The sequence below is a fragment of the Oncorhynchus keta genome, unplaced genomic scaffold (assembly GCF_023373465.1).
Source record: "Oncorhynchus keta strain PuntledgeMale-10-30-2019 unplaced genomic scaffold, Oket_V2 Un_contig_24684_pilon_pilon, whole genome shotgun sequence".
Lineage (NCBI taxonomy): Eukaryota > Metazoa > Chordata > Actinopteri > Salmoniformes > Salmonidae > Oncorhynchus > Oncorhynchus keta.
Window position 1 is genome coordinate 1 of NW_026284050.1, and position 114168 is coordinate 114168.

At 43.4% G+C, this 114168-nt stretch overlaps 2 protein-coding genes and 7 long non-coding RNA genes across 18 annotated transcripts; 5 read left to right on the forward strand and 4 right to left on the reverse strand.

Annotated features, from left to right (window-relative positions):
• Positions 1–1241: 1241 nt before the first annotated feature.
• LOC127922136 (dysbindin-A-like) lies at positions 1242–51228 on the forward strand. The gene is made up of 10 exons (XM_052505848.1): positions 1242–1526; positions 2150–2203; positions 2485–2532; positions 3416–3476; positions 4448–4580; positions 7511–7643; positions 19786–19808; positions 45026–45181; positions 47149–47236; positions 50670–51228. Exons 1-10 carry the CDS (start codon positions 1471–1473, stop codon positions 51025–51027), a joined length of 1110 nt encoding a protein of 369 aa, XP_052361808.1. The 5' UTR covers positions 1242–1470; the 3' UTR covers positions 51028–51228.
• LOC127922137 (uncharacterized) lies at positions 2532–3076 on the forward strand. Its single transcript, XR_008110453.1, has 3 exons — positions 2532–2650; positions 2862–2957; positions 2995–3076. It is a non-coding gene; the product is annotated as an uncharacterized LOC127922137 (long non-coding RNA).
• LOC127922140 (uncharacterized) lies at positions 17021–17820 on the forward strand. 4 transcript variants are annotated; one of them, XR_008110462.1, is made up of 3 exons: positions 17021–17068; positions 17450–17497; positions 17754–17820. It is a non-coding gene; the product is annotated as an uncharacterized LOC127922140 (long non-coding RNA). The 4 variants fall into 4 exon arrangements; XR_008110460.1 differs by lacking the exon at positions 17754–17820 and adding an exon at positions 17600–17729; XR_008110463.1 differs by lacking the exon at positions 17021–17068 and adding an exon at positions 17329–17376.
• Positions 22069–23140, reverse strand: LOC127922138 (uncharacterized). 2 transcript variants are annotated; one of them, XR_008110454.1, is made up of 3 exons: positions 22992–23140; positions 22176–22377; positions 22069–22133 (listed from the first exon to the last, which is right to left on the reverse strand). It is a non-coding gene; the product is annotated as an uncharacterized LOC127922138 (long non-coding RNA). The 2 variants fall into 2 exon arrangements; XR_008110455.1 differs by lacking the exon at positions 22992–23140 and adding an exon at positions 22420–22640.
• Positions 36927–37894, reverse strand: LOC127922139 (uncharacterized). 4 transcript variants are annotated; one of them, XR_008110456.1, is made up of 3 exons: positions 37795–37894; positions 37328–37421; positions 36927–36958 (listed from the first exon to the last, which is right to left on the reverse strand). It is a non-coding gene; the product is annotated as an uncharacterized LOC127922139 (long non-coding RNA). The 4 variants fall into 4 exon arrangements; XR_008110457.1 differs by lacking the exon at positions 36927–36958 and adding an exon at positions 37002–37033; XR_008110458.1 differs by lacking the exon at positions 36927–36958 and adding an exon at positions 37099–37123.
• A 2573-nt stretch (positions 51229–53801) lies between the features above and the next one.
• On the reverse strand, positions 53802–107504 carry LOC127922135 (protein Jumonji-like). The gene is made up of 15 exons (XM_052505847.1): positions 107287–107504; positions 88591–88796; positions 84112–85348; positions 80804–80940; positions 80019–80420; positions 76020–76112; positions 74163–74281; positions 73897–73967; positions 73318–73432; positions 71128–71233; positions 64053–64235; positions 63131–63261; positions 57467–57647; positions 55414–55524; positions 53802–54011 (listed from the first exon to the last, which is right to left on the reverse strand). The coding sequence occupies exons 1-15, from the start codon at positions 107453–107455 to the stop codon at positions 53802–53804; spliced, it is 3471 nt and encodes a 1156-aa protein (XP_052361807.1). The 5' UTR covers positions 107456–107504.
• On the forward strand, positions 59632–62407 carry LOC127922142 (uncharacterized). Its single transcript, XR_008110467.1, has 4 exons — positions 59632–59654; positions 60220–60279; positions 60490–61589; positions 61740–62407. It is a non-coding gene; the product is annotated as an uncharacterized LOC127922142 (long non-coding RNA).
• LOC127922143 (uncharacterized) lies at positions 102959–104387 on the forward strand. Its single transcript, XR_008110468.1, has 3 exons — positions 102959–103459; positions 103595–103728; positions 104251–104387. It is a non-coding gene; the product is annotated as an uncharacterized LOC127922143 (long non-coding RNA).
• Positions 107505–108319: 815 nt separating the features above from the next.
• LOC127922141 (uncharacterized) lies at positions 108320–110850 on the reverse strand. 3 transcript variants are annotated; one of them, XR_008110466.1, is made up of 4 exons: positions 110647–110850; positions 109284–109541; positions 108855–109112; positions 108320–108596 (listed from the first exon to the last, which is right to left on the reverse strand). It is a non-coding gene; the product is annotated as an uncharacterized LOC127922141 (long non-coding RNA). The 3 variants fall into 3 exon arrangements; XR_008110465.1 differs by lacking the exon at positions 108320–108596 and having other exon boundaries at positions 108781–109112; positions 109284–109455; XR_008110464.1 differs by lacking the exon at positions 108320–108596 and having other exon boundaries at positions 108781–109112.
• Positions 110851–114168: the final 3318 nt, after the last annotated feature.

A 114168-nucleotide genomic window follows, 5' to 3' on the forward strand; every position in this document is an offset into this window, starting at 1 on the left:
GTCAAACTTCCCCTTGATGGGAAGAGAAGCCAGTAGGTCATATTATTTATTGATCCTAAATGCGCTGAAAACTACAAGTTGACTGAAATAGCAGGGTTTTAATGATTGATAGGGTCGGGTTTAACTCAATTTTATCTGATCCATTCTGTTCTGTCACTACATTTGTTAATCTTATTGCATTTAAAAAAATACACTTATATCTAATGTTTGCAGTACTGTTAGCTGCTAATAGGCAGAGTGCCTACTGCAATAGGTCCTCAGCAATAAACATACCTTGTCTGTTCTTGCAGGGTCAGATGGGGTTCCACAAAGAACTTGACTCTGAGCTTCAGTCTGCAGGGAGACAGGTTATCCATCTGTTGGGAGATCCTGTTCCTGAGATTCAACCACAAACTTTCCTTTGCTTCCACAGAACTGAAGCCCAAAGTAATCCACCTCTATTATTCCCAGTTTCCGACAGACCTGTGGAGTCAAAACAATAGAACAACCCACTTCACTAAAGAAGTCAATGCCTCAAGACTGGTAGTTAAATACAACGTTACATGTACTACGCTGTTGTTACATTGTTACACGTACACGTTCACTTTTATTCAAATTCTCAAAATATTTACAGAAACCAAATGATTAAAACTGCATTAATTTGCAACCCTAACACACAGATACTAACAACATGGAATAAAATAGACTTGAATGATAATAACTGTAACGGTACCTTGTGTAAACAGTCCTCTCCATTAGCCTTCGAATCAACATCCACCTCCATCACCATCGAGTCCGGTCGCGTTATATGGCAAAGCATTTTTATTTCTCTGTATGTTTTTAATAGTTGTCCTGTAGTAGTTTAATCTATCGATGCACTTACACTTTACAGGAAAAACAAACATTCAAACTTTACAGTCCATGGACTGATCAGGCCGTGTCCAAAAATACAACCGTGGGATTTTATATGGCTCGGAGAGTAAAACACCGCCCCCTTCATTCAACGAACTTCTCAACAACCAATCAGTGTGCACAGACGTAATCAAGGTTTTTGTCGCCACCTACCGGATTGTTCATTCTAACCATGTTACCTGTTCATTCATTCAAAACCCGCTTTTAGAAGCTACCCTACACACACAAATATTCATGCAAACTCACAATCATTTTATCCTCAAAATATTCAGAAATGTGTTATTGTAACATTTTGATGTACCTAATGAATGGCTTCCTGTGTTCTATGTGAAAGAATGTCGGCTGCGCATAGCTGCGCAACCCTGATTATACTCAACAACCCCACTGCATGTTGACACTGGAAAACAGCTGAGCAAAGACCAAACAACAAGCGTCTATCAGACTTTAGCTACTTAAAGAAGTATACAATCTGAACATTGACATGGCACTTGAGGAATATTCACAAAGAAGCTAGCTAATACAGTTAATGCGAAGAGAATAAAAAAAATACGTATTTGCAGCTTGGAAGAAACCAGGAAGATGTTTGAGAATTTCAAAGAGAGGTTGCAGACGGTGCAGCAAGATTTCACAACGGGGTTTGTATTAAAGCTACTTTTATAGCTAATGCTTCATTCATGGCCCTATGTCTTGTGACCCTGCCTGTTCTGACATTTCTGTATTAGCAATTTAAAAACCCATCTCCGTTAATTAGCTAGCTAGTTTCTCCCTCTTTGCCAGCATGGCTGAAAGGCTATCCTATCTATCTATCTAGCTGGATGTAACTGTGTGGGACGAAACAACCGAACAAGTTTTGCGCAACTAGCTAATACTAAACACAAAACACACCCAGGCTGGCAGTAAATGAAAAGCATGAATTTAGATGCTGCCAAAGCGTATTGATACAGTTAGCTAACTACAGCTAGCTAAGTTGATTACATTCAGCTGACCATCATGTGATGGAAGTGAGAGAGACATTCTGGACTGGAACCTGATGCCAGAAGAATGAAGCAGAACAAGTCTCTGCAAATATTTATGGCTCCCTATATAATGCACTACTTTGGGTTCTGCTATAAATTAGTTCACTATATGGAGAATAGGGTGCCATTTAGGAGACAGACAAAGTGTCTACTGTCATCCAATGAATATTGACATTTCTGTGACGGCTGTCCCATATATACATGTTGTTTTACCTGCTCACATCTTTATCATTTCCCTTCAGGATGAAGACTCTGAGTGACAAATCAAAGGAGGCCAAAGTAAAGCAGAAACACAGGTAAGGCAGGCCTGTATCCATAGTGTCTCAGAGTTGGAGTCATAAAATTAAAAAAAAAGTTTATTTATTAACTTAACTGAGTGATGATGTAATATCAGGTTGGCCTTTAAGATCATAATGAATATAGACTATATGGACAGAGAGGACCTGATCTTAGATTGGTGCTTTATGAATACGGCCCAGGAGTACCAGTCAAATCATCCATTTACATCTACTTTCATTCTCTTATATCCTCTTCATAGTCTATTTCCCTTAATGACTAATTTCCTGTCTCTCAACAGACATGAACATCTGACACAGTTTTCTGCTGGAGTAGAACTGCTCAGTCGGTAGGTGTTGCTTTCATTGGATACAACTTTGGACCAGGCCCCACAGGTCTCTTTGGACCAGGCCCCACAGGTCTCTTTGGACCAGGCCCCACAGGTCTCTTTGGACCAGGCCCCACAGGTCTCTGACCAGGCCCCACAGGTCTCTGGACCAGGCCCCACAGGTCTCTTTGGACCACCAGGCACCACAGGTCTCTTTGGACCAGGCAGGTCTCTTTGGACCAGGCCCCACAGGTCTCTTTGGACCAGGCCCCACAGGTCTCTTTGGACCAGGTCCCACAGGTCTCTTTGGACCAGGCCCCACAGGTCTCTTTGGACCAGGCCTTTGACAGGTCTCTTTGGACCAGGCCCCACAGGTCTCTTTGGACCAGGCCCCACAGGTCTCTTTGGACCAGGCCCCACAGGTCTCTTTGGACCAGGCCCCACAGGTCTCTTGGACCAGGCCCTTTGGACCAGGCCCCACAGGTCTCTTTGGACCAGGCCCCACAGGTCTCTTTGGACCAGGCCCCACAGGTCTCTTTGGACCAGGCCCCACAGGTCTCTTTGGACTTTGGACCAGGCACCACAGGTCTCTTGGACCAGGCCCCACAGGTCTCTTTGGACCAGGCCCCACAGGTCTCTTTGGACCAGGCACCACAGGTCTCTTTGGACCCAGGCCCCACAGGTCTCTTTGGACCAGGGGCCCACACCAGGTCTCTTTGGACCAGGGCCCACAGGTCTCTTTGGACCCACAGGTGACCAGGCCCACAGGTCTTTGGACCAGGTCCCACACAGGTCTCTTTGGACCAGGTCCCACAGGGTCTAAATTAGTGCACAATATAGGGAATAGTGTGCCATTTGTGTGTGTGTGTGCCTCGTTTTTTCATTAGTTTCTTGTCTTTCAAAGGTACGAAGACACCTGGGTGACTCTCCACAGAAAAGCTAAAGATTGTGCGAAAGCTGGAGAGGTTTGTATGAACTATAGCTCAATGTATTAATTAGACTTGCATTGAATTACACATCAACAATAATAATACATAGGCACATCTCTCGTCTGTCTTCTCTCTCTCGTCTGTCTCTCTCTCTCGTCTTCTCTCTCTCGTCTCTCTCTCTCTCTCTCTCTCTCTCTCTCGTCTCTCTCTCTCTCTCGTCTTCTCTCTCTCTCTCTCTTCTCTCTCTCTCGTCTGTCTCTCTCTCTCTCTCTCGTCTGTCTCTCTCTCTCTCTCTCGTCTGTCTCTCTCTCTCTCTCTCTCTCGTCTGTCTTCTCTCTCTCTCTCTGTCTGTCTTCTCTCTCTCTCTCGTCTGTCTTCTCTCTCTCTCTCGTCTGTCTTCTCTCTCTCGTCTGTCTTTCTCTCTCTCTCTCTCTCTCTGTCTTCTCTCTCTCTCTCTCTCTCTCTCTCGTCTGTCTTCTTCTCTCTCTCTCTCTCGTCTGTCTCTCTCTCTCTCTCTCTCTCTCTGTCTCTCTTCTTCTCTCTCTCTCTCTCTCTCTCTCGTCTTCTCTCTCTCTCTCTCTCGTCTGTCTTCTCTCTCTCTTGTCTGTCTCTCTCTCTGTCTCTCTGTCTCTCTCTCTTTCTCTCTCTCGTCGGTCTCTCTTGTCTTCTCTCTCTCTTCTCTCTCTCGTCGGTCTCTCTCGTCTTCTTCTCTCTCTCTCTCGTCGGTCTCTCTCGTCTTCTCTCTCTTCTCTCTCTCTCTCTCGGTCTCTCTTGTCTCTCTCTCTCTCTCTCTGTCGGTCTCTCTCGTCTGTCTCTCTCTCTCGGTCTCTCTCTCTCTTGTCTTCTCTCTCTCTCTCTCGGTCTCTCTCTTGTCTTCTCTCTCTCGTCTGTCTCTCTCTCTCTCTCTCTCGTTGTCTCTCTCTCTCTCGTCTGTCTTCTCTCTCTCGTCTTTCTCTTTCTCTCTCTCGTCTGTCTCTCTCTCGTCTGTATGTCTCTATATGTCTCAGACAGTGGATGGAGAGGTGGTGATGCTGTCTGCACACTGGGAGAAGAGAAGAGCAGCAGTGGTGGAACTACAGGAACAACTACAGCAGATCCCAGGCTTCCTCACAGACCTGGAGACGTGCACCAACCGCATCGGTGAGTCACTATGTCTGAGTTTAGAGTCTTCACTCTTCTGCTCAAGTGAGTACTTGCACACTCTTTCTCGCATGGATTTTACAATGGTGGAAACTCTCCAGACAATGCTTACACCAAGTGCACACTTGGGAGGAAGAGGGTGGAAATTCAGGACGTAGCCTACTTATCATAGACTGCACCAGGAAACCTTTAGGACCAGTCAACAGTGGATCCTATTATAGTGAGAGAAATGTCACAATTACTGAATGTCAATGCCACTCTTCATTAAAAATTAATTTTGGGGGACCTTTTGTTATCTTTGTTGTAGAGTAGGTTGATGTCAGGGGTGTTTATGACGGGCTGAGCTGTGTTCACCTTGAGAGAGCGGTGGTACTGTAGGGCACCAGCTGCCACGGCCTGCCTGTTACCTGTGGTGCTTCAGCTGGCAGTGGGGTAATAACAGCTACTGGTGCCAACATGGTGAAGGGGGATTGGAAGCATTTTTACACATGGCTAGTTTGAAACACAACACGTTTATAGTCTTAAGGGGACAGATCTGTCATAAAATCTGACTTCAGAATCAGATTCCCAAATCACCTCTATAGGTAGCTTGAACTACTTCCACATCATATACCATACAGCACGGAGTAGTCTTCGATACTTTCTGTATTATTCCATGCATCGGCCTTTACCAGTATGAATCGGTCTTCTCTAAATAGTTTCTAGTTTTGTACATTGTTCATGGAATTGGAACCCTCCTCCCCTGCCCTGTCCTGAATAGTCAGTAGTGACGGAGACTCCTACCCTGCCCTGAATAGTCAGTAGTGACAGAGATCTCATCAGGATAATAATCTGTCTCTGTTGTGGTGTACACTGTGATTTGTCACTGGCCATAGGGTGTGTTCTCCTAATGCCATTGATTTCCTGTTGATTCGCCAGATGTCTCCAAGCCTGAGCCCAAAACTGTCAAGCCCAAAATTTGGACATTAGAGCAAACAACCCTTAGATTTGTAGTTTATTTGAACTCACTGTTCAGCGCTGGTTGTGCTGTAATCCATGTTAGATAGTAGTTGGATTGTTTAGAACTCTGAGGACTTTCATTCCATCATTCTAGAATGGGTGTCTCCTGTCTCAGCCAATGAGTTGCACGTGATGTGAATTCTAGCGAGCACATGGGAAATTCCAGTATGAACAGACTGAGAGATGTGTTCTAGGAAGGTGAAAGAAGTTGAATATAATTCAGTGGATTTAACTTTATTTAGAATATTGACATTTGTAAGATTTGTTCCTGGCCTGTATAGAGTTCCAGATAATGCCTCAAAAATGGCATATTTCCTTTTTAATTGTCTTTGACTTTGGACAGTGATAGTGGTTGGGCTCCCGAGTGGAGCAGCGGTCTAAGGTTAGGTGAGGGTTTGACCGGGGTAGGCTGTCATTGTAAATAATAATTTGTTCTTAACTGACTTGCCTAGTTAAATAACATTTTAATTAATAAATTGTGCTCCGAATACAAACAGTTTCCCTATATGACCACCAGATGTCAGTGTTCACTTGTGTTTCAGTAGTGTAGTGAATAATAGTTCCTTTGTGTTTTATTGGAAATATTCACATGAAAATATTATACAGAGTCTGGCAACAGTCTCCCAGCAGCAGTTGGACAGAGTCTGGCAACAGTCTCCCAGCAGCAGTTGGACAGAGTCTGGCAACAGTCTCCCAGCAGCAGTTGGACAGAGTCTGGCAACAGTCTCCCAGCTGCAGTTGGACAGAGTCTGGCAACAGTCTCCCAGCAGCAGTTGGACAGAGTCTGGCAACAGTCTCCCAGCAGCAGTTGGACAGAGTCTGGCAACAGTCTCCCAGCAGCAGTTGGACAGAGTCTGGCAACAGTCTCCCAGCAGCAGTTGGACAGACACAACAGTCTCCCAGCAGCAGTTGGACAGAGTGGCAACAGTCTCCCAGCAGCAGGCAACAGTCTCCCAGCAGCAGTTGGACAGAGTCTGGCAACAGTCTCCCAGCAGCAGTTGGACAGAGTCTGGCAACAGTCTCCCAGCAGCAGTTGGACAGAGTCTGGCAACAGTCTCCCAGCAGCAGTTGGACAGAGTCTGGCAACAGTCTCCCAGCAGCAGTTGGACAGAGTCTGGCAACAGTCTCCCAGCAGCAGTTGGACAGAGTCTGGCAACAGTCTCCCAGCAGCAGTTGGACAGGCACAACAGTCTCCCAGCAGCAGTTGGACAGAGTCTGGCAACAGTCTCCCAGCAGCAGTTGGACAGAGTCTGGCAACAGTCTCCCAGCAGCAGTTGGACAGAGTCTGGCAACAGTCTCCCAGCAGCAGTTGGACAGAGTCTGGCAACAGTCTCCCAGCAGCAGTTGGACAGAGTCTGGCAACAGTCTCCCAGCAGCAGTTGGACAGAGTCTGGCAACAGTCTCCCAGCAGCAGTTGGACAGAGTCTGGCAACAGTCTCCCAGCAGCAGTTGGACAGAGTCTGGCAACAGTCTCCCAGCAGCAGTTGGACAGCAACAGTCTCCCAGCAGCAGTTGGACAGAGTCTGGCAACAGTCTCCCAGCAGCAGTTGGACAGAGTCTGGCAACAGTCTCTGGACAGCAACAGTCTCCCAGCAGCAGTTGGACAGGCACAACAGTCTCCCAGCAGCAGTTGGACAGAGTCTGGCAACAGTCTCCCAGCAGCAGTTGGACAGGCACAACAGTCTCCCAGCAGCAGTTGGACAGGCACAACAATGAGATACAGCTTCATAGCACAATGAAGTTGTCATGACAATAGTTCCATCAGGTAGCCTAGCAGTAAAAAGCGTTGGGACAGTAACTGAAAGGTTGCTGGTTTGAATCTGCCGATGTGCTCTTGAGCAAGGCACTTAACTCTAACTGCTCATGTAAGTCTCTCTGGATGACTGAAATGACTAAATGTAATATGTTCCCTCCCCCTCTGCCACATACAGCCCACCTGGAGGCAGACTTTGAGGAGCTGGAGAGCCGGCTGATGTACCTGGACAACCTGTGTGGTCAGTGTGAGCAGCAGCGCTTCAGACACTTCCAGGTCCTGCAGCTGGAGAACTACAAGAAGAAAAAGAGGTAGGTTTTCCGTTCTCTCTGACCTCAGGATTTTACAACATAATAACGTTGTGGTCATTCGTCCTGGCTAGTACTCCACTTCATTTGACAACCATCCGCCAACTCTATATCCCTGAGTTATTGTCTGATATAAAAACAGGTTCACCCCTTGATGCACCACTGTGTTGCGTCCAGATGGATTCCTCAGTATCATAACATAGTATCATACCGGCCCAGGAAAAACAAGCAGCAGGGTCAGAATACTGTGGGAAATGTGACATTTCAGACATTTAAAAATTATATATATATTTTCCAAAAACATCTATCTGTTTTTGCTTTGTCATTATGGGATATTGTGTGTAGATTAACGAGGGAATAAAAAACGAATCCATTTTAGAATAACGCTGTATCGTAATCAAAATGTGGAGAAAGTCATTGGGTCTGAATACTTTCCAAATGCACTGTATGACAAACTGATGAAAATTACAGGCCTCTCTCATCTTTTTAAGTGGGAGAACTTGCACAATTGGTGGCTGACTAAATACTTTTTTGCCCCACTGTATGACCCATTGACGTTATATATCATAAAATATTCACATCTGTGGGGGAAATTGGATACTTCATAGAAACGTGTACAGAAAGCGATGTACTGTCATTGCTGCTTAAGCCTTCCTGCACCTCAGTAGAAAAGCCTTTACAGCAGCAGTCCTCCAGTGGCATTGTCCTCTTATCTGTGATGTGGGATTATTATTCTGTACGCCTTGAGGTTCTCATTACGGTGTGATGCTGCCTGACAGTTTACCAAGATGCACAAAGCTGCTTCTTCAATTCCACTGTCGTTACGCCGTCAGAAACTGCCAGGTCTATTTGATGGCATGTCCACTAGACTAGAGTCATCATTTTAAGAGCCCAGTGCTTCATTTGTCAATGTGAGCGTGAGAGTGGGCTGACCTGGGGAGTTCTGAGGTAGCAGAATGTATGAGAGAGAAAATAATTCACCTTTTCTAATAAAGCATTGCATGCATATCACCGTATTGGCATAGAGCAGTGGAGTAGAGACACTTACTGACATTCCACACATGGGGACATTTTTAGTAGCCCGGGGTCCTGGGAAAATGTTGGCCTTTATAAACACATTACATGGAGTTGTCTTTTTACATGACTGGAGACTGACAGAATCTTGTTATAATATCACACCTGATGGAGACTGACAGAATCTTGTTTTAATACCACACACCTGATGGAGACTGACAGAATCTTGTTTTAATACCACACACCTGATGGAGACTGACAGAATCTTGTTTTAATACCACACACCTGATGGAGACTGATAGAATCTTGTTTTAATACCACACACCTGATGGAGACTGACAGAATCTTGTTTTAATACCACACACCTGATGGAGACTGATAGAATCTTGTTTTAATACCACACACCTGATGGAGACTGACAGAATCTTGTTTTAATACCACACACCTGATGGAGACTGACAGAATCTTGTTTTAATACCACACACCTGATGGAGACTGACAGAATCTTGTTTTAATACCACACACCTGATGGAGACTGACAGAATCTTGTTTTAATACCACACACCTGATGGAGACTGACAGAATCTTGTTATAATATCACACCTGATGGAGACTGACAGAATCTTGTTTTAATACCACACACCTGATGGAGACTGATATAATCTTGTTTTAATACCACACACCTGATGGAGACTGATAGAATCTTGTTTTAATACACACACCTGATGGAGACTGACAGAATCTTGTTATAATATCACACCTGATGGAGACTGACAGAATCTTGTTTTAATACCACACACCTGATGGAGACTGACAGAATCTTGTTATAATATCACACCTGATGGAGACTGACAGAATCTTGTTTTAATACCACACACCTGATGGAGACTGATAGAATCTTGTTTTAATACCACACACCTGATGGAGACTGATAGAATCTTGTTTTAATACCACACACCTGATGGAGACTGATAGAATCTTGTTATAATATCACACCTGATGGAGACTGACAGAATCTTGTTTTAATACCACACACCTGATGGAGACTGACAGAATCTTGTTATAATATCACACCTGATGGAGACTGACAGAATCTTGTTATAATATCACACCTGATGGAGACTGACAGAATCTTGTTTTAATACCACACACCTGATGGAGACTGACAGAATCTTGTTATAATATCACACCTGATGGAGACTGACAGAATCTTGTTTTAATACCACACACCTGATGGAGACTGACAGAATCTTGTTTTAATACCACACACCTGATGGAGACTGACAGAATCTTGTTTTAATACCACACACCTGATGGAGACTGATAGAATCTTGTTTTAATACCACACACCTGATGGAGACTGACAGAATCTTGTTTTAATACCACACACCTGATGGAGACTGACAGAATCTTGTTTTAATACCACACACCTGATGGAGACTGATATAATCTTGTTTTAATACCACACACCTGATGGAGACTGATAGAATCTTGTTTTAATACCACACACCTGATGGAGACTGACAGAATCTTGTTATAATATCACACCTGATGGAGACTGACAGAATCTTGTTATAATATCACACCTGATGGAGACTGACAGAATCTTGTTATAATATCACACCTGATGGAGACTGATAGAATCTTGTTATAATATCACACCTGATGGAGACTGACAGAATCTTGTTTTAATACCACACACCTGATGGAGACTGACAGAATCTTGTTATAATATCACACCTGATGGAGACTGACAGAATCTTGTTATAATATCACACCTGATGGAGACTGACAGAATCTTGTTTTAATACCACACACCTGATGGAGACTGACAGAATCTTGTTTTAATACCACACACCTGATGGAGACTGACAGAATCTTGTTTTAATACCACACACCTGATGGAGACTGACAGAATCTTGTTTTAATACCACACACCTGATGGAGACTGACAGAATCTTGTTTTAATACCACACACCTGATGGAGACTGATATAATCTTGTTTTAATACCACACACCTGATGGAGACTGATAGAATCTTGTTTTAATACCACACACCTGATGGAGACTGACAGAATCTTGTTTTAATACCACACACCTGATGGAGACTGACAGAATCTTGTTTTAATACCACACACCTGATGGAGACTGACAGAATCTTGTTTTAATACCACACACCTGATGGAGACTGACAGAATCTTGTTTTAATACCACACACCTGATGGAGACTGACATAATCTTGTTTTAATACCACACACCTGATGGAGACTGATAGAATCTTGTTTTAATACCACACACCTGATGGAGACTGACAGAATCTTGTTTTAATACCACACACCTGATGGAGACTGATAGAATCTTGTTTTAATACCACACACCTGATGGAGACTGACAGAATCTTGTTATAATATCACACCTGATGGAGACTGATAGAATCTTGTTATAATATCACACCTGATGGAGACTGACAGAATCTTGTTTTAATACCACACACCTGATGGAGACTGATAGAATCTTGTTTTAATACCACACACCTGATGGAGACTGACAGAATCTTGTTTTAATACCACACACCTGATGGAGACTGACATAATCTTGTTTTAATACCACACACCTGATGGAGACTGACAGAATCTTGTTTTAATACCACACACCTGATGGAGACTGACAGAATCTTGTTTTAATACCACACACCTGATGGAGACTGACAGAATCTTGTTTTAATACCACACACCTGATGGAGACTGATAGAATCTTGTTTTAATACCACACACCTGATGGAGACTGATATAATCTTGTTTTAATACCACACACCTGATGGAGACTGATAGAATCTTGTTTTAATACCACACACCTGATGGAGACTGACAGAATCTTGTTTTAATACCACACACCTGATGGAGACTGACAGAATCTTGTTTTAATACCACACACCTGATGGAGACTGACAGAATCTTGTTTTAATACCACACACCTGATGGAGACTGACAGAATCTTGTTTTAATACCACACACCTGATGGAGACTGACAGAATCTTGTTTTAATACCACACACCTGATGGAGACTGACATAATCTTGTTTTAATACCACACACCTGATGGAGACTGACAGAATCTTGTTTTAATACCACACACCTGATGGAGACTGACAGAATCTTGTTTTAATACCACACACCTGATGGAGACTGATAGAATCTTGTTTTAATACCACACACCTGATGGAGACTGACAGAATCTTGTTTTAATACCACACACCTGATGGAGACTGACAGAATCTTGTTTTAATACCACACACCTGATGGAGACTGACAGAATCTTGTTTTAATACCACACACCTGATGGAGACTGACAGAATCTTGTTTTAATACCACACACCTGATGGAGACTGACAGAATCTTGTTTTAATACCACACACCTGATGGAGACTGATAGAATCTTGTTTTAATACCACACACCTGATGGAGACGGCAGGCTACTATGACACTGAGAATCTGAGATCAATAAAACCACCGTGGCCTCCCGGGTGGCAGCTCTAGCTGCGCCACCAGAGACTCTGGGTTCGCGCCCAGGGTCTGTCGTCACCGGCCGCGACCGGGAGGTCCGTGGGGCGACGCACAATTGGCCTAGCGTCGCCCGGGTTAGGGAGGGTTTGGCCGGTAGGGAAATCCTTGTCTCATCGCGTACCAGCGACTCCTGTGGCGGGCCGGGCGCAGTGCACGCTAACCAAGGTTTCCAGGTGCACGGTGTTTCCTCCGACACATTGGTGTGGCTGGCTTCCGGGTTGGATGCGCGCTGTGTTAAAGAAGCAGTGCAGCTTGGTTGGGTTGGTTCGTCTCTCCCGTACAGGAGTTGTAGCGATGAGACAAGATAGTAGCTACTAAACAATTGGACACCACGAGATTGGGGAGAAAAAGGGTTTAAAAAATAAATGAACCTCGTCTTGAATCCATCACTAGTCCAGGCCTCGGTGTGTGGAGACACGTTGTAGGTTACAATATGAGGAGGAAATTATAGTCCTTTTTTATGTTACCTTTTATTTAACTAGTCAGTTAAGAACAAATTCTTATTTACAATGACGGTCTACACCGCCAAACCCGACGACGCTGGACCAATTGTATGGGACTCCCAATCACGGCCGGATGTGATACAGCCTGGATTCGATCCAGGGACTGTGGTGATGCCGCTTGCACTAAGATGCAGTGCTTGAGACCGCTGCGTCACTCGGGAGCCCAGTTTCACTAAATCACTCACTGATGAGCAGCTCACTCTCTGGTGATTGACGACGCGCTCATGTCAAAAGCTTCTTTCTCTCTTCTTGTAAAACAATATTTGGAAGTAGATCTAATTTTTAAAAATGTTACCTTTTAATATGTTGGTAGCCGACAGCAGAGTGTTTTCAGCAGGAGCCATTTACTTTCCAACCTGTGTTTTCACTGACAGATTTGCCTCACGTTCCCGACTGTAGGCTCTTTCTTTTATTGGGCTACAGTCCACAGCTAGTGGTCCTCTGTGGCTAAATGATAGTCCTTTTATTGGGCTACAGTCCACAGCTAGTGGTCCTCTGTGGCTAAATGATAGTCCTTTTATTGGGCTACAGTCCACAGCTAGTGGTCCTCTGTGGCTAAATGATAGTCCTTTTATTGGGCTACAGTCCACAGCTAGTGGTCCTCTGTGGCTAAATGATAGTCCTTTTATTGGGCTACAGTCCACAGCTAGTGGTCCTCTGTGGCTAAATGATAGTCCTTTTATTGGGCTACAGTCCACAGCTAGTGGTCCTCTGTGGCTAAATGATAGTCCTTTTATTGGGCTACAGTCCACAGCTAGTGGTCCTCTGTGGCTAAATGATAGTCCTTTTATTGGGCTACAGTCCACAGCTAGTGGTCCTCTGTGGCTAAATGATAGTCCTTTTATTGGGTTACAGTCCACAGCTAGTGGTCCTCTGTGGCTAAATGATAGTCCTTTTTATTGGGCTACAGTCCACAGCTAGTGGTCCTCTGTGGCTAAATGATAGTCCTTTTATTGGGCTACAGTCCACAGCTAGTGGTCCTCTGTGGCTAAATGATAGTCCTTTTATTGGGCTACAGTCCACAGCTAGTGGTCCTCTGTGGCTAAATGATAGTCCTTTTATTGGGCTACAGTCCACAGCTAGTGGTCCTCTGTGGCTAAATGATAGTCCTTTTTATTGGGCTACAGTCCACAGCTAGCGGTCCTCTGTGGCTAAATGATAGTCCTTTTATTGGGCTACAGTCCACAGCTAGTGGTCCTCTGTGGCTAAATGATAGTCCTTTTATTGGGCTACAGTCCACAGCTAGTGGTCCTCTGTGGCTAAATGATAGTCCTTTTATTGGGATACAGTCCACAGCTAGCGGTCCTCTGTGGCTAAATGATAGTCCTTTTATTGGGCTACAGTCCACAGCTAGCGGTCCTCTGTGGCTAAATGATAGTCCTTTTATTGGGCTACAGTCCACAGCTAGCGGTCCTCTGTGGCTAAATGATAGTCCTTTTTATTGGGATACAGTCCACAGCTAGTGGTCCTCTGTGGCTAAATGATAGTCCTTTTATTGGGCTACAGTCCACAGCTAGTGGTCCTCTGTGGCTAAATGATAGTCCTTTTATTGGGATACAGTCCACAGCTAGTGGTCCTCTGTGGCTAAATGATAGTCCTTTTATTGGGCTACAGTCCACAGCTAGTGGTCCTCTGTGGCTAAATGATAGTCCTTTTTATTGGGATACAGTCCACAGCTAGCGGTCCTCTGTGGCTAAATGATAGTCCTTTTATTGGGCTACAGTCCACAGCTAGCGGTCCTCTGTGGCTAAATGATAGTCCTTTTATTGGGCTACAGTCCACAGCTAGTGGTCCTCTGTGGCTAAATGATAGTCCTTTTATTGGGCTACAGTCCACAGCTAGTGGTCCTCTGTGGCTAAATGATAGTCCTTTTATTGGGATACAGTCCACAGCTAGTGGTCCTCTGTGGCTAAATGATAGTCCTTTTATTGGGATACAGTCCACAGCTAGTGGTCCTCTGTGGCTAAATGATAGTCATTTTTATTGGGCTACAGTCCACAGCTAGCGGTCCTCTGTGGCTAAATGATAGTCCTTTTATTGGGCTACAGTCCACAGCTAGCGGTCCTCTGTGGCTAAATGATAGTCCTTTTATTGGGCTACAGTCCACAGCTAGCGGTCCTCTGTGGCTAAATGATAGTCCTTTTATTGGGCTACAGTCCACAGCTAGTGGTCCTCTGTGGCTAAATGATAGTCCTTTTATTGGGATACATTCCACAGCTAGTGGTCCTCTGTGGCTAAATGATAGTCCTTTTATTGGGCTACAGTCCACAGCTAGTGGTCCTCTGTGGCTAAATGATAGTCCTTTTATTGGGCTACAGTCCACAGCTAGTGGTCCTCTGTGGCTAAATGATAGTCCTTTTATTGGGCTACAGTCCACAGCTAGTGGTCCTCTGTGGCTAAATGATAGTCCTTTTATTGGGATACAGTCCACAGCCAGTGGTCCTCTGTGGCTAAATGATAGTCCTTTTTATTGGGCTACAGTCCACAGCTAGTGGTCCTCTGTGGCTAAATGATAGTCCTTTTATTGGGCTACAGTCCACAGCTAGTGGTCCTCTGTGGCTAAATGATAGTCCTTTTATTGGGCTACAGTCCACAGCTAGCGGTCCTCTGTGGCTAAATGATAGTCCTTTTTATTGGGCTACAGTCCACAGCTAGTGGTCCTCTGTGGCTAAATGATAGTCCTTCTCATGCTGTACTAGGCTGTTCTGAATGATTTATTTTGGTAAATGTATTTCCATTAATCAGGGTGCTGCAGCTCGTTCAGAACCCTTCACGTGGCTATGATTCTATAAGGAAATAAATGATGAAGTGCAATGCTGGAGAGGTTCATTAAAGGTTTTTTGAACCTTTATTTAACTAGGCAAGTCAGTTAAGACCAAATTCTTATTTTAAATGACGGCCTACGGGGGAACAGTGGGTTAACTGCCTTGTTCAGGGGCAGAATGACAGATTTGTACCTTGTCAGCTCGGGGGTTTGAACTTGCAACCTTCCGGTTACTAGTCCAACGCTCTAACCACTAGGCTACCCTGATGAGAGTTGCAGGCTCATGCCTAGCAGAGTAGAGGGAGCGAGATAACAACTAGAAGGAGATTCACTTTCAGTGATTTATGTGAGACAAAATGAAGCGTCATCTGTTCAAAGGAAAACAACATGCCTGTTATTCATGTCAGTCCTTGGCATTATAGTGCTTATAGTTGTCCGGGTTTGGCCGGGGTAGGCAGTCATGATGAATAAGAATTTGTTCTTAACCGACTTGCGTACTTAAATAAAGGTTAAATAAAAAAGATTTGTGTTTTTAGTTGTACTTTGCCATTAGACAGCCATTAAATAGCCCTGGCTGTTAAGTGATGTGTAAACCCAGACAGCTGAAAGACTTTGTTTCTGGCCTTGATTCACAGATGGGAGGTTATTGTTCATCTGAGGGTGTAGACTAGAGAGAGAGAGGAGCTGATGGGAGGTTATTGTTCATCTGAGGGTATAGACTAGAGAGAGAGAAGCTGATGGGAGGTTATTGTTCATCTGAGGCTATAGACTAGAGCTGATGGGAGGTTATTGTTCATCTGAGGGTGTAGACTAGAGAGAGAGAGGAGCTGATGGGAGGTTATTGTTCATCTGAGGGTATAGACTAGAGAGAGAGGAGCTGATGGGAGGTTATTGTTCATCTGAGGGTATAGACTAGAGAGAGAGAGGAGCTGATGGGAGGTTATTGTTCATCTGAGGGTATAGACTAGAGAGAGAGAGGAGCTGATGGGAGGTTATTGTTCATCTGAGGGTGTAGACTAGAGAGAGAGAGGAGCTGATGGGAGGTTATTGTTCATCTGAGGGTATAGACTAGAGAGAGGAGCTGATGGGAGGTTATTGTTCATCTGAGGGTATAGACTAGAGAGAGAGAGGAGCTGATGGGAGGTTACTGTTCATCTGAGGGTATAGACTAGAGAGAGAGGAGCTGATGGGAGGTTATTGTTCATCTGAGGGTATAGACTAGAGAGAGGAGCTGATGGGAGATTATTGTTCATCTGAGGGTATAGACTAGAGAGAGGAGCTGATGGGAGGTTATTGTTCATCTGAGGGTATAGACTAGAGAGAGAGAGGAGCTGGTGGGAGGTTATTGTTCATCTGAGGGTAGAGACTAGAGAGAGGAGCTGATGGGAGGTTATTGTTCATCTGAGGGTAGAGACTAGAGAGAGGAGCTGATGGGAGATTATTGTTCATCTGACGGTATAGACTAGAGAGAGGAGCTGATGGGAGGTTATTGTTCATCTGAGGGTATAGACTAGAGAGAGGAGCTGATGGGAGGTTATTGTTCATCTGAGGGTAGAGACTAGAGAGAGAGAGGAGCTGATGGGAGGTTATTGTTCATCTGAGGGTGTAGACTAGAAAGAGAGGAGCTGATGGGAGGTTATTGTTCATCTGAGGGTATAGACTAGAGAGAGAGAGGAGCTGATGGGAGGTTATTGTTCATCTGAGGGTATAGACTAGAGAGAGAGGAGCTGATGGGAGGTTATTGTTCATCTGAGGGTAGAGACTAGAGCGAGAGAGGAGCTGATGGGAGGTTATTGTTCATCTGAGGGTATAGACTAGAGAGATAGAGGAGCTGATGGGAGGTTATTGTTCATCTGAGGGTAGAGACTAGAGAGAGAGAGGAGCTGATGGGAGGTTATTGTTCATCTCTGAGGAGGTGGGAGTTAGATCTGAGGGTAGAGACTAGAGAGAGAGGAGCTGATGGGAGGTTATTGTTCATCTGAGGGTAGAGACTAGAGAGAGGAGCTGATGGGAGGTTATTGTTCATCTGAGGGTATAGACTAGAGAGAGAGGAGCTGATGGGAGGTTATTGTTCATCTGAGGGTAGAGACTAGAGAGAGAGAGGAGCTGATGGGAGGTTATTGTTCATCTGAGGGTAGAGACTAGAGAGAGAGGAGCTGATGGGAGGTTATTGTTCATCTGAGGGTATAGACTAGAGAGAGAGAGGAGCTGATGGGAGGTTATTGTTCATCTGAGGGTATAGACTAGAGAGAGAGAGGAGCTGATGGGAGGTTATTGTTCATCTGAGGGTAGAGACTAGAGAGAGAGGAGCTGATGGGAGGTTATTGTTCATCTGAGGGTATAGACTAGAGAGAGAGAGGAGCTGATGGGAGGTTATTGTTCATCTGAGGGTAGAGACTAGAGAGAGAGAGGAGCTGATGGGAGGTTATTGTTCATCTGAGGGTATAGACTAGAGAGAGAGAGGAGCTGATGGGAGGTTATTGTTCATCTGAGGGGAGTAGAGACTAGAGAGAGAGAGGAGCTGATGGGAGGTTATTGTTCATCTGAGGGTGTAGACTAGAGAGAGAGAGGAGCTGATGGGAGGTTATTGTTCATCTGAGGGTATAGACTAGAGAGAGAGAGGAGCTGATGGGAGGTTATTGTTCATCTGAGGGTATAGACTAGAGAGAGAGAGAGGAGCTGATGGGAGGTTATTGTTCATCTGAGGGTATAGACTAGAGAGAGAGAGGAGCTGATGGGAGGTTATTGTTCATCTGAGGGTATAGACTAGAGAGAGAGAGGAGCTGATGGGAGGTTATTGTTCATCTGAGTGTATAGACTAGAGAGAGAGGAGCTGATGGGAGGTTATTGTTCATCTGAGGGTATAGACTAGAGAGAGAGAGGAGCTGATGGGAGGTTATTGTTCATCTGAGGGTATAGACTAGGGAGAGAGAGGAGCTGATGGGAGGTTCATCTGAGGGTTCATCTGAGGGTATGGGAGATTGTTCATCTGAGGAGAGAGAGAGGAGCTGATGGGAGGTTATTGTTCATCTGAGGGTATAGACTAGAGAGAGAGGAGCTGATGGGAGGTTATTGTTCATCTGAGGGTATAGACTAGAGAGAGAGAGGAGCTGATGGGAGGTTATTGTTCATCTGAGGGTATAGACTCTGAGGGAGACTAGAGAGAGGAGCTGATGGGAGGTTATTGTTCATCTGAGGGTATAGACTAGAGAGAGAGAGGAGCTGATGGGAGTATTGTTCATCTGAGGGTATAGACTAGAGAGAGAGGAGCTGATGGGAGGTTATTGTTCATCTGAGGGTAGAGACTAGAGAGATAGAGGAGCTGATGGGAGGTTATTGTTCATCTGAGGGTAGAGACTAGAGAGAGAGAGGAGCTGATGGGAGGTTATTGTTCATCTGAGGGTAGAGACTAGAGAGAGAGAGGAGCTGATGGGAGGTTATTGTTCATCTGAGGGTAGAGACTAGAGAGAGAGGAGCTGATGGGAGGTTATTGTTCATCTGAGGGTAGAGACTAGAGAGAGAGGAGCTGATGGGAGGTTATTGTTCATCTGAGGGTATAGACTAGAGAGAGGAGCTGATGGGAGGTTATTGTCATCAGGGTCTGAGGGTAGATTGACTGAGGGAGACTAGAGAGAGGAGCTGATGGGAGGTTATTGTTCATCTGAGGGTATAGACTAGAGAGAGAGAGGAGCTGATGGGAGGTTATTGTTCATCTGAGGGTATAGACTAGAGAGAGAGAGGAGCTGATGGGAGGTTATTGTTCATCTGAGGGTATAGACTAGAGAGAGAGAGGAGCTGATGGGAGGTTATTGTTCATCTGAGGGTATAGACTAGAGAGAGAGAGGAGCTGATGGGAGGTTATTGTTCATCTGAGGGTATAGACTAGAGAGAGAGAGGAGCTGATGGGAGGTTATTGTCATCTGATAGTCAGGGTTCATCTATAGACTTGAGAGAGGAGCTGATGGGAGGTTATTGTTCATCTGAGGGTAAGAGACTAGAGAGAGGAGCTGATGGGAGGTTATTGTTCATCTGAGGGTATAGACTCGAAAGAGGAGCTGAACTCTGCTGTATCTGAATGAAGCTTTAGAATGAGCATCATGTAGTTTTCACTCAATGATGGACTCACTGTAGCAGCACTTTGCAGTTGTTGTTAAATGAAAAGCATGTTACTGTTATGTCTTCCTGTTATGTCTGTTCCTGCAGTTTGTCTTCATAACAGGCAGTAAAGACTCTGGCACAGAGCGTGACAGGGACACGTGTGAAAAGACTGCTTCTAACTGTTGTTCCTATTGTCTTTCACAGGAAAGAGCTGGAGTCTCTCAAAGGTAAGCACCCCTCTACACAGAACCCTCTAAACAGAACATGTAACCCTCTAAACAGAACAGAACCCTCTAAACAGAACATTATTCTCATGTACAGTCAGTAAGATGTCCTAAACAGAACAATTCTGTACAGTCAGTAAGATCTAAACAGAACCTGTACAGTCAGTAAGATCCCTCTAAACAGAACATTATTCAGTCATGTAAACAGAACAGTCAGTAAGATGTCCTCTAAACAGAACATTATTCTCATGTACAGTCAGTAAGATGTCCTCTAAACAGAACAGTATTCTGTACAGTCAGTAAGATACAGTCCCTCTAAACAGAACATTATTCTCATGTACAGTCAGTAAGATGTCCTCTAAACAGAACATTATTCTCATGTACAGTCAGTAAGATAAACAGAACCCATCTAAACAGAACCCATCTAAACAGAACATTATTCTCATGTACAGTCAGTAAGATGTCCTCTAAACAGAACAGTATTCTGTATAGTCAGTAAGATGTCCTCTAAACAGAACAGTATTCTGTACAGTCAGTAAGATGTCCTCTAAACAGAACAGTATTCTGTACAGTCAGTAAGATGTCCTCTAAACAGAACAGTATTCTGTACAGTCAGTAAGATGTCCTCTAAACAGAACAGTATTCTGTATAGTCAGTAAGATGTCCTCTAAACAGAACAGTATTCTGTACAGTCAGTAAGATCCCCTCTAAACAGAACATTATTCTCATGTACAGTCAGTAAGATGTCCTCTAAACAGAACAGTATTCTGTACAGTCAGTAAGATGTCCTCTAAACAGAACAGTATTCTGTACAGTCAGTAAGATGTCCTCTAAACAGAACATTATTCTGTACAGTCAGTAAGATGTCCTCTAAACAGAACATTATTCTCATGTACAGTCAGTAAGATCCCCTCTAAACAGAACAGTATTCTCATGTACAGTCAGTAAGATCCCCTCTAAACAGAACAGTATTCTGTACAGTCAGTAAGATGTCCTCTAAACAGAACAGTATTCTGTATAGTCAGTAAGATGTCCTCTAAACAGAACAGTATTCTGTACAGTCAGTAAGATGTCCTCTAAACAGAACATTATTCTGTACAGTCAGTAAGATGTCCTCTAAACAGAACAGTATTCTGTACAGTCAGTAAGATGTCCTCTAAACAGAACATTATTCTGTACAGTCAGTAAGATGTCCTCTAAACAGAACATTATTCTCATGTACAGTCAATAAGATGTCCTCTAAACAGAACAGTATTCTGTACAGTCAGTAAGATGTCCTCTAAACAGAACAGTATTCTGTACAGTCAGTAAGATGTCCTCTAAACAGAACAGTATTCTGTACAGTCAGTAAGATGTCCTCTAAACAGAACATTATTCTGTACAGTCAGTAAGATGTCCTCTAAACAGAACATTATTCTCATGTACAGTCAATAAGATGTCCTCTAAACAGAACAGTATTCTCATGTACAGTCAGTAAGATGTCCTCTAAACAGAACAGTATTCTGTACAGTCAGTAAGATGTCCTCTAAACAGAACAGTATTCTGTACAGTCAGAAAGATCCCCTCTAAACAGAACATTATTCTCATGTACAGTCAGTAAGATCCCCTCTAAGAGTATTGTCACAAGCTGTGTCACATTGACCTCTCCGTCATAATGACCTCTCAGCAGGAATATCCTGGTTCTGGTATGGATCTTCATGCTACATTACAACGCTACATCACCTCCAATAGAATGAACAGTGTGACATTACAACGTTACATCACCTCCAATAGAATGAACAGTGTGACATTACAACGTTACATCACCTCCAATAGAATGAACAGTGTGACATTACAACGTTACATCACCTCCAATAGAATGAACAGTGTGACATTACAACGTTACATCACCTCCAATAGAATGAACAGTGTGACATTACATCACCTCCAATAGAATGAACAGTGTGACATTACAACGTTACATCACCTCCAATAGAATGAACAGTGTGACATTACAACGTTACATCACCTCCAATAGAATGAACAGTGTGACATTACATCACCTCCAATAGAACGAACAGTGTGACATTACAACGTTACATCACCTCCAATAGAATGAACAGTGTGACATTACAACGTTACATCACCTCCAATAGAATGAACAGTGTGACATTACATCACCTCCAATATAATGAATAGTGTGACATTACAACGTTACATCACCTCCAATAGAATGAACAGTGTGACATTACAATGTTACATCACCTCCAATAGAATGAACAGTGTGACATTACAACGTTACATCACCTCCAATAGAATGAACAGTGTGACATTACAACGTTACATCACCTCCAATAGAATGAACAGTGTGACATTACAACGCTACATCACCTCCAATAGAATGAACAGTGTGACATTACATCACCTCCAATATAATGAATAGTGTGACATTACAACGTTACATCACCTCCAATAGAATGAACAGTGTGACATTACAACGTTACATCACCTCCAATAGAATGAACAGTGTGACATTACAACGTTACATCACCTCCAATAGAATGAACAGTGTGACATTACAACGTTACATCACCTCCAATAGAAAGAACAGTGTGACATTACAACGTTACATCACCTCCAATAGAATGAACAGTGTGACATTACATCACCTCCAATAGAATGAACAGTGTGACATTACAACGTTACATCACCTCCAATAGAATGAACAGTGTGACATTACAACGTTACATCACCTCTAATAGAATGAACAGTGTGACATTACAACGTTACATCACCTCCAATAGAATGAACAGTGTGACATTACAACGCTACATCACCTCCAATAGAATGAACAGTGTGACATTACAACGTTACATCACCTCCAATAGAATGAACAGTGTGACATTACAACGTTACATCACCTCCAATAGAATGAACAGTGTGACATTACAACGTTACATCACCTCCAATAGAATGAACAGTGTGACATTACAACGTTACATCACCTCCAATAGAATGAACAGTGTGACATTACAACGTTACATCACCTCCAATAGAATGAACAGTGTGACATTACAACGTTACATCACCTCCAATAGAATGAACAGTGTGACATTACAACGTTACTTCTCCTCCAATAGAATGAACAGTGTGACATTACATCACCTCTAATAGAATGAACAGTGTGACATTACAACGTTACATCACCTCCAATAGAATGAACAGTGTGACATTACATCACCTCCAATAGAATGAACAGTGTGACATTACAACGTTACATCACCTCCAATAGAATGAACAGTGTGACATTACAACGTTACTTCTCCTCCAATAGAATGAACAGTGTGACATTACATCACCTCCAATAGAATGAACAGTGTGACATTACAACGTTACATCACCTCCAATAGAATGAACAGTGTGACATTACATCACCTCCAATAGAATGAACAGTGTGACATTACAACGTTACATCACCTCCAATAGAATGAACAGTGTGACATTACAACGTTACTTCTCCTCCAATAGAATCACCTCCTTTTTACCGGATCATAATATGATGGATCTCCACTAAAGGGCCTGTCACTCTCGCTGAATGGGATGCAGATCAATTCAATACAGAACTCACTATTTCTAGCAGTTTTGTGTGTGTGTGACAGGCGTGTGTGTGTGTGACAGGCGTGTGTGTGTGTGACAGGCGTGTGTGTGTGTGTGACAGGCGTGTGTGTGTGTGTGACAATCTTCCTGTACTGAGACGCTGTCTGGCAGACAGGCCTGAAAGAGAACATCATCACGACTGTGGTTTTGCTCAACATCTCAACATATTTGATGTGCATTAGTTTTGAGTTTGATGTGCACGTTTAGTTTGATGTGACGCTCATTAGTTTGATGTGCACGCCATTAGTTTGATGTGCACGCTCATTAGTTTGATGGGCTCATTAGTTTAAAATATGATTTCACAGCTATAGGGAATAAAATATGTTTCACAGCTATATACACAGTATTCTCACAGAATAGCTAGTTGTGACGTTATCGAAGTGAACATGATGAGATTCCCTTGTTGGAGGCAGTTTACTGGCTCCCAGGCTGAATCCCAAAGGACACCCTGTTCTCTATATAGTGCACTGCTTTTGACCAGAGGTCCTGGTCGTGCACTAAATAGGGAATAGAGTGTAATTTGGAACGCAGACACAGTGAGAGTCAGGGAGGGGAGGAGAGATGATGTGGGAGGGGAGGAGGAGGGGAGGAGAGATGATGTGGGAGGGGAGGAGGAGGGGAGGAGAGATGATGTGGGAGGAGGAGGGGAGGAGAGATGATGTGGGAGGGGAGGAGGAGGGGAGGAGAGATGATGTGGGAGGGGAGGAGGAGGGGAGGAGAGATGATGTGGGAGGGGAGGAGTGGGGGGGAGGGGAGGGAGATGATGATGATTTGAGAGTCAGGGAGGGGAGGAGAGATGATGTGGGAGGGAGGAGGAGGGAGGAGAGATGATGTGGGAGGGGAGGAGTGGGGGATGAGGGGGAGGAGAGATGATGTGGGAGGGGAGGAGGAGGGGAGGAGGTGGGGGAGGAGAGATGATGTGGGGGAGGGGGGGAGATGATGTGGGAGGGGGAGGAGGAGGGAGGGGGGATGTGGGAGGGGAGGAGGGGAGGAGAGATGATGTGGGAGGGGAGGAGGAGGGGAGGAGAGATGATGTGGGAGGGGAGGAGTGGGGGGGGGGGGGGGGGGAGAGGTGGATCAACCTGACTGTAAAGGTCTGCCTGACAGTGATGTGTCCAGAAAAGAGTTTGACGCTAGAAGCTTAGTCCTGTCCAGTGTCTATAATGAATCATTCATGAGCCATTCAATAACCACTTTACTAGTGTGTGTGTGGTACTAAAAAAGAAAATAGCGATTTGCATGTTGCTATGCAGAGTTGCGTTCTCAGGATATGAATAATGGAAGGGAATCAATGAGTGTGTCTGTTGTGGTCTTTTAAACAGGTAGGCTGTTCTCTGTGAAATGTTATTGTCCATGGATATTCTCATCTGGAAATGTTACGTGGTAGAATACACATTCTTTTTGTATCGTTAATATTCATACGTGGCTTTGATTATTTATATTTGTGGCTTTTATTTCGTATTAAAACATATAAATGAAACTGAATGGGCCAGAATAGCAGTAAGACACCAGATTTTAGCTTTAGGGAGGTACATTTCCTTGAAATTCTCCTCGCCTCATTATGCATGACGTTAATTTCCTGTTGTAGCCAGGATGGGAACTGCTTAGAACACCCCACCATCTTGATATTTTTAGCCGGAGGGATCTAGAACATTAGATACACCACAGAGATGATGTCACAATAAGGAGTTAAAGAAAGAAAGGAATTAGATAGTCGTTTGTCCCCTCCAGCGAGCTGAGACCTAAGGGAGCTGAGACCTAAGGGAGCTGAGACCTAAGGGAGCTGAGACCTAAGGGAGCTGAGACCTAAGGGAGCTGAGACCTAAGGGAGCTGAGACCTAAGGGAGCTGAGACCTAAGGGAGCTGAGACCTAAGCGAGCTGAGACATAAATTGCATCTCTTTTCAGAGATTTATATTTTATATGTCCTCTACACTTTTAGATTAGTTTAGTCAGAATTTAAGCAGTGTCTGTATCCCAAATGGCACCCAATACCCTATATAATGCACTATTTTTGGCCTGGGCCCTGGTCAATAGGGTGGCATTTGGGATGCTACCTTGAAGCAGTGTGGTGTTGTTCAGTACTGCAGGAGCAGAGCCTTTCTAGTAGAAAGAGAGAGAGAGCTGCTTTAATGTGAGATTAAACTAAAGGCTTGTATCTTCAGACTGAACGGGACGTGACCGTGTCTTGACCCAGAAGGAACGGGCGTGACCGTGTCTTGACCGCAGAAGGAACGGGTGTGACCGTGTCTAGACCGCAGAAGGAACGGGTGTGACCGTGTCTTGACCGCAGACGGGTGACCGTGTCTTGACCGCAGACGGGTGTGACCGTGTCTTGACCGCAGACGGAACGGGCGTGACCGTGTCTTGACCGCAGACGGAACGGGGTGTTCTTGACCGCAGACGGAACGGGCGTGACCGTGTCTTGACCGCAGACAGAGCCTTTCTAGTAGAAGCAGAGGAACTGCGTGACCGTGTCTTGAGATTAAACTGAACAGGGTTGTATCTTAACCGCAGACGGAACGGGCGTGACCGTGTCTTGACCGCAGAAGGAACGGGTGTGACCGTGTCTTGACCGCAGAAGGAACGGGTGTGACCGTGTCTTGACCGCAGAAGGAACGGGTGTGACCGTGTCTTGACCGCAGACGGAACGGGTGTGACCGTGTCTTGACCGCAGACGGAACGGGTGTGACCGTGTCTTGACCGCAGACGGAACGGGTGTGACCGCAGACGGAACGGGTGTGACCGCGTCCTGACCGCAGAGTTTTGTGGTTCTTTTATAGAAACTCATCTAGCTTGGTGCTTTGAATTTCTAATGCAGTAGGTGTGTCAATCCCTCCTCCACAGTAGTCTCTATAGAGATCAATCTCAATCAATATCCTTAACAGGTCAAGACATTTGATCTTCAGCAAAAAGAGTGTCTTGACCGCAGTTTTGTAACTTCAACTTGGAAGAGCTATGTACCATACATTTAATGATTTGAGTTTACTATAGTCTTTTATTAGAAGCCCCTCCTGCCTAGGGTAGTTAGTGGCTACACCCCAGGCAATCCCCCAATCAATAGCAGAATGATATGCAGCCCCCTCCTGTGACAGTAGTGCTCAGCAGTTTCTTCAGTATTGAAGAACACTCCCAGGTACTAATCTGTGAGTAAGTGGTGTCCCAGGCAGCCCTTTAGTAATGAGTGGTAACTCCCATGCCCTTTGTGACATCAAGCAAGAACCCCTAGTATTTACATGGTACACTTTAGGCAAAGCATGGAAAGAGTAATACATGGTAACCCAGGCAGCCCTAACCCTCAATGCAGGAGTGTACACTCCCAGGTGGCTCAGTGGTTGAAAACATTTTCACACAGGAGAAATCTCTTGTCAGAGTATACACCATAAAGCCCTTTGTGAGTTTGGTACACTCCCAGGCAGTGCCTACCTCTTGTCTAAAATTGGTATGGGGCACAACCCCTGGTGATAACACATTGTTCCCACAGCCTCTTGTGAGTAATGCAGTAAAGTACACTCCCAGGAAGCTGAACCCTCCTCTTGTGAAAAAGTGGTACACTCCCAGTTCTTGTGAGTGGTACAAACAGGCAGCCCTCCCCCTCTTGTGGTGGACACTCCCAGGCATACCCTCTTGTGAGTGGACACTCCCAGGCATTTTGTGTTTTAAAGCAAATTTGGTACACTCCCAGGCAATTTTCTTTCTCTCATGTTTCTGAACCTTGTCATTAAAGTGGTATTGTCCCAGGCAGCTAATTTGGAGTGGGGGCAAAGATATATTGTTTAACCGTTTTGAATTTTTGAGTTTGGTACAAGGCAAATTTGCAAAAATGAGTGGTACATCCCAGGCAGCCCTCCCCCTGTTATGAATGAGTGTTGGTACACTAAGGCAGCCCCCTCTTGTGAGAAGTGAGTGGTACACTCCCCAGGCAGAATCCCCTTTGTGAGTAGTGAGTGGTACACTCCCAGGCAGCCTCCCCTCTTGTCAAGTAGTGAGTGGTACACTTCACAAAGGCAGCTCTTGTTAAAGTGGTGAGTGAGTAATGAGTGGTACACATCCCAGGCAACTTTGAGTAATGGTGGTACACAACAAAAGGTGGCCCCTCTTGTGGGAGTGGTACACTCCCAGGCACCCTCCCCTCTTGTGAGTGGTAGTGGCAGGTTGTTGCAGTCACACCCAGGCAGCCCTCCCACTCTTTGTTGAGTGGTACACTCCCAGGCAGCCCTCCCCATTTGATGAACTTTCCCAGGCAGTGAGTGGTACACTCCCAGGCAGCCCTCCCCTCTTGTGAGTGGTACATTAGGCACCTCCCCTCTTGTGAGTGGTACACTCCCAGGCAGCCCCCCCCTCTTAGTGAGTGGTACACTCCCAGGCACCTCCCCTCTTGTGAGTAGTGAGTGGTACACTCCCAGGCAGCCCTCCTCTTGTGAGTAGTGAGTGGTACACTCCCAGGCAGCCCTCCCCTCCCCCCTCTTGTGAGTAGTGAGTGGTACACTCCCAGGCAGCCCTCCCCCTCTTGTGAGTAGTGAGTGGTACACTCCCAGGCAGCCCTCCCCTCTTGTGAGTGGTACACTCCCAGGCAGCCCTCCCTCTTGTGAGTGGTACACTCCCAGGCAGCCCTCCCCTCTTGTGAGTAGTGAGTGGTACACTCCCAGGCAGCCTCCCCTCTTGTGAGTAGTGAGTGGTACACTCCCAGGCAGCCTCCCCTCTTGTGAGTAGTGAGTGGTACACTCCCAGGCAGCCTCCCCTCTTGTGAGTAGTGAGTGGTACACTCCCAGGCAGCCTCCCTCTTGTGAGTAGTGAGTGGTACACTCCCAGGCAGCTCTCCCCTCTTGTGAGTAGTGAGTGGTACACTCCCAGGCAGCCTCCCCTCTTGTGAGTAGTGAGTGGTACACTCCCAGGCAGCTCCCCTCTTGTGAGTAGTGAGTGGTACAAACCCAGGCAGCCTCCCCTCTTGTGAGTAGTGAGTGGTACACTCCCAGGCAGCTCCGCCCTCTTGTGAGTAGTGAGTGGTACACTCCCAGGCAGACCTCCCCCTCTTGTGAGTAGTGAGTGGTACACTCCCAGGCAGCTCTCCCCCTCTTGTGAGTAGTGAGTGGTACACACCCAGGCAGCTCTCCCCCTCTTGTGAGTAGTGAGTGGTACGCTCCCAGGCAGCTCTCCCCCTCTTGTGAGTAGTGAGTGGTACACTCCCAGGCAGACCTCCCCTCTTGTGAGTAGTGAGTGGTACACTCCCAGGCAGCTCTCCCCCTCGTGTGAGTAGTGAGTGGTACACACCCAGGCAGCTCTCCCCCTCTTGTGAGTAGTGAGTGGTACGCTCCCAGGCAGCTCTCCCCCTCTTGTGAGTAGTGAGTGGTACACTCCCAGGCAGCTCTCCCCCTCTTGTGAGTAGTGAGTGGTACACTCCCAGGCAGACCACCCCCTCTTGTGAGTAGTGAGTGGTACACTCCCAGGCAGCCCTCCCCTCCTCTCTCCTCACCACTACAGCAGTGTCTCCTCAGCCTGGCAGTACTGCACGTGCTCCCTCACAGCATCGCGGTGTGTGTTTGGCAGCACAGAAGCGTTATCCGTCCGAGCGAGGTAGTGTGTAACCACTCTGTCGATGCAGAATGGGGGGTTAGCTGTAGTGGTGGTGTAGCCGTGGCATAGCTGAGCGTCTGGTCTCGCTCTCCGCTCGGGGTCTGGGCCGGCCTGGGTCGTCACGATCACCAGGACACCAGTCATGTCCTCTCCAGGGAGCAGCTCCAGGAACTCCTGTAGGTTACAATGCTCTTCTCCTCTATGTCTCTATCTCTCTCTCTCGTTTTCTCTGTTTTTTTTCTCTCTGTTCTGTCTCTCCATTTTCCTCTTTCTTTTATGTCTCTCTCTCCATGTCCCTCTTTATGTCCCCTCCCCCTCTGTCTGTGTGAGTCTCTCCATGAGTGGTCTCTTTATGTCTTCCTCCCTCCCTCTCTGTCTGTCATGTCCCTCTCTCCATGTCTCCCTCCCTCTGTCTGTCTCTCCTCCATGGCTGTCTTTATGTCTCCCTCCCTCTGTCTCTCTCTCTCCATGTCCCTGTCTTCATGTCTGTCTCTCTCCCTCTCTTTGTCTCTCTCTCCATGTCCGTCTCTTTATGTCTCCCTCCCTCTGTCTGTCTCTCTCCATGTCCATGTCCATGTCTCCCCTTTTTGTCTATCTCTCCTCCTCTCTTTATGTCCTCTCCTCTCCTCTGTCTGTCTCTCTCTCCATGTCCTGTCTGTCTCTCTCTCCATGTCCCTCCCTCTTCATGTCCTCTCTCCATGTCCCTGTCTTTATGTCTTCTGTCTCCTCCCTCTGTCTGTCTGTCTCTCCATGTCCCTGTCTTTATGTCTCCCTCCCTCTGTCTGTCTCTCCTCCTGTCCTCTCTGTCTGTCTCTCCCTCTGTCTGTCCATGTCCTCTCTTTATGTATCCCTCCCTCTCTGTCTGTCTCTCCTCCCTCTTTATGTCTCCCTCCCTCCTCTGTCTGTCTGTCTCTCTCCATGTCCCTGTCTTTGTCCATGTCTCCCTCCCTCTGTCTGTCTCTCTCTCCATGTCCCTCTCTTTATGTCTCCTCCCTCCCTCTGTCTGTCTCTCTCTCCATGTCCCTGTCTTCATGTCTGTCTCTCTCCCTCTCTTTGTCTCTCTCTCCATGTCCCTCTCTTTATGTCTCCCTCCCTCTGTCTGTCTCTCTCTCGCCATGTCCCTGTCTTCATGTCTGTCTCTCTCCCTCTTTGTCTCTCTCTCCATGTCCGTCTCTTTATGTATCCCTCCCTCCCTCTGTCTGTCTCTCTCTCCATGTCCATCTCTTTATGTATCCCTCCCTCCCTCCCTCCCTCTGTCTGTCTGTCTCTCTCTCCATGTCCGTCTCTTTATGTCTCCCTCCCTCTCTCTGTCTCTCTCTCCATGTCCCTCTCTTTATGTCCCTCCCTCCCTCTGTCTGTCTCTCTCTCCATGTCCCGTCTTTATGTCTTCCCTCCTCCCTCCTGTCTGTCTGTCTCTCTCTCCATGTCCGTCTCTTTATGTCTCCCTCCCTCTGTCTCCTCTCCATGTCTGTCTTTGTCCATGTCTCCCTCTGTCTCTCCATGTCCCTCTTTTCTTTATGTCTCCCTCCCTCTGTCTGTCTCCTCTCCATGTCTCTGTCTTTATGTCTTCATGTCTGTCTCCCTCCCTCCTCTGTCTGTCTCTCTCTCCATGTCCCTGTCTCTTCATGTCTGTCCCTCCCCTCTCTTTGTCTGATCTGTCTCCTCCCTCTCTTCATGTCTGTCTCTTTGTCTGTATCTCTTATGTCCCCTCTTCATGTCTCCCTCCCTCTGTCTGTCTCTCTCTCCATGTCCCTGTCTTGGTGTCTGTCTCTCCATGTCCCTCTTTATGTCTCCCTCCCTCTCTGTTGTCTGTCTCTCTCTCCATGTCCCTGTCTTCATGTCTTCATGTCTCCCTCTCTGTCTGTCTCTCTCTCCATGTCCCTGTCTTTATGTCTCCTTTCTCCCTCTCTTTGTCTGTCTCTCTCTCCATGTCCTGTCTGTCTTCATGTCTGTCTCTCTCCCCCCTTGTCTGTCTCTCTCTCCATGTCCTGTCTTCATGTCTCCCTTATGTCTGTCTCTCTCTCCATGTCCCTGTCTGTCTTCATGTCTCCTCCCTCATTTGTCTCTCTCTGGACTGTGAACGGTTCCACTGTTACCGGGCTCCATGTCCTGTCTCTCTTGTCTCTGTCTCTCTCCCTCCCTCCTCCCTCTGTCTGTCTCTCTCTCCATGTCCGTCTCTTTATGTCTCCCTCCCTCCCTCCTCCATGTCCCTGTCTTCATGTCCTCCCCCTCCCTCCTCTCCCTCCCCTCATGTCCTCCCTCCTGTTCCTCTCTCTCATGTCCCTCTTTGTCTCCCTCCCTCCCTCCCTCTGTCTGTCTCTCTCTCCATGTCCCTGTCTGAAATGTCTCCCTCCCTCTTTTGTCTCCCTCTGTCTGTCTCTCTCTCCATGTCCTGTCTTAATGTATGTCTCCCTCCCCTCTGTCCTCTCCTCCCTCTGTCTGTCTCTCTCTCCATGTCCCTGTCTTCTCTAAAGTGTCTGTCTCCCTCCCTCCCTCTGTCTGTCTCTCTCTCCATGTCCCTCTGTCTCCCTCTCTCCCTCTGTCTGTATCTCTCTCCATGTCCCTGTCTTTATGTCTGTCTCCCTCCCTCCCTCCCTCTGTCTGTCTCTCTGTATTAGTTATTCTCCTCATGTTTAAAGTGGAATGTCTATTTGGTGATGCTTTGATGTTGGTGATCTGTGCTACTGCCACGGTTTTCTTTCAATAGGACTTTACTTAGTGCTGTGTGTGGCCTGTGGTAAGTGTGTGTGTGTGTGTGTGATTGGTGTGTGTGTGTGTGTGTGTGTGGTGTGTGTGTGTGTGTGTGTGTGTGTGTGTGTGTGTGTGTGTGTGTGTGTGTGTGTGTGTGACTCAGTCATATGATGAACCCATGCAGTTACGCTCTGCTCCTTTTTGCCCCAACAGTTTGTCTATTGTCAGGAAACAGAAAAGGTCAGGTTGAAGGGATCTAAGTGTTGGTAACGTAGGTAACGGGAGCAATTCTACCAGTCAATAACTCCTCTATGAATGCAGTGATCACCAGTTACCTTAATATACATAACTGGTCAGGAATGTGCAGCAACGTCCTTACATAACATGTAGAGCTGATATGCCACATTAGAATCTAATTAGAATGCCCCCATGCAGACATAGACGGTCTGGGGTATCTGCTCTGGTGCTCACTGGACTGTGAACGGTTCCACTGTTACCGGGCGACTTGCTGTGTCGCTATGGGTGATTTGGGGCGGCAGGGTGGCCTAGTGGTTAGAGCGTTGGACTAGTAACCGGAAGGTTGCAAGTTCAAATCCCCGAGCTGACAAGGTACAAATCTGTCGTTCTCCCCTGAACAGGCAGTTAACCCACTGTTCCTAGGCTTTCATTGAAAATAAGAATTTGTTCTTTGACTTTGGTTAAATAAAGATAAAAATGCAGGCAGCGATAGGACACCTGTCTGAAATGTGGGCCGTTGTTGTTGTTGTTGTTGTTGACGTTTTACTACTTAAATCAGTCTCTCAGCGGGGTGAGGAGGGTGAGGAGGGTGAGGAGGGTAATTCGCTCGGTGGTGTGGGTAAAAATGCAGCACTGATATGCAGTAATAGCAGGAAAATGGCTTAAAGTGTCAGTCTATTCACTCCTTACTTTTACACTCCCTTCAGAGGGTATTGATTTCTCTAGCTCTTAACCATTATAGTAAAGAGGCAGGGATTTAGAGTGACCAGCAGTAGGTCTACGGCCCATTGGTACCCTATTCCCTATATAGTGCACTACTTTTGATCAGGTCTCTGGTAGAAAGTAGTGCACTATGTAGGGTGACATTTGGGACGTACACTGGCTGCTATTGCGGAGATCAATGGCTTGCTGAGGTAAGCAGTGCTGTCTGAAACCGCTATGATTGGATTACTTGTGAGTACCACATCTGGTCAGGCCTGACGGGAGTTGGGACGAGAGGTGATATCTGAAGAGCAGGCTGCCCACACCTGACCAGAGTTTGGTGTGTGTGTGTTTTTAATTTTTAATTTCACCTTTATTTAACCAGGTAGGCTAGTTGAGAACAAGTTCTCATTTACAACTGCAACCTGGCCAAGATAAAGCAAAGCAGTGCAGTGTGTGTGCCAGTGTAGCCTAACTTGGCAGCCCACTAACTTGGCAGCCCACAGTAGCTTGGCAGCCCACAGTAGCCTAACTTGGCAGCCCACTTGGTGTAGATGAGATGAGTAGTATACAGCAACCTAACATGAGAGCTGAGGCTGGGGCCAGTGCTCTGCCTCCCCCTCTCAGATCATAGCTAATATAATAGCTTTACATCTATGACTCAGACCCTTTAGAACAGTGGTCAAAGTTATCATCAACCTAATTAAACCAGTTCGGTAGGAATGAGGTTTGTGCAGTAGGCCTGAAACGTTATCACATCATATATTGGCTATATGTCTGTTCTGCCAATATTGTTCCTCTCAGACCATATTATACGTTGAAACTTAAGCATTAATAACAATACATCAGTTGGTGTAGAACATGCTGAGCCTAAATTGAGATAATTGTGTTTTACTGGACTGATGGTACATGCATCTGATGGTCATGATGCTTTCAAGACAACTGGGAACTCTGGAAGAAATGAGATCAAATGATGACGCCCGTGAACATCAGGACGGTAAGTCTGAGCTCTAGAAAGATGCCAGAGTTTCCCAGTTGGATGACCTTTCAAAAAAAAGAATTTCCCTGGAAGTTCCCAGTTGTCTTGAATGTACTGAAGTCAGACATTTCCAAGTTTCCCAAGCTTGTCTTGAATGTACTGAAGTCATCAAGTTCCCAGTTGTCCTGAATGTACTGGAAGTCAGACATTTCCAAGTTACCTGGTACACCAAGCTTCGCCTACCTGGTACACCAAGCTTCGTCTACCTGGTACACCAAGCTTCGTCTACCTGGTACACCAAGCTTCGTCTACCTGGTACACCAAGCTTTGTCTACCTGGTACACCAAGCTTCGTCTACCTGGTACACCAAGCTTCGTCTACCTGGTACACCAAGCTTCGTCTACCTGGTACACCAAGCTTCGTCTACCTGGTACACCAAGCTTCGTCTACCTGGTACACCAAGCTTTGTCTACCTGGTACACCAAGCTTCGTCTACCTGGTACACCAAGCTTCGTCTACCTGGTACACCAAGCTTCGACCTGGTCTACCTGGTACACCAAGCTTCGTCTACCTGGTACACCAATTCGTCTACCTGGTACACCAAGCTGTTCGTCTACCTGGTACACCAAGCTTCGTCTACCTGGTACACCAATATCGTCTACCTGGTACACCATAGCTGTCGTCTTACCTGGTACACCAAGTGCACCGACCGCCAACAGCATTTACACAGAGAAAACAAAAAGGAACGCAAGCTTTATGCCTTTTATCTTTGTCTTTTCACTGAAATGTTTGGTGATCATTATAGAAATGCCTTGAAGATGGCGATACCTGGTGAGCACTGCTTGGATAATACAGAGGAATGTAATGCACTGTAGGGTCTCTGACCTTTTTCTTTCACTCTTCACAAGTCTATCAGTTGAGGGTTTATGACTGAATTCACTAGGCTTTACAGAATGTCACCACTGGTTGCCCTCTGAAACACCCCTAACATAGCTTGGTATTAAATATAATTACATTTCTCTGAACATTTCATCTTGGTTCTATTTATAGTGGTGACGCATGACTTGAGAATGTTTATAACAGTGGTATTAGGAGCTGTAATAGAATGCTGTGTCTCTCCTTCCCTGGGGGTCAATAGAGAGGTTGGAGGGCTCATCATTATACATTTATCCTGCTGGGGGGGATAGGCTGTGTCTCTCCTTCCCTGGGGGTCAATAGAGAGGTTGGAGGGCTCATCATTATACATTTATCCTGCTGGGGGGATAGGCTGTGTCTCTCCTTCCCTAGGGGTCAATAGAGAGGTTGGAGGGCTCATCATTATACATTTATCCTGCTGGGGGGATAGGCTGTGTCTCTCCTTCCCTGGGGGTCAATAGAGAGGTTGGAGGGCTCATCATTATACATTTATCCTGCTGGGGGGGATAGGCTGTGTCTCTCCTTCCCTGGGGGTCAATAGAGAGGTTGGAGGGCTCATCATTATACATTTATCCTGCTGGGGGATAGGCTGTGTCTCTCCTTCCCTGGGGGTCAATAGAGAGGTTGGAGGGCTCATCATTATACATTTATCCTGCTGGGGGGGGATAGGCTGTGTCTCTCCTTCCCTGGGGGTCAATAGAGAGGTTGGAGGGCTCATCATTATACATTTATCCTGCTGGGGGGGGGATAGGCTGTGTCTCTCCTTCCCTGGGGGTCAATAGAGAGGTTGGAGGGCTCATCATTATACATTTATCCTGCTGGGGGATAGGCTGTGTCTCTCCTTCCCTGGGGGTCAATAGAGAGGTTGGAGGGCTCATCATTATACATTTATCCTGCTGGGGGGGATAGGCTGTGTCTCTCCTTCCCTGGGGGTCAATAGAGAGGTTGGAGGGCTCATCATTATACATTTATCCTGCTGGGGGAGGGATAGGCTGTGTCTCTCCTTCCCTGGGGGTCAATAGAGAGGTTGGAGGGCTCATCATTATATATTTATCCTGCTGGGGGGATAGGCTGTGTCTCTCCTTCCCTGGGGGTCAATAGAGAGGTTGGAGGGCTCATCATTATATATTTATCCTGCTGGGGGATAGGCTGTGTCTCTCCTTCCCTAGGGTTCAATAGAGAGGTTGGAGGGCTCATCATTATATATTTATCCTGCTGGGGGGATAGGCTGTGTCTCTCCTTCCCTAGGGGTCAATAGAGAGGTTGGAGGGCTCATCATTATATATTTATCCTGCTGGGGGATTTAGGCTCTGATCAAATGTATTGCACTATGGGGAATCTCTTCCACTGTCTGATATATATTTTAACACCCCTTCTCTCTCTCAGAAAGCATTATTTATTGACATTATTTTAGAAATCCATTGACATCATTCTCTCTCTCAGAAAGCCATTGACATCATTCTCTCTCTCAGAAAGCCATTGACATCATTCTCTCTCAGAAAGCCATTGACATCATTCTCTCTCAGAAAGCAATTGACATCATTCTCTCTGTCAGAAAGCCATTGACATCATTCTCTCTCTCAGAAAGCCATTGACATCATTCTCTCTGTCAGAAAGCCATTGACATCATTCTCTCTGTCAGAGAGCCATTGACATTATTTTAGAAACCCATTGACATCATTCTCTCTCTCAGAAAGCCATTGACATCATTCTCTCTCTCAGAAAGCCATTGACATCATTCTCTCTGTCAGAAAGCCATTGACATCATTCTCTCTGTCAGAAAGCCATTGACATCATTCTCTCTGTCAGAAAGCCATTGACATCATTCTCTCTGTCAGAAAGCCATTGACATCATTCTCTCTGTCAGAAAGCCATTGACATCATTCTCTCTGTCAGAAAGCCATTGACATCATTCTCTCTGTCAGAAAGCCATTGACATCATTCTCTCTGTCAGAAAGCCATTCACATTCTCTCCAGCTTGGGTCACATCTCAAAAAGCCATTCATCATTCTCTCATAAATAAAGCCATTGACATCAACCTCTGTCAGAAAGCCATTGACATCATTCTCTCTATCAGAAGGCCATAAGCCATTACCATCATTCTCTCTGTCAGAAAGCCATTTGACATCATTCCTCTGGCCATCATTACCATCATTTACATCTCTCAGAAAGCCATTGACAGGTCACATCATTCTCTCTGTCATGGGGCCATTGACATCATGGGTCACATGTCAGAAAGCCATACATTACTCTATGTCAGAAAGTGACATCATTCTCTCTATCAGAAGCCATTGATATCATGCTCTGTCAGAAGGCCATTGACATCAAGCAACTTTGCATAATGTTACCTATGGGATGTTACCTATGGAAGGCCATAATGTTACCTATGGGATGTTACCTATGGAAGGTCATAATGTTACCTATGGGCCATATGTTACCTATGAGAGGCCATAATGTTACCTAGGGATGTTACCTATGGAAGGTCATAATGTTACCTATGGAAGGTCATAATTACCTATGGGATGTTACCTATGGAAGGTCATAAATACCTATGGAATGTTACCTATGGAAGGTCATAATGTTACCTATGGAAGGCCATAATGTTACCTATGGGATGTTACCTATGGAAGGCCATAATGTTACCTATGGGATGTTACCTATGGAAGGCCATAATGTTACCTATGGGATGTTACCTATGGAAGGCCATAATGTTACCTATGAAGGATGTTACCTATGGAAGGTCATAATGTTACCTATGGAAGGCCATAATGTTACCTAGAGGATGTTACCTATGGAAGGCCATAATGTTACCTATGGGATGTTACCTATGGAAGGCCATAATGTTACCTATGGGATGTTACCTATGGAAGGTCATAATGTTACCTATGGAACATAATGTTACCTATGGGATGTTACCTATGGAAGGCCATAATGTTACCTATGGGATGTTACCTATGGAAGGCCATAATGTTACCTATGGGATGTTACCTATGGAAGGCCATAATGTTACCTATGGAATGTTACCTATGGAAGGTCATGATGTTACCTATGGAAGGCCATAATGTTACCTATGGAAGGCCATAATGTTACCTATGGAAGGCCATATTGTTACCTATGGGATGTTACCTATGGAAGGCCATAATGTTACCTATGGAATGTTACCTATGGAAGGCCATAATGTTACCTATGGGATGTTACCTATGGAAGGCCATAATGTTACCTATGGGATGTTACCTATGGAAGGCCATAATGTTACCTATGGAAGGCCATAATGTTACCTATGGGATGTTACCTATGGAAGGCCATAATGTTACCTATGGGATGTTACCTATGGAATGCCATAATGTTACCTATGGGATGTTACCTATGGAATGCCATAATGTTACCTATGGGATGTTACCTATGGAATGCCATAATGTTACCTATGGGATGTTACCTATGGAAGGCCATAATGTTACCTATGGGAGGACATCACGTTACCTGTGGGAGGCCATAATGTTAGATGTATTGTGGATGAAGAGTTGTGGTGTTGCAACATGTGAAAAATAATGGTATTTCTAGTGAATCAGAGGCTGGTTCTGTTGAGCTGCTGTTCACCATGTGGAAGATAGAATGCATGTCCTGATCACAGGTAGCTTCCCAGATGGAAGCCTAGTGTTACCTATGGGAAATGGCACCCTAGCCTGTGTATTTCCTATGGGCCCTGGTCCAAAAGTAGTGCACTATAAAGGGAATAGGGAGCCGTTTGGGGGACAGACAGTTCTTGTGGGGCCCTGCCTGGTGACAGCTAGCTTCACTTCCTGCCCACCTGGGACTAGTCGAGTTGACACATCCAGCCCACTGACAACAACACCCCTTTACCACAGGGGTGACTGACTGACTGTGTTCAAATGCTTTGGTAGATTCGGACAAAGAGAAATGACCTACCTGGAAATCCTGAGCCTGTATTGGCACCTTGGCGGGCATTTCAAGGATTTGTGAGAATCCAATGATTCAGGGTTGAAATTCTTATTTTCAATGAGGCAGCATTTCTGGGATGAACTTTTGTCAGAAAACAAAGAAGATACTTAGTTCCTCAATCTGCTGTTACTTGACTCCACACGGATGTCAGTTCTTGTAAAGGCAGCTGATGATGAGCTTGATCTAGAACAAAAGATTCACTGCAACAATATGCGTCTTTTTAAAAGGATGTAGCACCTCTAGCCTTAACACAGACACTCCTATGGTTCCGTAAAAGTAACATAACCACTTCCTGCTGTTCTGAGAAGTGGGTAGGTGCTTCCTGTCTTTAAGACCGAGAGAGACATGGCTCACAGTGGGGACTAGAGCTTACTGGGACGATAGTCACGATACATGTCTGGCTTCACATAACAGAACCGTCCCGTTGTTTTCTGATCTGGAGGAGACACACTTGGGCAGGCAGGTAAATAATTAGCCTACGATGTGGGGGATATACATTTACATGTTAGTCATTTAGCAGGTGCTCTTATCCAGAGCGATTTTCATCTTAAGGTAACTAGGTGAGACAGTCTTGTATCTCAGTCACATTAAGTCTGTATGTAGCCTCACTACTTTTATAGCCTCGCTACTGTATATAGCCTGTCTTTTTACTGTTGTTTATTTCTTTACTTATTTCTTTGTTCACCTAATACCTTTTTTGCACTGTTGGTTAGTGCCTGTAAGTAAGCATTTCACTGTAAGGTCTACTACACCTGTTGTATTCGGCATTTCACTGTAAGGTCTACTACACCTGTTGTATTCGGCATTTCACTGTAAGGTCTACTACACCTGTTGTATTCGGCATTTCACTGTAAGGTCTACTACACCTGTTGTATTCAGCATTTCACTGTAAGGTCTACTACACCTGTTGTATTCAGCATTTCACTGTAAGGTCTACTACACCTGTTGTATTCAGCATTTCACTGTAAGGTCTACTACACCTGTTGTATTCAGCATTTCACTGTGAGGTCTACTACACCTGTTATATTCAGCATTTCACTGTAAGGTCTACTACACCTGTTGTATTCAGCATTTCACTGTAAGGTCTACTACACCTGTTGTATTCAGCATTTCACTGTAAGGTCTACTACACCTGTTGTATTCAGCATTTCACTGTAAGGTCTACTACACCTGTTGTATTCAGCATTTCACTGTAAGGTCTACTACACCTGTTGTATTCAGCATTTCACTGTAAGGTCTACTACACCTGTTGTATTCCGCATTTCACTGTAAGGTCTACTACACCTGTTGTATTCAGCATTTCACTGTAAGGTCTACTACACCTGTTGTATTCAGCATTTCACTGTAAGGTCTACTACACCTGTTGTATTCAGCATTTCACTGTAAGGTCTACTACACCTGTTGTATTCAGCATTTCACTGTAAGGTCTACTACACCTGTTGTATTCAGCATTTCACTGTGAGGTCTACTACACCTGTTGTATTCAGCATTACACTGTAAGTCTTACATTTGATTTATTCCCATTTCACTGTAGGTCTACTACACCTGTTGTATTCGGCATTTCACTGTCAGGTCTACTACACCTGTTGTATTCAGCATTTTCACTGTAAGGTCTACTACACCTGTTGTATTCCGCATTTCACTGTAAGGTCTACTACACCTGTTGTATTCCTGCATTTCACTGTAAGGTCTACTACACCTGTTGTATTCGGCATTTCACTGTAAGGTCTACTACACCTGTTATATTCAGTATTTCACTGTGAGGTCTACTACACCTGTTGTATTCTGCATTTCACTGTAAGGTCTACTACACCTGTTGTATTCGGCATTTCACTGTAAGGTCTGCTATCCACCTGTTGTATTCGGCATTTCACTGTAAGGTCTACTTCACCTGTTGTATTCTGCATTTCACTGTAAGGTCTACTACACCTGTTGTATTCGGCATTTCACTGTAAGGTCTGCTACACCTGTTGTATTCTGTAGTATTTCACTGTAAGGTCTACTACCTGTTGTACTTCGGCATTTCACTGTAAGGTCTGCTACACCTGTTGTATTCAGCATTTCTTGTCTACTACACCTGTTGTATTGTATTTCACTGTTAGTAGGTCTGCTACACCTGTTGTATTCGGCATTTCACTGTAGTGGTACACCTGTTGTATCCTGCATTTCACTGTAGTGGTATCCTGTTGTATTCGGCATTTCACTGTAGGTCTACTACACCTGTTGTATCCTGCATTTCACTGTAGGTCTACTACACCTGTTGTATTCGGCATTTCACTGTAAGGTCTACTACACCTGTTGTATTCGGCATTTCACTGTGTCTACTACACCTGTTGTATTCGGCATTTCACTGTTCTACTACACCTGTTGTATTCGGTATTTCACTGTCAGGTCCTACACCTATTGTAGTGGTATCACTGTGACAAATAAAGTTTGATTTGATTTAAAACCATTCCTCAATAAAGTAGCTGTCAGCAAAGTTCGTAGTACTGTAAGAAAATACCTGTGACGTAAAGTCAAGTGGTATCTTGTTAGTATCCTGTAGTACTGTAGTGGTATCGTGTTAGTATCCTGTAGTACTGTAGTGGTATCTTGTTAGTATCTGTAGTGTAGTATGTGTTAGTATCCTGTAGTATTGTAGTGGTATCTGTTAGTATTGTAGTGGTATCCTGTAGTATTGTAGTGGTATCTTGTTAGTATCCTGTAGTATTGTAGTGGTATCGTGTTAGTATCCTGTAGTACTGTAGTGGTATCTTGTTAGTATCCTGTAGTATTGTAGTGGTATCTTGTTAGTATCCTGTAGTACTGTAGTGGTATCTTGTTAGTATCCTGTAGTACTGTAGGGGTATCCTGTAGTATTGTAGTGGTATCTTGTTAGTATCCTGTAGTACTGTAGTGGTATCTGTGTTAGTGGTATCCTGTAGTACTGTAGTGGTATCTTGTTAGTATCCTGTAGTGCTGTAGTGGTATCTTGTTAGTATCCCTGTAGGGGTACTGTAGGGGTATCCTGTAGTATTGTAGTGGTATCTTGTTAGTATCCTGTAGTATTGTAGTGGTATCGTGTTAGTATCCTGTAGTATTGTAGTGGTATCTTGTTAGTATCCTGTAGTATTGTAGTGGTATCGTGTTAGTATCCTAGGGTATCCTGCAGTATTGTAGTGGTATCTTGTTAGTATCCTGTAGTATTGTAGTGGTATCTTGTTAGTATCCTGTAGTGCTGTAGTGGTATCTTGTTAGTATCCTGTAGTATTGTAGTGGTATCGTGTTAGTATCCTGTAGTACTGTAGTGGTATCTTGTTAGTATCCTGTAGTATTGTAGTGGTATCGTGTTAGTATCCTGTAGTATTGTAGTGGTATCTTGTTAGTATCCTGTAGTATTGTAGTGGTATCGTGTTAGTATCCTGTAGTATTGTAGTGGTATCTTGTTAGTATCCTGTAGTGCTGTAGTGGTATCTTGTTAGTATCCTGTAGTACTGTAGGGGTATCCTGTAGTATTGTAGTATCCTGTAGTCTGTAGTGGTATCTTGTTAGTATCCTGTAGTACTGTAGTGGTATCTTGTTAGTATCCTGTAGTATTGTAGTTAGTATCTTGTTAGGGGTATCCTGTAGTATTGTAGTGGTATCTTGTTAGTATCCTGTAGTATTGTAGTGGTATCTTGTTAGTATCCTGTAGTACTGTAGTGGTATCTTGTTAGTATCCTGTAGTGCTGTAGTGGCATCTTGTTAGTATCCTGTAGTACTGTAGGGGTATCCTGTAGTACTGTAGTGGGGTATCCTGTAGTACTGTATCTTGGTATCCTGTAGTATTGTAGTGGTATCGTGTTAGTATCCTGTAGTACTGTAGTGGTATCTTGTTAGTATCCTGTAGTATTGTAGTGGTATCGTGTTAGTATCCTATAATATTGTAGTGGTATTGTGTTAGTATCCTGTAGTACTGTAGTGGTGTCTTGTTAGTATCCTGTAGTATTGTAGTGGTATCTTGTTAGTATCCTGTAGTAGTGGTATCCTGTAGTATTGTAGTGGTATCGTGCTAGTATCCTGTAGTACTGTAGTGGTATCTTGTTAGTATCCTGTAGTATTGTAGTGGTATCTTGTTAGTATCCTGTAGTATTGTAGTGGTATCTTGTTAGTATCCTGTAGTACTGTAGTGGTATCTTGTTAGTATCCTGATACTGTAGTATCACAAGAAAGGGTTGTTAGCTGAGATAAAGAGGTCACAGAATAGTCTCTGGCCAGACTCAGGGTGCTAGTCTCTGCACGCTCCACACAGAGGTGTCTCTGGCTCAGGGCTCTGTGAGGAGACTCTACAGTAAGGATGGTGTCTCTGGCCAGACTCAGGGCTCTGTGAGGAGACTCTACAGTAAGGATGGTGTTTCTGTTCTGGCCAGACTCAGGGCTCTGTGAGGAGACTCTACAGTAAGGATGGTGTCTGGCCAGACTCAGGGCTCTCATTATAATAGTGAGAAGACATTTATCTGACTATCTGTAGGATGATGTTGATCATTATAATAGTGAGAAGACATTTATCTGATATCTGTAGGATGATGTTGATCATTATAATAGTGAGAAGACATTTATCTGATGATATCTGTAGGATGATGTTGATCATTATAATAGTGAGAAGACATTTATCTGATGATATCTGTAGGATGATGTTGATCATTATAATAGTGAGAAGACATTTATCTGATGATATCTGTAGGATGATGTTGATCATTATAATAGTGAGAAGACATTTATCTGATGATATCTGTAGGATGATGTTGATCATTATAATAGTGAGAAGACATTTATCTGATGATATCTGTAGGATGATGTTGATCATTATAATAGTGAGAAGACATTTATCTGTGATATCTGTAGGATGATGTTGATCATTATAATAGTGAGAAGACATTTATCTGATGATATCTGTAGGATGATGTTGATCATTATAATAGTGAGAAGACATTTATCTGATATCTGTAGGATGATGTTGATCATTATAATAGTGAGAAGACATTTATCTGATGATATCTGTAGGATGATGTTGATCATTATAATAGTGAGAAGACATTTATCTGATGATATCTGTAGGATGATGTTGATCATTATAATAGTGAGAAGACATTTATCTGATGATATCTGTAGGATGATGTTGATCATTATAATAGTGAGAAGACATTTATCTGATGATATCTGTAGGATGATGTTGATCATTATAATAGTGAGAAGACATTTATCTGATGATATCTGTAGGATGATGTTGATCATTATAATAGTGAGAAGACATTTATCTGATGATATCTGTAGGATGATGTTGATCATTATAATAGTGAGAAGACATTTATCTGATGATATCTGTAGGATGATGTTGATCATTATAATAGTGAGAAGACATTTATCTGATGATATCTGTAGGATGATGTTGATCATTATAATAGTGAGAAGACATTTATCTGATGTAAAATCTAACTACAGGATGTCCCAAACTGTATGTATTATCAATGGATTTGGGGTCACTAGAAAAGACATTTATCTGACAAAAAGCTGCCACTTAATACAGCTTATTAACAGGGATACCAAACAATGACTTGTTTATATTCAGTAACTGTACAGTGACCTACACAGTCCTACAAGTGACTTTACTGTAACCTATACAGTAACTATATAGTGACTTATGGAGGACCTATACAGTAACTATAGTGACTTATAAACTTAGCAGTGCCTATACTAACTATATAGTGCTTATTAACAGGGATACCAAACAATGACTTGTTTAATATTCAGTAACTATAGTGACCTACACAGTGACCTACACAGTGACTTATACTGTAACCTATACAGTAACTATATAGTGACTTACAGTGACCTATACAGTAACTATAGTGACTTATACAGTGACTTATACAGTAACCTATACAGTAACTATATAGTGACCTACACAGTGACCTATACAGTGACCTACATAACAGTGACTTATACAGTAACCTATTCAGTAACTATACAGTGACCTACACAGTTACTTATACAGTAACCTATTCAGTAACTATATAGTGACTTATACAGTGACCTACACAGTGACCTACACAGTGATTTATACAGTAACTATACAGTGACCTACACAGTGACTTATACAGTAACCTATACAGTAACTATATAGTGACTTCTACAGTGACCTACACAGTGACTTATACAGTAACCTATACAGTAACTATATAGTGAGTTATACAGTGACTTACACAGTGACCTACACAGTGACTTATACAGTAACCTATACAGTAACTATATAGTGACTTATACAGTGACTTACACAGTGACCTATACAGTGCAGATTTGTGAAACATGTTTCCATTAAATAATGGAAGACTGAGGCGTCATCATTTGACTGTGGCTTGTCCTTATGTCTATCCAGAGGGTATTACTGACCTCCATAGAAATGTACTAGAGCTCATCTACTATCTTTTCAATGGCTGCTTCCGTGAGAGCAAGTCAACCCTCTATCCACCTCTATGTTTACGTGTCCTCTACTTCCTGTTTCCCCCCAGCCGAGCTGGACTCTGAGCACGCCCAGAAGGTGCTGGACATGGAGCACGCCCAGCAGGGGAAGCTGAAGGAGAGGCAGAAGTACTTTGAAGAAGCTTTCCAACAGGACATGGATCAGTACCTCTCTACTGGCTACCTGCAGATCACTGACAGAAGAGGTGAGCTGGAACCCAGAACACACACTGTGTGGCTCCCCTTGGACCATAGCACTACGGGCCCTGGGAAGTAGTGCACTACGAGCCCTAGGAAATAGGGGTCCATTTGGAACACTACCTCTGTTGATACGGCAGGGGCGGCAGGGTAGCCTAGTGGTTAGAGCGTTGGACTAGTAACCGAAAGGTTGCTAGATCGAATCCCGAGCTGACAAGGTCAAAATCTGTCGTTCTGCCCCTGAACAAGGCAGTTAACCCACTGTTATGAGGCCGTCATTGAAAATAAGAATTTGTTCTTAACTGACTTGCCAAGTTAAATAAAGGTAAAATAAAAATAATAAACGTTGCAGAAGGTCAAAAAAGGCACTTTTAAAAAGGTTGACTTGTGTTTTAAGATGATATTTTCTGTATTGACTTTGGTCTGGTGTAAACTGCTGTTTTGGTGTAGATTCTATGACCCTTGTTCTGCTCTGTCTGGGACATTGAGCTTTACAATAACCAGTGATGCTACGCGGTTAATGGACTGTTTCCTACGTCTTTTATTGTGCTTCCCCTTCCTGCTTTCATCATACTTGAGGTATGATAGTGCTGTCTGTCTGTGTGTCTCATGTCAGAGCTGTGTTGTCTGTAACAGTGATGTGTGTATCTTCAGTGTTGTGCTGTTTGTCAGTCTGTAACAGTGATGTGTGTATCTTCAGTGTTGTGCTGTTGTACTGTCTGTAACAGTGATGTGTGTATCTTCAGTGTTGTACTGTTTGTCTGTCTGTAACAGTGATGTGTGTATCTTCAGTGTTGTACTGTTGTACTGTCTGTAACAGTGATGTGTGTGTATCTTCAGTGTTGTACTGTTGTACTGTCTGTAACAGTGATGTGTGTGTATCTTCAGTGTTGTACTGTTGTACTGTCTGTAACAGTGATGTGTGTGTATCTTCAGTGTTGTGCTGTTTGTCTGTTGTACTGTCTGTAACAGTGATGTGTGTGTATCTTCAGTGTTGTGCTGTTTGTCAGTCTGTAACAGTGATGTGTGTGTATCTTCAGTGTTGTACTGTCTGTAACAGTGATGTGTGTGTATCTTCAGTGTTGTGCTGTTGTACTGTCTGTAACAGTGATGTGTGTGTATCTTCAGTGTTGTGCTGTTGTACTGTCTGTAACAGTGATGTGTGTGTATCTTCAGTGTTGTACTGTTGTACTGTCTGTAACAGTGATGTGTGTATCTTCAGTGTTGTACTGTTGTACTGTCTGTAACAGTTCAGTGTATCTTCAGTGTTGTGCTGTTGTACTGTCTGTAACAGTGATGTGTGTGTATCTTCAGTGTTGTACTGTTGTACTGTCTGTAACAGTGATGTGTGTGTATCTTCAGTGTTGTACTGTTTGTCAGTCTGTAACAGTGATGTGTGTGTATCTTCAGTGTTGTTGTACTGTTTGTATCTTCAGTGTCTGTACTGTCTGTAACAGTGATGTGTGTGTATCTTCAGTGTTGTGCTGTTGTACTGTCTGTAACAGTGATGTGTGTGTATCTTCAGTGTTGTACTGTCTGTAACAGTGATGTGTGTATCTTCAGTGTTGTACTGTTGTACTGTCTGTAACAGTGATGTGTGTGTATCTTCAGTGTTGTGCTGTTGTACTGTCTGTAACAGTGATGTGTGTGTATCTTCAGTGTTGTGCTGTTGTACAGTCTGTAACAGTGATGTGTGTGTATCTTCAGTGTTGTACTGTCTGTAACAGTGATGTGTGTGTATCTTCAGTGTTGTACTGTCTGTAACAGTGATGTGTGTATCTTCAGTGTTGTACTGTCTGTAACAGTGATGTGTGTGTATCTTCAGTGTTGTACTGTTTGTCAGTCTGTTGTGGTCATTCTGATTCCTCCACCCCATCTCTGCCTCCCTTTCAACCACAGTGGAGGATAAGTTCCGAGGTTCCTTGTGAGAAATCTTCAGTGTTGTGCAGCTGCAGTTGTACGCTGTCTGTAACAGGGATAGGTAGCATGTCTTCCATGGAGGTGAACGTTGACGTTCTGGAACAGATGGACCTGATGGACGTGTCGGACCACGAGGCCCTGACGTCTTTCTCAAACAGTGACAGCCTGTATCTTCAGTGTTGTCTGTTGTACTGTCTGTAACAGTGGCCTTGTGGTTGTATCTTCAGTGTTGTACTGGAAACGGGAGATAGACTAGTGTCCTGTCCAGGAGGTGTACTGGTACAGTGACTACAGAAACAGGCTTGCAGAAGGTTTGCTACTTATTTGTACTAATTTATGTAGGGAATCGGGTGCAATTTCTTAGCCACCAATGTACAGAGACAGTATGGCTAATGCTATCACGTAGCCACCAATGGTACAGAGACAGTATGGCTAATGCTATCATGTACGGTACAGTGACAGTATGGCTAATGCTATCACGTAGCCACCACGGTACAGAGACAGTATGGCTAATGTATCATGTAGCCACCAGTGGTACAGAGACAGTATGGCTAATGCTTCGGTGTATGGTATGCTATCATGTTACAGAGACAGTATGGCTAATCGTAGCCACCAACGGTACAGAGACAGTATGGCTAATGCTATCATGTAGCCACCAACGGTACAGAGACAGTATGGCTAATGCTATCTTCAGTATGGCTAATGTTGTCATGTAGCCACCCGGTACAGACAGTATGGCTAATGCTATCAAGCCACCAGTGGTATGGCTAATGCTATCATGTAGCCACCAATGGTTATGGCCTATCACGTAGCCACCAACGGTACAGAGACGGTATGGCAAATGCTATCATGTAGCCACCACGGTACAGAGACAGTATGGCTAATGCTATCACGTAGCCACCAACGGTACAGAGACAGTATGGCTAATGCTATCATGTAGCCACCAACGGTACAGAGACAGTATGGCTAATGCTATCATGTAGCCACCAATGGTACAGAGACAGTATGGCTAATGCTATCACTAGCCACCAACGGTACAGAGACAATGGCTAATGCTAGGATAGCCACCAACGGTACAGAGACAGTATGGCTAATGCTATCACGTAGCCACCAACAGTACAGAGACAGTATGGCTAATGCTGTAGCCACCAACGGTACAGAGACAGTATGGCTAATGCTGTCACGTAGCCACCAACGGTACAGAGACAGTATGGCTAATGCTATCACGTAGCCACCAACGGTACAGAGACAGTATGACTAATGCTATCACGTAGCCACCAACGGTACAGAGACAGTATGGATCATGTAGCCACCAACGGTACAGAGACAGTATGGCTAATGCTATCATGTAGCCACCAACGGTACAGAGACAGTATGGCAAATGCTATCATGTAGCCACCAACGGTACAGAGACAGTATGGCAAATGCTATCATGTAGCCACCAACTTTCAGAGACAATGGCTAATGCTGGAGCCACCAACGGTACAGAATGGCAAATGCTATCAGCCTGACCAGAGACAGTATGGCTAATGCTATCATGTCAGACTCATGTAGTACCAATGGTTATGGCTAATGCTATCACGTAGCCACCAACGGTACAGAGACAGTATGGCAAATGCTATCATGTAGCCACCAACGGTACAGAGACAGTATGGCTAATGCTATCATGTAGCCACCAACGGTACAGAGACAGTATGGCAAATGCTATCATGTAGCCACCAATGGTACAGAGACAGTATGGCTAATGCTATCATGTAGCCACCAACGGTACAGAGACAGTATGACTAATGCTATCACGTAGACCAACGGTACAGAGACAGTATGGCAAATGCTATCATGTAGCCACCAAGGTGTACAGAGACAGTATGGCTAATGCCTCACTACAGAAACGGTACAGAGAGTATGGCAAATGCTAGTGTAGCCTGTACCAGGAGGTGTATCATGTACATCAAGACAGTATGGCTAATGTCACTCACTACAGAGACAAACAGCCACCAACGGTACAGAGCTTGCTATCATGTAGCCACCAACGGTACAGAGGTATGGCAAATGCTATCATGTAGCCACCAATGGTACAGAGACAGTATGGCTAATTCATGTAGCCACCAACGGTACAGAGACAGTATGGCAAATGCTATCATGTGCAGAGACAGTATGGCTAATGCTATCATGTAGCCACCAACGGTACAGAGACAGTATGGCAAATGCTATCATGTAGCCACCAATGGTACAGAGACAGTATGGCTAATGCTATCATGTAGCCACCAACGGTACAGAGACAGTATGGCAAATGCTATCATGTAGCCACCAACGGTACAGAGACAGTATGGCTAATGCTATCACGTAGCCACCAACGGTACAGAGACAGTATGGCAAATGCTATCATGTAGCCACCAATGGTACCAGTATGGCTAATGCTATCATGTAGCCACCAACGGTACAGAGACAGTATGGCAAATGCTATCATGTAGCCACCAATGGTACAGAGACAGTATGGCTAATGCTATCATGTAGCCACCAACGGTACAGAGACAGTATGGCAAATGCTATCATGTAGCCAGACGGTACAGAGACAGTATGGCTAATGCTATCACGTAGCCACCAACGGTACAGAGACAGTATGGCAAATGCTATCATGTAGCCACCAACGGTACAGAGACAGTATGGCTAATGCTATCATGTAGCCACCAACGGTACAGAGACAGTATGGCAAATGCTATCATGTAGCCACCAATGGTACAGAGACAGTATGGCTAATGCTATCACGTAGCCACCAACGGTACAGAGACAGTATGACTAATGCTATCACGTAGCCACCAACGGTACAGAGACAGTATGGCTAATGCTATCATGTAGCCACCAACGGTACAGAGACAGTATGGCTAATGCTATGGCTAATGCTATCACGTAGCCACCAACGGTACAGAGACAGTATGGCTAATGCTATCACGTAGCCACCAACGGTACAGAGACAGTATGGCTAATGCTATCACGTAGCCACCAACGGTACAGAGACAGTATGGCTAATGCTATCACGTAGCCACCAACGGTACAGAGACAGTATGGCTAATGCTATCACGTAGCCACCAACGGTACAGAGACAGTATGGCTAATGCTATCACGTAGCCACCAACGGTACAGAGACAGTATGACTAATGCTATCACGTAGCCACCAATGGTACAGAGACAGTATGGCTAATGCTATCACGTAGCCACCAACGGTACAGAGACAGTATGGCTAATGCTATCACGTAGCCACCAATGGTACAGAGACAGTATGGCTAATGCTATCACGTAGCCACCAATGGTACAGAGACAGTATGGCTAATGCTATCGCGTAGCCACAAACGGTACAGAGACAGTATGACTAATGCTATCACGTAGCCACCAATGGTACAGAGACCGTATTCGCTTGTGTCCATTTAGTCATGTTATTAAGTGCGTTGATAGCGAGCCACTTTCTTATGAACGCATGGTATCATGCGTGGTGACCCTGGTGATAACAGAGTTGTGTTGTCACGAGTTCAAACAAAACAGAGATTATACACTGCAGCACACTAGAATCACATGATGGAGCATGTGGTTGAGTCCCAAATGTTGGACTGATCCCCTCTCCCTCCCTCCTGTCCCCCCAGGTCCAGACCCTGAGTCGTTGTCCTCTGATATCTCCCTGCGGGTGCCCACCCAGGCGGAACTGAGGAACAAGCAGTCTTCCTTCTCCTCCACGGAGCCAGGCTCAGCCAGCCAGGACACCAGCCAGGACACCAGCCTGGGGGATTGCCAGGAGGGGGAGGGCAGTGAGGCCAGTGGAGACGGAGACCAGCCCCTGGTACTGCCAGACGAGGAGGAAGTGCAGGCTGACACAGCCCTGGTGTTGTTGCCCGAGGCAGAGATGTTCAAGAACTCTGACGACAGCGACTCGCAGGCCTCTTAGGAGCCGTCACAGAGCTGCCCCCTGGGTGAGAACGGCTCTAGGGGATATAGGGTAGCTCCTAGACGCTGATCTGGGGGTCCGTTTTGCATTTTTCCCCAAAAAACTTTTTTCTTTTCTGTTTTTTTATAAATGAAATGTAGCTTCCTTCCTTGTATCCAATTATATCTAAGTAAATAATAATAAAGTTGTTTTGGAACAATCTTTGTATCGTAATTCATGTATTACAAACCCCTGAAGAGCCTTATTACTGGTTGGAGTCTAAACGCAAAACTGTGTAGAATCAACTTATTGGTAACAAGTTCTAAAAACATGTTCACAGTTCAGGATGCAGTCCAATGGCTTTGAGCAAAAGAGAAATGATCATTATTATTACTACTACTACACCAAAGACAGTATAAATCGAGCACCAAGATGTAGCACCAGGGAAGTGAAGTCTGTAGGTAATAACAGTAGGTGTAGCTAGGAGGATATTGTGATAGGAATACCTAGGATAGGATAAAGTAATCCTTCTCACCCCCCTTAAAAGATTTAGATGCACTATTGTAAAGTGGCTGTTCCACTGGATGTCATAAGGTGAATGCACCAATTTGTAAGTCGCTCTGGATAAGAGCGTCTGCTAAATGTAATGTAATGTAAATGTTTAAAATGTTAAAGGGACTGCATTCTTCAGACATTACACTGGAAGTTTAAACCAAAGCTTTGAAGTCAATAACTAGAATAGCTTGGTGGTTCTTAAACACAGAGATGTTTGGGCAGGATGCTTGGAGGGTACAGACACACGGCACTGAGAAGAACACATTTGGATAGACACTGTCAAACCTTTTTATTCAACCTTAATGGGTACTAACAAATAAAATAGAAAATAAAACGGTCATTGTCCAACTTGAATCAGCATGGAAGGAAAACAGAATCAGAGAAATGAGACGGTCGGCTGTAATGAGCCTGTTGTAAAAAAACAACCAAAACATGAAGCTTTTAAAAAACATCCAACTCTGTATATATGTGAACTTCGAAAATGGCTAGTTTTTGTAAGGGGTCTCAACAAGCTGATTTGAAAGGACTCTTGTCGTGAGGCTGGAGTGCAACAACAGGAGTTACTCCTTCTGTACATAGTAGATTTTAGCATTTTTATTATTATTCTACTTATTTTCCCTTTTCATTAAAAAAAGTTTAGGTAAAAAACGAGGGGATTCAAACTATGCAGCACTTCTCCATACTTGTTACCAGGGCAACCCTGGCCCCCAATCCAACACAGTTGACACAAGGGTTGTGATACAATATATATATTTTTTTGTCTGCACAAAAAAATGTTTACACAACCATTTCACCGTCTCCACAAAACTTGTGTAATTCTAGATTTGTTTTGTATCACAACCCTTGTTTGTACGGGGCCACAGAAGTAACTGGTGGTGGAGGGGGGGGGGGGGTAAGGCTTTTTCTTCATAAATCCCCTACTCCAAAACACTGCATTCCATTCCTTAAAAGGCTCAGGTACATGTATCTTTAGACATTGACAATGTTTTATATGTACAATGCTGTTGTGGTTTTCAGTTTTTGTTCTTTGATAAAACACCTGGACTGTGACTCTCCCAAATGGCACCCTATTCCCTATATAGTGCCCTTGGGGCTCGGGTCAAAATTAGTGCTCTAAATAGGGGATAGGCTGCCATTTGGAACGCAGTCCCGCAGACCCAAGAGTTGCAGGTCAAGAGCCTGTAAGGGTCTAGAGTGGATATCTTGGTGACAAAACAAAAACTATCGGCACCAAAAGTGATTGAAAATTATTAGTATGCATTTTTTTTTTTTTTTAGGCACAGTGTTTCACACCAAAATGGTCAGATGAGCGGTGTGAAGCCCATGGTTACCGTTCCACTCTTGGCCAATTCTCTAAATAATTATAACATCAATGATCTGAGAAGGGGCCCTGTTTAATACTGAGGCCAGGGTCGTATTCACTAGGAACCAAACGGAAGCAAAAGGGCCAAAACGGGGAGGGACTACCTGAACATGTCCAATAAGGAACGCTTGTTTTTTTTCTTCTGTTTGCAAAAAGTTTTGCAACGTTTAGCACTAATAAACACAACCCACTTTTTGCGCTCCGCTGGAACAATCTTTGTATCGTAATTCATGTATTACAAACCCCTGAAGAGCCTTATTACTGGTTGGAGTCTAAACGCAAAACTGTGTAGAATCAACTTATTGGTAACAAGTTCTAAAAACATGTTCACAGTTCAGGATGCAGTCCAATGGCTTTGAGCAAAAGAGAAATGATCATTATTATTACTACTACTACACCAAAGACAGTATAAATCGAGCACCAAGATGTAGCACCAGGGAAGTGAAGTCTGTAGGTAATAACAGTAGGTGTAGCTAGGAGGATATTGTGATATCTAGATACAATATACAGTATTGGACGAAGGGCTGGGTTTCAATCCATATCGATGAAGATCCACGCTAACATTTTTACGGAACTGAATCCAGCCATTAATGCCTCTTAAAAACATGTTTTTTTTTTACTCTAGTGCAAAAGCCGTGGTTTAAGGAGCACATTCTCTACACTGAGCAGAGAGAAATGTACCGTAGTGAAGCACTGGTCCTGTTGGAACACTTCACAAGTCCTTCCTTCCTTCCTTTGAAGTAATCACAGGTGTGAATCGGTTGGATCGGTGACCGTAATTGGGTGGTAGTAACCTAACCACTTGTAAATCTGTGTTTACCTCAAAGAACCCAGGAAGGAAGGATGTGAAGTAATGGAACGCGGCCCATGATGTGAGTTATTTAGAGCTGAGGGCGGTCTTGGGCAGGGTGGAGGAGGGGAGGCGGGTGAGGGACACAGTGATGGAGGTTCTGTTTCGGGCGCTGCGTTTGGCCGGGGTGGACGCCTCACCGGGGCCCTGAAGTCCTCTCGTCCCTCTCCTCTTCTCAGCGCCACTCTTCTCCAGCACTCTCCCACACACCCTGCTCACCAGATGGTTGATTTGGTCCTGAGAGGAAGAGGAATTGGAATCAGGAGAAGAAGAATGTGGGTTGACATTGAAGAGTGGGTGTAGTAATTGATGACCTCCTACTGCCTAATAATGGAGGTCTGGACTATGAATGTACTGATGGTGTTGAACTGAACTGCTTTCATGTTCTGAGAATTTTCACTCTCCTGGTAGTAGTGTACTGTAGCAGTGTACTGTAGCAGTGTACTGTAGCAGTGTAGTAGTGTACTGTAGTCGTGTGTAGTTTACTGTAGTAGTGTGTAGTTTACTGTCGTAGAGTGTAGTTTACTATAGTAGTGTGTAGTGTAGTTTACTGTAGTAGTGTACTGTAGTAGTGTACTGTAGTAGTGTGTAGTGTAGTTTACTGTAGTAGTGTGTAGTGTACTGTAGTAGTGTGTAGTGTACTGTAGTAGTGTAGTTTACTGTAGTAGTGTGTAGTTTACTGTAGTAGAGTGTAGTTTACTATAGTAGTACTGTAGTAGTAGTTTACTGTAGTAGTGTAGTAGTGTAGTTTACTGTAGTAGTACTGTAGTAGTGTGTAGTTTACTGTAGTAGTGTGTAGTGTAGTAGTGTAGTTTACTGTAGTAGTTACTGTACTGTAGTAGTGTGTAGTTTACTGTAGTAGTGTAGTACTGTAGTAGTGTGTAGTGTAGTTTACTGTGTAGTACTGTAGTGTGTAGTTTACTGTAGGAGTGTGTAGTGTAGTTTACTGTAGTAGTGTAGTTTACTGTAGTAGTGCCTAGGGTCCTGTAGTAGTGTGTAGGGTACTTTAGTAGTGTGTAGTGTAGTGTACTGTAGTAGTGTAGTTTACTGTAGTAGTGTGTACTGTACTGTAGTGTACTGTAGTAGTGTAGTTTACTGTAGTAGTGTGTAGTGTAGTGTACTGTAGTAGTGTGTACTGTGTAGTGTTACTGTAGTAGTGTGTAGTGTAGTTTACTGTAGTAGTGTGTAGTGTACTGTAGTAGTGTAGTTTACTGTAGTAGTGTGTAGTTTACTGTAGTAGTGTGTAGTTTACTGTAGTAGTTTACTGTAGTAGTGTAGTTTACTGTAGTAGTGCCTAGGGTCCTGTAGTAGTGTGTAGGGTACTGTAGTAGTGTGTAGTGTAGTGTACTGTAGTAGTGTAGTTTACTGTAGTAGTGTACTGTACTGTAGTGTACTGTAGTAGTGTAGTTTACTGTAGTAGTGTGTAGTGTAGTTTACTGTAGTAGTGTAGTGTACTGTAATAGTGTGTAGTGTACTGTAGTGTAGTTTACTGTAGTAGTGTAGGGTCCTGTAGTAGTGTGTAGTGTACTTTAGTGTAGTGTAGTGTAGTTTACTGTAGTAGTGTAGTTTACTGTAGTAGTGTGTACTGTACTGTAGTGTACTGTAGTAGTGTAGTTTACTGTAGTAGTGTGTAGTGTACTGTAGTAGTGTAACTGTACATCATTTTGAGGCCTCGGCAGGACTTGTGTTTCTGTACGTACAGCAGGACACACTCCAGACAGAACACCAGTGTCTCACTCTCCTGAACCACCTGCAGTGAGTGAGGACATGCCATCAGGTAGTTTACAGAATAAACACATTTTCCCTCCTGAACCATCTGCAGTGAGTGAGGAGCATGCCATCTGTGAACCAGTAATAAACACATTTTCCCTCCTGAACCATCTGCAGTGTGAGGAGCATGCCATCAGGATGACAGAATAAACACATTTTCCCTACTGAACCATCTGCAGTGACAGTGAGGAGCATGCCATCAGGATGAAGAATAAACACATTTTCCCTCCTGAACCATCTGCAGTGACATGAGGAGCATGCCATCAGGACGCAGAATAAACACATTTTCCCTCCTGAACCATCTGCAGTGACATGAGGAGCATGCCATCAGGATGAAGAATAAACACATTTTCCCTCCTGAACCATCTGCAGTGACATGAGGAGCATGCCATCAGGACACAGAATAAACACATTTTCCCTCCTGAACCAGCAGTGACAGAGCACCATCAGGACAGAATAAACACATTTTCCCTCCTGAACCATCTGCAGTGACATGAGGAGCATGAACCATCCAGTGACAGGACAGAATAAACACATTTTCCCTCCTGAACCATCTGCAGTGACATGAGGAGCATGCCATCAGGACACAGAATAAACACATTTTCCCTCCTGAACCATCTGCAGTGACATGAGGAGCATGCCATCAGGACACAGAATAAACACATTTTCCCTCCTGAACCATCTGCAGTGACATGAGGAGCATGCCATCAGGACACAGAATAAACACATTTTCCCTCCTGAACCATCTGCAGTGACATGAGGAGCATGCCATCAGGACACAGAATAAACACATTTTCCCTCCTGAACCATCTGCAGTGACATGAGGAGCATGCCATCAGGACACAGAATAAACACATTTTCCCTCCTGAACCATCTGCAGTGACATGAGGAGCATGCCATCAGGACAGAATAAACACATTTTCCCTCCTGAACCATCTGCAGTGACATGAGGAGCATGCCATCAGGACAGAATAAACACATTTTCCCTCCTGAACCATCTGCAGTGACATGAGGAGCATGCCATCAGGACACAGAATAAACACATTTTCCCTCCTGAACCATCTGCAGTGACATGAGGAGCATGCCATCAGGACACAGAATAAACACATTTTCCCTCCTGAACCATCTGCAGTGACATGAGGAGCATGCCATCAGGACACAGAATAAACACATTTTCCCTCCTGAACCATCTGCAGTGACATGAGGAGCATGCCATCAAGACACAGAATAAACACATTTTCCCTCCTGAACATCTGCAGGACATGCCAAATGAAGTAAACACATTTTCCCTCCTGAACCATCTGCAGTGACATGAGGAGCATGCCATCAGGACACAGAATAAACACATTTTCCCTCCTGAACCATCTGCAGTGAAATGAGGAGCATGCCATCAGGACAGAATAAACACATTTTCCCTCCTGAACCATCTGCAGTGACATGAGGAGCATGCCATCAGGACACAGAATAAACACATTTTCCCTCCTGAACCATCTGCAGCGACATGAGGAGCATGCCATCAGGATACAGAATAAACACATTTTCCCTCCTGAACCATCTGCAGTGACATGAGGAGCATGCCATCAAGACAGAATAAACACATTTTCCCTTCAGGGACAATAAAGTAAGACCGGTCTTTTTACAGGACATTTACGATTGAGCTCCCATCTGCAGACTTAACCATTGATGCCATCTGCAGACTTAACCATTGATGCCATCTGCAGACTTAACCATTGATGCCATCTGCAGACTTAACCATTGATGCCATCTGCAGACTTAACCATTGATGCCATCTCCACGGACATCAGGGAAATGGCCTTTAGAAGGTGCCTTGTTGGCCGTACAGTGCTCTTGTCGACAACATGCCTTTGATTGAATCCCTGCCTATGTTTGTGCCCAACCTTCCCTGCCCAGTAAAGACTCACCATGGAGAGGTAGCAGAGGTGTTGGCACACTTGGCAGCGTCGGTCTGAGGGGTCGAGCCTCAGCCACTGGCGCTGGATCCTCCTGCTCTCTGACGAGGCCTGGTTGTCATGGCTACAGTAGCGGGCAACAGACCGCAGCCCGGCGTCAAACAGATCCCTGCGTTGTCTCAACTCTGTATCCCTGGAACAGGTAGAGCAGACTGGTGTATCGTCTGTAACCAATGGCTACTGTTTACTTTTTTTTTTTAAGTTGTGGAAAGGGTCAATTTAAGGGGTGGAGGGGTGACTGCTGTTTATTCAACAGGTGGTAGGGTGACTGCTGTTTATTCAACAGGTGGTAGGGTGACTGCTGTTTATTCAACAGGTGGAGGGGTGACTGCTGTTTATTCAACAGGTGGAGGGGTGACTGCTGTTTATTCAACAGGTGGAGGGGTGACTGCTGTTTATTCAGCAGGTGGAGGGGTGACTGCTGTTTATTCAACAGGTGGAGGGGTGACTGCTGTTTATTCAACAGGTGGAGGGGTGACTGCTGTTTATTCAACAGGTGGAGGGGTGACTGCTGTTTATTCAACAGGTGGAGGGGTGACTGCTGTTTATTCAACAGGTGGAGGGGTGACTGCTGTTTATTCAACAGGTGGTGGGGTGACTGCTGTTTATTCAACAGGTGGAGGGGTGACTGCTGTTTATTCAACAGGTGGAGGGGTGACTGCTGTTTATTCAACAGGTGGAGGGGTGACTGCTGTTTATTCAACAGGTGGAGGGGTGACTGCTGTTTATTCAACAGGTGGAGGGGTGACTGCTGTTTATTCAACAGGTGGAGGGGTGACTGCTGTTTATTCAACAGGTGGAGGGGTGACTGCTGTTTATTCAACAGGTGGAGGGGTGACTGCTGTTTATTCAACAGGTGGAGGGGTGACTGCTGTTTATTCAACAGGTGGAGGGGTGACTGCTGTTTATTCAACAGGTGGAGGGGTGACTGCTGTTTATTCAACAGGTGGAGGGGTGACTGCTGTTTATTCAACAGGTGGAGGGGTGACTGCTTTTATTCAACAGGTGGAGGGGTGACTGCTTTTTATTCAGCAGGTGGAGGGGTGACTGCTGTTTATTCAACAGGTGGAGGGGTGACTGCTGTTTATTCAACAGGTGGAGGGGTGACTGCTGTTTATTCAACAGGTGGAGGGGTGACTGCTGTTTATTCAACAGGTGGAGGGGTGACTGCTGTTTATTCAACAGGTGGTGGGGTGACTGCTGTTTATTCAACAGGTGGAGGGGTGACTGCTGTTTATTCAACAGGTGGAGGGGTGACTGCTGTTTATTCAACAGGTGGAGGGGTGACTGCTGTTTATTCAACAGGTGGAGGGGTGACTGCTGTTTATTCAACAGGTGGAGGGGTGACAGCTGTTTATTCAACAGGTGGAGGGGTGACAGCTGTTTATTCAACAGGTGGAGGGGTGACTGCTGTTTATTCAACAGGTGGAGGGGTGACTGCTGTTTATTCAACAGGTGGAGGGGTGACTGCTGTTTATTCAACAGGTGGAGGGGTGACTGCTGTTTATTCAACAGGTGGAGGGGTGACTGCTGTTTATTCAACAGGTAGAGGGGTGACTGCTGTTTATTCAACAGGTGGAGGGGTGACTGCTGTTTATTCAACAGGTGGAGGGGTGACTGCTGTTTATTCAACAGGTGGAGGGGTGACTGCTGTTTATTCAACAGGTGGTGGGGTGACTGCTGTTTATTCAACAGGTGGTGGGGTGACTGCTGTTTATTCAACAGGTGGAGGGGTGACTGCTGTTTATTCAACAGGTGGAGGGGTGACTGCTGTTTATTCAACAGGTGGTGGGGTGACTGCTGTTTATTCAACAGGTGGTGGGGTGACTGCTGTTTATTCAACAGGTGGAGGGGTGACTGCTGTTTATTCAACAGGTGGTGGGGTGACTGCTGTTTATTCAACAGGTGGTGGGGTGACTGCTGTTTATTCAACAGGTGGAGGGGTGACTGCTGTTTATTCAACAGGTGGAGGGGTGACTGTTGTTTATTCAACAGGTGGAGGGGTGACTGCTGTTTATTCAACAGGTGGTGACTGTTGTTTATTCAACAGGTGGTGGGGTGACTGCTGTTTATTCAACAGGTGGAGGGGTGACTGCTGTTTATTCAACAGGTGGAGGGGTGACTGTTGTTTATTCAACAGGTGGAGGGGTGACTGCTGTTTATTCAACAGGTGGAGGGGTGACTGTTGTTTATTCAACAGGTGGAGGGGTGACTGCTGTTTATTCAACAGGTGGTGACTGCTGTTTATTCAACAGGTGGAGGGGTGACTGCTGTTTATTCAACAGGTGGAGGGGTGACTGCTGTTTATTCAACAGGTGGAGGGGTGACTGCTGTTTAGTCAACAGGTGGAGGGGTGACTGCTGTTTATTCAACAGGTGGAGGGGTGACTGCTGTTTATTCAACAGGTGGAGGGGTGACTGCTGTTTATTCAACAGGTGGAGGGGTGACTGCTGTTTATTCAACAGGTGGAGGGGTGACTGCTGTTTATTCAACAGGTGGAGGGGTGACTGCTGTTTATTCAACAGGTGGAGGGGTGACTGCTGTTTATTCAACAGGTGGAGGGGTGACTGTTGTTTATTCAACAGGTGGAGGGGTGACTGCTGTTTAGTCAACAGGTGGAGGGGTGACTGCTGTTTATTCAACAGGTGGAGGGGTGACTGCTGTTTATTCAACAGGTGGTGGGGTGACTGCTGTTTATTCAACAGGTGGAGGGGTGACTGCTGTTTATTCAACAGGTGGTGGGGTGACTGTTGTTTATTCAACAGGTGGAGGGGTGACTGCTGTTTATTCAACAGGTGGAGGGGTGACTGCTGTTTATTCAACAGGTGGAGGGGTGACTGCTGTTTATTCAACAGGTGGAGGGGTGACTGCTGTTTATTCAACAGGTGGAGGGGTGACTGTTGTTTATTCAACAGGTGGTGGGGTGACTGCTGTTTATTCAACAGGTGGAGGGGTGACTGCTGTTTATTCAACAGGTGGAGGGGTGACTGCTGTTTATTCAACAGGTGGTGGGGTGACTGTTGTTTATTCAACAGGTGGAGGGGTGACTGCTGTTTATTCAACAGGTGGAGGGGTGACTGCTGTTTATTCAACAGGTGGAGGGGTGACTGCTGTTTATTCAACAGGTGGAGGGGTGACTGCTGTTTATTCAACAGGTGGTGACTGCTGTTTATTCAACAGGTGGATGGGTGACTGATGTTTATTCAACAGGTGGAGGGGTGACTGCTGTTTATTCAACAGGTGGAGGGGTGACTGTTGTTTATTCAACAGGTGGAGGGGTGACTGCTGTTTATTCAACAGGTGGAGGGGTGACTGTTGTTTATTCAACAGGTGGAGGGGTGACTGCTGTTTATTCAACAGGTGGTGACTGCTGTTTATTCAACAGGTGGAGGGGTGACTGCTGTTTATTCAACAGGTGGAGGGGTGACTGCTGTTTATTCAACAGGTGGAGGGGTGACTGCTGTTTAGTCAACAGGTGGAGGGGTGACTGCTGTTTAGTCAACAGGTGGAGGGGTGACTGCTGTTTATTCAACAGGTGGAGGGGTGACTGCTGTTTATTCAACAGGTGGAGGGGTGACTGTTGTTTATTCAACAGGTGGAGGGGTGACTGCTGTTTATTCAACAGGTGGAGGGGTGACTGCTGTTTATTCAACAGGTGGAGGGGTGACTGCTGTTTATTCAACAGGTGGAGGGGTGACTGTTGTTTATTCAACAGGTGGAGGGGTGACTGCTGTTTAGTCAACAGGTGGAGGGGTGACTGCTGTTTATTCAACAGGTGGAGGGGTGACTGCTGTTTATTCAACAGGTGGTGGGGTGACTGCTGTTTATTCAACAGGTGGAGGGGTGACTGCTGTTTATTCAACAGGTGGTGGGGTGACTGTTGTTTATTCAACAGGTGGAGGGGTGACTGCTGTTTATTCAACAGGTGGAGGGGTGACTGCTGTTTATTCAACAGGTGGAGGGGTGACTGCTGTTTATTCAACAGGTGGAGGGGTGACTGCTGTTTATTCAACAGGTGGTGGGGTGACTGCTGTTTATTCAACAGGTGGTGGGGTGACTGCTGTTTATTCAACAGGTGGAGGGGTGACTGCTGTTTATTCAACAGGTGGAGGGGTGACTGTTGTTTATTCAACAGGTGGAGGGGTGACTGCTGTTTATTCAACAGGTGGAGGGGTGACTGCTGTTTATTCAACAGGTGGAGGGGTGACTGCTGTTTATTCAACAGGTGGAGGGGTGACTGCTGTTTATTCAACAGGTGGTGGGGTGACTGTTGTTTATTCAACAGGTGGAGGGGTGACTGCTGTTTATTCAACAGGTGGAGGGGTGACTGCTGTTTATTCAACAGGTGGAGGGGTGACTGCTGTTTATTCAACAGGTGGAGGGGTGACTGTTTTGTCATTTTTTAAATCCCAGATTGCCCTTTTAAGAGTAGAATTACATTCCATGTATGATGATACTGTGATCTACAATGATAATACTGATATTAATACTGTGATCTACAATGATAATACTGATATTAATACTGTGATCTACAATGATAATACTGCTATTAATACTGTGATCTACAAGGATAATACTGATATTAATACTGTGATCTACAAGGATAATACTGATATTAATACTGTGATCTACAAGGATAATACTGCTATTAATACTGTGATCTACAATGATAATACTGCTATTGATACTGTGATCTACAATGATAATACTGATATTAATACTGTGATCTACAATGATAATACTGATATTAATACTGTGATCTACAATGATAATACTGCTATTGATACTGTGATCTGGAATGATAATACTGATATTAATACTGTGATCTACAATGATAATACTGATATTAATACTGTGATCTACAAGGATAATACTGCTATTGATACTGTGATCTACAATGATAATACTGCTATTGATACTGTGATCTACAATGATAATACTGCTATTGATACTGTGATCTACAAGGTAAGTCGCTCTGGATAAGAGCGTCTGCTAAATGACTTAAATGTAAATGTAATGTGATAATACTGCTATTAATACTGTGATCTACAATGATAATACTGCTATTAATACTGTGATCTACAATGATAATACTGCTATTGATACTGTGATCTACAATGATAATACTGCTATTGATACTGTGATCTGGAATGATAATACTGCTATTGATACTGTGATCTGGAATGATAATACTGCTATTGATGCTGTGATCTACAATAATAATACTGCTATTGATACTGTGATCTGGAATGATAATATTGCTATTGATACTGTGATCTACAATGATAATACTGCTATTGATACTGTGATCTGGAATGATAATACTGCTATTGATACTGTGATCTGGAATGATAATACTGCTATTGATACTGTGATCTGGAATGATAATACTGCTATTGATACTGTGATCTGGAATGATAATACTGCTATTGATACTGTGATCTGGAATGATAATACTGCTATTGATACTGTGATCTGGAATGATAATACTGCTATTGATACTGTGATCTGGAATGATAATACTGCTATTGATACTGTGATCTGGAATGATAATACTGCTATTGATACTGTGATCTGGAATGATAATACTGCTATTGGTTAAATAGTTAAACCCACCTGAGGTCTTTGAGAAGTGAGGTCATGGTACTCAGAATGACACCATTCTCCCGTTTGGATTCTGACATTGCGATCTGGTACAGCAACTTCTCCATGGAGAAGGACCTCTCTATGCGTCGACATTTCAGCTCCTGGGAAGGAGAGGTAAGAGATATTTGAACATTTGATATGACAGGGTCTTTTCACAACACATCCCAGTTCAGATTAATGGAGGTGCTCAGTTTGGTGAACCCTCGCAAATCCCTCCTTTCATGCAGTAGATGTGTAGGGAATCCATGTGGATAACAGAATCTTTGATAGTGAATTGACCAGCGGAACACTGGGTACACAGAGGCACTTTGTACCCTCAGTTTGTCCACTCTATCTGAACTGACTGACAGACAGACTGACTGACTGACTAAACTAAGCTGGTTAAGTCAGACTTTAGAGCCTGGTTTTACCACCCCTTCGTGAGGAGCTTTCAGGACTGGAACTCAGTCAAACTGGCCACCCCAAGATGTACAGGAGCATGGAGAGGTACAGGACAGGTACAGGAGTTCATACTCTATGTGGTCAGACCCCTAAACGAAAATGGATTTTCGTTAATTTTAGCAAAGACATTTATATCATTTTAAAATTGTCTTGAATAACAATATATATATATTTTATTGTAACAGCAAAGTAATTCAGATTTTTTTTTTATGGAGAATTGAATCTGTATTAATGCTGAAGACCAATACTTTAAACAAACTGATCTTGCAACTTTATCTGTGAAAACAACATTTAACATGCCGATGCCAATGACTAGTAACACTATACTAAATACTACAGTAATGTTAGCATGGCACGTAACATTATAATACATTATGTACTGAATTAAACTATACTCTTCTTTCAACTAATAGCTTTTCCTTCAAGTATTGATACGACGGGGGGCTCCAACCTTGGCAGCCTGGTATCCCGTGTTCAGCCACTGGGGGGTGGCGAAGTGCACTGTCTCGGAGACGCTGTAGCCGCAGCACACCTTGGAGACGAACGCCGCCGGGAAACAGACGACGAACTGGCCACTCTGCTGGACGGTCCGGTGCACTTTGATCCCCGCTCGACACAGCACCTCCGGAGAGATCTGGCGGGAGGGAGAGAGACAGAGAACATGTATTACCTAACGACCAAGTCTACATCCCAAATGGCATCCTGTTCCCTATATAGTGCACTACTTACACCCTGTTCCCTATATAGTGCACTACTTACACCCTGTTCCCTATATAGTGCACTAATTACACCCTGTTCCCTATATAGTGCAGATATTTTCACCAGAGCACAGTGTGTATGTGTGGGGACAGTGTTTCTGTAGTCCATGTTTATACTGTAGGGGGGGACAGTGTTTCTGTAGTCCATGTTTATACTGTAGGGGGGGACAGTGTTTCTGTAGTCCATGTTTATACTGTAGGGGGGGGGGCAGTGTTTCTGTAGTCCATGTTTATACTGTATGTGTGGACAGTGTTTCTGTAGTCCATGTTTATACTGTAGGGGGGGGGGGCAGTGTTTCTGTAGTCCATGTTTATACTGTATGTGTGGACAGTGTTTCTGTAGTCCATGTTTATACTGTGGGGGGGCAGTGTTTCTGTAGTCCATGTTTATACTGTATGGGGGACAGTGTTTCTGTAGTCCATGTTTATACTGTATGTGTGGACAGTGTTTCTGTAGTCCATGTTTATACTGTATGTGTGGACAGTGTTTCTGTAGTCCATGTTTATACTGTATGTGTGGACAGTGTTTCTGTAGTCCATGTTTATACTGTATGTGTGGACAGTGTTTCTGTAGTCCATGTTTATACTGTATGTGTGGACAGTGTTTCTGTAGTCCATGTTTATACTGTAGGGGGGGCAGTGTTTCTGTAGTCCATGTTTATACTGTATGTGTGGACAGTGTTTCTGTAGTCCATGTTTATACTGTATGTGTGGACAGTGTTTCTGTAGTCCATGTTTATACTGTATGTGTGGACAGTGTTTCTGTAGTCCATGTTTATACTGTATGTGTGGACAGTGTTTCTGTAGTCCATGTTTATACTGTATGTGTGGACAGTGTTTCTGTAGTCCATGTTTATACTGTAGGGGGGGACAGTGTTTCTGTAGTCCATGTTTATACTGTAGGGGGGGACAGTGTTTCTGTAGTCCATGTTTATACTGTATGTGTGGACAGTGTTTCTGTAGTCCATGTTTATACTGTATGTGTGGACAGTGTTTCTGTAGTCCATGTTTATACTGTATGTGTGGACAGTGTTTCTGTAGTCCATGTTTATACTGTATGTGTGGACAGTGTTTCTGTAGTCCATGTTTATACTGTATGTGTGGACAGTGTTTCTGTAGTCCATGTTTATACTGTATGTGTGGACAGTGTTTCTGTAGTCCATGTTTATACTGTATGTGTGGACAGTGTTTCTGTAGTCCATGTTTATACTGTATGTGTGGACAGTGTTTCTGTAGTCCATGTTTATACTGTATGTGTGGACAGTGTTTCTGTAGTCCATGTTTATACTGTATGTGTGGACAGTGTTTCTGTAGTCCATGTTTATACTGTATGTGTGGACAGTGTTTCTGTAGTCCATGTTTATACTGTATGTGTGGACAGTGTTTCTGTAGTCCATGTTTATACTGTATGTGTGGACAGTGTTTCTGTAGTCCATGTTTATACTGTATGTGTGGACAGTGTTTCTGTAGTCCATGTTTATACTGTATGTGTGGACAGTGTTTCTGTAGTCCATGTTTATACTGTATGTGTGGACAGTGTTTCTGTAGTCCATGTTTATACTGTATGTGTGGACAGTGTTTCTGTAGTCCATGTTTATACTGTATGTGTGGACAGTGTTTCTGTAGTCCATGTTTATACTGTATGTGTGGACAGTGTTTCTGTAGTCCATGTTTATACTGTATGTGTGGACAGTGTTTCTGTAGTCCATGTTTATACTGTATGTGTGGACAGTGTTTCTGTAGTCCATGTTTATACTGTATGTGTGGACAGTGTTTCTGTAGTCCATGTTTATACTGTATGTGTGGACAGTGTTTCTGTAGTCCATGTTTATACTGTATGTGTGGACAGTGTTTCTGTAGTCCATGTTTATACTGTATGTGTGGACAGTGTTTCTGTAGTCCATGTTTATACTGTATGTGTGGACAGTGTTTCTGTAGTCCATGTTTATACTGTATGTGTGGACAGTGTTTCTGTAGTCCATGTTTATACTGTATGTGTGGACAGTGTTTCTGTAGTCCATGTTTATACTGTATGTGTGGACAGTGTTTCTGTAGTCCATGTTTATACTGTAGGGGGACAGTGTTTCTGTAGTCCATGTTTATACTGTATATGTGGACAGTGTTTCTGTAGTCCATGTTTATACTGTATGTGTGGAGTGTTTCTGTAGTGTTTTCTGTAGTGTTTCTGTAGTCCATGTTTATACTGTATGTGTGGACAGTGTTTCTGTAGTCCATGTTTATACTGTATGTGTGGACAGTGTTTCTGTAGTCCATGTTTATACTGTATGTGTGGACAGTGTTTCTGTAGTCCATGTTTATACTGTAGGGGGACAGTGTTTCTGTAGTCCATGTTTATACTGTATGTGTGGACAGTGTTTCTGTAGTCCATGTTTATACTGTATGTGTGGACAGTGTTTCTGTACTCCATGTTTATACTGTATGTGTGGACAGTGTTTCTGTAGTCCATGTTTATACTGTATGTGTGGACAGTGTTTCTGTAGTCCATGTTTATACTGTATGTGTGGACAGTGTTTCTGTAGTCCATGTTTATACTGTATGTGTGGACAGTGTATCTGTAGTCCATGTTTATACTGTATGTGTGGACAGTGTTTCTGTAGTCCATGTTTATACTGTATGTGTGGACAGTGTTTCTGTAGTCCATGTTTATACTGTATGTGTGGACAGTGTTTCTGTAGTCCATGTTTATACTGTATGTGTGGACAGTGTTTCTGTAGTCCATGTTTATACTGTATGTGTGGACAGTGTTTCTGTAGTCCATGTTTATACTGTATGTGTGGACAGTGTTTCTGTAGTCCATGTTTATACTGTATGTGTGGACAGTGTTTCTGTAGTCCATGTTTATACTGTATGTGTGGACAGTGTTTCTGTAGTCCATGTTTATACTGTATGTGTGGACAGTGTTTCTGTAGTCCATGTTTATACTGTATGTGTGGACAGTGTTTCTGTAGTCCATGTTTATACTGTATGTGTGGACAGTGTTTCTGTAGTCCATGTTTATACTGTATGTGTGGACAGTGTTTCTGTAGTCCATGTTTATACTGTATGTGTGGACAGTGTTTCTGTAGTCCATGTTTATACTGTATGTGTGGACAGTGTTTCTGTACAGTGTTTCCATGTTTATACTGTATGTGTGGACAGTGTTTCTGTAGTCCATGTTTATACTGTATGTGTGGACAGTGTTTCTGTAGTCCATGTTTATACTGTATGTGTGGACAGTGTTTCTGTAGTCCATGTTTATACTGTATGTGTGGACAGTGTTTCTGTAGTCCATGTTTATACTGTATGTGTTGACAGTGTTTCTGTAGTCCATGTTTATACTGTATGTGTGGACAGTGTTTCTGTAGTCCATGTTTATACTGTATGTGTGGACAGTGTTTCTGTAGTCCATGTTTATACTGTAGGGGTGGACAGTGTTTCTGTAGTCCATGTTTATACTGTATGTGTGGACAGTGTTTCTGTAGTCCATGTTTATACTGTATGTGTGGACAGTGTTTCTGTAGTCCATGTTTATACTGTATGTGTGGACAGTGTTTCTGTACTCCATGTTTATACTGTATGTGTGGACAGTGTTTCTGTAGTCCATGTTTATACTGTATGTGTGGACAGTGTTTCTGTAGTCCGTGTTTATACTGTATGTGTGGACAGTGTTTCTGTAGTCCATGTTTATACTGTATGTGTGGACAGTGTTTCTGTAGTCCATGTTTATACTGTATGTGTGGACAGTGTTTCTGTAGTCCATGTTTATACTGTATGTGTGGACAGTGTTTCTGTAGTCCATGTTTATACTGTATGTGTGGACAGTGTTTCTGTACTCCATGTTTATACTGTATGTGTTGACAGTGTTTCTGTAGTCCATGTTTATACTGTATGTGTGGACAGTGTTTCTGTAGTCCGTGTTTATACTGTATGTGTGGACAGTGTTTCTGTAGTCCATGTTTATACTGTATGTGTGGACAGTGTTTCTGTAGTCCATGTTTATACTGTAGGGGGGACAGTGTTTCTGTAGTCCATGTTTATACTGTATGTGTGGACAGTGTTTCTGTAGTCCATGTTTATACTGTAGGGGGGACAGTGTTTCTGTAGTCCATGTTTATACTGTAGGGGGGACAGTGTTTCTGTAGTCCATGTTTATACTGTATGTGTGGACAGTGTTTCTGTAGTCCATGTTTATACTGTATGTGTGGACAGTGTTTCTGTAGTCCATGTTTATACTGTATGTGTGGACAGTGTTTCTGTAGTCCATGTTTATACTGTAGGGGGGGGGACAGTGTTTCTGTAGTCCATGTTTATACTGTATGTGTGGACAGTGTTTCTGTAGTCCATGTTTATACTGTATGTGTGGACAGTGTTTCTGTAGTCCATGTTTATACTGGATGTGTGGACAGTGTTTCTGTAGTCCATGTTTATACTGTATGTGTGGACAGTGTTTCTGTAGTCCATGTTTATACTGTATGTGTGGACAGTGTTTCTGTAGTCCATGTTTATACTGTATGTGTGGACAGTGTTTCTGTAGTCCATGTTTATACTGTATGTGTGGACAGTGTTTCTGTAGTCCATGTTTATACTGTATGTGTGGACAGTGTTTCTGTAGTCCATGTTTATACAGTATGTGTGGACAGTGTTTCTGTAGTCCATGTTTATACTGTATGTGTGGACAGTGTTTCTGTAGTCCATGTTTATACAGTATGTGTGGACAGTGTTTCTGTAGTCCATGTTTATACTGGATGTGTGGACAGTGTTTCGTAGTCCATGTTTATACTGTATGTGTGGACAGTGTTTCTGTAGTCCATGTTTATACTGTATGTGTGGACAGTGTTTCTGTAGTCCATGTTTATACTGTATGTGTGGACAGTGTTTCTGTAGTCCATGTTTATACTGTATGTGTGGACAGTGTTTCTGTAGTCCATGTTTATACTGTATGTGTGGACAGTGTTTCTGTAGTCCATGTTTATACAGTATGTGTGGACAGTGTTTCTGTAGTCCATGTTTATACTGTATGTGTGGACAGTGTTTCTGTAGTCCATGTTTATACTGTATGTGTGGACAGTGTTTCTGTAGTCCATGTTTATACTGTATGTGTGGACAGTGTTTCTGTAGTCCATGTTTATACTGTATGTGTGGACAGTGTTTCTGTAGTCCATGTTTATACTGTATGTGTGGACAGTGTTTCTAGTAGTCCATGTTTATACTGTATGTGTGGACAGTGTTTCTGTAGTCCATGTTTATACTGTATGTGTGGACAGTGTTTCTGTAGTCCATGTTTATACTGTATGTGTGGACAGTGTTTCTGTAGTCCATGTTTATACTGTATGTGTGGACAGTGTTTCTGTAGTCCATGTTTATACTGTATGTGTGGACAGTGTTTCTGTAGTCCATGTTTATACTGTATGTGTGGACAGTGTTTCTGTAGTCCATGTTTATACTGTATGTGTGGACAGTGTTTCTGTAGTCCATGTTTATACATGTTTATATGTGTGGACAGTGTTTCTGTAGTCCATGTTTATACTGTATGTGTGGACAGTGTTTCTGTAGTCCATGTTTATACTGTATGTGTGGACAGTGTTTCTGTAGTCCATGTTTATACTGTATGTGTGGACAGTGTTTCTGTAGTCCATGTTTATACTGTATGGGGGACAGTGTTTCTGTAGTCCATGTTTATACTGTATGTGTGGACAGTGTTTCTGTAGTCCATGTTTATACTGTATGTGTGGACAGTGTTTCTGTAGTCCATGTTTATACTGTATGTGTGGACAGTGTTTCTGTAGTCCATGTTTATACTGTATGTGTGGACAGTGTTTCTGTAGTCCATGTTTATACTGTATGTGTGGACAGTGTTTCTGTAGTCCATGTTTATACTGTATGTGTGGACAGTGTTTCTGTAGTCCATGTTTATACTGTATGTGTGGACAGTGTTTCTGTAGTCCATGTTTATACTGTATGTGTGGACAGTGTTTCTGTAGTCCATGTTTATACTGTATGTGTGGACAGTGTTTCTGTAGTCCATGTTTATACTGTATGTGTGGACAGTGTTTCTGTAGTCCATGTTTATACTGTATGTGTGGACAGTGTTTCTGTAGTCCATGTTTATACTGTATGTGTGGACAGTGTTTCTGTAGTCCATGTTTATACTGTATGTGTGGACAGTGTTTCTGTAGTCCATGTTTATACTGTATGTGTGGACAGTGTTTCTGTAGTCCATGTTTATACTGTATGTGTGGACAGTGTTTCTGTAGTCCATGTTTATACTGTATGTGTGGACAGTGTTTCTGTAGTCCATGTTTATACTGTATGTGTGGACAGTGTTTCTGTAGTCCATGTTTATACTGTATGTGTGGACAGTGTTTCTGTAGTCCATGTTTATACTGTATGTGTGGACAGTGTTTCTGTAGTCCATGTTTATACTGTATGTGTGGACAGTGTTTCTGTAGTCCATGTTTATACTGTATGTGTGGACAGTGTTTCTGTAGTCCATGTTTATACTGTATGTGTGGACAGTGTTTCTGTAGTCCATGTTTATACTGTATGTGTGGACAGTGTTTCTGTAGTCCATGTTTATACTGTATGTGTGGACAGTGTTTCTGTAGTCCATGTTTATACTGTATGTGTGGACAGTGTTTCTGTAGTCCATGTTTATACTGTATGTGTGGACAGTGTTTCTGTAGTCCATGTTTATACTGTATGTGTGGACAGTGTTTCTGTACTCCATGTTTATACTGTATGTGTGGACAGTGTATCCTGCAGTCACACCATGATGTTGTTCTCCAACATCTCCAGTCCTGGGGTTCCATTAGCCTGCAGTAGTGTGTGAACCACCTTGTCCAGCTTCACCTTCTCCTCAGCAGGAATACAGTACCTGAACACCGGGTTACATGGGTTATTGGGATCTAATTGTGTATCACTATATGATAACATGTTGGAGTTAGTGGACACATGTCATAGCACTAGTAAATAAAACATATCCTTGTCTGGCAATGAAACTTTCATTTTTATTGTAGTTTTATAGGATTTTATTTGAGCTCAATTACATTAAGGGGAATTTTATAAGGGGAAAGATTTACTTTCGGAATTTTCTAAATATTTTCAATATTATTCATTTCCATGTTGGCTCTAATGCCATTGTCTGGAGAAAAGGATCCCAATTTCAAACTCTCCAAAAAAGTGTAATTATATATATATTTTTAACTGGCAATAATTAATATTAACTGAAAAGGGATCTTGTGTAGTGATTTGCAATAGCCCTTATCTCGAAACGGTGATTCCTAAAAGATGTGTCTGGAGATTTGGTCAACTCAAATCAGGAATGAGCAGGGTGAGCTCTACCATAATGACCTCTTATTCATCTTCTCATTACATGAAGTGCAACAAGACCACTTATGGTCTAGAAAGTTCTCTACTATCTGATATGTTTTAAACAAACAATATAGAAATCACCACGGTAACGTCAACGTCAAATCACCACGGTAAAAAAAACATATATATTTTTGTCTAACGTCAACTCCGTCAGAGTGCTGAAAGAATAATTTAATATATTTTACAAATGTAAAATACGTTGAGGCAAAAATGTCTGTTTTGAGTATCTGTTGTCAACCCCGTCACTGATGGATAAACCCTTATGATCTTTTTTATTTTTTTATTTATTGTTATAAAAAAACATTTGAATCACTCTTCTGCAACACATGGTTAAACTATTGACATATTTGCTGTGATAGAGCTAAGGGATCATGTTTCCTTTAGAAATGTTGTTTTATAACAAAACGCTAATAAATGTTTTTCTGAATCTAGAAAAACATATCAAAACGCTAAATGTTTTATGTTCTGAATCTAGAAAAACATACCAAAACGCTAAATGTTTTATGTTCTGAATCTAGAAAAACATACCAAAACGCTAATAAATGTTTTATGTTCTGAATCTAGAAAAACATACCAAAACGCTAATAAATGTTTTATGTTCTGAATCTAGAAAAACATACCAAAACACAATGTTTTATGTTCTGAATCTAGAAAAACATGCTAAAACGCTAAATGTTAATGTTCTGAATCTAGAAAAACATACCAAAACACTAAATGTTTAATGTTCTGAATCTAGAAAAACATACCAAAACACAATGTTTTATGTTCTGAATCTAGAAAAACATGCCAAAACGCAAAATGTTAATGTTCTGAATCTAGAAAAACATGTCAAAATGCTAATAAATGTTTTATGTTCTGAATCTAGAAAAACGTGCCAAAATGCTAACAAAATTAGCCCTGGAGCATTATATAGCGTTATAAAAATACGTTTGGAGATTTGTATTTCATATTTGAATGATGTAATGATAGAATTAAAACAAACAAGGTCTTCAAACACTTGGACAATAAATGTACAAATGAAATGCATTTTATGGTGTCTGACTGAGTTGACATAAATCCACTTAGTTGTAATTTATGAGAAAAACCTTTCTGAATTAGGAGGTTGTTCCTTTACATGGTGTGATATATATATGATTTGGTCTATCAGATATTAAGACAAATATTTGTGGAACAAAAGTTTATATTGTACCGTCTTTCAAGAATTCCTGGCACCTCGGGGGTTTGTGGTATATGGCCAATATACCACCCCCTCGTGCCTTATTGCTTAAATATATACCATTTAGCAGATTTATCCAATAAAGACTTAGTCATACTGCATACATTGTACGTATGGATGGCCCAGAGAATCAAACCCACTATCCTGATGTTGCGAGCGCCATGCTCTACCTACTGAGCCATACAGCATTTCCTTCATACTGTACTGACCACGCTCAGGGAGTTCTATTAAATCAATCTCCACCAGCTCTATTTGATCAGGCTTGACTAACTGACGCTGAGCTCGTTCTCCATTGGTTGTGGCAGGCGGTGAACCTGAGTGACCGTAGGATTAAACTGGGAGAGGGCAGTGAGCAGTGAACCACTACTTACCAAATGCAGTCAGCACCAGTGTGTAAGTAATCAATGTATGGAAGGCGGTGATGGTCTCGCGACCAGCATGAGGTAGAGAAGACCATGCCGATGTTCAGCCAAGGAATGGTCACTCCTGTACAACCACAAAGGAAGACATAGTAGACTGTCAAGCTTTTCTAGTCAGTTCAAGTTCACTTAATTCATAGCAGAATGCTATTGAATTGTGTCACCAAAAATGAGGATATACTGTATAAAACAACAAAAACTACTGCAACATACATTCAAGGAACGGCAGCGTAGCCTAGTGGTTAGAGTGTTGGACTAGTAACCGGAAGGTTGCGAGTTCAAACCCCCGAGCTGACAATGTACAAATCTGTCGTTCTGCCCCTGAACAGGCAGTTAACCCACTGTTCCCAGGCCGTCATTGAAAATAAGAATGTGTTCTTAACTGACTTGCCTAGTAAAATAAAGGTAAAAAAAAAAAAAAAACTGATGGGAGTCCTTCAGTTCACTCTGCAGCTACTTACAACTGTCTATTACAGTACAATGTACTGTCATCCTGTGTAACAGGAGAGGGTCATAGGTATAGATGATTACCTGGCACAGCACCAAGATGGCGTAGGATGGATCCTGAATTATTGGGAAGGATTGTAAGGTTCCATCCATGTCTTGAGTGGAGACAAGATAACAGAAGACATATTTTATGCATGTCCTTATAGGGTTGTAAAATTCCCCTAACTTTCCAAAAAATTCCCCGGTTCTCCAGAAATCCCAGTTGGAAGATTCCTGGATTCAGGAGGGTATAAGCAGGAAATTCTAAATCCTCCATTTAATGTGATTGGATAATGCCATTAGGCCCTCACTTTGAAAAGGTCTCAGACTTTCCAACTGGGAAGCCACTCCCATGAGTTTTAGTGTCCACTTTCCCACAGTGCACGGCAACATGACATTCCCTCTGCTCCACGATGTTCCAGTACTCCTGCTGCAATCACAGACAGAAACATTATTGCATTAAAAAGTAGTGACAGTAGATCACACAGTGGGATGGCTGGCAAGAAAGACAAAAGGAGAGAAGAAATGTGTCAATGACCTGATCAGTCATTCCATACTACTTATGGTCCCAGTGAATTATACTACTTATGGTCCCAGTGAATTATCCTACTTATGGTCCCAGTGAATTATCCTACTTATGGTCCCAGTGAATGATCCTACTTATGGTCCCAGTGAATTATACTACTTATGGTCCCAGTGAATTATACTACTTATGGTCCCAGTGAATTATACTACTTATGGTCCCAGTGAATTATACTACTTATGGTCCGGTCCCAGTGAATTATCCTACTTATGGTCCCAGTGAATTATCCTACTTATGGTCCCAGTGAATTATCCTACTTATGGTCCCAGTGAATTATACTACTTATGGTCCCAGTGAATTATCCTACTTATGGTCCCAGTGAATTATCCTACTTATGGTCCCAGTGAATTATCCTACTTATGGTCCCGGTGAATTATCCTACTTATGGTCCCAGTGAATTATCCTACTTATGGTCCCAGTGAATTATCCTACTTATGGTCCCAGGGAATTATACTACTTATGGTCCCAGTGAATTATACTACTTATGGTCCCAGTGAATTATACTACTTATGGTCCCAGTGAATTATCCTACTTATGGTCCCAGTGAATTATCCTACTTATGGTCCCAGTGAATTACACTACTTATGGTCCCAGTGAATTACACTACTTATGGTCCCAGTGAATTATTCTACTTATGGTCCCAGTGAATTATACTACTTATGGTCCCAGTGAATTATATTACTTATGGTCCCAGTGAATTATACTACTTATGGTCCCAGTGAATTATCCTACTTATGGTCCCAGTGAATTATACTACTTATGGTCCCAGTGAATTATACTACTTATGGTCCTACTTATGGTCCCAGTGAATTATCCTACTTATGGTCCCAGTGAATTATCCTACTTATGGTCCCAGTGATTATTACTTACGGTCCCACTACTTATGGTCCCAGTGAATTATACTACTTATGGTCCCAGTGAATTATCCTACTTATGGTCCCAGTGAATTATACTACTTATGGTCCCAGTGAATTATACTACTTATGGTCCCAGTGAATTATACTACTTATGGTCCCAGTGAATTATACTACTTATGGTCCCAGTGAATTATACTACTTATGGTCCCAGTGAATTATCCTACTTATGGTCCCAGTGAATTATACTACTTATGGTCCCAGTGAATTATACTACTTATGGTCCCAGTGAATTATCCTACTTATGGTCCCAGTGAATTATACTACTTATGGTCCCAGTGAATTATCCTACTTATGGTCCCAGTGAATTATACTACTTATGGTCCCAGTGAATTATACTACTTATGGTCCCAGTGAATTATCCTACTTATGGTCCCAGTGAATTATCCTACTTATGGTCCCAGTGAATTATACTACTTATTCATTATGATTATATGGTTGCGTCACAAAAAGCAAGGCCCTGACCAAAAGTAGGGCACTAAGGGCCAATTCAGACTTGAAATAAGTAGACTTAACATGGATTTATGTCTATAAAATATGGACAAGTACAATTTTTTATTTACATTTTTTTAAAGTCTATGTTAAGTCAACTTCTCTGAAACCTGAATAGGGCCTTAAGTAGTGCAACCTACGTAGCGGGTATATAACAGTTTGGGATATGTAGACCTTACCTCCACCTCAGCCGTCCCAGGCTCCTTATTGAAACACATGTTCATAGTATTCCTGGCTGTCCTGTAGAACGTAGTGAGAGAAACCGACTTCCCCTGTCATAAAGAAACACAAAGAGAGGGCTAAGACCTTACGGTCCCTTTCAAGCTCCCTGATACACAGTCAATGTAAAGATTATCACAGCAAATCATCAACACAAAGAGTGTACGAGCTTATGGACTGAGGTGTTTTGATATCCTGCCAATCGACTGGCTCAGAAGCACAACCAAAGAGACTAGTAAGACCATACAGGAAGTAGTCTTTTAGGTCCCTTGATACACTGTCTCCGTCCCTAACGACATCCTACTTTTGAACAGGCTCTGGTCAAAAGTAGTGCGTCAGAAAAGGGAATAGGAATGTGATTTGGGACACAGACAACTGTCAATATAACGATTATCACAGCCAACCAGATGGGAGAGTTAGTTGAACAGCCAGACAAAAATGATACATGTGGATGTCACTGTTCTGCATGACATCATCTTCCTTCCTCTCCCCGCTGCTGCAGCATCAGCACATTCTGAAGGGGAGTCTTCCATCCAGACGCTTTTCTCAGGTTGCCTCCCAAATGGCACCCTATTCCCTTATATAGAGTACTACTTTGGATCGGAGCCCTAAGGGCCCTGGTTAAAAGTAGTGCACTAGACAGGGAATTGGGCACCATTTGGGACATAGGCTCAGATACACGACGGACAGCCGGGCAGGGACAGAGACAAGAGAGCCTGTATTAATGTGCCAGGAAAATCCCTGGTTGGTTGGACTACAGTCAGTCACAGTAAGCTTTCCCACATGTGTGGAGGAGATTGCTGTATTTCTTATTATGGCCCAATATATTGATTTCATATGGGTCCAGCTATGCTGGCATTCACAGACAGAATAGTCCCTACGAGCCAGGTTTAAAAAGTAGGAAGTCAAACTGAGAGATGAAACGCTAGAAGTAACTGATACTACAGAAGAACTAGCTGATACTACAGGAGAACTAACTGATATTACAGGAGAACTAACTGATACTACAGGAGAACTAGCTGATACTACAGGAGAACTAGCTGATACTACAGGAGAACTAACTGATACTACAGGAGAACTAACTGATACTACAGGAGAACAAACTGATGCTACAGGAGAACTAACTGATACTACAGGAGAACTAGTTGATACTACAGGAGAACTAACTGATACTACAGAAGAACTAGCTGATACTACAGGAGAACTAGCTGATACTACAGGAGAACTAACTGATACTACAGGAGAACTGGAACTGACACTACAGGAGAACTAACTGATACTACAGGAGAACTAGCTGATACTACAGGAGAACTAGCTGATACTACAGGAGAACAAACTGATACTACAGGAGAACTAACTGATACTACAGGAGAACTAACTGATACTACAGGAGAACTAACTGATACTACAGGAGAACTAGCTGATACTACAGGAGAACTAACTGATATTACAGGAGAACTAACTGATACTACAGGAGAACTAACTGATACTACAGGAGAACTAGCTGATACTACAGGAGAACTAACTGATACTACAGGAGAACTAACTGATACTACAGGAGAACTAACTGATATTACAGGAGAACTAACTGATACTACAGGAGAACTGGAACTGACACTACGGGAGAACTAGCTGATACTACAGGAGAACTAACTGATACTACAAGAGAACTAACTGATACTACAGGAGAACTAACTGATACTACAGGAGAACTGGAACTGACACTACAGGAGAACTAACTGATACTACAGGAGAACTAACTGATACTACAGGAGAACTGAAACTGACACTACAGGAGAACTAACTGATACTACAGGAGAACTAACTGATACTACAGGAGAACTAGCTGATACTACAGGAGAACTAACTGATATTACAGGAGAACTAACTGATACTACAGGAGAACTAACTGATACTACAGGAGAACTAGCTGATACTACAGGAGAACTAACTGATATTACAGGAGAACTAACTGATACTACAGGAGAACTAACTGATACTACAGGAGAACTAGCTGATACTACAGAAGAACTAACTGATACTACAGGAGAACTAACTGATACTACAGGAGAACTAACTGATACTACAGGAGAACTAACTGATACTACAGGAGAACTAACTGATACTACAGGAGAACTAACTGATACTACAGGAGAACTAGCTGATACTACAGGAGAACTAGCTGATACTACAGGAGAACAAACTGATACTACAGGAGAACTAACTGATACTACAGGAGAACTGAAACTGACACTACAGGAGAACTAACTGATACTACAGGAGAACTAACTGATACTACAGGAGAACTAACTGATACTACAGGAGAACTGAAACTGACACTACAGGAGAACTAACTGATACTACAGGAGAACTAACTGATACTACAAGAGAACTAACTGATACTACAGGAGAACTAGCTGATACTACAGGAGAACTAACTGATACTACAGGAGAACTGGAACTGACACTACAGGAGAACTAACTGATACTACAGGAGAACAAACTGATACTACAGGAGAACTAGCTGATACTACAGGAGAACTAACTGATACTACAGGAGAACTAACTGATACTACAGGAGAACTGGAACTGACACTACAGGAGAACTAACTGATACTACAGGAGAACTAACTGATACTACAGGAGAACTGAAACTGACACTACAGGAGAACTAACTGATACTACAGGAGAACTGGAACTGACACTACAGGAGAACTAACTGATACTACAGGCGAACTAACTGATACTACAGGAGAACTGAAACTGACACTACAGGAGAACTAGCTGATACTACAGGAGAACTAACTGATACTACAGGAGAACTGGAACTAACACTATTGATAAGAGAAGTGTGAGCAACAGAAGATCATCATGGAGCATCAAGACATAAATACTGGCAGTGATAAGTTGACATGAGGTGACGTGATGTCAAAATGAGGTGTGTGTGTGTGTCTGATCGTGTGTGTCTGATCGTGTGTGTGTGTGTCTGATCGTGTGTGTGTGTCTGATCGTGTGTGTGTCTGATCGTGTGTGTGTCTGATCGTGTGTGTGTGTCTGATCGTGTGTGTGCGTGTGTGTCTGATCGTGTGTGTCTGATCGTGCGTGTCTGATCGTGTGTGTGTCTGATCGTGTGTGTCTGATCGTGTGTGTGTGTGTGTGTGTGTGTGTGTGTGTGTGTGTGTGGGGAAGTGAGTGTGTGAGAGAGTGAGTGTGTGTGACAGATGGGGAACATCTGTAAGGGATTTTACAGGCAGCAGACACCCATGGTGAGGGAAAGGAGAGGAACGAAGTAGCAGTGTAGTGTAGTAGTGTCTGATCGTGTGTGTGTCTGATCGTGTGTATGTCTGATCGTGTGTGTCTGATCGTGTGTGTGCGTGTGTGTCTGATCGTGTGTGTGTCTGATCGTGTGTGTGTCTGATCGTGTGTGTGTCTGATCGTGTGTGTCTGATCGTGTGTGTGTCTGATCGTGTGTATGTCTGATCGTGTGTGTCTGATCGTGTGTGTGCGTGTGTGTCTGATCGTGTGTGTGTCTGATCGTGTGTGTGTCTGATCGTGTGTGTGTCTGATCGTGTGTGTCTGATCGTGTGTGTCTGATCGTGTGTGTGGCCTCTGTGCTTGCAGATGTGCAATGACCTATATTCGATGTGAGCGCAACTGAACCAGGGATATTGTAGTTCTGCCTCCAGGCACTAACAGCTATACACACTGTATTGACAGTGCTGCACTGTATTCAATCTGCCCACACACAGCTACCACAGAACTCATTAACCAATAGACTTAACCAATCGAATATTTACAGCAAGCATTGTGCATGTTGTAGTGCCTCCACTATGCTTGGGTAATTATTTTGGTCCAGAAAAACTGTCTGTTGTATCACATTTGTTGTGCCAAATGTGTTGTACATCAGTTGTTCAACCTGAGTGTGAACAGGGCCAGAGAAAGGGGCTAACATGACCTACCCTGTATATACACTTGTGCTGGTCGCTAAGAAACTCTTTCTCCTCCTCTGCTCCTCCTCTTCCTCCTTTCTTCTCCTGAGAGAACAGTCTCCTCCTGCTGGACCTCAGCCACATGTCCTTCTCCTGTTTCTTCCCCTCTTTCGCTCCTTCCTCCAGGTTCCTGGGCAGGCCGTTCCTCCGGATCACCCCGTTTACCAGGCCGTTCTTGGGCTCACAGCGGGGCAGCTGGAGCAGGCTCTGTTGGGAGTAATCTGAGTGGCCCTCCAGGGGCCCTCGCTTCTTCTCCAGCTTCCCCTTCTCCTCCAGCACCTCCCTCTCCAGGCGGATGCGCTCAGCGGGGTCCAGGGAGTCGTAGGACAGTAGGTACTGACAATAGGCCTCCTGCAGCTTGGCCAGACGATCCTGTGGTCGGGTGGTAGGATATTATTATGTTGCAGTTGACAGTTGACAGGGAGGGCAGTGTTAACATCAAATGTCAAAGTGCTATACTTAGCTATGCAGCTAGCTGGGCTGGCTGTTGGTTTTCATCAGAAGTCAATCTCAAATACAAAAGTAGGATAAAAACAAAATGACCCACTTCAGTGTAGATGTAAAACACTACAAGACACGGATGCCGGAAGGAATAGTTTGTTACAGAACAGCATCATGGTCAACACAAGAGCCTGAGTACCGAATGGCCCCCTATTCCCTATATAGTAGGCCAGAGCCTTATGGACCCTGGTCAAAAGCAGTCTACTATATAGAGGACGGGGTGCCATGTATGCAGCCTTGAAGCAGTACCGTACCTGTGCAGTCTTGGGGATACGGAGCTGGTCGGCTAGCTTATTCCATTTCTTCATGTCGCTGACCTGCTGCATGCCGCCCATGTCGTTGATGAGCTGAAAGAACCGGGCCAGGTCCAACTCACATCCGCCTGGCAGGGAGGGAGGGAGGGGGAGTGGGAGGAAGAGGAGGGAGTGGAGGAGAGAGAGAGAGGGAGGATAGGGGGGGAGAGAGGGGGAGGATATGGAGAAAGAGGAGGGAGTGAAGGAGAGGGAGGAAGAGGAGGGAGTGAAGGAGGGAGGGAGGTTGGTAGGGAGTGAAAGAGGGTGAGGGAGGATAAGGAGGAAGAGGAGGGAGTGGAGGAGAGAGAGATAGGGAGGATGGGAGAGGGAGGATATGGAGGAAGAGGAGGGAGTGAAAGAGGGTGAGGGAGGTTGGAAGGGAGTGAAAGAGGGTGAGGGAGGATAAGGAGGAAGAGGAGGGAGTGGAGGAGAGAGAGATAGGGAGGATAGGGAGGGAGGGGGAGAGGGAGGATATAGAGGAAGAGGAGGGAGTGAAGGAGGGAGGGAGTGAAAGAGGGTGAGAGGGAGGGAGGGAGGGAGTGAAGAAGGGTGAGAGGGATAGGGAGGGAGTGAAGGAGGAAGAGAGGGAGGGAGGAGGTTGGGAGGGAGGGAGTGAAGGAGAGAGAGATAGGGAGGGAGGGGAGAGGGAGGATATGGAGGAAGAGGAGGGAGTGAAGGAGGGAGGGAGGTTGGAAGGGAGTGAAAGAGGGTGAGGGAGGATAAGGAGGAAGAGGAGGGAGTGGAGGAGAGAGCGATAGGGAGGATAGGGAGAGAGGGGGAGAGGGAGGATATGGAGGAAGAGGAGGGAGTGAAGGAGGGAGGGAGTGAAAGAGGGTGAGAGGGAGGGAGGGAGTGAAAGAGGGAGGGAGGGAGTGAAGAAGGGTGAGAGGGATAGGGAGGGAGTGAAGGAGGAAGAGAGGGAGGGAGGAGGTTGGGAGGGAGTGAAGGAGGGAGCGAGGGAGGGAGGATAAGGAGGAAGAGAAGGGAATGAAGGAGGGCGAGACAGAACACAGAACAAGGAGGTTAAAACAATGTTGTTTAATCCTGGTTCTGTGAAACCACATGAACACAGGTTAAAATGGATATACTGTATGCATCTGGGAGGATATAGAGGACCAACGGGGCTGATAAACATGGATTCTGAAAAGGCAGCAACATTCACTACATTTACAATAAGCTTTCAAACAAATTACAGCCAAATGTTCTAGATGAGAGGCTGTGGATGTTTGATGAATGAATGACTTGGCTCTGTTAGCCATGACAGCCTGGTTTAGACAGCCATGATCCTGTTTGAGGTTGAGGCCCACTCTGACAAAGCAGAGGCCTGTAGGTATTGGAGCCTGAGAGAGAGAATGTCTGTGTCCCAAATGGCACCCTATTCCCTATATAACTAATATGGGCCCTGGTCATGCACTATATAGGGAATAGTGTGCCATTTGAGATGCAGACAGAGTGTAATATCTCTGCTACTTCGTTCCTCTCCTTTCCCTCACCATGGGTGTCTGCTGCCTGTAAAATCCCCTTACAGACGTTCCCCATCTGTCACACACACTCACTCTCTCACACACTCACTTCCCCACACACACACACACACACACACACACACACACACACACACACACACACACACACACACACACACACACTCACACACACACACACACACACACACACACACACACACACTCACTCACTCACTCACTCACTCACTCACTCACTCACTCACTCACTCACTCACTCACTCACTCACTCACTCACTCACTGCTACTGGTCTGGGGTTGTCAGTGTGTGTATGTGACTGTATGTGACTGTTGAGTACATTAGTGCGTGTGTGTGGTCGGGGATCCTGACAACCCCATCTCTCCCAGTGTAATCTCATCAAAGCTGCCACCTGGCAGAGGAACTGTAATCCTTCCTCACTAGGTAAGGTCAGAATCAAGGTCTCACTTACAAACACACTAAGAGCAATCAGCAGCAGACAATGGGCAGGATGAGAGGTGGTTCAGAGGTCAGGATGAGAGGTGGTTCAGAGGTCAAAATGAGAGGTGGTTCAGAGGACAGGATGAGGGGGTCTGAGGTAATTTGGGAGAAGCCATTTAACTATAGTATAGTTCCCTCAGAAGGAAACCTTTAGCAGCACACTGAATTAACAAGAGGAAACGTCAAACTGTACAACCTGATAGATAGCCACTCTATGTAGAGTTGACATATGTGTTAGAATAACATGAAACCGTACTATAATATCATGAAACTGTACTAGAAAAACATGAAACTGTACTAGAATAACATGAAACTGTACTAGAATAATATGAAACTGTACTAGAATAAGATGAAACTGTCCTAGAATAAGATGAAACTGTACTAGAATAAGATGAAACTGTACTAGAATAACATGAAACTGTACTAGAATAACATGAAACTGTACTAGAATAAGATGAAACTGTACTAGAATAAGATGAAGCTGCACTAGAATAAGATGAAGCTGTACTAGAATAACATGAAACTGTACTAGAATAACATGAAACTGTACTAGAATAACATGAAACTGTACTAGAATAAGATTAAACTGTACTAGAATAACATGAAACTGTACTAGAATAACATGAAACTGTACTAGAATAACATGAAACTGTACTAGAATAACATGAAACTGTACTAGAATAACATGAAACTGTACTAGAATAACATGAAACTGTACTAGAATAACATGAAACTGTACTAGAATAACATGAAACTGTACTAGAATAAGATTAAACTGTACTAGAATAAGATTAAACTGTACTAGAATAACATGAAACTGTACTAGAATAACATGAAACTGTACTAGAATAACATGAAACTGTACTAGAATAACATGAAACTGTACTAGAATAAGATTAAACTGTACTAGAATAAGATGAAACGGTACTAGAATAACATGAAACTGTACTAGAATAAGATTAAACTGTACTAGAATAACATGAAACTGTACTAGAATAAGATGAAACTGTACTAGAATAACATGAAACTGTACTAGAATAACATGAAACTGTACTAGAATAACAGGATGTGGAGGAACGATTTGTAGCTCCCTAAATGTCTTTGACATTAAACCTTAGTGACAGTCTTAGTCCCAAATGAAACCCTTTTCCCTATTTAGTGCATTACTTTTGACCAGGGTCCATAGGGCCCCCATAGGGCTCTGGTCAAAAGTAGTGTACTATGTAGCAAATACGGTGCCAGTTGGGATGCACCCTAAGTATCAGTTCTACAGAAATGTACCTATGAGCGGGGGTCCTCCATGGAGATGCCCTGGGCCTGGAGGTGTTTCCTGATGCAGGCCAGCCGGAGTACATTGGGCCCCCAGCGCCGACCCAGCTTATGGATGTGCTGCACCTGGGTCACAAACCTCATGTCCTCTTTCAGCTTGCACTCTGGCCTCCAGTCCTGAGGAGGAGCCACCCTGCACAGCCCATAGCTCTCTGCCTGCCCGCGCACCGCTTCCACATACACCAGGGGGTCGTGGAACTCCTCCAGACTGGGCCTGAACACTGGCACCTCGGTTAGGGGAGGGGGCGGTGCTGCACCTCTCTTCTCCCCACTCTCCCGCTGCCTCTCTGCTGCTTTAGGCTCTGCTGCTGGTTTAGCTGGGCTGCTGGTGCCTGGTTTCACCTTGGCTGCTGAGCTAGTGGAAGTGGAGGTGGAAGTGCCCTTGGAAGTGACATGGGAAGTGTTCTTAGAAGTGCCCTGGAAAGTTTTCTTAGAAGTAGTGTTCTTAGCTGGTGGTGTAGTATTAGCAGTAGTAGTAGTATTAGCAGTAGGGGGTATGGGCTGTGCTTGTCGGGTCAACATCAGCTTGCCAGCGGAGGCTCGTTTGGGTCTTTGCTCCGACGAGGAAGGTCGGGATGACGTGACCTTACCAAGATGGCCGCCGGACCCCGCCACAGCCTTCTCCTGGACATTGACCTTCCTGCTGCTTCGCGTCTCCGGGGCATTAACCTGCAGTCTAACCTTTTTGACCTCTGGCGAAGACTCCAGTGTCTCTGTTGGACTCTCCTCAGCCGGGAGCCCCAGACGTCTCTTGGAGTGTCTGACGCCCTCACGCCCCTGCAGGACCTGCTTACCGCCACATCGGCGTGGGTGAAGCTTCCCGTTGGCTCGTTGTAGGCAACACCTGCCGGCTGCCTTGTTGGATTGTACCTTCTGTTTGTTGGGAGTCTTTGCATCGCCACTTGAGAGTTTTCCTGAGTTGGAGTGTGGTGGGCGTGGGTGGCGGCGGGCACTGCCACTGGCAGAGCGCCGTTGGTTCTTCAGGGTTGGCGAGCTTTGGAGGAGGCCTTTGCCCATGGTGAGTTTGGCCTCTTTGAGAAGTCTGGCTTTGGTGTAGCGGACGTGGCCCCTGGGAAGCGCTGTGGCTCCGGACTTCACAGTTCTGGACAGCAGTGGTCGGGAGGCCGGGGGCTTTTTGGCACAGGAGTTGCGTACGGTAGCTGACGATACCCGCGACAGCCTGTTCACTGTTGAAACCTGCAATAGACACAAGGATGTTTATCAAAAGTTGTTTATCAAAAGCACTTTTTTGGAAATATCATTTATACCTAGCTCCATCATCATTTATACCTAGCTCCATCATCATTTGTACCTAGCTCCATCATCATTTATACCGAGCTACATCATCATTTATACCTAGCTCCATCATCATTTATACCGAGCTACATCATCATTTATACCTAGCTACATCATCATTTATACCTAGCTCCAACATCATTTATACCGAGCTACATCATCATTTATACCTAGCTCCATCATTTATACCTAGCTCCATCATCATTTATACCGAGCTACATCATCATTTATACCTAGCTACATCATCATTTATACCGAGCTACATCATCATTTATACCTAGCTACATCATCATTTATACCTAGCTACATCATCATTTATACCGAGCTACATCATCATTTATACCTAGCTCCATCATCATTTATACCTAGCTACATCATCATTTATACCTAGCTACATCATCATTTATACCTAGCTCCATCATCATTTATACCTAGCTCCATCATCATTTATACCTAGCTACATCATCATTTATACCTAGCTACATCATCATTTATACCTAGCTCCATCATCATTTATACCTAGCTCCATCATCATTTATACCTAGCTACATCATCATTTATACCTAGCTCCATCATCATTTATACCTAGCTCCATCATCATTTATACCTAGCTCCATCATCATTTATACCTAGCTCCATCATCATTTATACCTAGCTCCATCATCATTTATACCTAGCTCCATCATCATTTATACCTAGCTCCATCATCATTTATACCTAGCTCCATCATCATTTATACCTAGCTCCATCATCATTTATACCTAGCTCCATCATCATTTATACCTAGCTCCATCATCATTTATACCTAGCTCCATCATCATTTATACCTAGCTCCATCATCATTTATACCTAGCTCCATCATCATTTATACCTAGCTCCAACATCATTTATACCTAGCTCCAACATCATTTATACCTAGCTCCATCATCATTTATACCTAGCTCCATCATCATTTATACCTAGCTCCATCATCATTTATACCTAGCTCCATCATCATTTATACCTAGCTACATCATCATTTATACCTAGCTCCATCATCATTTATACCTAGCTCCATCATCATTTATACCTAGCTCCAACATCATGTATACCTAGCTCCAACATCATTTATACCTAGCTCCAACATCATTTATACCTAGCTCCATCATCATTTATACCTAGCTACATCATCATTTATACCTAGCTCCAACATCATTTGTACCTAGCTCCATCATCATTTGTACCTAGCTCCAACATCATTTATACCTAGCTCCAACATCATTTATACCTAGCACCAACATCATTTATACCTAGCTACATCATCATTTATACCTAGCTACATCATCATTTATACCTAGCTACATCATCATTTATACCTAGCTCCATCACCATTTATACCTAGCTCCATCATCATTTATACCTAGCTCCATCATCATTTATACCGAGCTCCATCATCATTTATACCGAGCTCCATCATCATTTATACCTCGCTACATCATCATTTATACCTAGCTCCATCATCATTTATACCTAGCTCCATCATCATTTATACCTAGCTCCATCATCATTTATACCTAGCTCCATCATCATGTATATCTAGCTCCATCATCATTTATACCTAGCTCCATCATCATTTATACCTAGCTCCATCATCATTTATACCTAGCTCCATCATCATTTATACCTAGCTACATCATCATTTATACCTAGCTCCATCATCATTTATACCTAGCTCCATCATCATTTATACCTAGCTACATCATCATTTATACCTAGCTACATCATCATTTATACCTAGTTCCATCACCATTTATACCTAGCTCCATCATCATTTATACCTAGCTACATCATCATTTATACCTAGCTCCATCATCATTTATACCTAGCTCCATCATCATTTATACCTAGCTACATCATCATTTATACCTAGCTACATCATCATTTATACCTAGCTCCATCATCATTTATACCTAGCTACATCATCATTTATACCTAGCTCCATCATCATTTATACCTAGCTCCATCATCATTTATACCGAGCTACATCATCATTTATACCTAGCTCCATCATCATTTATACCGAGCTACATCATCATTTATACGTAGCTCCAGTATGTCTTCTCCTTCTATATCTATAACTGCTGTACATTTCACCATTGACCATCGGTCCACGTTTTAACCTGATCATATACAATAGTGGAACATTACAGACTTCAGATCTCCTCTCTTACTGAGGTGTAGTTGATTAGTTCCACACCAAGGTGGACAGGACACCAGACAATCTGTCACCTGTTGGTTTGCCAAGGACAGGGAGAGGTTTCTGGCATCCCTCCTATACAACAGCAGATGCACAAAGGAGATCAGGACTGTGTCCCAAATGGCATCTAATCCTATATAGTTGCCTACTTTTGTCCAGAGCCCATAGGGCACCAATATAAAGTAGTGCACTACATAGGGAATAGGGTGCCATTTGGATCAGAGACTGAATGAAGACCCAAATTGGAATGTGTTTGAAATAGCACTCATGCTAAATATTCTTAATGACGTATGTCTGCCAAGGTTATGTACATGAAGCCAGTAACTGTCAGTATTATTCCTCTGCATAAAGGTGTCTGTGTGTGTGTGTCGGGGAGGGGCTGAGCGTTGCTGGGAGGAATGATGGAACCATCCCACTCCGCCCACCAGGGGGCATCACTGCTCCCAGTTGCCATACAGAACAATGTCACTATGTCAGCACTGTAATGGTGGAGTTTCCATCATATTGCTTCCTTAAACCTTACAGATCAGATTTGTAAACGTTGAGGGGTTAGTTACGGCCGAGGGGAAGGGAAGTCTGGCTTGAGAGATAGAGAGGAGAGAGAGAGGTCAGCATGTCTGTAGCCAACAGGAAGCTGTACCAGGAGGACAGGAAATGTAAACCCCCAGCAGCGACAGAATACTGGGGCCAACACTAACAGACTGGCATGCTGGCATCAGACCATTAAGATACACACTTAATCTGTCCCGAAAGGCACCCTATTCACTATATAGTACACCACTTTTGTCCAGAGCCCTATAGGCCTTGGTCAAGGTAGTACACTACATAGAGAATATTCAATAGAGTGCCGTATGGGATTCAGCCCAGGTACTCTCCATCCCAGCCCATCTGTGTCTCCCTGGTGTACCTGCTTTGGGTGCTCCTTGTTGGGCCTGCTGTGGCGAAGACTGTGGGTGGTGCTGGAGGTCCTGGCTGGGGGTCCTGTAGAGGTCCTGTGGTTCTCCCGCCGGGCCTCTCCCCTCTCAGCCCTCTCTCTGGCATGGATAGCCTCTCTCCCTCTGGGCCTCAGGAAGAGCTCCTTCCCCCGTAAGGACCTGCTGTGGCCATTCAACACTGGAACACAGAATGAGAACGATGAAATGTATGGACTGTTTACACTGTTTTCAACATCAGTTTTACAACGTTTCTGTTTACTCTATCCTTACATGAACCTTGAACCTGCTGTGGCCAAAGCCACATCCACACTGAATGTGTGTGCAGCTATTATAAACAAACCATAAATACCGTACTAAATGGACAAACAAAAGTAGGCTAGCTATTCAAACTATGCAGAAGCTTCTCAGATAAACCATATTTCACACTTGAATAATATACGGAAGACAATGCCTAAGCTGATAACTATGATAGCAGTGTCAGTCTATCTGTCATGTGTTAAGAGCTATCCCACTGGGCACAGACTTCAATTCAACGTCTAATCCACGTTGGTTCAACGTAACTTCATTGAATTGACGTGGAAACAACATTGATTCAACCAGTGTGTTCTCATTGGGATGCAACTGTCAATCCGTTATGATATGTCTATATTTGTTTTATGTCTGTTACAGTTACAGGTACATTATTATTACAAAGTAACTTGAAAAGACTGTACGTTGAAAAGACTGTACGTTGAAGAGACTGTACATTGAAAAGACTACGTTGAAGACTGTACATTGAAGAGACTGTACGTTGAAAAGACTGTACATTGAAGAGACTGTACGTTGAAGACTGTACATTGAAGACTGTACGTTGAAGAGACTGTACATTGAAGACTGTACATTGAAGAGACTGTACGTTGAAGAGACTGTACATTGAAGACTGTACATTGAAGAGACTGTACGTTGAAAAGACTGTACATTAAAGAGACTGTACGTTGAAGACTGTACGTTGAAGACTGTATGTTGAAGAGACTGTACATTGAAGAGACTGTACGTTGAAGAGACTGTACATTGAAGAGACTGTACATTGAAGAGACTGTACATTGAAGAGACTGTACGTTGAAGAGACTGTACGTTGAAGAGACTGTACATTGAAGACTGTATGTTGGAGACTGTACGTTGAAGAGTGTACATTGAAGAGACTGTACGTTGAAGAGAATGTACATTGAAAAGACTGTACATTGAAGACTATGTTGAAGACTGTACATTGAAGAGACTGTACGTTGAAGAGACTGTACATTGAAGACTATGTTGAAGACTGTACATTGAAGAGACTGTACGTTGAAGAGACTGTGCATTGAAGAGACTGTACATTGAAGAGACTGTACGTTGAAAAGACTGTACATTGAAGAGACTGTACATTGAAGAGACTGTACGTTGAAAAGACTGTACGTTGAAGAGACTGTACGTTGAAGACTGTACGTTGAAGAGACTGTACGTTGAAGACTGTACGTTGAAAAGACTGTACGTTGAAGAGACTGTACGTTAAAGAGACTGTACATTGAAGAGACTGTACATTGAAGACTGTACATTGAAAAGACTGTACATTGAAGAGACTGTACGTTGAAAAGACTGTACATTGAAGAGACTGTACGTTGAAGACTGTACGTTGAAGAGACTGTACGTTGAAGACTGTACGTTGAAAAGACTGTACATTGAAGAGACTGTACGTTGAAGACTGTACATTGAAGAGACTGTACGTTGAAAAGACTGTACATTGAAGAGACTGTACATTGAAAAGACTACGTTGAAGACTGTACATTGAAGACTGTACGTTGAAAAGACTGTACATTGAAGAGACTGTACATTGAAGAGACTGTACGTTGAAAAGACTACGTTGAAGACTGTACATTGAAGACTGTACATTGAAGACTGTACATTGAAAAGACTGTACATTGAAGAGACTGTACGTTGAAGAGACTGTACATTGAAGAGACTGTACATTGAAGAGACTGTACGTTGAAGAGAATGTACGTTGAAGACTGTACGTTGAATACTGTACGTTGAAAAGACTGTACATTGAAGAGACTGTACATTGAAGAGACTGTACATTGAAGAGACTGTACGTTGAAGAGACTGTACATTAAAGAGACTGTACGTTGAAGACTGTACGTTGAATACTGTACGTTGAAAAGACTGTACGTTGAAGAGACTGTACATTGAAGAGACTGTACAATGAAGAGACTGTACATTGAAGAGACTGTACATTAAAGAGACTGTACATTGAAGAGACTGTACATTAAAGAGACTACATTAAAGAGACTGTACATTGAAGAGACTGTACATTGAAGACTGTACGTTGAAGAGACTGTACATTGAAGACTGTACATTGAAGAGACTGTATGTTGAAGAGACTGTACATTGAAGAGACTGTATGTTGAAGAGACTGTACATTGAAGAGACTGTACGTTGAAGAGACTGTACGTTGAAGACTGTATATTGAAGAGACTGTACGTTGAAGACTGTACATTGAAGACTGTACGGTGAAGAGACTGTACGTTGAAGAGACTGTACGTTGAAGAGACTGTACATTGAAGACTGTACGGTGAAGAGACTGTACATTAAAGAGACTGTACGTTGAAGACTGTACTTTGACGAGACTGTACGTTGAAGACTGTACATTGAAGAGACTTTACATTGAAGAGACTGTACGTTGAAGAGACTGTACGTTGAAGACTGTATGTTGAAGAGACTGTACGTTGAAGACTGTACATTGAAGACTGTACGGTGAAGAGACTGTACGTTGAAGAGACTGTACGTTGAAGAGACTGTACATTGAAGACTGTACGGTGAAGAGACTGTACGTTGAAGACTGTACATTGAAGAGACTGTACGTTGAAGAGACTGTACGTTGAAGAGACTGTACATTGAAGACTGTACGTTGAAGACTGTACATTGAAGAGACTGTACAATGAAGAGACTGTACATTGAAGAGACTGTACATTAAAGAGACTGTACATTGAAGAGACTGTACATTAAAGAGACTGTACATTGAAGAGACTGTACATTGAAGACTGTACGTTGAAGAGACTGTACATTGAAGACTGTACGTTGAAGAGACTGTATGTTGAAGAGACTGTACATTGAAGAGACTGTACGTTGAAGAGACTGTACATTGAAGAGACTGTGCATTGAAGAGACTGTACGTTGAAGAGACTGTACGTTGAAGAGACTGTACATTGAAGAGACTGTACATTGAAGACTGTACATTGAAGAGACTGTACGTTGAAAAGACTGTACATTAAAGAGACTGTACGTTGAAGACTGTACTTTGACGAGACTGTACATTGAAGACTGTACATTGAAGAGACTGTACATTGAAGAGACTGTACATTGAAGAGACTGTACATTGAAGACTGTACATTGAAGAGACTGTACGTTGAAAAGACTGTACATTAAAGAGACTGTACGTTGAAGACTGTACGTTGAAGACTGTATTTTGAAGAGACTGTACATTGAAGAGACTGTACATTGAAGAGACTGTACATTGAAGAGACTGTACGTTGAAGACTGTACGTTGAAGAGACTGTACATTGAAGAGACTGTACGTTGAAGAGACTGTACGTTGAAGAGACTGTACATTGAAGAGACTGTACATTGAAGAGACTGTACGTTGAAGAGACTGTACATTGAAGAGACTGTACATTGAAGAGACTGTACGTTGAAGAGACTGTACGTTGAAGAGACTGTACATTGAAGAGACTGTACGTTGAAGAGACTGTACGTTGAAGAGACTGTACATTGAAGAGACTGTACATTGAAGAGACTGTACGTTGAAGAGACTGTACGTTGAAGAGACTGTACATTGAAGAGACTGTACGTTGAAGAGACTGTACATTGAAGAGACTGTACGTTGAAGAGACTGTACATTGAAGAGACTGTACGTTGAAGAGACTGTACATTGAAGAGACTGTACATTGAAGAGACTGTACATTGAAGAGAATGTACGTTGAAGACTGTACGTTGAAGAGACTGTACATTGAAGACTGTACGGTGAAGAGACTGTGGGTTGAAGAGACTGTACGTTGAAGAGACTGTACGTTGAAGAGACTTTACATTGAAGAGACTGTACATTGAAGAGACTGTACATTGAAGAGACTGTACGTTGAAGAGAATGTACGTTGAAGACTGTACGTTGAATACTGTACGTTGAAAAGACTGTACGTTGAAGAGACTGTACATTAAAGAGACTGTACAATGAAGAGACTGTACATTGAAGAGACTGTACGTTGAAGAGACTGTACGTTGAAGACTGTATGTTGAAGAGACTGTACGTTGAAGACTGTACATTGAAGACTGTACGGTGAAGAGACTGTACGTTGAAGAGACTGTACGTTGAAGAGACTGTACATTGAAGAGACTTTACATTGAAGAGACTGTACATTGAAGAGACTGTACGTTGAAGAGACTGTACATTAAAGAGACTGTACGTTGAAGAGACTGTACATTGAAGAGACTTTACATTGAAGAGACTGTACGTTGAAGAGACTGTACGTTGAAGACTGTATATTGAAGAGACTGTACGTTGAAGACTGTACATTGAAGACTGTACGGTGAAGAGACTGTACGTTGAAGAGACTGTACGTTGAAGAGACTGTACATTGAAGACTGTACGGTGAAGAGACTGTACGTTGAAGACTGTACATTGAAGAGACTGTACGTTGAAGAGACTGTACGTTGAAGAGACTGTACATTGAAGACTGTACGTTGAAGACTGTACATTGAAGAGACTGTACAATGAAGAGACTGTACATTGAAGAGACTGTACATTAAAGAGACTGTACATTGAAGAGACTGTACATTAAAGAGACTGTACATTGAAGAGACTGTACATTGAAGACTGTACGTTGAAGAGACTGTACATTGAAGACTGTACGTTGAAGAGACTGTATGTTGAAGAGACTGTACATTGAAGAGACTGTACGTTGAAGAGACTGTACATTGAAGAGACTGTGCATTGAAGAGACTGTACGTTGAAGAGACTGTACGTTGAAGAGACTGCACGTTGAAGAGACTGTACATTGAAGAGACTGTACATTGAAGACTGTACATTGAAGAGACTGTACGTTGAAAAGACTGTACATTAAAGAGACTGTACGTTGAAGACTGTACTTTGACGAGACTGTACATTGAAGACTGTACATTGAAGAGACTGTACGTTGAAAAGACTGTACATTAAAGAGACTGTACGTTGAAGACTGTACATTGAAGAGACTGTACGTTGAAAAGACTGTACATTAAAGAGACTGTACGTTGAAGACTGTATGTTGAAGAGACTGTACATTGAAGAGACTGTACATTGAAGAGAATGTACGTTGAAGACTGTACGTTGAATACTGTACGTTGAAAAGACTGTACATTGAAGAGACTGTACATTGAAGAGACTGTACATTGAAGAGACTGTACGTTGAAGAGACTGTACATTAAAGAGACTGTACGTTGAAGAGACTGTACATTGAAGAGACTGTACATTGAAGAGACTGTACGTTGAAGAGACTGTACGTTGAAGACTGTATATTGAAGAGACTGTACGTTGAAGACTGTACATTGAAGACTGTACGGTGAAGAGACTGTACGTTGAAGAGACTGTACGTTGAAGAGACTGTACATTGAAGACTGTACGGTGAAGAGACTGTACGTTGAAGACTGTACATTGAAGAGACTGTACGTTGAAGAGACTGTACGTTGAAGACTGTACGTTGAAGACTGTACATTGAAGAGACTGTACAATGAAGAGACTGTACATTGAAGAGACTGTACATTAAAGAGACTGTACATTGAAGAGACTGTACATTAAAGAGACTGTACATTGAAGAGACTGTACATTGAAGACTGTACGTTGAAGAGACTGTACATTGAAGACTGTACGTTGAAGAGACTGTATGTTGAAGAGACTGTACATTGAAGAGACTGTACGTTGAAGAGACTGTACATTGAAGAGACTGTGCATTGAAGAGACTGTACGTTGAAGAGACTGTACGTTGAAGAGACTGTACATTGAAGAGACTGTACATTGAAGACTGTACATTGAAGAGACTGTACGTTGAAAAGACTGTACATTAAAGAGACTGTACGTTGAAGACTGTACTTTGACGAGACTGTACATTGAAGACTGTACATTGAAGAGACTGTACGTTGAAAAGACTGTACATTAAAGAGACTGTACGTTGAAGACTGTACATTGAAGAGACTGTACGTTGAAAAGACTGTACATTAAAGAGACTGTACGTTGAAGACTGTATGTTGAAGAGACTGTACATTGAAGAGACTGTACATTGAAGAGACTGTACATTGAAGAGACTGTACGTTGAAGACTGTACGTTGAAGAGACTGTACATTGAAGAGACTGTACGTTGAAGAGACTGTACGTTGAAGAGACTGTACATTGAAGAGACTGTACATTGAAGAGACTGTACGTTGAAGAGACTGTACATTGAAGAGACTGTACATTGAAGAGACTGTACGTTGAAGAGACTGTACATTGAAGAGACTGTACATTGAAGAGACTGTACGTTGAAGAGACTGTACGTTGAAGAGACTGTACATTGAAGAGACTGTACATTGAAGAGACTGTACGTTGAAGAGACTGTACGTTGAAGAGACTGTACATTGAAGAGACTGTACGTTGAAGAGACTGTACGTTGAAGAGACTGTACGTTGAAGAGACTGTACATTGAAGAGACTGTACGTTGAAGAGACTGTACATTGAAGAGACTGTACATTGAAGAGACTGTACGTTGAAGAGAATGTACGTTGAAGACTGTACGTTGAATACTGTACGTTGAAAAGACTGTACGTTGAAGAGACTGTACATTAAAGAGACTGTACGTTGAAGAGACTGTACATTGAAGAGACTTTACATTGAAGAGACTGTACATTGAAGAGACTGTACATTGAAGAGACTGTACGTTGAAGAGAATGTACGTTGAAGACTGTACGTTGAATACTGTACGTTGAAAAGACTGTACGTTGAAGAGACTGTACATTAAAGAGACTGTACAATGAAGAGACTGTACATTGAAGAGACTGTACGTTGAAGAGACTGTACGTTGAAGACTGTATGTTGAAGAGACTGTACGTTGAAGACTGTACATTGAAGACTGTACGGTGAAGAGACTGTACGTTGAAGAGACTGTACGTTGAAGAGACTGTACATTGAAGAGACTGTACGTTGAAAAGACTGTACATTGAAGAGACTGTATGTTGAAGACTGTACATTGAAGAGACTGTACGTTGAAGAGACTGTACATTGAAGAGACTGTACATTGAAGAGACTGTACATTGAAGAGAATGTACGTTGAAGACTGTACGTTGAAGAGACTGTACATTGAAGACTGTACGGTGAAGAGACTGTGGGTTGAAGAGACTGTACGTTGAAGAGACTGTACATTGAAGACTGTACGGTGAAGAGACTGTACGTTGAAGACTGTACATTGAAGAGACTGTACGTTGAAGAGACTGTACGTTGAAGACTGTACATTGAAGACTGTACGTTGAAGACTGTACATTGAAGAGACTGTACAATGAAGAGACTGTACATTGAAGAGACTGTACATTAAAGAGACTGTACATTGAAGAGACTGTACATTAAAGAGACTGTACATTGAAGAGACTGTACATTGAAGACTGTACGTTGAAGAGACTGTACATTGAAGACTGTACGTTGAAGAGACTGTATGTTGAAGAGACTGTACATTGAAGAGACTGTACGTTGAAGAGACTGTACATTGAAGAGACTGTGCATTGAAGAGACTGTACGTTGAAGAGACTGTACGTTGAAGAGACTGCACGTTGAAGAGACTGTACATTGAAGAGACTGTACATTGAAGACTGTACATTGAAGAGACTGTACGTTGAAAAGACTGTACATTAAAGAGACTGTACGTTGAAGACTGTACTTTGACGAGACTGTACATTGAAGACTGTACATTGAAGAGACTGTACGTTGAAAAGACTGTACATTAAAGAGACTGTACGTTGAAGACTGTACATTGAAGAGACTGTACGTTGAAAAGACTGTACATTAAAGAGACTGTACGTTGAAGACTGTATGTTGAAGAGACTGTACATTGAAGAGACTGTACATTGAAGAGACTGTACGTTGAAGACTGTACGTTGAAGAGACTGTACGTTGAAGAGACTGTACATTGAAGAGACTGTACATTGAAGAGACTGTACATTGAAGAGACTGTACGTTGAAGAGACTGTACATTAAAGAGACTGTACGTTGAAGAGACTGTACATTGAAGAGACTGTACATTGAAGAGACTGTACGTTGAAGAGACTGTACGTTGAAGACTGTATATTGAAGAGACTGTACGTTGAAGAGACTGTACATTGAAGACTGTACGGTGAAGAGACTGTGGGTTGAAGAGACTGTACGTTGAAGAGACTGTACATTGAAGACTGTACGGTGAAGAGACTGTACGTTGAAGACTGTACATTGAAGAGACTGTACGTTGAAGAGACTGTACGTTGAAGACTGTACGTTGAAGAGACTGTACATTGAAGAGACTGTACATTGAAGAGACTGTACATTAAAGAGACTGTACATTGAAGAGACTGTACATTAAAGAGACTGTACATTAAAGAGACTGTACATTGAAGACTGTACGTTGAAGAGACTGTACATTGAAGACTGTACGTTGAAGAGACTGTATGTTGAAGAGACTGTACATTGAAGAGACTGTACGTTGAAGAGACTGTACATTGAAGAGACTGTGCATTGAAGAGACTGTACGTTGAAGAGACTGTACGTTGAAGAGACTGTACGTTGAAGAGACTGTACATTGAAGAGACTGTACATTGAAGACTGTACATTGAAGAGACTGTACGTTGAAAAGACTGTACATTAAAGAGACTGTACGTTGAAGACTGTACTTTGACGAGACTGTACATTGAAGACTGTACATTGAAGAGACTGTACGTTGAAAAGACTGTACATTAAAGAGACTGTACGTTGAAGACTGTACATTGAAGAGACTGTACGTTGAAAAGACTGTACATTAAAGAGACTGTACGTTGAAGACTGTATTTTGAAGAGACTGTACATTGAAGAGACTGTACATTGAAGAGACTGTACATTGAAGAGACTGTACGTTGAAGACTGTACGTTGAAGAGACTGTACGTTGAAGAGACTGTACGTTGAAGAGACTGTACGTTGAAGAGACTGTACGTTGAAGAGACTGTACATTGAAGAGACTGTACGTTGAAGAGACTGTACGTTAAAGAGACTGTACGTTGAAGAGACTGTACATTGAAGAGACTGTACGTTGAAGAGACTGTACATTGAAGAGACTGTACATTGAAGAGACTGTACGTTGAAGAGACTGTACGTTGAAGAGACTGTACATTGAAGAGACTGTACATTGAAGAGACTGTACATTGAAGAGACTGTACGTTGAAGAGACTGTACATTGAAGAGACTGTACGTTGAAGAGACTGTACGTTGAAGAGACTGTACGTTGAAGAGACTGTACATTGAAGAGACTGTACGTTGAAGACTGTACATTGAAGAGACTGTACATTGAAGAGACTGTACGTTGAAGAGAATGTACGTTGAAGACTGTACGTTGAATACTGTACGTTGAAAAGACTGTACGTTGAAGAGACTGTACATTAAAGAGACTGTACGTTGAAGAGACTGTACATTGAAGAGACTTTACATTGAAGAGACTGTACATTGAAGAGACTGTACATTGAAGAGACTGTACGTTGAAGAGAATGTACGTTGAAGACTGTACGTTGAATACTGTACGTTGAAAAGACTGTACGTTGAAGAGACTGTACATTAAAGAGACTGTACAATGAAGAGACTGTACATTGAAGAGACTGTACGTTGAAGAGACTGTACGTTGAAGACTGTATGTTGAAGAGACTGTACGTTGAAGACTGTACATTGAAGACTGTACGGTGAAGAGACTGTACGTTGAAGAGACTGTACGTTGAAGAGACTGTACATTGAAGAGACTTTACATTGAAGAGACTGTACATTGAAGAGACTGTACGTTGAAGAGACTGTACATTAAAGAGACTGTACGTTGAAGAGACTGTACATTGAAGAGACTTTACATTGAAGAGACTGTACGTTGAAGAGACTGTACGTTGAAGACTGTATGTTGAAGAGACTGTACGTTGAAGACTGTACATTGAAGACTGTACGGTGAAGAGACTGTACGTTGAAGAGACTGTACGTTGAAGAGACTGTACATTGAAGACTGTACGGTGAAGAGACTGTACGTTGAAGACTGTACATTGAAGAGACTGTACGTTGAAGAGACTGTACGTTGAAGACTGTACGTTGAAGACTGTACGTTGAAGACTGTACATTGAAGAGACTGTACAATGAAGAGACTGTACATTGAAGAGACTGTACATTAAAGAGACTGTACATTGAAGAGACTGTACATTAAAGAGACTGTACATTGAAGAGACTGTACATTGAAGACTGTACGTTGAAGAGACTGTACATTGAAGACTGTACGTTGAAGAGACTGTATGTTGAAGAGACTGTACATTGAAGAGACTGTACGTTGAAGAGACTGTACATTGAAGAGACTGTGCATTGAAGAGACTGTACGTTGAAGAGACTGTACGTTGAAGAGACTGTACGTTGAAGAGACTGTACATTGAAGAGACTGTACATTGAAGACTGTACATTGAAGAGACTGTACGTTGAAAAGACTGTACATTAAAGAGACTGTACGTTGAAGACTGTACTTTGACGAGACTGTACATTGAAGACTGTACATTGAAGAGACTGTACGTTGAAAAGACTGTACATTAAAGAGACTGTACGTTGAAGACTGTACATCGAAGAGACTGTACGTTGAAAAGACTGTACATTAAAGAGACTGTACGTTGAAGACTGTATGTTGAAGAGACTGTACATTGAAGAGACTGTACATTGAAGAGACTGTACGTTGAAGAGACTGTACGTTGAAGACTGTACGTTGAAGAGACTGTACGTTGAAGAGACTGTACGTTGAAGAGACTGTACGTTGAAGAGACTGTACATTGAAGAGACTGTACATTGAAGAGACTGTACATTGAAGAGACTGTACGTTGAAGAGACTGTACATTGAAGAGACTGTACGTTGAAGAGACTGTACATTGAAGAGACTGTACATTGAAGAGACTGTACGTTGAAGAGACTGTACGTTGAAGAGACTGTACATTGAAGAGACTGTACATTGAAGAGACTGTACGTTGAAGAGACTGTACGTTGAAGAGACTGTACGTTGAAGAGACTGTACGTTGAAGAGACTGTACATTGAAGAGACTGTACGTTGAAGAGACTGTACATTGAAGAGACTGTACGTTGAAGAGACTGTACATTGAAGAGACTGTACATTGAAGAGACTGTACGTTGAAGAGAATGTACGTTGAAGACTGTACGTTGAATACTGTACGTTGAAAAGACTGTACGTTGAAGAGACTGTACATTAAAGAGACTGTACGTTGAAGAGACTGTACATTGAAGAGACTTTACATTGAAGAGACTGTACATTGAAGAGACTGTACATTGAAGAGACTGTACGTTGAAGAGAATGTACGTTGAAGCCTGTACGTTGAATACTGTACGTTGAAAAGACTGTACGTTGAAGAGACTGTACATTAAAGAGACTGTACAATGAAGAGACTGTACATTGAAGAGACTGTACATTAAAGAGACTGTACATTGAAGAGACTGTACATTAAAGAGACTACATTAAAGAGACTGTACATTGAAGAGACTGTACATTGAAGACTGTACGTTGAAGAGACTGTACATTGAAGACTGTACATTGAAGAGACTGTATGTTGAAGAGACTGTACATTGAAGAGACTGTACGTTGAAGAGACTGTACGTTGAAGACTGTATATTGAAGAGACTGTACGTTGAAGACTGTACATTGAAGACTGTACGGTGAAGAGACTGTACGTTGAAGAGACTGTACGTTGAAGAGACTGTACATTGAAGAGACTTTACATTGAAGAGACTGTACATTGAAGAGACTGTACATTGAAGAGACTGTACATTGAAGAGACTTTACATTGAAGAGACTGTACGTTGAAGAGACTGTACGTTGAAGAGACTGTACGTTGAAGAGACTGTACATTAAAGAGACTGTACGTTGAAGAGACTGTACATTGAAGAGACTTTACATTGAAGAGACTGTACGTTGAAGAGACTGTACGTTGAAGACTGTATGTTGAAGAGACTGTATGTTGAAGAGACTGTACGTTGAAGACTGTACGGTGAAGAGACTGTACGTTGAAGAGACTGTACGTTGAAGAGACTGTACATTGAAGACTGTACGGTGAAGAGACTGTACGTTGAAGACTGTACATTGAAGAGACTGTACGTTGAAGAGACTGTACGTTGAAGAGACTGTACGTTGAAGACTGTACGTTGAAGACTGTACATTGAAGAGACTGTACAATGAAGAGACTGTACATTGAAGAGACTGTACATTAAAGAGACTGTACATTGAAGAGACTGTACATTAAAGAGACTACATTAAAGAGACTGTACATTGAAGAGACTGTACATTGAAGACTGTACGTTGAAGAGACTGTACATTGAAGACTGTACATTGAAGAGACTGTATGTTGAAGAGACTGTACATTGAAGAGACTGTACGTTGAAGAGACTGTACGTTGAAGACTGTACATTGAAGACTGTACATTGAAGACTGTACGGTGAAGAGACTGTACGTTGAAGAGACTGTACATTGAAGAGACTGTACATTGAAGACTGTACGTTGAAGAGACTGTACATTAAAGAGACTGTACGTTGAAGACTGTACTTTGACGAGACTGTACGTTGAAGACTGTACATTGAAGAGACTGTACATTGAAGACTGTACATTGAAGAGACTGTACGTTGAAAAGACTGTACATTAAAGAGACTGTACGTTGAAGACTGTACGTTGAAGACTGTATGTTGAAGAGACTGTACATTGAAGAGACTGTACATTGAAGAGACTGTACATTGAAGAGACTGTACGTTGAAGACTGTACGTTGAAGAGACTGTACATTGAAGAGACTGTACGTTGAAGAGACTGTACGTTGAAGAGACTGTACATTGAAGAGACTGTACATTGAAGAGACTGTACGTTGAAGAGACTGTACGTTGAAGAGACTGTACATTGAAGAGACTGTACGTTGAAGAGACTGTACATTGAAGAGACTGTACATTGAAGAGACTGTACGTTGAAGAGACTGTACGTTGAAGAGACTGTACATTGAAGAGACTGTACATTGAAGAGACTGTACGTTGAAGAGACTGTACGTTGAAGAGACTGTACATTGAAGAGACTGTACATTGAAGAGACTGTACATTGAAGAGACTGTACATTGAAGAGACTGTACGTTGAAGAGACTGTACATTGAAGAGACTGTACGTTGAAGAGACTGTACATTGAAGAGACTGTACATTGAAGAGACTGTACATTGAAGAGACTGTACATTGAAGAGACTGTACGTTGAAGAGACTGTACATTGAAGAGACTGTACATTGAAGAGACTGTACATTGAAGAGACTGTACGTTGAAGAGACTGTACATTGAAGAGACTGTACGTTGAAGAGACTGTACGTTGCAGAGACTGTACGTTGAAGAGACTGTGCTTAATCAAATCAGTTGAAAAGCTGTCAGTGACTCCCTGTGGTGCTTCCAGAAGTGTCGTTCTAACAAACACCTATTTGAACGGCGACCAATCCCATTTCTTCATTTCAACGCCACTCAATATCTAATATAATAATATAATATATGCCATTTAGCAGACGCTTTTATCCAAAGCGACTTACAGTCATGTGTGCATACATTCTACGTATGGGTGGTCCCGGGAATCGAACCCACTACCCTGGCGTTACAAGCGCCATGCTCTACCAACTGAGCTACAGAAAAAAGGAACAAAATACATCAAGAACCACCCAAGGTTATATATTAACATCTAGAAATCCATCCCTTCAAATATCCTGCAGCGTTCGAACTCCAAGTACTGTGACGACCTACTGAAAAGGAAGTGTCCAATGTAGGGAAGTAAGATGATAGTGAAACAGAGAAATAGTGTTTGTTGGGTCAGTTAATCAGTGAAAGCAGTGCTCTATATCTGCCTGAGGGAGCTGTATTTTACACCAAGCAGTTGGCCTCCCGCCAGCGCAGCATATTAAAGTGTCCTACTTGGCACAAGCTCTAGCTGGGAGAAGTCTCTGGTTCCCTCAACGTGTGTCGGACCAACACTCTGGCTCCGGGTAACGGTTGGCTTTCCCACAGAGAACTTTTCAGCACACACACAGACACACACACACACACACACACACACACAGACACAGACACAGACACAGACACAGACACAGACACAGACACACACACACACACACACACACACACACACACACACACACACACACACACAGACACACACACACACACACACACACACACACACACACACACACACACACACACACACACACACACACACACACACACACACACACAAGCAAAATGCTCACACATCCCTCCCCTAATTCTGGCCAGGCTGATTTAAGTGTATGTCCAACATGTAGACAAGCACTCCTCCTCCTCCTCTTCCTCCTCCATCCATCATAGTTGACAGAATAAACATGAGCTCAACTTTTGACCTCCACAGTAAGTTTCTCTCTCTCTCTGTATGGTGGTGTCAGTGCTGAGCTGTGTGTGGACTGTTGACCTCCACAGTAAGTTTCTCTCTCTCTCTGTAAGGTGGTGTCAGTGCTGAGCTGTGTGTGGACTGTTGACCTCCACAGTAAGTTTCTCTCTCTCTCTGTAAGGTGGTGTCAGTGCTGAGCTGTGTGTGGACTGCTGACCTCCACAGTAAGTTCTCTCTCTCTCTGTAAGGTGGTGTCAGTGCTGAGCTGTGTGTGGACTGTTGACCTCCACAGTAAATTTCTCTCTCTCTCTGTAAGGTGGTGTCAGTGCTGAGCTGTGTGTGGACTGTTGACCTCCACAGTAAGTTTCTCTCTCTCTCTGTAAGGTGGTGTCAGTGCTGAGCTGTGTGTGGACTGTTGACCTCCACAGTAAGTTTCTCTCTCTCTGTAAGGTGGTGTCAGTGCTGAGCTGTGTGGACTGTTGACCTCCACAGTAAGTTCTCTCTGTAAGGTGGTGTCAGTGCTGAGCTGTGTGTGGACTGTTGACCTCCACAGTAAGTTTCTCTCTCTCTGTAAGGTGGTGTCAGTGCTGAGCTGTGTGTGGACTGTTGACCTCCACAGTAAGTTTTCTCTCTCTCTGTAAGGTGGTGTCAGTGCTGAGCTGTGTGTGGACTGTTGACCTCCACAGTAAGGTTCTCTCTCTCTGTAAGGTGGTGTCAGTGCTGAGCTGTGTGTGGACTGTTGACCTCCACAGTAAGTTTCTCTCTCTCTCTGTAAGGTGGTGTCAGTGCTGAGCTGTGTGTGGACTGTTGACCTCCACAGTAAGTTTCTCTCTCTCTGTAAGGTGGTGTCAGTGCTGAGCTGTGTGTGGACTGTTGACCTCCACAGTAAGTTTCTCTCTCTCTGTAAGGTGGTGTCAGTGCTGAGCTGTGTGTGGACTGTTGACCTCCACAGTAAGTTTCTCTCTCTGTAAGGTGGTGTCAGTGCTGAGCTGTGTGTGGACTGTTGACCTCCACAGTAAGTTTCTCTCTCTCTCTGTAAGGTGGTGTCAGTGCTGAGCTGTGTGTGGACTGTTGACCTCCACAGTAAGTTTCTCTCTCTCTGTATGGTGGTGTCAGTGCTGAGCTGTGTGTGGACTGTTGACCTCCACAGTAAGTTTCTCTCTCTCTGTAAGGTGGTGTCAGTGCTGAGCTGTGTGTGGACTGTTCACCTCCACAGTAAGTTTCTCTCTCTCTCTGTAAGGTGGTGTCAGTGCTGAGCTGTGTGTGGACTGTTGACCTCCACAGTAAGTTTCTCTCTCTCTGTATGGTGGTGTCAGTGCTGAGCTGTGTGTGGACTGTTGATCTCCACAGTAAGGTTCTCTCTCTCTCTGTAAGGTGGTGTCAGTGCTGAGCTGTGTGTGGACTGTTGACCTCCACAGTAAGTTTCTCTCTCTCTGTAAGGTGGTGTCAGTGCTGAGCTGTGTGTGGACTGTTCACCTCCACAGTAAGTTTCTCTCTCTCTGTAAGGTGGTGTCAGTGCTGAGCTGTGTGTGGACTGTTGACCTCCACAGTAAGTTCTCTCTCTGTATGGTGGTGTCAGTGCTGAGCTGTGTGTGGACTGTTGATCTCCACAGTAAGGTTTCTCTCTCTCTCTGTAAGGTGGTGTCAGTGCTGAGCTGTGTGTGGACTGTTGACCTCCACAGTAAGTTTCTCTCTCTGTAAGGTGGTGTCAGTGCTGAGCTGTGTGTGGACTGTTGACCTCCACAGTAAGTTCTCTCTCTCTCTGTAAGGTGGTGTCAGTGCTGAGCTGTGTGTGGACTGTTGACCTCCACAGTAAGTTTCTCTCTCTCTGTAAGGTGGTGTCAGTGCTGAGCTGTGTGGACTGTTGACCTCCACAGTAAGTTTCTCTCTCTCTCTGTAAGGTGGTGTCAGTGCTGAGCTGTGTGTGGACTGTTGACCTCCACAGTAAGTTTCTCTCTCTCTCTGTAAGGTGGTGTCAGTGCTGAGCTGTGTGTGGACTGTTGACCTCCACAGTAAGTTTCTCTCTCTCTCTGTAAGGTGGTGTCAGTGCTGAGCTGTGTGTGGACTGTTGACCTCCACAGTAAGTTTCTCTCTCTGATTCCTGCTGAGTTGACTGCAGTCTCTGGTTTCACCCCCCCCCCATACATACTACTGACTGTCTGCACAAGACCTAGCATGTTCACATCCGTCCTACGACACACGTCCTCAAACACTGTGCTCTACTCTGGTTGTGTCCCAAATGGCAAACTATTACCTATATAGTGACCAGGGCCCATAGGTCAAAAACTAAGGGCTCTGGTTAAAAGTAGTGCACTATTTTACCTTTATTTAACTAGGCAAGTCAGTTGAGAACTAATTCTTATTTTCAATGACGGCCTACCAGGGAACAGTGGGTTAACTGCCTGTTCAGGGGCAGAACGACAGATTTTTACCTTGTCAGCTCAGGGATTCGATCTTGCAACCTTTCGGTTACTAGTCCAACGCTCTAACCACTAGGCTCCCTACCAGCCGCACTATAAAGGGAATAGGGTGATGGGACCTGGTTTAAATGTAGTGCACTATGAAGGGAATAGGGTGACATTTGTGACTAGAACTCTGTAGGCCCATAGAGCTGCTGCTCCTTTAAGACCCATGAACCTGGGTGAGAGCTGCTACTCCTTTTAGACCCATGGTCCTGGGTGAGAGCTGCTGCTCCTTTAAGACCCATGGCCCTGGGTGAGAGCTGCTGCTCCTTTAAGACCCATGGCCCTGGGTGAGAGCTGCTGCTCCTTTAAGACCCATGGCCCTGGGTGAGAGCTGCTGCTCCTTTAAGACCCATGAACCTGGGTGAGAGCTGCTACTCCTTTTAGACCCATGGTCCTGGGTGAGAGCTGCTGCTCCTTTAAGACCCATGGCCCTGGGTGAGAGCTGCTGCTCCTTTAAGACCCATGGCCCTGGGTGAGAGCTGCTGCTCCTTTAAGACCCATGGCCCTGGGTGAGAGCTGCTACTCCTTTAAGACCCATGGCCCTGGGTGAGAGCTGCTGCTCCTTTAAGACCCATGGCCCTGGGTGAGAGCTGCTGCTCCTTTAAGACCCATGGCCCTGGGTGAGAGCTGCTGCTCCTTTAAGACCCATGGCCCTGGGTGAGAGCTGCTACTCCTTTAAGACCCATGGCCCTGGGTGAGAGCTGCTGCTCCTTTAAGACCCATGGCCCTGGGTGAGAGCTGCTGCTCCTTTAAGTCCCATGGCCCTGGGTGAGAGCTGCTGCTCCTTTAAGACCCATGGCCCTGGGTGAGAGCTGCTGCTCCGTTAAGACCCATGAACCTGGGTGAGGACTGTTTATACTTTGCTTCAGTAGAAGTGAAAAACGCCCGGTGCTATGCTTACAGGTGTGTGTGTGTGTGTGTGTGTGTGTGTGTGTGTGTGTGTGTGTGTGTGTGTGTGTGTGTGTGTGTAAAGGGAGGATGATGGATCTCTGTTTGTGGACGTGGATCATTGAGTACATGGTTTGCTTCCTAAATGGCACCCTATTCCCTAAGTAGTGCACTACTTTGGGCCTGGGCGCTGGTTAAAAGTAGTGCACTATAGATTTGGGATGCTCTCCATCAACTCATGGTGTGAGAGGAGACAGAGCTGTAATTCACTAGGCTTCTTCTGATTGGTGAGGGAGAATTATACAGTATGGGCCTCTAGGCTCTGTTACTAGGTAGAGTAGAACGACGTCTGGGAAAGAGTGAGTGAGTGACTGAGTGAATAAGAAGGAGAACAAAACAACATGGTAGATCAGTAGTGTGTACCAAAACAACATGGTAGATCAGTAGTGTGTACCAAAACAACATGGTAGATCAGTAGTGTGTACCAAAACAACATGGTAGATCAGTAGTGTGTACCAAAACAACATGGTAGATCAATAGTGAGTACCAAAACAACATGGTAGATCAGTAGTGCCAAAACAACATGGTAGATCAGTAGTACCAAAACAACATGGTAGATCAGTAGTACCAAAACAACATGGTAGATCAGTAGTACCATGTCCATTGGAGACCTTCTTCCCCGGCGTTGTTTTGTTTTTCCGCTGTGAAGACGGACAGGAAGTTGAGTTGTGGCTGTGAGCTGACATCCTGTCGTCACACTCCTCCTCTTCATCATCTTCATCCTCCAGATCCACATCATCCTGGGCACTCCCAAAGTACGCCATGTTGCCCGGCAACGCAGCCGAGCCTGAGAGGGAGGAGAGTAGAGAGGGGGAGCACAGACAGAGGGATGGGCATGGAGGAAGAGAGGGACAGAGAGAGGGATGGGCATGGAGGAAGAGAGCGACAGAGAGAGGGAAACAGACGCCTTTAGAAAGGAGTCTGCAGCACACAACTAAGCCGATATTACCATTAGCAACAAGAACATAGCACATAGCAACAAGAACATAGCACATAGCAACAAGAACATAGCACATAGCAACAAGAACATAGCACATAGCAACTAGCCGTAGCAAGAACATTCATTTATTGCAACTCAAACACATTTTGACGTAGAGATACTCAACACAATGATGAAGAGCTCTTATTTCAGTATGACTTGGTTTGAGGCCCTCCTCATCTCCATCCATACTACCCACCTCCCTCCTCATCTCCATCTATACTACCCATCTTCCTCCTCAACTCCATCCATACTACCCACCTCCCTCCTCATCTCCATCTATACTAGCCATCTCCCTCCTCAACTCCATCCATACTACCCACCTCCCTCCTCATCTCCATCCATACTACCCACCTCCCTCCTCATCTCCATCCATACTACCCACCTCCCTCCTCATCTCCATCCATACTACCCACCTCCCTCCTCATCTCCATCCATACTACCACCCTCCCTCCTCATCTCCATCCATACTACCCACCTCCCTCCTCATCTCCATCCATACTACCACCCTCCCTCCTCATCTCCATCCATACTACCCACCTCCCTCCTCATCTCCATCCATACTACCACCCTCCCTCCTCATCTCCATCCATACTACCCACCTCCCTCCTCATCTCCATCCATACTACCCACCTGTATATAGTATGTTTACCCCTCTACATATCTACCTCCATCACTCCAGTATCCCTGTACATTGTTAATATGGTACTGAACTGACCCTGTATATAGTATGTTTACCCCTCTACATATCTACCTCTATCACTCCAGTATCCCTGTACATTGTTAATATGGTAATGAACTGACCCTGTATATAGTATGTTTACCCCTCTACATATCTACCTCCATCACTCCAGTATCCCTGTACATTGTTAATATGGTACTGAACTGACCCTGTATATAGTATGTTTACCCCTCTACATATCTACCTCCATCACTCCAGTATCCCTGTACATTGTTAATATGGTACTGAACTGACCCTGTATATAGTATGTTTACCCCTCTACATATCTACCTCCATCACTCCAGTATCCCTGTACATTGTTAATATGGTACTGAACTGACCCTGTATATAGTATGTTTACCCCTCTACATATCTACCTGTATCACTCCAGTATCCCTGTACATTGTTAATATGGTACTGAACTGACCCTGTATATAGTATGTTTACCCCTCTACATATCTACCTCTATCACTCCAGTATCCCTGTACATTGTTAATATGGTACTGAACTGACCCTGTATATAGTATGTTTACCCCTCTACATATCTACCTCTATCACTCCAGTATCCCTGTACATTGTTAATATGGTACTGAACTGACCCTGTATATAGTATGTTTACCCCTCTACATATCTACCTCCATCACTCCAGTATCCCTGTACATTGTTAATATGGTACTGAACTGACCCTGTATATAGTATGTTTACCCCTCTACATATCTACCTCATCACTCCAGTATCCCTGTACATTGTTAATATGGTACTGAACTGACCCTGTATATAGTATGTTTACCCCTCTACATATCTACCTCCATCACTCCAGTATCCCTGTACATTGTTAATATGGTAATGAACTGACCCTGTATATAGTATGTTTACCCCTCTACATATCTACCTCTATCACTCCAGTATCCCTGTACATTGTTAATATGGTAATGAACTGACCCTGTATATAGTATGTTTACCCCTCTACATATCTACCTCCATCACTCCAGTATCCCTGTACATTGTTAATATGGTACTGAACTGACCCTGTATATAGTATGTTTACCCCTCTACATATCTACCTCCATCACTCCAGTATCCCTGTACATTGTTAATATGGTACTGAACTGACCCTGTATATAGTATGTTTACCCCTCTACATATCTACCTCCATCACTCCAGTATCCCTGTACATTGTTAATATGGTACTGAACTGACCCTGTATATAGTATGTTACCCTCTACATATCTACCTCCATCACTCCAGTATCCCTGTACATTGTTAATATGGTACTGAACTGACCCTGTATATAGTATGTTTACCCCTCTACATATCTACCTCTATCACTCCAGTATCCCTGTACATTGTTAATATGGTACTGAACTGACCCTGTATATAGTATGTTTACCCCTCTACATATCTACCTCCATCACTCCAGTATCCCTGTACATTGTTAATATGGTACTGAACTGACCCTGTATATAGTATGTTTACCCCTCTACATATCTACCTCCATCACTCCAGTATCCCTGTACATTGTTAATATGGTACTGACCCTGTATATAGTATGTTTACCCCTCTACATATCTACCTCCATCACTCCAGTATCCCTGTACATTGTTAATATGGTACTGAACTGACCCTGTATATAGTATGTTTACCCCTCTACATATCTACCTCCATCACTCCAGTATCCCTGTACATTGTTAATATGGTACTGAACTGACCCTGTATATAGTATGTTTACCCCTCTACATATCTACCTCCATCACTCCAGTATCCCTGTACATTGTTAATATGGTACTGACCCTGTATATAGTATGTTACCCCTCTACATATCTACCTCCATCACTCCAGTATCCCTGTACATTGTTAATATGGTACTGAACTGACCCTGTATATAGTATGTTTACCCCTCTACATATCTACCTCCATCACTCCAGTATCCCTGTACATTGTTAATATGGTAATGAACTGACCCTGTATATAGTATGTTTACCCCTCTACATATCTACCTCCATCACTCCAGTATCCCTGTACATTGTTAATATGGTAATGAACTGACCCTGTATATAGTATGTTTACCCCTCTACATATCTACCTCCATCACTCCAGTATCCCTGTACATTGTTAATATGGTACTGAACTGACCCTGTATATAGTATGTTTACCCCTCTACATATCTACCTCTATCACTCCAGTATCCCTGTACATTGTTAATATGGTAATAAACTGACCCTGTATATAGTATGTTTACCCCTCTACATATCTACCTCTATCACTCCAGTATCCCTGTACATTGTTAATATGGTAATGAACTGACCCTGTATATAGTATGTTTACCCCTCTACATATCTACCTCCATCACTCCAGTATCCCTGTACATTGTTAATATGGTAATGAACTGACCCTGTATATAGTATGTTTACCCCTCTACATATCTACCTCCATCACTCCAGTATCCCTGTACATTGTTAATATGGTAATAAACTGACCCTGTATATAGTATGTTTACACCTCTACATATCTACCTCCATCACTCCAGTATCCCTGTACATTGTTAATATGGTACTGAACTGACCCTGTATATAGTATGTTTACACCTCTACATATCTACCTCCATCACTCCAGTATCCCTGTACATTGTTAATATGGTACTGAACTGACCCTGTATATAGTATGTTTACACCTCTACATATCTACCTCCATCACTCCAGTATCCCTGTACATTGTTAATATGGTAATAAACTGACCCTGTATATAGTATGTTTACCCCTCTACATATCTACCTCCATCACTCCAGTATCCCTGTACATTGTTAATATGGTAATGAACTGACCCTGTATATAGTATGTTTACCCCTCTACATATCTACCTCCATCACTCCAGTATCCCTGTACATTGTTAATATGGTAATGAACTGACTCTGTTTACAGCTTCTTACTTTCTCCTGTTCTTTTTATTTCTTATTTTTATATCTCCCGTGTTTATGTTCTACCTTGTTATTTTTAGTACCACATTGATATTGATTACTGCATCGTTGGGTTTAGAGTTTGTTAAAAAAGGCATTTCACTGTATTTGTGCACGTGAAATTAAAACACATCTGGACACACCACATGTCTATAGGACACTCAGTATTAATAGCCCCTGGGCCATGACACTAACCAACCAACCCTGGAGGCATCAGCTGAACCTAATGACAGGGAGCGTCCCAAATGGCACCCTATTCCCTACATAGTGCACTACTTTTGATCAAGACCCATATGGCTCTGGTCAAAAAGTATGCACTTCAGTCTGTACGTGCCCTAGTCACAAGTAGTGCACTATGTAGGGAATAGGGTGCCATTTGGGACGAAGACAGCTCCCTCCGTCCCTCCGACCTCCCTCTAGTCCACCATGACGATGATCCTCACTGAGAGGAGACCCCGGGCTACTGCCCTCCTCACAATGGAGAGCCTGTTCAGCCTACTCAGCCCTCATCTCGGCCCAAGGGCAAATGAATGGCCATTTATCCTCTCTGAAGGTCAGTGGGTCCATGTCACTGCATGCCTGCCGCTTGGGCTGCCATGGGATCGTGCATTGGGGAGATAGTATGCAGAGTTGCATGGTGGGCTAGTAATTGATTGCAGTTAGGCTTTGCATTGGGGCTGGTGTGAATGTGTACGGGCATTGGGGAAAGATTCCATTGAGTTGCATGGGCTAGACCAAGGTAATCGATCAGAAAGGCAATAATGATAATATAGTTGCATGGGATAGACCAAGATAATCGATCAGAAAGGCAATCATGATAATATAGTTTCATGGGCTAGACCAAGGTAATCGATCAGAAAGGCAATCATGATAATATAGTTGCATGGGATAGACCAAGATAATCGATCAGAAAGGCAATCATGATAATATAGTTGCATGGGATAGACCAAGATAATCGATCAGAAAGGCAATCATGATAGTATAGTTGCATGGGCTAGACCAAGATAATCGATCAGAAAGGCAATCATGATAATATAGTTGCATGGGCTAGACCAAGATAATTGATCAGAAAGGCAAGCATGATAATATAGTTGCATGGGATAGACCAAGGTAATCGATCAGAAAGGCAATCATGATAATATAGTTGCATGGGCTAGACCAAGATAATCAATCAGAAAGGCAATCATGACAATAGAGTTGCATGGGATAGACCAAGATAATCAATCAGAAAGGCAATCATGATAATATAGTTGCATGGGCTAGACCAAGATAATTGATCAGAAAGGCAAGCATGATAATATAGTTGCATGGGATAGACCAAGATAATTGATCAGAAAGGCAAGCATGATAATATAGTTGCATGGGGCTAGACCAAGGTAATCGATCAGAAAGGCAATCATGATAATATAGTTGCATGGGATAGACCAAGATAATCGATCAGAAAGGCAATCATGATAATATAGTTGCATGGGCTAGACCAACATAATCGATCAGAAAGGCAATCATGATAATAGAGTTGCATGGGCTAGACCAAGATAATCAATCAGAAAGGCAATCATGATAATAGAGTTGCATGGGCTAGACCAAGATAATCAATCAGAAAGGCAATCATGATAATAGAGTTGCATGGGCTAGACCAAGGTAATCAATCAGAAAGGCAATCATGATAATAGAGTTGCATGGGCTAGACCAAGGTAATCAATCAGAAAGGCAATCATGATAATAGAGTTGCATGGGCTAGACCAACATAATCGATCAGAAAGGCAATCATGATAATAGAGTTGCATGGGCTAGACCAAGATAATCAATCAGAAAGGCAATCATGATAATAGAGTTGCATGGGCTAGACCAAGATAATCAATCAGAAAGGCAATCATGATAATAGAGTTGCATGGGCTAGACCAAGGTAATCAATCAGAAAGGCAATCATGATAATAGAGTTGCATGGGCTAGACCAAGGTAATCAATCAGAAAGGCAATCATGATAATAGAGTTGCATGGGCTAGACCAAGATAATCAATCAGAAAGGCAATCATGATAATAGAGTTGCATGGGCTAGACCAAGATAATCAATCAGAAAGGCAATCATGATAATAGAGTTGCATGGGCTAGACCAAGGTAATCAATCAGAAAGGCAATCATGATAATAGAGTTGCATGGGCTAGACCAAGATAATCAATCAGAAAGGCAAGCATGATAATATAGTTGCATGGGATAGACCAAGGTAATCGATCAGAAAGGCAATCATGATAATATAGTTGCATGGGCTAGACCAAGATAATCAATCAGAAAGGCAATCATGACAATAGAGTTGCATGGGATAGACCAAGATAATCAATCAGAAAGGCAATCATGATAATAGAGTTGCATGGGATAGACCAAGATAATCAATCAGAAAGGCAATCATGATAATAGAGTTGCATGGGATAGACCAAGGTAATCAATCAGAAAGGCAATCATGATAATAGAGTTGCATGGGATAGACCAAGATAATCAATCAGAAAGGCAATCATGACAATAGAGTTGCATGGGATAGACCAAGATAATCAATCAGAAAGGCAATCATGACAATAGAGTTGCATGGGATAGACCAAGATAATCAATCAGAAAGGCAATCATGATAATAGAGTTGCATGGGATAGACCAAGATAATCAATCAGAAAGGCAATCATGACAATAGAGTTGCATAGGGATAGACCAAGATAATCAATCAGAAAGGCAATCATGATAATAGAGTTGCATGGGATAGACCAAGATAATCAATCAGAAAGGCAATCATGACAATAGAGTTGCATGGGATAGACCAAGGTAATCAATCAGAAAG

Coding starts and splice junctions, on each gene's coding strand:
- LOC127922136 (XM_052505848.1), top strand. CDS start 1,471: ATGTTTGAGAATTTCAAAGAGAGGTTGCAGACGGTGCAGCAAGATTTC. Junction 7,644..19,785: donor AACTACAAGAAGAAAAAGAG/GTAGGTTTTCCG, acceptor TGTCTTTCACAG/GAAAGAGCTGGAGTCTCTCA. Junction 19,809..45,025: donor AGAGCTGGAGTCTCTCAAAG/GTAAGCACCCCT, acceptor GTTTCCCCCCAG/CCGAGCTGGACTCTGAGCAC.
- LOC127922135 (XM_052505847.1), bottom strand. CDS start 107,455: ATGGCGTACTTTGGGAGTGCCCAGGATGATGTGGATCTGGAGGATGAA. Junction 74,282..76,019: donor CTGGGACGGCTGAGGTGGAG/GTAAGGTCTACA, acceptor CTGTGATTGCAG/CAGGAGTACTGGAACATCGT. Junction 54,012..55,413: donor TGTACAGTTACACTACTACA/GTACACTACACA, acceptor TCTTCCTCTCAG/GACCAAATCAACCATCTGGT.